This window comes from Equus caballus, chromosome 14 (genome assembly GCF_041296265.1).
Source record: "Equus caballus isolate H_3958 breed thoroughbred chromosome 14, TB-T2T, whole genome shotgun sequence".
NCBI lineage: Eukaryota > Metazoa > Chordata > Mammalia > Perissodactyla > Equidae > Equus > Equus caballus.
Window position 1 is genome coordinate 19,305,350 of NC_091697.1, and position 144,179 is coordinate 19,449,528.

Below are 144,179 nucleotides of genomic sequence, written 5' to 3' on the forward strand. Positions count from 1 at the left end.
AAAATATTGAAAGATTAAAAACTTTCAGCCAAGAATACTCTATCCAGCAAAGTTACCCTTCATATATGAAGGATAAAGCGTTTCCCAGAAAAACAAAAGCTGAGGGAGTTAATCACCACTAGACATGCCTTCCAAGAAATGTTGAAAGGAGCTCTCCCATCTGAAACAAAAGGCAAAGGTTTCGAGCAAGTTTCGAGCAAGGTGGTAAATATACAGAATCAGAAAATTGCAACTCCATATCACAATAGGTTAGTAAACACTTAATTATAAAGCTTAAAGGAAAAGAAGCATTGAAAATAACTATAACTACTTCCATTTGGTAACAAACTCACAATACAAAAAGAAATAACTTGTGACAACAAAAACATAGAAGAGGAAGAGGAAAAGGACAGAAACTGCAGAGGCAAACGAAGATAAGACGCTATCAGCAGAAAATGGACTATCTTATCTATGAGACCTTTTACACAGATGTCATGGTAACCACTAAACAAAAATTCAGAGCACAGTCATGAATCATAAAAAAAGAGGAAACTCGGAAAAACATCACAGAAAACCATTAAACTGAAATGGTGGACAAAAACTCAAGAAGAAAGAAGCAATGAAAATATAAAACAACCATAAAACAAAAGATAAAATGGCAGTATTAAGTCCTCATATATCAATAATCACCCTAAAAGTAAATGGATTGAATTCACCAAAGACACAGAGTGGCTGGATGGATTAAAAACAAGACCCAACAATATGCTGCCTCCAGGAAACACATCTCAGCTCTAAAGACAAACACAGGCTCAGAAAGAAAGGATGGAAGATGATACTCCAAGCAAATGGCAAACAAAAGAAAGCAGATGCAGCCATACTTATATCAGACAACATAAGACTTTAAGCCAAAAAAGTAACAGGATACCAAAATGGACATTATATAATCATAAAAGGGACAACCCACCAAGAAGACACAATATTTATTAATATATATGCACCTAACATATGAGCACTAAAGTATAAAAAGCAACTACTATCAGGCCTAAGGGGAGAAATTGACAGCCACACAATAATAGTAGGGGTTCCTACTTAGATCAGTGGATAGATCACCCGGACAGAAAGTCAACAAGGAAACAGTGGCCTAAATGAGATACTAGATCAGAGGGACTGAATAGAGAGATATGGAATAGTCCATCCAAAAGCAGCAGAATCCACATTCTTCTCAAGTGCATGTGGAACATTCTCAAAGATAGACTGTATGTTGGGAAGCAGAACAAGTCTTAGTAAGTTTAAAATGATTGAAAATATACCAAGCACCTTTTCTGACCACAATGGTCTGAAACCAGAAATCAAGCACAAGAAGAAAGCTGGAAAAGTTACAAATATGTGGAGATGAAACAACATGCTACTGAACAACTGGATCAATGAACACATCAAAGGAGAAATAAAAAATACCTAGAGGCAAATGAAAATAAAAACACAACATACCAAAGCTATGGGATGTAGCAAAAGTGGTTCTAAGAGGGAAGATTACTAATACAGGTGTATCTCAAGGAAAAAGAAAAATCTCAAATAAACAATCTAACATTACACGTGAAGGAACTAGAAAAAGAAGAACAAATCCCAAAGTCAGTAGAAGGAAGGAAATAATAAAAATCAGAGTGGAAACAAATGAAATAGAGACTAAAAAGACAATAGAGAATATTGACAAGACTGAGCTGGTTCTTTGAGAAGATAAACAAAATTGACAAACTTTTAGTGAGACTTACCAAAAAAAAAAAAAAAAACAGAGAGAGAGAGAAGGTTCAAAAATAAAATCAGAAATGAAAGAGGAGAAATTACAACAGATACCACAGAAATACAACGGATTTTTAGAGAAGACTATGACAAACTATATGCCAACAAATTGGATAACTTAGAAGAAATGGATAAATTCTTAGAATCATGCAACCTTCTGAAAGTGAATCAAGAAGAAATAGAGAATCTGAATAGACTGATCACTAATAAGGAGATTGATACAGTAATCAAAAACCTTCCAAAAACCAAAAGCCCAGGACCAAATGGCTTCTCTGGTGAATTCTATCAAACATTCAAAGAAGACTTAATACCCATCCTTCTCAAACTCTTCCAGAAACTTGAAGCAGAGGGGACACTTCCTAACTCATTTTATGAGGCGAACATTACCCTGATACCAAAACAGACATGGACAACACACAAAAAAGAAAATTACAGGCCAATATTACTGATGAACATAAATGCAAAATTCCTCAACAAAATATTAGCTAATCAAATATAACAATTCATTAAAAGGATCATACACCATGATCAAGTGGAATTTATACCAAGGATGCAAGAATGGTTCAACATCTGCAAATCAATCAATGTGATACACCACATTAACAAAATGAAGAATAAAAATCACATAATCATCTCAATAGATGCAGAGAAAGCATTCAGCATCCATTTACGGATAAAAACTGAATAAAATGGGTATAGAAGGAAAGTACCTCAACATAATAAAGTCCGTATACAACAAACCCACAGCCAACATCATACTCAATGGTGAAAAACTGAAAGCTATCCCTCTGAGAACAGGAACCAGACAGGTGCCCACTCGCACTGTCGTATCTAACATAGTATTGAAAGTCCTAGCCAGAACAATTAGGCAAGAAAATCAAATAAAAGCTATCCAATTAGAAAGGAAGAAATAAAACTGTCACTATTTGTGGATGACACGATTTAATATATAAGAAACACTACAGAATCCAACAAAAAACTGTTATAAATAATAAATGAATGCAGTAAACTTGCAGGATACAAAATCGACATTCAAAAATCTGTTGCATTTCTATACACTAACAATGAACTAGTAGAAAGAAATCAAGAATACAATCCCATTTACAATCACAACAAAAAGAATAAAATACCTAGGAATAAATTTAACCAAAGAGGTGAAAGACCTATACACTGAAATCTATAAGACATTGTTGAAAGAAATTGAAGAAGACACAAAGAAATGGAAAGATATTCTGTGCTCATGGAGTAGAAAAATTACCATAGTTAAAATGTCCATATTATCTAAAACAATCTACGTATTCAATGCAATCCCTATCAAAATCCCAATGACGTTTTTCATGGAAATAGAACAAAGAATTCTAAAATTCATATGGGATAACAAAAGACCCTTAATAGCCAAAGCAATCCTGCAAAAAAAAAAAGAACAAATCTGGAGGCACCACACTCCCTGATTTCAAAATATACTACAAAAAAATAGTAATGAAAACAGCATGGTACTGGTGGAAAAACAGACGCACAGATCAATGGAACAGAATTGAGATCCCAGAAATTAACCCACGCGTATATGATCAACTAATTAACGACCAAGGAGCCAAGAACATACAACAGAGAAGGAAAGTCTCGTCAATAAAAGATGCTGGGAAAACTGCACAGCCACACGCAAAAGAATGAAAGTAGACCATTATCTTACACCATTCACAAAAATTAACTCTAAATGGATCAAAGACTTGAAGGGACCTGAAACAGTAAAACTCCTAGAAGAAAATATAGGCAGTGCACTCTAACATCGGCCTCAGCAGCATCTTTTCAAATACCATGTCTCCTCAGGCAAGGGAAATAAAAGAAAAAATTAACAAATGGGACTACATCAAACTAAAAAGCTTCTTCATGGCAAAGGAAACGCTAAGTCAGACAAAGACAATTACCATATGACTTCAGTCACATGTGGGGAGATAAAGCACAAACAAACACACAGATAAGGAGAACAGGTTGGTGGTTACCAGAAGGGAAGGCTGTGGAGAGAGGGCTGAAAGGGTAAAGGGGCACATATGTTTGGTGATGGATGGCGACTAGACTTCCAGTGGTGAACACGAGGGAGTCTATACAGAAGTCAAAATATAATGATGTACACATGAAATTTATATAATGTTATAAACCCATGTGATCAATAAAAAAAGAAAAGCTAGATTGTGAGAGTGAGGTCAGCAAGGTGGCAGAATAGAGAACCCTCCTTCCCCCACAGAAACACAGAGTTAACAGCAATATATGGACCAATTGCCATTGTGAGAAATCCAGAAACCAGTTAAGAGTTTCCTGCACCCCAGGCCAGTGTGAAACCGGGTAGGAAAATTCGTGGTATTTGATGCTAGAGTCCCACCCCCCGGCACAGTGTGGCATAATTGGGAGGAAGCCTCCAATTCCTGAATTCTCCTAGGTCAGGGGAAGGAGTGGAATATGTGTCCAACGTTTTGAGTTTTGAGGGTGCAGCCATGGGGACTGGTTTCTATTTTTCCTGAATCTAAGCACCGACAGCAGCCCGGCGCCAGGTTGGGGCGATCTATGTGGTTTGTCTAGTTCCAGAATATGCAGTGCCACAGTCTGACACTAGGGGGAGCTCCGACATTGTGGCTTACTGCAGCACCAGCAAGACCACAGTGTCACAGACGCACAAGAGGCGAGCTCCTAAGTAGAAACTGGCAAACTTCAATTAGATGACACCTCCAAGCCCAGAGAGGACACCCCCCAGGAAGGGCTTCAGAGGGCTGCAGAATCTCCAGCTGGGCTGACTGCAGACAGCACTCCCAGTATGAGACCAGACCACACAGAACAGGAGAGCTGTCTGATTTTTCAAATGCTGAGTTCCAACAAAAAAATAAGACAGAGAAGTAAGGAAACATAGACTATCCAAAAGAACAAATTAAATCTCCAGAAACCAACCCAAAAGAAATGGAATGAATTACCAGGCAAAGAATTCAAAATAATGCTCAATGAATTAAAAGAGAGCACAGATGGACAAAAAAGTCAGGGAAATGATGAATGAACAAAATTAAAATATCAACAGAGAAATAAACACTGAAGAAGAACCAATCAGAAATTCTGGAACTGAAGGAACAAAACTTAATTGAAAAATTAACTAGAGGGACTGGACTCAACGGCAGAAGAAAGAATCAGCGAAGTTGAAGACAGAATTTTTGAAATTACTGAGTCAGAGGAAGAAAAAGCGTAAAACAACGAAGACAGCCTAAGAAACCGAAGGGAAGTGTGGGCCAACATCAAGCGGAACTCAGTGGCATTATGGAAGTCCCAGAAGGAGAGGAAAGATAAAGGAGCAGAGAGCCTATCTGAAGAAACAATGGCTGAAAACGTCTCAGATCTGAGAAGAGAAATGGACATACGAATTCAAGAAGCTCAAGTAACTTCAACTAAGATAAATCTAAAGAGACTTATGCCAAGACACGTTATATTCAAACTGTCAAACGTTACAAAGAGAGAAACTTGAAAGAGAGGAAGAGAAAAGTGCCTAGTTGTGTACAGAGGAACTCCTATTAGACTGTCAACAGGTTTCTCAGCAGAAAGCTTGCAGGCTAGAAGGGAGTGGGATGATAAATTCAAAGTGCTGAAAGAACCTGCTAACCAAGAATGCCATGCCATGCAAAACCGTCCAGATATGAAAGAGAAGTTAAGATTTCCCCAGGTAAACAAAGGCTGAGGGAGTCCATCACCACTAGACCAGCCTACGACAAGGGCTGAAGGGAGTCCTTCGGGTTGAGGCAAAAGGATGATAAACAGCAACGTAAAACAGCACAAAAATATAAAACACTCTGGTGAAGTAAACATACAGTAGTAATGTAACGTTGGTGCATAAATCACTTTTAAATCTGGTATAGAATTTAAAAAACAAAAGCATAAAAAATAATTATAAATCTTGGTTAATGGATACACAATATAAAAAGAGGTAATCGGTGTCAACAATAACAAAGTGGAGGAGGCAGTGACATAAAGGAGGAGAGCTTTTATTTGTGATTGAAGTTGTTACCAGTTTAGATAGATCGTTACAATTTTATGTAATTGAAAATGTAAACACAAAGGAAATATCAATAGAATAAACAAATGAAAAGGAAAATGAGAAGAGAATCAAAACATGTCACTACAAAGAATCAATGAAACCCAAAAGAAGGCAACCAGGGAGGAAAAGATGGTCAAAAAAACTACAAGACATACAGAAAAAAATGAGAAAATGGCAATAGTAAGTCCTTCCATATCAGTAACTACTTTAAATGTAAATAGGTTAAGTGCCCCAATTAAAATACATAGATTAGCTAAATGGGTAAAAAAACAAGATCCAACTACATGCTATCTACAGAGACTCACTTTAGATGTAAGGACGTACTTAGGGTAATAGTGAAAGGATGAAAAGAAATATTCCATGTGAATGGGATCCTAAAGAGAGTAGGAGTAACCATGCTTTATCAGACAAAATATACCTTAAGACAAACACTGCCACAAGAGATGAAGAGAGAGATTATATAATGAAAAAAGGGGCAACCTGCCAAGAAGATATAACCATAAGCACCTAACAGTACAGATCTCACATATGTAAAGCAAACATTGATAGAACTGAAGGGTGAAATTAACAGCAGCACAATAATGTAAGGAGACTTCCATACTCCACTTTCAGTTATGGATAGAACAACCAAAGATCAATAAGGAAACAAAGGACTTGAATAACACTATGGATCAATGGACCTGACAAACAGATACAGAACGCTCCACTCACAGCAGCAGAATACACAGTCTTCTCAAGCACACATGGAACATTCTCTAAGATAGACCACACTTTCAGCCACAAAACAAGTATTCATATATTTAAGAAGATTGAAATCACACAAAGTATCTTCTCCAGCCACAATGGAATGAAACTACAGATCAGCAGAAGCAGGAAAAGGGGAAATATCCACAACTATGTGGAAACTAAACAACTCACTCTTTACCATCCAGTGGGTCAAAGGAAACATCACAAAGGAGTTCAGAAAATACCTGGAGACATGAAAATGAAAACACTGTATACCAAACTCAGGATTCAGCAAAAGCAATGCTAAAAGGGAAGTTTATAGCAGCGAATGCTTATGTTAAAGAAAGAAGATAATCTCAAATCAACACAACTTTCTACCTAAGGAGCTAGAGAAAGAAGAATAAAGGAAATCCCAAATTAGCAGAAGGAAGGAAATAAGAACTATTAGAGCAGAGATAAACAAATTAGAGAATAGAAAAATAATGGAAAAAATCAAAGAAACCAAGAATTAGTGTTCTGAAAAGATCAACAAAATTTACAAACCGTTAGCTATACTACAAAAAAAGAAAGAAGCCTCAGTAACTAAAATTAGAAATGAAAGAAGGGACATTACAAAGAATGTCACAGATATAAAAAGGATTATAAGACACCATTATGAACAACTGTATGCCAACAAATTGGACAACCTAAACGAAATGGATAAATTCCTAGAAACATACACTCAACCAAGACTAATCATGAGGATATAAAAAATCTGAACAGACCTATCACAAGTAAGGAGATGGGAAGAGTAGTCAAAAACCTCCTCTTTTTGGAAAAACCTGTTTTTCCCTTCCTATGTAGGGACAAACCCAGTTCTTCCCTACAAATGTCTTTCTTTCACCTGTGGAGTTTCCTTTGCTACGTAAACAGAACACTTCACTTCTGACTCTTCTGGTCACCAAATGTCTGGAGGTTTTTCCCCACAACAAGCAATTGTCTGTGACACCAGCTGAGTGTCCTACAATTTAACTCAATACTGACACTATATACCCAGAGACAGCATCAGATCCCACAGGTTAAGGGCTCAGTCCCACAAGACTGTGCTCCACACACGTGCTTGAAACACCAGGCACAAGCCCAGGCTGTCATCTGTGCTTCTGACCACTGGTGGTTCCAATGACTCCCTTCCTTGAGTTGGATTAATTTGCTAGAGCAGCTCACAGAACTCAGGGAAACACTTAAATTCACGAGTTTATTAAAGGATATGATAGAAGATACAGGTGAACTGCCAGATGAAGAGATGCATAGGGTGAGGTCTGGAAGGGCCCTGAGCACAGGAGCTTCTGTCCCCATAGAGTTGGGGTGTGTCACCCTCCCAATGTGGATGTGTTCACCAGCCTGGAAGCTCTCTGAAACCCCTGCTATTGGTATTTTTATGGAGGCCTCATCACGTAGGCATGATCAATCATTAATTCTATTTCCAGCCTCTCTCCCCTCTCTGAAAGATAGGGGATGGGGCTGAAAATTCTAAGCTTCTAATAATGGCTTGGTTTTTCTGGTGACCAGCCCCCATCCAGGAGCCGTCCAGGAGCCCACCTAGAGTCACCTCGATAGAACAAAGGTGCTCCTGGTGCTCTTATCACTTAGGAATTTACAAGGGTCTTAGGAGGCCTGGGTCAGGGATGGGGTCAAAGACAAATGTTAGAAAAAGAGATGCTCCTAGTGTTCTTATCACTTAAGAAATTATAAGGGTTTTAGGAGCTCTGTCCCAGGAACCAGGGGCAGAGGCCACTATATATTTTCTGTTATCTCATATCTCCCAACAAAGAAAAGCCCAGGGCCAGATGGCTTCACTGGAGAATTCTAGCAACCATTTAAAGAAGAATTAACACCAATCCTCCTGAAACACTTCCAAAGAATTGAGGAGGAGGAAACACTTCCAGACTCACTCTATGAGGCCAGCATTACTCTGATAACAAAACCAGACAAAGACACAACAAGCGAAGAAAACCAATATCCCTTGTGAATATTGGTGCAAAATCCTCCACACAATCCTACCAAATAGAACTAAACAGCACATTCAAAGGATGATACACCATGACCAAGTGGGACTTCTATCTGTAGTGCAAAGATAGTTAAACATACAAAAATCAGTCAATATAATACACCACATGAACCAAAGGAAGGACAAAAAACACGATCATCTCAACGGGTGCAGAAAAAGCTCTTGAAAGAATTCAACACCGTTTCTTGATAGAAACACTTACTAAACTAGGAATGGGGGGCAACTATCTCAACATGGTAAAGGGCAGATATGAAAAGCCCACAGCTAACATCATACTCAATGGCAAAGACTGAAAACTTTCCCTCTAAAACCAAGAACGAGACAGGGATGCCCACCCTCACCAGTACTGTTCAACATAGTCCTAGAAACCCTAGTCAGAGCAAGCAGGCAAGAAAAGAACAAAAAGCATGAAATTGAAAAAGAAGTGGTGAAATTATCTCTGTTCATAAAAGACATGATCTTACACTTAGAAAACTCAAGGGAATCCATAAAAGAACTTTTACAACCAGTAAACGATTTTAGCAAAGTTTCAGGACACAAAATCAACACACAAAAATCAGTTGTATTTCTACATACTAACAAAGATTAATCCACAAAAGAAATTAAGAAAACAATACCATTTATTATAACACCTAAAAGGATAAAATACTTAGGAATAAACCTAACCAAGGAGGTTAAAGACTGGTACACCAAAAGCTACAAAACATTACTAAAAGAAATCATAAAAGATACAAATAAATGGAAAGAAATCTCATGATGATGGATTGGAAGACTTAATATTGTTAAAATGTCCATACTTCCCAAAGAAATCTTCAGATTCAATGCAATCCCTATTAATATCTCAGTAACATTTTGTTTTTGCAGAAATAGAAAAAATTACCCCAGAACTCATAGGAAATATCAAGGGACCCTGAAGAGCCAAAACAATCTTGAAAAAGAATAGAGTTGGAGGCTTCACATTTCCTGATTTCAAAACGTACTACAAAGCAACACTAATCAAGACACTGTAGTGTGGGCATAAAGAAGACGTATAGACCAATGGAACAGAATTGAGAGCCAGAAATAAACCTTCCCATATATGGTGATGATTTTTGACAAGGGTGCCAAGACTACACAGTGAGAAAAGGGGTAGTCTCAACAAATAATTTGGGGAAACCTGGATATCCACATGCAAAAAACGAAGTTGTACCTTACACCATATACAAAAACTAACTCAAAATGGATTAAAGACCTGAACATGACACCTATAACTAACTATAAAACTCCTAGAAGAAAACAAAGGGGAAATCTTCAGGGCATTGGAGTTGGCAATGATTTATTGAATATGACACCAAAAGCATAGATAACAAAGACAAAAATAGACAAGCAGAATTACATCACACTTATCCAGAACTTCTACAACTCAATAACAACATCAATTAAAAAACCCCTCAAATAACCCAATTGAAAAATGGGTAAAGGACTTGAATAGACAATTCTCCAATGGCCAACAAGCATATGCAAAATGCTCAACAATAATAACCATAAGAGAAATATAAACCAAATCCACAATGAGATATCACCTCACATCCATTAGAATGGTCAGTACCACAAGAACGGAATATAACAAGCTTTGGTGAGGATGCAGAGATATTGTACATTGTTGGTGGGAATGTAAAATGGAGCAACCACTATGGAAAACAGTAAGAGGTTTCTCAAAAAATTAAAAACAGAATTATCTTGGGGGAGTGGGACCAAGATGGTGGATGAGTGGTCTTCTTTGTCTCTCCCCCTTCGAATCTACAACTAATTGGACATTCACCGATTAACAAAGGATATCCAGATAGCATCTCAAGACGCCTAAGAGACTCATGCTGGTATACATCAGAAGGCGGACGGACTTCCCCCCGGGAGGAGGTGGAAATAGCTGAAAACTCTCCAACCCCCGACCCCTGACCCCCAGGCAGCCTAGTACCTGCAAGAGGCTCTCTTCCAGCGGACTCCCCCATAGCATCACCACACACCAAGGGCAGGAGTGTGCATTCACCAGCAGAGCGATGGTGGAAACAGGTGACAACAGCCCTACCTAAGCCCCCTGCGATTACACCTAAGCCCCCTGCGATTACACCTAAGCCCAGGGGGAATCTCCAGGGTCCCGCACCCACCGGCAGAGAAAGCCTCTGCTCGCCATTAGCAGGGTGGCCCCACCCACAACCAGAACAAACGGAAGCTCCCAGCGAGCGGGTTCCTGGCATGGCACCAGACTGCCAGCTGCTGCTGGGTCCATGGTCTCCGGCCATGCATGGGTCGGAGCAGGGGGCAGCTGGACTTCCCGTGGACATGCTTGGGGACAGGGTTGGAGCTCCAGCATCTGGCTCTGTGGCCCGGGGGGAGGCTCCGGGGTCCCGCACCGCCCTGGCAGGGAAAGCCTCTGCTCGCCATTAGCAGGGAGGTCCCGCCCAGAAACCAGAATAAAGGGCAGCTCCCAGCGAGTGGATTCCCTGGCATGGCACCAGCCAGCCAGCTGCTGCTGGGCCCACAGTCTCTGGCCATGCACGGGTCGGTGCAGGGGGCGCCCGGACTTCCCGTGGACGTGCTTGGGGACTGGGTGGAGCTCCAGCGCCCAGCTCTGCAGCCCAGGGGGAGGCTCCATGGTCCCGCACCCCCCCGGCGGGGAGGGCCTCTGCTCGCCATTGGCAGGGAGGCCCCGCCCAGCATTCAGAGCACCAGGAAGCTCCCTAGAGCAGAATCCCTCACAAGGCAGCAGCTTACCAGCCACCACCAGGCCCACGGATTCTAGCCATGTCCCAGATGAGGCAAGGGGCTCCCAGAGATTCCGTGAGAGTGGTGTGGGGCAGAGTGGAGCTCTGGTGAAACGGCTACGTGGCCCAGGGGGGAACTCCAGGTTCCTACAGCAGCCTCAGTGAAAGCCTCTGCACAGCACTAGTGGAGAGGTCCCAACTGGCAATCACAAGGCGGAAAGACCCTGGGGAAAAAGTAGCACAGCTAGGCGAGCTAACGACAGACTGCAGAAGATACCCATAGCTCTGCTGGGACCTATAGTGGACAAGTGTGATCTTGTGGGCTCTGTCAGTGACAAAGCTGCGATTATAGGTGATCCTGCTCCTGGCTGCTGGGAAAGCCCATAACACCGCTGCAGACCCCAAGGAGGGAGTGCGTCTAAGTGGGCTGCAACAGTAGTCACCAGCAGCCTGAGACCCCCTTGTGATTGCCGCCACCACCAACGAGGGACCCCACAGGACCACTGTGACTATGAGGAGGGGTCCAGGTCCAGTCAGTAACAGCTGACAGGGTTCCTGGTTGGTGCAGTATAAACAGCTGCTCCCCCCCGACACCAGTCACAAGTGGAAGCAGCGACTAAACTCTATCTCTATGCAGAGGCACAAATCTACGCCATCAAGCAGTATGAAAAAATATATTAAATCTCCAGAACAGAAGGAAAATGATAAGCACCCAGAAAACAATCCCAAAGACAATGAAATCTATAACCTAAATGACGATGATTTCAAAACTGCCATTATTAAAAAACTCAATGAGTTAAAAGAGAATTCAGATAGACAACTCAATGAGTTCAGGAGCTATGTCACAAAAGAGCTTGATACTATAAAGAAGAACCAATTAGAAATACTGGCGATGAAGAACTCAATAGAGGAGATTAAGAAAAATCTGGACTCTCTGAACAGTAGGGTTGATAATATGGAGGACAGAATTAGCAATTTGGAGGACAGGAATATAGAAATGCTGCAGACAGAGGAGGAGAGAGAACTAAGACTAAAAAGAAATGAAGAAACTCTCTGAGAATTATCCGACTCAATTAGGAGATGCAACATAAGGATTATAGATAGGGAGAAGAGAAGGAGAAGGGGGCAGAAGGTCTGTTCAAAGAAATAATGGCTGAGAACTTTCCAAACTTGGGAAGAGAGACGGAACTTCATGTGACAGAAGCCAATAGATCTCCAAACTTTATTAATGCAAGAAGACCAACCCCAAGGCATATAGTAGTGAAACTAGCAAAAGTCAATGACAAAGAGAAAATACTAAGGGCATCCAGGCAGAAGAAAATAACTTACAAAGGAAACCCCATAAGGCTATCAACAGATTTCTCAGGAGAGACCTTACAGGCTAGAAGAGATTGGAATGAAATATTCAAAACTCTGAAGGACAAAAACCTGCAGCCAAGAATACTCTACCCAGTGAAAATATCCTTCAAATACGATGGACAAATAAAAACGTTCCCAGATAAACAAAAGTTAAGGCAGTTCATTGCCACAAAACGTCCTCTTCAAGAAATGCTCAGGAAGAACCTCATTCCTGAAAAATCAAAAAAAGGAAAGGGGTTACAAAATCCAGAACAAAGGAGATAAGCAGAAGGACAATAACACAAAGTAACAGCTCTCCAACAGGACAAAATGCAAAAGAATGGGAAAACAAGTGATAAAGTGGCAACAGTAGGCCCCCACGTTTCAATAATCACTCTAAATGTGAAAGGATTGGACTCTCCAATCAAAAGGCACAGAGTGGCAGGATGGGTCAAAGAACAAGATCCAACAATATGCTGCCTCCAGGAAACACACCTCAGCCCCAAAGACAAACACAGACTCAAAGTAAAGGGATGAAAGACAATACTCCAAGCTAATAATGAACAAAAGAAAGCAGGTGTTGCCATACTTATATCAGACAAAGTAGACTTCAAAGCAAAACAGATACAGAAAGACAAAGAGGGGCAGTATATAATGATAAAAGGGATGCTCCACCATGATGACATAACACTTATAAATATATATGCACCTAACACAGGAGCACCAAAATTCGTAAAGAAACTATTAACAAAACTAAAAGGAGACATCAACAGCAATACAATAATAGTAGGGGACCTCAACACCCCATTAACACTAATGGACAGATCTTCCATACAGAAAATCAACAAGGAAATTATAGAATTAAATGAAAAATAAGATCAGATGGACCTAATAGATATATATAGGACACTTCATCCAAAAACAGCAGGTTACACATTCTTCTCAAGCGCGCATGGAACATTCTCAAGGATAGACCATATCTTGGGAAACAAAGCAAGCATCAATAAGTTCAAGAGGGTTGAAATAATATCAAACATCTTTTCTGATCACAATGCTATGAAACTAGAAATCAACTATAAGAATAAAGCTGGGAAAGGGCCAAAAACGTGGAGACTAAACAACATGCTACTGAACAAACAATGGATTATTGAAGAAATTAAAGAAGAAATCAGATATTATCTGGAGACAAAGGAAAATGAAAACACACCGTACCAAATTATTTGGGACACAGCAAAGGCAGTCCTAAGAGGGAAATTCATTGCAATACAGGCTCACCTCAATAAGCAAGAAAAATCTTACATAAACAACCTCAAATGACACCAACGGAATTAGAAAAAGAAGAACAAACAAAGCCCAAAGTCAATAGAAGGAGGGAAATAATAAAAATTAGAGCAGAAATAAATGATATTGAAACAAAAAAGACAGCAGAAAGGATCAGTGAAACAAAGAGTTGGTTCTTTGAAAAAATTAACAAAATCGACAAACCCTTAGCCAGACTCACTAAAAAAAAAAGAGAGAAGTCTCAAATAAATAAAATTAGAAATGAGAGAGGAGAAATCACAACGGATACCGAAGAAATACAAAGGATCATAAGAGAATACTATGAAAAACTATATGCCAACAAATTGAACAACCTAGAAGAAATGGATAAATTCCTAGAGTCTTACAACCTCCCCAAACTGAGTCAGGAAGAAATAGAGAATCTGAATAGACCAATCTCAAGTAAAGAAATAGAAACAGTAATCAAAAACCTCCCCAAAAATAAGAGTCCAGGACCAGACGGCTTCTCTGGAGAATTCTACCAAACATTCAAAGAAGATTTAATGCCTATCCTTCTCAAACTATTCCAGAAAATTGAGGAAGATGGGACACTCCCTAATACATTCTATGAAGCCAACATCACCCTGATCCGCAAACCTGACAAGGACAACACAAAGAAGGAAAACTACAGGCCAATATCACTGATGAACATAGATGAAAAAATCCTCAACAGAATTTTGGCAAACCGAATACAGCAATACATCAAAAAGATTATACACCATGATCAAGTGGGATTTATACCAGGGGCACAGGGATGGTTCAACGTCCGCAAGTCAATCAATGTAATTCACTACATTAACAAAATGAGAAACAAAAACAACATGATCCTCTCAATAGATGCAGAGAAAGCATTTGACAAGATCCAACATCCATTTATGATAAAAACCCTCAATAAAATAGGTATAGAAGGAAAGTACCTCAACATAATTAAGGCCGTATATGACAAACCCATAGCCAACATTATATTCAACAGACAAAAACTGAAACCCATCCCTTTCAGAACAGGAACAAGACAAGGGTGCCCACTTTCACCATTCTTATTCAACATAGTACTGGAGGTTTTGGCCAGAGCAATTCGGCAGGAAAAAGAAATAAAAGGAATCCAAATAGGCAATGAACAAGTAAACCTCTCGCTGTTTGCAGACGACATGCTCTTATATATAGAAAACCCCAAAGAAGCCATAGAAAAACTATTAGAAACAATCAACAAGTACAGCAAAGTTGCAGGGTATAAAATCAACATACATAAATCAGTAGCATTTCTATATGCTAACAATGAACTAACAGGAAAAGATCTCAAGAACTCAATCCCATTCACGATCGCAACAAAAAGAATAAAATACCTTGGGATAAATTTAACCAAGGAAGTGAAAGATCTATACAACAAAAACTACAAGACTTTCTTGAAAGAAATCGACGACGACATAAAGAGATGGAAAGACATTCCATGCACATGGATTGGAAGAATAAACATAGTTAAAATGTCCATTCTACCTAAAGCAATCTACAGATTCAATACCATCCCAATCAGAATTCCAATGTCATTCTTTACAGAAATTGAACAAAGAACCCAAAAATTCATATGGGGCAACAAAAGACCCCGAATTGCTAAAGCAATCCTGAGAAAGAAGAACAAAGCTGGAGGCATCACAATCCATGACTTCAAAACATACTGCAAAGCTACAGTAATCAAAACAGCATGGGACTCGTACAAAAACACATGCACAGGTCAATGGAACAGAATTGAAAGCCCAGAAATAAAACCACACATCTATGGACAGCTAATCTTCGACAAAGGAGCTGACGGCCTACAATGGAGGAAAGAAAGTCTCTTCAACAAATGGTGCTGGGAAACCTCTACAGCCACATGTAAAAGAATGAAAATCAACCATTCTTTTTCACCATTTACTAAAATAAACTCAAAATGGATCAAAGACCTAAAGATTAGGCCTGAAACAATAAGTCTTCTAGAAGAGAATATCGGCAGTACACTCTTTGACATCAGCTTCAAAAGAATCTTTTCGGACACCATAACCCCTCACATGAGGGAAACAATAGAAAGAATAAACAAATGGGACTTCATCAGACTAAAGAGCTTCTTCAAGGCAGGGAAAACAGGATTGAAACGAAAAAACAGCCCACTAATTGGGAAAAAATATTCACAAGTTATTTATCTGACAAAGGGTTAATCTCCATAATATACAAAGAACTCACACAACTCAAGAATAAAAAATCAAATAACCCAATTACAAAATGGGCAGGGGACATGAACAGACATTTCTCCAAAGAAGATATACGGATGGCCAATAGACACATGAAAAGATGCTCATCATCACTAATCATCAGGGAAATGCAAATCAAAACTACACTAAGATATCACCTTACACCTGTTAGAATGGCAAAAATACCCAAAACCAAGAGTGACAAATGTTGGAGAGGCTGTGCAGAAAAAGGAACCCTCATACACTGTTGGTGGGAATGCAAACTGGTGCAGCCACTATGGAAAACAGTATGGAGATTTCTCAAAAAGTTAAGAATAGAAATACCTTATGACCCAGCCATCCCACTACTGGGTATCTATCCTCAGAACCTGAAATCAGCAATTCCAAAAGTCCCATGCACCCCTATGTTCATTGCAGCCTTATTCACAATAGCCAAGTCATGGAACCAACCTAAGTGCCCAGCAACTGATGATTGGATAAAGGAGATATGGTATATATATACAATGGCATACTACTCAGCCATAAAAAAGGACAAAGTCGTCCCATTCACAACAACATGGATAGACCTTGAGGGTATTATGTTGAGTGAAATAAGCCAGACAGAGAAAGACGAACTCTGTATGACTCCACTCATAGGTTGTAGTTAACATATGGACAAAGAGAACTGATCGGTGTTTACCAGGGGAAAGGGGCGGGTGGGGGGAGGGCACTCGGGGAGAAGTGGTGTACCTACAACATGACTAATAATGATGTACAACTGTAATTTCACAAGGTTGTTAACTATCATAACCTTAATAAAAAAATAGAAGTATCTTATGATCTGGCAATCCCACTTCTGGGTATAAATTCAAAAGAATTCTAAGCAAGATCTTGAAGAGATATTTGCACACCTATATTCATTGTCACATTATTCACAGTAGTCAAAATGCGGAAGCAGCTCAAATGTCCATCAAGAGATGAATGGATAAAGAATGTGGTATATACACACAATGGAATATTATGCAGCCTTAAAAACAAGGAAATCCTGTCACTTTCTATGACGTGGATGAACTTCAAGGACACCATGCTAAGTGAAAGAAGCCAGTCATAAAAAGACAAATACTGTGTGATTCCACTCATGTAGTGTCTAAAGTAGTCAAACTCATAGAGGCAAAAATAGAAAGGTGGCTGCCAAGGGTGGGGCGGGGGAGGAGGAATCAGTGTCTCAAAGGTAAAGAGTTTTAGTTTTGCAAGATGAAAACGTTCTAGAGACCCGAACTATAAGTCAAACAGCAGCGTAAATGGACTCAACAGTGCTGAACTGTACGCTTCAGTGGTTAAGATGGTGAATTTAATGTTATGTGTTTTCCACTGTATGTGTATCTCTGCACACAGACTGAGCGATCACAGCAGCTTTACTCACGGTATTAGTTCGCTAGGCTTCTGTAACAAGGTACCTCAAACTGGGGGGCTTAAGACAACAGAGATTTACTGTCTCTCAGTTTTGGAGGCCAGAAGTCCAAGATCAAGGTGTCGGCAGGGATGGTTCCTTTTTATTATTATTATTTATTTATTTTCAGATGTACATCATAATATATTTAAAATTCTGTGATTATATCATGCTCACCACCCGAAACCTAATTACAGTCCATCTCTTCACATGTGAGCCCAATAACCCCTTTTGCCCTCCCCTCTCATCCCCTATGGTAACCACCAGTCCAATCTCCAGCGCTATGTGTGTGTTTGTCATTGTTTCCATCTTCCACCGATGAGTGAGATCAAATGGTATTTGACTTTCTCCCTCTGACTCACTTCAATCAGCACAACACCCTCAAGGTCCATCCATGTTGTCACAAATGGCCGGATTTCATCACTTCTTATGGCTGAGTAGTAGTCCATCGTGTATAAATACCACATCTTCTTTATGCATTCATCCCTTGATGGGCACCTAGGTTGCTTCCAAGTCTTGGCTACTGTGTATAATGCTGCAATGAACATAGGGGCGCGAGTATTTTTATGCCTTTGTGTTTTCAAGTTCTTTGGATAAATACCCAGCAGTGGAATAGCTGGATCATATGGTAGATCTATTCTTAATTTTCAGAGAATACTCCATACTGCTTTCCATAGTGGCTGCACCAGTTTGCACTCCCACCAGCAGTGAACAAGGGTTCCCTTCTCTCCACATCCTCTCCAACATTTGTTGTTTCCTGTCTTGTTAATTATAGCCATTCTGACCGGAGTGAGGTGATACCTCATTGTAGTTTTGATTTGCATTTCCCTGATAGCTAATGATGTTGAGCATCTTTTCATATGCCTGTTGGCCATCCGTATATCTTGTTTGGAGAAATCTCTGTTCAGATCTTTTGCCCATTTTTTAATTGGATTGTTGGTTTTTTTGTTGTTGAGCTGTATTAGTTCTTTGTATATTTTGGATATTAACCCCTTATCTGATATATGGTTTGCAAATATCTTCTCCCAATTGTTAGGTTGTCTTTTCGTTTTGTTGATGGTTTCCTTTGCTGTGCAGAAGCTTTTTAGTTTGATGTAGTCCCATTTGTTCATTTTTTCTTTTGTTTCCCTTGCCCGGTCAGACATGGGACTTGAAAATATGCTGCTCAGATCAATGTCATAGAGCGCACTGCCTATGTTTTCTTCTAGAAGTCTCATGGTTTTGGGTCGTACATTCAAGTCTTTAATCCATTTTGAGTTGATTTTTGTGCATGGTGTAAGGGAATGGTCTACTTTCATTCTTTTGCATGTGGCTGTCCAGTTTTCCAAACACCATTTATTGAAGAGACTCTCCTTTCTCCATCGTATGCTCTTGGCTCCCTTGTTGAATATTAGCTGTCCATAAACGTGTGGGTTTACTTCTGGGCTCTCAATTTTGTGCCATTGATCTATGTGTCTGTTTTTGTGCCAGCACCATGCTGTTTTGGTTACTATGGCTTTGTAGTATAATTTGAAATTGGGGAGTGTGATACCTCCAGCTTTGTTCTTTTTTCTCAGGAATCCTTTGGCTATTCGGGGTCTTTTGTTGTTCCATATAAACTTTAGGATCCTTTGTTCTATTTCTGTAAAAAATATCATTGGAACTTGGATAGGGATTGCGTTGAATCTATAGATTGCTTTAGGAAGTATGGACATTTTAACAATGTTAATTCTTCCGATCCAAGAGCATGGAATATCTTTCCATTTCTTTGTGTCTTCTTCTATTTCTTTCAACAATGTCTTATAGTTTTCAGTGTACAGGTCTTTCATCTCTTTTGTTAAGTATATTCCTAGGTATTTTATTCTTTTTTTGCAATTGTAAATGGGATTGTATTCTTAATTTCTCTTTCTGCTACTTTGTTGTTAGTGTACAGAAATGCAACCGATTTTTGTGCATTGATTTTGTAGCCCGCAACTTGACTGTAATCCTTTATTATTTCTAAAAGTTTTTTAGTGGAATCTTTAGGGTTTTCTAGATATAAAATCATGTCATCTGCAAAGAGTGATAGTTTCACTTCTTCTTTTCCAGTGTGGATCCCTTTTATTTCTTTTTCTTGCCTGATTGCTCTGGCTAGGACTTCCAATACTATGTTAAATAAGAGTGGTGACAGTGGGCATCCTTGTCTGGTTCCTGTTCTTAGAGGGATAGCTTTCAGTTTTTCTCCATTGAGAATGATATTTGCTGTGGGTTTGTCATATATGGCCTTTATTCGGCTGAGGTATTTTCCTTCTATACCCATTTTATTTAGAGTTTTTATCATAAATGGATGCTGTACCTTGTCCAATGCTTTCTCTGCATCTATTGAGATGATCATGTGATTTTTATTCTTCATTTTGTTAATGTGGTGTATCACGTTGATAGATTTGCAGATGTTGAACCATCCCTGCATCCCCGGAATGAAACCCACTTGATCATGATGTATGATCTTTGTGATGTATTGTTGTATTCGATTTGCTAGTATTTTGTTGAGGATTTTAGCATCAATATTCATCAGTGATATTGGCCTATAATTTTCTTTTTTTGTGTTGTCCTTGTCTGGTTTTGGTATCAGGATAATGTTGGCTTCGTAGAAGGAGTTAGGAAGCCTCCAATCCTCTTCAATTTTTTGGAAGAGTTTGAGAAGGATAGGTATTAGGTCTTCTTTGAATGTTTGCTGGAATTCACCAGGGAATCCATCTGGTCCTGGACTTTTATTTTTTGGGAGGTTTTTAATTGCTGTTTCGATCTCCTTGCTGGTGATCAGTCTATTCAAATTTTGTACTTCTTCTTGGTCCAGTTTTGGAAGGTTGTATGCTTCTAAGAATTTATCCATTTCCTTTAGATTATCCAATTTGTTGGCGTATAGCTTTTCATAGTATTCTCTTATTTTCTTTTGTATTTCTGAGGTGTCCGTTGTAATCTCCTCTTTCATTTCTGATTTTATTTATTTGAGCCTTCTGTCTTTTTTTCTTGGTGAGTCTAGCTAATGGTTTGTCAATTTTGTTTATCTTTTCAAAGAACCAGCTCTTGGTTTCATTATTTTTTTCTATTTTTTTTAGTCTCTATTTCACTTCTTTCTGCTCTGATTTTTATTATTTCCTTCCTTCTGCTGATTTTGGGCTTTGTTTGTTGTTCTTTTTCCAGTACCTTTAGGTGCACTTTTAGATTGTCTATTTGGGATTTTTCTTCTTTGTTGAGGTCGCCCTGAATTACTATAAACTTCCCTCGTAGAACTGCTTTTGCTGTATCCCACAGATTTTGGCATGCCGTGTTTTCATTTTCATTTGTCTCCAGGAATTTTTTTATTTCTTCTTTGATTTCTTCATTGACCCAATCATTGTTCAGTAGCATTTTGTTCAATTTCCACATTTTTGTGGCTTTTCTGGTTTTCTTTCTGTAGTTGATTTCCAGTTTCATATCTTTGTGGTCAGAAAAGATGCATGGTATTATTTCGATCTTCTTAAATTTATTGAGACTTGTTTTGTGGCCTAATATGTGATCAATCTTGGAGAATGTTCCATGGGCATTTGAAAAGAATGTGTATTCTGTGGTTTTTGGATGGAATGTTCTGTATATATCTACTAAGTCCACCTGGTCTAATGTGTCCTTTAAGGCGAGTGTTTCTTTATTGATCTTCTGTTTGGATAATCTATCCACTGGTGTAAGTGGAGTGTTAAAGTCCCCTACTATTATTGTGTTACTGTCTATTTCTCCTCTTATGTCTGTTAATAATTGCTTTATATATTTAGGTACTCCTATGTTGGTTGCATAGATATTTCCAAGTGTTATATTTTCTTGTTGGATTGTTCCCTTTATCATTATGTAGTGCCAGTCTTTGTCTCTTATTACAGTTTTTGATTAAAATCTATTTTGTCTGATATAAGTATTGCTACCCCCGCTTTCCTTTCCTTGCCATTTGCATGGAATATCTTTTTCCATCCTTTCACTTTCAGTTTGTGAGTGTCTTTAGGTCTGAAGTGTGTCTCTTGTATGCAGCATATACATGGGTCTCGTTTTTTCATCCAATTGGCCACCCTATGCCTTTTGATTGGAGCATTTAGTCCATTGAGATTTAAAGTAGCTATTGATAAATATGTATTTATTGCCATTTTGTCACTTTTTCTTTTTTGGGTGTGTTTTGGTAGTTCTTCTCAGTTCCTTTCTTTTTCTCTTGCTCTCTCCCCTTGTGGTTTGATGGCTATCTTTAGTAATATGTTTGATTTCTTTTGTCTTACTTTTTTTCCTGCTTGTTATAGGTTTCTGGTTTGTGGTTACCATGAGGATCCCATTTAATATACTATGCATATAACAGTCTATTGATCTCTTTCTAAAAGCTCTACTTTTTCAGTCCCCTCCTCCCACGTTATATGTTTTTCACATCATATATAGTCTTTTGCTTAGTGTGTGTATATCCATTACCCTCGTATCATTGAAATAGGTCATTTTAGTACATTTGTCTTTTAACCTTCATATTACCTTCACAGGTAGTTGATCTGCTGCCCTTACTATATTTTTACCTTACAAGTGATTTTATTGCCTGTTTTTTCTTATTGTTGTTTTGGGTTTTTTTGATAATTTTTTTCTTTTATCTCTATTTGTGGTCATTGCTTTCCCACTTAAATAAGTCCCTTCAGCATTTCTTGTAGAACTGGTTTCTTGGTGATAAACTCCTTTAATTTTTGCTTGTCTTGGAAGCTCTTTATCTTTCCTTCCATTCTGAATGACAGCCTTGATGGATAGAGTATTCTTGGTTGTAGGCTTTTTCCTTTTAGCACTTCAAATATGTCGTGCCATTCTCTTCTCGCCTGTAGGGTCTCGGCTGAGAAGTCCGCTGACAGCCTGATGGGCTTCCCTTTATATGTCACTTGTGGCCTTTCTGTTGCTGCTTTTAGGATTCTCTCTTTGTCTTTAATTTTAGACATTTTGATTATAATGTGTGTTGGTGTGGGCCTCTTTGGCTTTCTCTTGTTTGGAGCTCTCTGTGCTTCCTGAACTTGGATGTCTGTTTCCTTCCTCAGGTGAGGAAAATTTTCCTCTATTATTTCGACAAATAAATTTACTGCCCCTTTGTCTCTCTCTTCTCCTTCTGGGACCCCTATAATCTGAATGTTAGCATGCTTGATATTGTCCCAGACTTCCCTTACACTGTTCTCATTCTGTCTAATTCTTTTTTCTCTTTTCTGTCCTGCTTGGGTGATTTTCTCTAATCTTTTGTCTAGCTCGCTAATCCGTTCTTCTGCTTCCTCTACTCTGCTATTGAGTCCCTCTAATGAATTTCTCATTTCAAGTATTGTATTCTTCATTTCTGATTGGTTCTTTTTTATATCTTCCAATTCTTTGCTGATGTGCTCACTGTGTTCATCCATTCTTCTCTGCATATCTGTGAGCATCCTCATTATAGTTTGTTTGAATTCTTTGTCAAGGAGGTCGCTAGATTCTGTTTCACTTAGTTCTTTTTCTGGTGTTTTGTAGTGTTCCCTTGCTTGGAAATTATTCCTTTGCCTCCTCATTATGCCTCTTTCTCTGTGCTATTTTCTTTGTACTAGGTGGGTCGGCTATGTCTCCTGATCTTGGAGAAGTGGCCTTATGTATGAGATGCCTTATGAGGCCGAACAGTGTGCTTCCCTCTCATCACCAGACCATAACAACCAGGAGTGACCCCTTTGTGGGCTACTTGTGTTCTTCTGCTGTGGCAGGGTTGCTCCCACTGCAGGTACCCAGGGAGTCTGATCTTTCCTTCCCTGGCCAGCTGTTTCTAAATCCTGTTTGGAGGGGCCTCAGCACTGTTGGCTACAAAGTCTATTAGCACACTCATTGCAATTGTCCTCTTAATCGGGTTGGTACCCAGTGTAGCTGGTTGCTAGGCTCAGGGGCTTACAGTTGTGATAGGCCTGAGGCCAACAAGGCTGATGTCAGTTCTTTTAGGAGTGCAGCTGAGTAGGGCTAGCCCTTGGCATGGAGGCACTCAGTTGTTTCAGGCTTTGGAAGGTGGGGCTGATCCTTTTTACGGCTATTTGTGAAACACAAGTCTTCTGCCGCTGATAAGCCTCACCCCCCACAGGACCACATACACTGTCAGCACAGTCCTGGTCCGTGCACACTTCTCAACCCCCTGGAGCGTACCCCACCGCCACACTGCAGAGGTCCCCACCTCTGCCCCAGTGCCCCCCACAGTTCACCTGGTCCTCACACAAGCCCTGCCCCACAGAGGCAGACACCCTTGCCTGCCTGTAGAGGATCAAGGCACTCAGTCAATGCAGGCTGAAAAGTAGCCTGAGGGCTTTCTGTTAGGTGGGGCCAGTCCCTAGGGCGGGTTGCCTGCCCTGGCTGAACTGGATTAAATCTGTGCTCTAGTGGGTGTGGCAGACCCCTGGGCTAACAGCCCAAGGGTCACACCTCAATGGCCCCCACCCATGTCCATATCAGCACACCTGGACAAGCTCAGAACAATGGCCCCCACCAATGTCTCAGTGTCAGGAGAGGATCCTCCTCTCACCAAGATGCCCCCAGAGCCCACCAGGTGAGTCTTGTTTCACCACAGGTCAGCCTGCTCTCTGGTGATTTTAGGTTGCTACAATGAGTGAGTTTGTGCATGGGCCCTTTAAGACCCGGATCTTTTTGGCTTTCGGCCGATAGCTTTTCTGGGGTGTCCTCGCTGCAGTTAATAGCCAGCAAAGCCAGACAGTAAGACCCCCCTCTCAGTTGGGCTGAGTCCGAAGGATGGTTATAGCAGTATTGCCCCCGCTCCGGACCTGACTCCTCCAGGGAGGGCTGCGTACCTTAGGGTGGCTCCCGCCTGGCCAGCTGAGAAGCTCCGCTGCTCCCAAAGGTGGCTTTTTTCCTCTCCGGCCAGAGTTGCTGCCTCTTCTCCTTTCGTCAGGACTGTCCCTTGTTGTGGGGGTTCTTTTTATCCAGTTTTCAGTTTTCAATCTGGGGTGATTCTTCCTAAAATTATTGTAACCTGGTTGTGTTCATGGGAGGAGGCGAGTTCAACGTCTGCTCACAGCGCCATCTTGATGAGAACCTCTGAAGAATAATTTTATAACCTTAGATTGAAGATCCTACTGGACACAGTAGGACACAAAGTTCAAAAGCCAATAATTGTCAAAAAAAATAATGTCTATGATTTTTTAAAAAAAATAGTCCAAACAAAAGTCATCAATATGCCACGTTCAATGTCTTTTGGTCAGCACCATTTCTAATCTTGGTGAATTCCAACTTATCAATTCTTTCTTACATGAATTGTGCTTTCGATGTCTAATTTAAGAAGTGTTTTCCTAATCCAGGGTCTCAAAGATTTTTCATCTACGTTTTCTTCTAGAGTTTTATACTTTTACACTTCACATTTAGGTCTATGATCCATTTTGAGTTAATTTTCATATATGGAATGAGATATGGATCAAAGTTCATATTTTTGCTTATGGATATCCAATTATTCCAGTGCTATTTATTTAAAAGGCTATTCTTTTCTCCACTGTGCTTTGTATTATTGTCAAAAATAAGTTGCCTTTCTATGTGTGGGTCTATTTCCAAATTTTCTATTCTGTTCTATGTATTTTATCTTTATGCTCATGCCATACTGTTTTGTTTATGTAGCTTTATAATGAGTCTTGAAATTACATAGTGATATCCTCCAGCTTTGATCTTTTTTTCAAGTTTTTTGGTTATTCTGAGTTTTTTGCATTTCTATGAATTTTACAATCTGTGTCAAATTATACAAGAAAACCCTGCTAGAATTTTTATTGGGGTTGTGTTAAATCATCAGTTGGGGGGAACCGATATCTTAACAAGAGTTATGCTGAAGAGATGGTGCTGCTGAGAGAATATTACTAGAAACCAAGAATAAATGAGGCATGCCATCATGGTTGGGATTTTTTCCAACAAGAAGCTCATAGTTTAGAAAAATTTAAAGCAAAGATTCAGAATTAGCTTTGGTACCTAAATCTCCCTCCCTCTTTATCCATAACTGGGGGCTCCTGTCTGGTCTCAGAGGATTATGGAGGATTATGAGGCACTCTGGAGCCAATGTGCCTCCCAGTAACCGCAGGCTGGAGGCCGTATGGAGAAGGTCTTCACGGCCCCGATGGCCTTCCTCTTGGTGCTCTGGCAGGTGGGCAGGAAGGACACTCAGACGCTGCAGCACACCGGCATGAACGTGAGGAACCTGGCTTCACTGAAGGTGCCAGGGAGGCTCCTGGGGGCAGAAGCAGTAGAGGAGCTGACCAAGGCCAGGACGCCCAGGTAGCCCAGGACCCAACAGAAGGTGGTGGCCGAGCCCTCATTACACTCTGTGATGCTGAGTCCAGGCTCAGAGTGCGGGTCTGTGTCTGGAAAGAGGGGAGAGCTCACCAACCATGCCCCAGAGGACATCACTTGGGCCAGAGAGCAGGTGAGAATGACGGAGTTAGAAGCTCTGGGCCCCACACAGAGCCTGACTCTACCCCCTGGTCCTGTGGCCTTGAAGGCCAGAACCACAGTGATGGTCTCTGACAAAGTATTGGAAAGAGCTACTGTGAACACATCCCAAAGGTTGTTTGTGGGAGAAGCCAGGTCACTGTGGTAGGACGACCAGCGAAGAGCAAGGAGTGGAGGAAGCAGAGGGTCAGGGAGACGAGAATACAGCCGAGAGACGGCTTGTGGGCTTGGACGATGGGAGTGTCCCGATGCCTCACAAAGACCCCCGGAACCAGCGCTGTGGGGAGAGAGAAGGGAAGAGCTGCACAGGCCAAGGCCGTTCCCAGGGTCCTTCTACGGCCAGGAGGGCGGTGGCCTTGGGGAGGCAGCGATCTCTCTCCCTGTTTGGGTACCGGTCCTCTGGGCACTTCTCACACCAGCCCAGGCCTGAAAGGGAAGGAGGGGCACAGCAGGGATGAATAGCATCGTGTTCCAATTCCAGCTAAGGAAGCCCAGCTCTAACACCTCATATTTGGCTAGGTTTCCTTAACGTCTACTTTCTTTCACACATGTATCCTCATTTGTCTTATTTTTAATTACACTTTCGAGATATTTGTATATTCACAAGTAGTTGTAAGAAATAATATGGAGAGATCCTGTGTACCCTCTTACCAGTTTCCTCCAATGGTAACATCTTGCAAAACTATAGCACGAGATCATTATCAGATATTGACAGTTATAATCCGGACACAGAATGTTTCCATCACCACAAGGAATCCTTGTATTGCCCTTTTACATTCATGCCCACTTCCTCCTGCCCCCGCTGCTTCTTAACTTCTGACTACCGCTAACCTGTTCTGCATTTCTGTTTGTCACTGCAACAATGTTACAGAAATAGCACCGTACAGTACCTCACCTTTTGCCTTTGACATTTTTCACTCACCGTAATTCCCTAAAGATTCATCTAGGTTGTTGCACGTGTCAATAATTCATTGCTTTTTATTACTGAGCATCATTCCATGATACGGATATACCACAGTTTGTTTATTCACTCTTTGAAGGGCATGTGGAATTGGTTCAGGTTTGAGGTTATTAAAACTAAAACTACTGTAAGTATGATTTGCTGGGAACATAAGTCTTCACATCTTGGGATAAACGCCCAGGAGTGTAATTGCTGGGCCATATGGTCATTAGATGGTTAGTGTTTTACGAAGCTTCCAAACTGTTTTCCAGAGTGACTGTGCCATTCCACATTACTATGGTCAGTGTATGAATGATCAAGTTTCTCCACGTCCTCAGCAGTATTTACTGTTGTCATTATTTTTGTTTTAGTCATTCTTATAGGTGTGTAGTGATATCTCCTTGTGATCATAAATTGCATTTCCCTAATGACTACTGATTTTGAACATGAGAATTTTCATGTTCCTTTTTGCTGTCTGTATACTATCTTTGGTGAAATGTTTGTCCATGTTTTGCCCATTTTCTAATTGGATTGTTTGGGTTTTTTTACTGTTGACTTTTGTAAGTTCTTCATATATTCACAATAGTAGTGTTTTGTCTGATACATGGAATGCAGATATTTTCTCCCAGTCTGTATTGTGTATTTTCATCCTCTTCATATATGCTTTTGTAGAGCAAAAAGGTTTTTGTAATGAAGCCCAATTTATCAATGTTTGCTTCCATGTATTGTGCTTTGGGTGTTAAGTTCAAGTACTCTTTACCTAGCTCTATATTCTAAAGATTTTCTTTTTTGTGCAAAAGTTTCATAATTTTGCATTTACCTCTAAGTCTGTGGTCCATCTTCATTTAATTTTTGGGTAAAGTGTGAGATTTAGGCTCAGGTTCATTTTGGTTTGGGGCCTATAGATGGCTAATTGCTCCAGTGCCATTTGTGGAAAAGCCTATCCTTCTCTCATTGAACTACTTTGCACCTTTGCCCCCGTGGGGCATATTTGTTTGGGTGTATTTATGGGTCCTCTATTCAGTTCCGTTGGTCTATATGTCTCTCTCTCTCTGCCAATACCAAACTATTCTGGTTACTGTAGATATATCATGGGCTAAACCATGAACACAGTACACCTCTCCATTTTTTGTGTCTTATTTTATTTCTTTCATCAGAATATTGCAGTTTTGAGCATATGGATCCTACACATTGTTTTAAATTTACCTAATTCATTTTCTTTGGAGTGGTTTTAAGTGGTATTATATTTTTAATTTTGGTTTTCTTCTGATTATTCTTACTATATAGAGATTTGATTGATTTTTGTGGGGTTATCTTGACCCTGAAAACTTGCTGAACTCATTAGTTCTAGGAGGTTTTTGTCAATTCCTTGGGATTGTCTATGTAGACAATCATGTCATCTGAAAATAGGGACAGATTTTTTTTTTCCTTTTTAATCCGTATGCTTTTTATTTTCTGATACTATGTTGAATAAGAGTGGTGAGAGTAGTCATCTTGCCTTGTTCCTGATCTTAGAGAGAAAGCATTCAATCTTTCACCACGTTTAGGCTTTTTAAGATGGTGTCATTTCATTGAATTGGGGTTTTTCTAAAGGACTTTCAGAGGAAGTTCCTTGACCTGTACATCTTGTGAGATGAGGAACGGGACATCTCATCTCACACATGTCGTATTTCCCAAGCTACGTTGACACCAGCCTCTCTTTGCTCGCTGCCTCACACACTCTCTGGTCTATTCTACTGATTTTCCCGAGTTCTGTGAGTCAGGCTCTCCTCAGCAAGAGCTGGACCCACCAGCTGCAGACAATTCTCAGACTACTCTGTTTTTGTTGCAGTGGAAGAAAAGAGAACAGTTTCTTTCCAGACTCTTACCTGTCTTGTTGGAAATCTCCCTCACTGGGCACAGGGCATAGTCAAAGCAGCGGATGGGCTCCATGTCCCAAATAGTTCCCTAAATCCAGAGATACAGCTTGGAGAACACTCAGAGCTGGGAGCCTGAGCAGTAACGGGAGAGGAGAGTTCACGAGGGACTTAAATAACACAGGTGTGAAATTTACTCCTGATACATGTTCAGAAGAAGGGGAAATTAGCAACCAACTAATGTCAGTCAGTGTTGATGGTAATTGTGGAACTTAATGCAAAGTGCCTGTGTGTGTTCAAATTGTACAGATGTGAGGGAAGAGCCCACAAGACTGAATATTGTGTCAGGAAGTGATTTCAAATTACATCTAAATAAATCGTGATTCAATGGCCAATAAGTCTACTGTAAAATTTTTAGTGAATTATAAAAGGACTTTAATAATTCATTGACGCACACAATCTTTGTGACTGTTCAATTTGGTGTGACATTTTATTATAATAGGTTCCAAATATTCCAAAACTTTGAAACTTATACTTGGACAAATTTTCTTTGCTTTTCAAATTAATAGTTTCTTTTAAAGAGAGCAAACACTGTTTCGTTCATACAAGTGGTGTACAGACTGAGCTAAAGAGACAGAAAATTATCATTAGATTTATTCCACTTCCTCTTCTTTTGAGAATTTATATTTATGTGAATTCTAACCCATTGGCCATAAATCCATGCTCACTCTATCACCTCTTCAGGGACGGTGAACTCTTGCCATTGGTGCTCCAGGGATAAACTCTCCCACTTTCACCATAACTTCAAGATTATTGAGGAAAGTCACATAGTTCAAAATATCATATTTTACCTCAGGGTTTTTTTTTCCTCATCTATAAACACATAGTCATCCACATTGTTCTTGCAACTTATGTTCTTCAGAAAGGCATGGAGCCAATTGGAAAGAGAAGTCTTGATATGGCTTTCTCAAACGTGGGGCTCAGAGTGGTATGATCCTAGGAGGCTTAGCTTTGTGGGTCCTTGTGAGCTGAGGTTTGGAGCAGTTTTAGAAACTCATAAGTCTCTGTACCAGGAAGGGTCCTTAGGTGACTCCAATGTTGGAATCTCATAGGCCTCAGTCATTGATTCTACGATCAGGACAACCTCAGAACTAGAGAATGTTATCCTGAGACAAATTCAAATTTTAAGCTAGTTTAACTGTGGAGTTCTAAGACTGTAAAGAAGGACACAGTCCTAGAGCTCTTCTAGGCCAAGAGCATAATTTGAGGAAATGGAGAGTCAGAGATATTTAGTGACTTACCCGGTAGCAAACATTTTTAGTAGCATGTCTAAGACAAAACCAGTTCATCTCCTCCATGCCCTCACCCCTCCCACGGACAGAATTCTCTGCTCTACCCTCAGGGCTTAGAACACTAGAGGGCAAAGAAAGGTCATCACTGAATATTTGTGGAACAACTGATTTATGGTGTTTCCTAATCCAGTGTTCTTTCCTCTTCACTTCTTTTGGCTGAGGTAACAGAAAATCACATTAGCTAGCTTAAACAAAAAGGGGACCCTATGATAAATCTGATGGGGTGTCTCATAGATCCAAAGGCAGGGATCACAATGCTACCAAGACTCTCTCTGCTAATCTCTTATCTCTGACTTTTTCTGAATGTTCTTTAAATTTCCTTATTTAAATTTGTCTCTTTCTGTTTCCCAGACTACCTGTTGGATTATGGATGCACACAGCTCTCGTATTTACACCTTCTCCATTACAGAGATCAACTTGACTTTTGGGAATTTCAATCCTAATTTGAAATTCTTATGAGAAGGACTTCTACTGGTGCAGATTGCTGAGTTGTCCTCCCCTACACCAAGTGGAGTCAAACTGTACCAACACAGTCAACGTAACCATTGGGGAAACGCAATTATAGGTGTCCAATAAACTACAATGTACCCCAACCCTAAAAAAATGAAGCTCTAGTGTGTGTGGTGTGCATGTCACTGGGTAGACTCAGGTCACATCTCCAGGGGACCGGGACATGAAGCAGGTACTCACAAGTATGAAACAAATTAGGCATCAAAACCATTGTAAACTAGCCCAGTGACCAACAAGAAGCATACAGTTGCCTGGGATGCATTAGAAATGTTCAACTAGATGTTTTATATGGGATCAGATTTACCTCAGAGCTAAGGCAAATCTGTCATTTCATCCATAAAGGAAGACTTTGGAAGGCTTGTCCTGATGTATGAGATATCATGTGCTTTCTCTCCAACAAAGGTGTCTATTTTTTGGTATCTACAGCTTCGTATGGATATTACTAAGGCCTCACTGGACTGCATTCTAAGTAATAAGTGTGAGATAAAAAACACACAACCTCTACAAAATACAGCCATCTCCTACTTTTATGATTGCTTCAAAATGACTAGCTGAAACTGAATTTATGCTGAAATTACATCTTGCTGCTCATATAGATATCTTGTGCTCTGGGAGCAGGGGAAGCTCTATTAGTCATCAAGGAAAGCAACATCTTTCCTGAGGTGTTGACACTGGGCAGAAGTGAGAAAGTCACAGCTAAGACCAAGTAGGTTACTTTTAGAAGAGAAATCTAGCATTTTCAAAATAAACCACAACGAACCCAGGTGGTCCCAGCTCTCAGCTATGTCTGATGCTTAGGACCCCATTTCCAAGGAAATCTTATGTTCAAATGATGAGTCACTCGTTTGCCTTCAACTCTTATTGGTTCCATTTCTGGTCTGATTAGGAACATGTCATGCAGAGCCCAGCCCACAGCATACACAGCACTGTAGACAATGTAACTCCGTGTAGACATGGTCACTGCAAAGTACTGCAGGGGAAGCAAGTCCAAAGAAGCACTTGGGGAGCATTCGTCCTGCTCTACTGGTGCAGCCACCTCTGAGACTCAAAATCTGAGTACCAAAAACTCTTAAGAAAAATGTTCTATGGATATTTAGAAGGATTGACCCTATTGAGGAATGTCCCAAATCTGGAAATATCACCTACCTGATGAGAGAATATCAGAGACCCATGAAAGGTATAACCATGATGAAATATGGGCCTCAGAGTCACATCCCAGCGAGGGGAGATGACCCACACCTTTGTAGGTATCAAAGTAACAGGCTGTGAATATCTCATGATCATCAGGGAATCTGTATCTCCACGAATGATGGTCACTGTAGCTGATGATTCTATGAACTTACTCATGGGATTATCAAAGGCCTCCTCATGTCATCTCTCATGGACAGGGATCTTCTCTGAAAAACCTACACAGATTCCATTGTTGACAAATCTGCTCTCAGACCTGAGAGAAACTTTTCACTTCTCACATCATCTGAGGCAGCAAGTCCTACCCAGGTCCATCCAAAATGCAGCATCAGTTGTACCATTTCCTGGGGCAAGGAAGAGTCCTTGGGAGCCGTCTGACAAAGGGATGGATACTGAACTTTGTCACTCAGAATGAGATCAAAGGGGCCATAGGTAACCTGAATAGAAAGAAACCCACTCCATTTTGGATTTAAAAAGAATTTGATTGTAATGGAATAAAAGCATCCCACATTGATCTTTCTCCTAAATGAATAATAAGTATTGTGGAATTCAAAATCAATTAGCCAACAGAGGAGGAAATTCAGGTCACCTCAAGCCCTGGTCCTTACCCTTCCTTATGGAACTCAAGTGCTGACAGACAGAATGCCCTGATGTTACCAGTGTTTGCTACAGTTCATGTGAAGATGGGCCAGGTTGACTTAATGCATTTTGGTTTCCTCCCTGTGTTTTCACTTTAACCTCTAACTTTCCCCAAACTCTTCCTCAAAGAGAGAGACTTATGATTATTTAATGGGGAATGTATCAATTCAGTTTGTTCCTTTCACATGTTGGAGGCTCTGAACTGCCATCACCCGTGGGAACTTGCAGAGCTCAAATAGTGCCTCCATCTGAAGAGAGGGGTGATGTGTTCCCTCCAGTAATAACTGCTGACTTGGCCTGGCTTTGGCAGCTGTAATTGGGGATGGTCAGATCACCTCCAGATACCACCTCAGGGAGCTCTCCAAGGTCCTAATATCACTGGGCTAGGCATTGTAGATATGGAATCCCAGAGAAGTGTTGGGCAAAAGATCAGGGTCCCTGTTGATCTCCACAGCAAATTCTAGAACCAGAACCTGCTGGTAGTGTTTATGAAGCCACCTGCAGGGAAAGGAGAGAATCACCAATCCACTCTGGACTTTGAAGGACGTGTTGCCTTTTTTTAAGAGCAGTTTTACATTCACAGCAAAATTGAATAGAGAGTACAGAGAGTTCTCATATAATCCCTGCCCCCACACATGCATAGCCTCCCCCACTATCGACATCCCTAACCAGGGTGGCACATTTGTTATAATGAATGAACCCACATTGATATATCATTATCACCCAAAGTCCATAGTTTACATTTGGGGTCACTCTTGGTGTTGTACATTCTCTGGATCTTAACAAATTTATAATGACATATCTCCATCATTACAATATCATACAGAATAGTTTCACTGTCTTAAAAATCCCCCATGCTCTCCCTATTCATCTCCCCCTACCCCCTAACCACTGATCTTTTTACTGTCTCCATAGTTTTGCCTTTTCAAGAGAGTCATGTAGTTGCAATCAGAGAGTATGTAGGCTTTCCAGACTGGCTTCTTTCACTTAGTAATATTCACTTAAGTTTCCTCCATCTATGTTCATGGCTTGATAGCTCCTTTTTTTTAGTGTTGAATAATATTCCATTGTCTGGACAGACCACAGTTTATTTGTCCATTCACCTACTGAAGGACATCTAGGTTGCTTCCAAGTTTTGGCCATTATGAATAAAGCTGCCCATCTGCATGTTTTTTATGGACATAAGTTTTCAACTCTTTTGAGCATGATTGCTGGATCATATAGTAAGAGCATGTTTACTTTTGTAAGATACTGCCAAACTGTCTTCTAAAGTGGCTGTACCATTTTGCATTCCCATCAGCAATGAATGAGAGTTCCTATTACTCCACATCCTTGAGAGCATTTTCTAACTAGAAAAATACTTCTAATTGGCAATGTCCTCAGACTAGGAGGCTCCAAGCCCTGCTACCCCACAGACACACCAAGTCAACAAAAATATACCAAAAAAGCATTCTGAGAACTCTAGAAACCAGTTAAGAAGCTGCAGCTACCAAGTGATACCTAAACAAGAAAATGCATTACTCAAATTGGTAGAAAATTTTGTAGCATTTTCCTCACCCTTTACCAACTCCCACTCCAGTATATTGTGGTGTGCTTGAGAGGAAGCCACCCAATTCATGATTTGTCCCTCAGGATGGAAGAAAAAGACTAGAACTTGATTGCAATGTTCTGTCCAGGCACTGCCTGAGGGACTGGCTTCTCCTTTCCTGACCTGGAGCACTGATGGGAATCACAGAATAGTTTGGATACCACATTAGAGGCTGCTGAAAGTGGCAGTGGGCACCATAGCATGTTAGAACTGCAGGAGGTCTGCAGTTCCCTGGGTTCCTGGGGGCAAGAGATTACAGTGGAGGAATACAAGAGAAACCAACGCTTCTAGGAAGAAGCATGGATGAGACTCTTAGAGAAATTAAGACATTTAAAAGCAGCCATAAGTACGGGTAACTGGAATAACACAGGCACTGGCCCAGGGAAGACAAGCCCCAGAGAAGGTTTTGGAGCACCCTGGGTCTTTAAGATGGGCTGATCAGTGAAGATCTTCCCCTGCACAAAGTAAGTCCATAAAGACTGGAACAGGGGGCTGTTTCTTCAAATGCCTGAATCTCAACAAAAGATCACAAAGCACACAAAGAGACAGAGACACATGGCCCATTCAAAAGAACAAATAAATCTCCAGAAATCAACTGTAAAGAAATGCAGGCTTCTGACTTACCTGACAAAGAATTTAAGACAACTATCTTAAATACACTGGATGAGAACACTTACAGACTTGGGCAAACAACTAAATGGAATCAGGAAAACAAGGCATGAACAAAATGAGAATACCAACAAAGAGGCAGAAACCAAAAAAAAAAAATGAAACAGAAATTCTGCAGCTAAAAAATACAATAACTGACATAAATGTAAAATTCACTAGAGGAGTTCAACAGAACACTTGATCAGACAGAAGAAAGAAACTGTGAACTTGAAAACAGTTAATTTGAAATTTTCAAGTCAGAAGACCAAAAAGAATGAAGAAAAGTGAACAGAGCCTCAGGGACTTGTGGGACAGCACCAAGCAGGTCAGTATACACATATGGGTGTCCCAGAGGAGAAGAGAGAAAGGAGCAGAGAGCTTATTTGAAGAAATAATGGCCAGAAACTTTCAAAATTTGAGGGAATAAATGGATACTCACATACAAGAAATTCAACAAACTCCCTGTAAGAGGAACCAAAGAGACCCACACCAGGATATACTACAATCAAACTGTCAAAAATCAAAGAAAAAGAGACTCTTGAAAGCAGCAGAGAAAATTGACTGGTCATGTACAAGGGATGCTCTATAAGATAACTGGCAGACTCATCAACAGAAACCTTGCAGGCCAGGGGCCAGCTCCGTGGCTGAGTGGTTAAGTTCGCACACTCCGCTGCGGTGGCCCAGGGTTCGGATCCTGGGCGCAGACATGGCACCACTCGTCAGGCCACATTGAGGTGGTGTCCCACATCCCACAGCTAGAAGGACCGGCAACTAGGATATACAACTGTGTACAGGGGTGGTTTGGAGAGATAAAGCAGAAAAAAAAAAAAAAAAAGATTGGCAACAGTTGTTAGCCAAGGTGCCAATCCTTAAAAAAAAAAAAGAGGAAGATTGGCAACAGTTGTTAGCCCAGGTGCCAATCTTTAAGAAAAAAAAAAAAAGAAGAAAGCTTGCAGGCCAGAAGGCAGAGTGATGATATATTTATAGTGCTGTGTGGGGAAAAAACTGTCAACCAAGAATACCATATCTGGCAAAACTGATCTTCAAAAATGAGAAGAAATTATAATTTTCCCAGATAAAGAAAAAGTGAGAGAGTTTATTATCACTAGACCTGCCCTACAAGAAAAGTTAAAAAGAGTCCTTCAAGTAGAAACAAAAGGATACTAGACAGTAATTTGAAGCAACAAGGAAATACAAATTTCTCCAGTAAAGGTAAATATATGGATAAATATAAAACCTATATTATTGTAATTTTGGTTTATAACTCCATTTTTAATTATTTTATAGGATTTAAAAGACAAAAACACTAAGCATAACTATAACTATTTTATGGGTACACAATATATGAAGGTGTAATTTATCACATCAATAACATAAAATAAGGGTGGAGCAATGAAGAAGTAGTTTTGTATTTGATTGAAGCTAAATTGTTATCAGTTTAAAATAGACTGTTAAAATTTTAAGACGTTTTATATAATCCCCATAGTAACTATAAGGAAAATATCTACAGAGTATACGCAAAAGAAAATGTGAAGGGAATCAAAGTATGTCACTGTAAAATATCAACCAAACACAAAGAAAGGCAGTAAGGGAGAAAAAAAGATATAAAACATACAGAAAACAATTAAAATGGCAATAGTAAATGCTCCTCTATAAGTAATTACTTTAAATGTAAATGGATTAAACTCTTCAGTCAAAAGACACAGATTAGTTGAATAGATTGACAAACAGAATCCAACTATATGCTATCTACAAGAGACTATCTTTAGATATAAGGACATACATAGGCTGAAAGTGAAACAATGCAAAAAGATAATCCATGCAAATAGTAACCAAAAGAGATTGGAGCTGGATAAACTAACATCAGACTAAATGGATTTTAAAGGCTATTACAAGAGACAAAGGACATTACATAATGATAAAAGTCAATCCCTCAAAAGACATAATAATTATAAATATATATGCACCAAACATAAGACCTCCAAATATATGACACAAACATTGATAGAACTGAAGAGAGAAATAGACATCTATAATAATACAAGGAGACTTCAATACTGCACTTTTTTTTTTGCCTTGAGCTAACGTTTGTGCCAATCTTTCTCTATTTTTCAGTTTGTGGGCTGCCAGCACAGCATGGCCGCTAACAGAGTGATGCAGGTCTGTGCCCAGGAACCAACACTGGGCTACTGAAGCGGAGCACACTGAACTTAACCACTAGGCCACCAGGGCTGGCCCAGTACCTCACTTTTAATAATGGATAGAACAACCAGACCGAAGATGAGTAAAGAATAGAAAACCTTAACAACACTATAAACAATTGAAGCTAACAGACATGTACAGAACACTCGACCTAACCACAGTAGAATACACATTCTTCTCAAGTGCACGTGGAGCATTTGACAGGACAGGCCACTTGTTAGGTCACCAAACAAGACTTAATAAACTTTAAAAGATTGAAATCATACAAAGTGTCATTTCTAATCACACTGGAATGAAACTAGAAATCAATAATAGAGGGAAAACTGGAAAATCCACAAATATGTGGAAATTAAACAACACACTCCTAAACAACCAATGGGTCAAAGAAGAAATCACAAGGAAAATTAGAAAATACTTTGAGAAAAATAAAAATGGAAACATGACATACCAAAATTTACAGAATGCAGTGAAAGTAGTGCTGAGGGCAATTTATAGCTGTAAACACTTACATTTAAAAGAAGAAAGGTTTCAAATCAACAACCTAACTTTGTCCCTAAGGAGCTAGAAGAAGAAAGAACAAACTAAATCTACAGCTAGTAGAAGAAAAAACAATAAAGATGAAAGCAGAAATAAACAAAATAGGGAAGAGAAAAACAACAGAGAAAATCAATGAAACCAAGAGTTGTTTCTTTGAAAAGATCAACAAAATTGACAAGTTTTTACCTAGATTGACAAAGAAAAAAGAGAGAACACTCAAATGACTAAAATAAAAAATGAAAGGGGGACATTACAACAGATTTTACAGAAATAAAAAGGATTATAAAAGAATACCATACATGAGAATAAACCAAGTAACCTAGATGAAATGGATCATTTCTAGAAACACACAACATATTAAAACTAAACTAGGAAGAAATAGATAATCTGAACAGAGCTATAACTAGTAAGGTGATTGAATCAGTAATCAAAAACCTCCCAAAAGGGGAGTGACATCAGCAACATGGCCAAGTATACATTCCTTGTTCATATTCTCCCCTTAACAACAATAATTTGGTGTCCATCCACCGACAACAGTGCCTTTGTGGAAGCTTTGGGATCCAGGTAGGAGACTGTGAAACTCCATGCACTTCAAAGCTGAGGAGAGCCATTTTGAGAAGGCAGGCTCATAACCAGACATCTGACTCACCAACAGTGGTCCCCACTACAGAAAAGGATACAGCTCCATCCCCCTGAGAACTTGGCTACAGCCCCACTTGGCTTTGAATCTGTCACCAGTACCATTGATCAAAGGACCCAGAAGTCATGACCCATCCCTATGTCAGGTAATAGACATATGGACCTCGGTTCTCGCTGTAGACCCTAAAGGGGCCAGTAAACTGACTACTGCTTCTTTCGGCTATGGTTGGGAAGCCTCTGGAGGTAAGCCCACCAAACCTGGTCATACTGTAGATTCTTAAAGGGCCTGGTAACTAGGCTCCAGCCTATCCCAGCTGCAGTCTGCAAATAGTCCTGCTGGCACAGGGACCAGTGGGAGATACTCCCAGGTCCTGTGTCCCCACTATAGATTCAGAAGAAGGTCCATACTTCTGAGGACTGAGCTACAGCCCTGTTTGGCTTGGTATTGCCACAAGCACTGTATGCAAAGGGACTGGGGAGTAGTCACACCACCCCAGGTAAGAAGTATACAGAACTTGGCCCTGGCTACGGACCCTGAAGTGGCCTGTGACCTGGCTCCAGCACCTCTCAGCCGTGATCCAGGAGTCCCTGGGGGTAAGCCCACCAAACTCAATTGGACAGGAGATTCAAACATGTGGAAATTAAACACACATTCCTTAACAATAAATTGGTCAAAGAAGAAATCAAAAGAAAAATTAAAAAAATCTTGAAACATTTGAAAACAAAAACACAACATACTAAAACTTATAGGATGCAACAAAAGAAGTTCTAGGAGGGACATTTATAACAACAAACACCTATATTAAGAAAAAAGAAAGATCTCAAATAAATAACCTAGCTATACACCTCAAGAAACTAGAAACATAAGAACAATCTAAGCCCAAAGTTAGCAGGAGAAAGGAAATAATAAAGATTAGAGAAGAAATAAAAAGAGACTACAAATGAAACAGGAAAATTAATGAAACTAAGCATTGGTAATTTGAAAATATAAACAAAATTGACAAACCTTTAGCTAGACTAAACAAAAAAAAAAGAGAAAAGACTCAAATAAACAAAATTATAAATGACCGAGGAAACCTTACAACTGAGACCACAGAAATACAAAGGATCAAAAGAGGTTACTATCAACAATTATATGCCAACAAAATTGGATACCCTAGAAGAAATTAATAAGTTCCTAGAAACATACAACCTACCAAGACTGAATCATGAAGACACAGAAAATCTGAAGAGACCAATTGTGAGAAAGGAGGGTGAATCAGTAACCGAAACCTCCCAACAAAGCCCAGGGCCAGACGAGTTATATCAAACATCCAAAGAAGAATTGGTGCCAGTCCTTCTAAAACACTTCCAAAAATCTGAAGAAGAGAGAACACTCCAAAACATATTTATGAGACCAACATTACCTGATTCCAAAGCCAGATAAGGACACTACAAGAAAAGAAAACTACAGGCCAATATCCCTGATGAATATAGATGCAAAAATTTTCAGTAAAATACTAGCAAACTGAATTCAACAGTGCACTCAAGAGATCATACACCATGATCGAGTGGGATTCATCCCTGGGATGCAAGGATGGCTCAACACATGCAAATCAATCAATGAGACACACCACATTAACAGAATGAAACACAGAAATTATAGGACCAGCTCGACTGACACAACAAGCATTTGATGAAATTTAATATCCTTTCATGATAAAAGTTCTCAACAAACTGGGTAAAGAAGGAACATATCACAACATAATAAAGGCCATATATGACAAGCCCACAGCTGACATTGTACTCAACAGCAAAAGGTTGAAGACTTTTCCTCTAAAATAAAAAACAAGACAAGGGTGCCCACTCTTACCACTCCTATTCAACACAGTACTAACTAGAACAATTAGGCAAGAAAAAGGAATAAAAGGCAATCAAAACAGAAAGGAAGAAATAAAAGTGTCTTTGTTTGAAGATGTCATGATTTTATGCACAGAAAACCCTAAAGACTACATCAAAAAACTGTTAGAATTAGTAAACAAATACAGTAAAGTTGCAGGATACAAAATAAACATGAGAAAATCTATTGCATTGTTATACAGTAACAATGAAATACCTGAAAAATAAAACAATCCCACTTATAGCAGCATGAAAAACAATTAAATATCTAGGAATAAACTTCACTAAGGAGTGGAAAAATCTGTACACTGAAAACTATATAACACTGATGAAAGAACTGGAAGAAGACACAGAAAGATACCCCACGTTCATGAATTGGAAGAACTAATATCGTTAAAATATCCATACCACCCAGAACGATCTACAGGTGCAACGCAACCCATATCCAAATTCCACAGGCATTTTTCGGAGAAATAGGAAAAATCTTAAAATTCATATGGAACCACAAAAGACCCTGAATACTAAGTCAGTTTTGAGCAGGAACACAGCTGGAGGCATCACACTACCTGATTTCAAATTATACTACAAAGTCATCAAACAATATGGTACTAGCATAAAAATAGACATATGGACTCATGGAATAGAAGTGAGAGCCCAGAAATAAACCCATACTTACACGGTCAACTAGTTTTTGACAAAGGCATCAAGAATACTCAATGGGAAAATGATAGTCTCTTCAATAAATGGTGTTGGGAAACCTGGATATCACATGTAAAAGAATGAAGTTGTACGCTTTTCTTAAGAGGATACACAAAAATAAACTCCAAATGGATTAGAGACTTAAGACCTGAAAGCATTAAACTCCTAAAGAAAACACGGGGGAAAAGCTCTTCGACATTGGTCTTGGAAGTGATTTTTTTGTATTTGACACCAAAAGCACAGAAAATAAAAGCAGAAATAAACATATGGAGCTCCAGCAAACTAAAATGTTTCTGTACAGCACAAGAAACCATTAAAAAATGAAAAAGCAACCTATGGAATTGGACAAAATATTTGCAAAGCATTTCTTTGATACTGGATTAATATCCTAAATATATAAGGAACTCATACAACTCAATAGCAAAAAACCCAAATAACTCAATTTAAAAATCAGCAAAGAACCTGAATAGACATTTTTCCAAAGTAGACGTACAAAAGTCTAATAGGTATATGAAAAAGTGCTCAACATCATTAATCATCAAGGAAATGCAAATCAAAACCACAATGCAATATCACCTCACACCTGTTAGGGTGGCTATTATCAAAAAGTCAAAAGATAAGTGTTGGCAAGGATGTGGAGAAAAGGGAACCCTTACACACTTGGTGGGAATGTAAATTCGTACAGCCACTACAGAAAATAGTATAGAGGTTCTTCAAAAAATTACAAATAGAACTAACTGTTAAGCTGTTAAGCTTGCACCTTCCACTTCGGCAGCCCGGGGCTCACCAGTTCGGATCCCAGGTGTGGACCTACACGCCGCTTATCAAGCCATGCTGTGGCAGGCATCCTGTATATAAAGTAGACGAAGATGGGCGCACAGATGTTAGCTCAGGGCCAATCTTCCTCAGCAAAAAGAGGAGGATTGGTAGCAGATGTTAGCTCAGGGCTAATCTTCCTCAAAAAAAAAAATAGAACTACCATATGATCCAGCAATCCTGTATATCCAAAGGAAATAAAATTACTATCTTAAATAGATATCTGTACTTCCATGCTGAATATTACTTAGTCTCCAAAATGAAGGAAATCCTGCCATTTGCAACAAGATGGATAAACCCAGAGGACGTTGTGCTAAGGGAAATAAGCCAGGCACAGAAACAGAAATTCCGCATGATCTCACTTGTATTTGGAATCTAATAAGGTCAAACACATAGTAACAGAATGCAAAATGGTGGCTTCCAGGGGTTGGGGACTGTGGAAAATGGGGAGATGTTGATCAACATTCAGCTATAAGATGAATAAATTCTAAAGACCTTACCGTACGGCATGGTGACTGTAGTCAATAATCACGTGTGGATACTTGAAATTTGTTAAGAGAGAAGATCTCGAGTGTTCTGACCACACACACACAAAGACAACTATGTGAGGTGACGGGTATGTTATTTAGCTTGATTGTTACAACCATTTCACAATGTATACTGTATGAAAAATCACATTGTACACCTTAAATATATACAATTTTTATTTGTCAGTCATACCTCAATAAAGTTGGAAAAAATAAAGTAAATAAATAAATCTAAGTATAAACAAAAAATACGCGTACTAGTGGAAAACGTGGGAAACCTTACTCAAAATCCAGAAACTCCTTTAGAATATTGATAAATCCATCCATGTAAAACTTAAAACATCACAACAAACTTTTGCATTCATACAGAACCATAAGTAGAGTGTAAGCACAAATGAGAAACTGGGATAAATATTTTCACTCTATAATACAAAGGGCTGATGTCCACAATATATAAAGAGCTCCTGAAAACTGAGAGGAAAAACTTAACGACATATTAGGAAAAAGTGGGTAAAATAAATATTTCATAGAAAAAGTACAAATGGCCCATGAATATATGAAAAAATGCTTAAACTTACTCATGATTAGAGAAATGAAAATTCAAACTACAGTAGGAAAGTATTTTTCACTCATCACACTGGAAAAAGAAAGATCTGACATTAAATGCTATTGGCCAGGCTGTAGAGAAACAAGTACACTTACACATCGCTAGGGAGGATGCAAAATTATAAAGGCCCTATGAGGAGAATTTCACTCTCTCACAAAATTACTTTCAATTTATAATTTCACCCAGTTCTTCTATTTCTGAGGTTTTATCCCAAAGATACCCTGGCAAAAATAAGAGATGGCATATGCACAAGGTTATTCCTGATAGCATTATTTGTAAAAGCAAAATATTTGAAACAAACTCAACCTTGTTAAATGAATGACTTTACAACCACACAATGGAATATGTAGCATGCACCTGAAGAAGGAATTAAGAAAGCCTCAGAAAATTCATATGGATTGATTTCCAGGATATATTTTTAATTGAAATAAGAAAGATGCAAAACAGTGTATATAATATCACTTTTTGCAGGAAAAGTGGCAAGTAGGATAAGAATATATATGCATATTTGCTTATTTTTGGAAAAAGAAACTGCCAGAATAATAAGCTAATAAAAATGGCTACCGTAAACTGAGAGAGAGAGAGATCAGAGTGGAGGGAACAAGAATGGAAGCGTGATGCCTCTGAATAAATCTTATGTAGTTTTGACTTTAGAATTAGTTCTATGTTATAAACAGTCAAAATATTAAATTATATGAAAAATGAAAACAATCAAATTCTTAAAGTTTGGGGGAAAAAACTGAAGCAAATGAACCTAATTTTTATCAAGTTGGTATCATGACTACACACACAAAAAAGGCCTATTCAAGTCAGTTTAGAATACAGACAGCACATCTTTACACTTTGAGACAGTACCTCGCTAGTCTAACATCTTCTAAGAAGAAAGGACTTCAAAAAAATATGTATATATTTTGGGGGCCTGGCCCAGTGGCCAGCAGTTAAGTTTGCACGTTCCGCTTCAGCAGCCCAGGGTTCACCGGTTTGGATCCCAGGTGTGGACCTATGCACTGCTTGTCAAGCCATGCGGTGGCAGGTGTCCCACATATAAAACAGAGGAAGATGGGCACAAATGTTAGCTCAGGGCCAGTCTTCCTCAGCAAAAAGAGGAGGACTGGCGGCAGATGTTAGCTCCGGGCTAATCTTCCTCAAAAAAAAAAAAATATATATATATATATATTTCTGTGTGTGTGCTGTCTGTGTGTTTGAGGAAGATTGGCCCTGAGCAAACATCTGTTGTCAATCTTCCCCTATTTTAGGTGGGATTCCTGCCACAGTATGGCTTGACCAACGGTGCTTGGTCCATGCCCAGTATCCAAACCTGTGAACCCTGGGCCACCAAAGCAGAGTGTGTGACCCTATCTGCTACACCACTGTGCCAGCCCCAGAAATATTTTAAACATTATTCATTAGTCTTATTGTTTGAAGTGGTATTGGTATTTTCATTTTTAAAACACTTTTATGTCATTATAAAATAAAGCAAGTAGGTACATATTTTAATACTGTTTGGAACCGATTGTAATACTTCAGGTAAATATCTTGATGTTGTTAGGAATAATTTTTCATTGTAAGAAAAATGTTAGATTATAAAATTAAAAAGTGAATAAAATCTGATAATGTCAAAATTGACTTTAAAATCTCAAATATGAACTTGTGATTTCTTTTTTCTTATTTAAAAAAAGACATAGCCTACCTCTACTCTGAAAAGGCACAGAGCAGTAACAATCCAATAGTAACGAGACCCCCCCCAGCACCTAGGATGTGTCCTCTATATATCACTCTTCACAAAAAGGTGCCAAGAGTCTTTGGAGAAAAACTGCATCCAAGTGCGGAGCAGCAAAGGCCAGAGCCTAGTGCCGAGGGGTGAAGGGTGGGGTGTGGGATTAGCAACTGACAGTGTGCCGGATGTTGACAATCGCTCAATTATGTGACAGGCAAATGAATTATGATATATAGGTGTCGACCTCACAAGTAAAATAGCCAGTTACCTTACCAGCATAATGAGTTTATTTGGGAATATCAGAGGAAATACAACTGGGACACGCAAACTGTGGCAAACCACAGGCAAGTCTGGAGAAGAAAGGAGAGAGGCCACTTTTATGGAGGAAAACGGAACTGGGGAGAGGCGGGGTTGCTTTGAACAAAAGTCCATCGCAGGAGACCAAGAGTTCAGGGCGGTGACGGCTGTCTTGGCTGAATGCAGCGGGTTCTCACTGGCTGGGTTGCAGCAGTTTCTCATTGGCTGGCTTGCGGGAGTTTCTCATTGGCTGGCTTGTGGCAGTTTCTCATTGGCTGGCTTGTGGCAGTTTCTCATTGGCTGGGTTGCAGCAGTTTCTCATTGGCTGGGTTGCGGCAGTTTCTCATTGGCTGGGTTGCAGCAGTTTCTCATTGGCTGGGTTGTGGCAGTTTCTCATTGGCTGGGTTGCGGCAGTTTCTCATTGGCTGGGTTGCAGCAGTTTCTCATTGGCTGGGTTGCGGCAGTTTCTCATTGGCTGGGTTGTTGCTGGGCAAGGAGAAAACCTTCCTTCTTCTGCTAGGGTCTGTAAAGGGAGCTTCTTTCCATCGGGAAATGCAAGGCAGGCTTCTTCCTGTTGGGGTCGGCAAGGCATAGCGAGCAGTAGTGTGAAGCCTCCCTTCAGGGCTTCCTGACACCATTTTAAATGAGGTTTATTTTATTTTCACATGGGCATATGGAGGACACTATAAAGTTCTTATTTTGCTCTGTTTGAAAATTTTTGTACTAAAATTAAAAGAAACTTCTCTCATTTGGTAAGGAGTATCTGAGAAAAACTACTATAAACATTATACTGAATAGTGAAATTGTGACTCCTTTTGAGATTGGAAACGAGACTTGGATGTTTGTTATGACCATTTCTGTTGAGAAGCATCCTGGAGGTCCTAGCCACCACAGTCAGGCATGTAGAGAGTTATACATATTTCTTCCCTTAAATCTGCTCATGCGGTTAATAATATTTACCATCATTACATTAGTACAATAAACTTACCTTGTTCATTGTGCATTAATTTTTTGCAAATCTTTTTATATGGATACAAATAAGTTCAAGTAAATGGAAACTACACATTTAGGTGATGAAAGTAAAAATCAAAATAAGCAAGTGGTTATCATAAAATCCGGACAGTGGTTAATTTTTGATAGATGAAGGAAGTTATGACTAAAAAGCAGCAGGAAGCAGGGGTCCTTGGGTGGGCTGACCATGCTCTATTACTGAGCCTACACTGTGGTTGTTGGATATTCACCTTGTACTAATTCCTTTTGCTGTAACTTATGTTCAATACATTTTCTTATGTTTATTGTAGTTCACAATTAAAAAGCTGTTAAAAATAAATGCGGTTGCTTTTTATATTAAGGTTATATGCAGCTTCAGTTATTATTTCTAATAATTTGTGTATTTTGAAAAGGTTTTACACAGACAAGTATGTCCTTTACAAATAATGAGTTTTACTTCCTCCTTTCCAATCTTTATGTTTTTATTTTCTTTGCTCAGGACTTATAGCCGTAGCCAGGACTTGAATTATAATGGTGATAATGGAAAACTTTGTTCTTTTACACATTTCATAGTGAAAGCTTTCACCTTTATGCCATTGAGAAAATTTTGAGGGCATTTTAGATGCTCTTTGGTTAAAAATATTCCCTTCTCTTCCTAGATTCTCAGAGTTTTTATCATAAATGGGCATTTAATTATCAACTTGCCAACTTTAAAAATAAAATAGCAAGTTATCTTACCAGCAAAATGAGTTCATTCAGGAATAGCCAGAGGAATTGCAATTTGGGAATGCAAGCTATAGTGGACCACAGGCAAATCCAGAGAACAAAAGAGGGGAGTTTGCTTTTATAGAGAAAGGAGGGGAGTTGGGAGGGGCTGTTCTAAACCAAAGTTAGTTGGGGAAAGTAGGAGTGCAGAGTGGCAACAGCTTTTCGTGAGTTGAGCTGCTTCTGTACTGGGTTGTACATGGGCTACGGTGTTGCTAGACAAGGGAAATCTTCCCCACGGATAGTAGACTTCTTCCTGCGTGGGAGCGCAAGGCACGCTTCTTCCCTTGGAGCATGCAAACAGCGGCAAGTGCATTCAAACGGTAAGTGATAATGTGAGAGCTTCTCCTGCAGGCCGTCCCCCTCCTGACTCTAATTTTAGTTGTTTTTTTAAAAATTATTTTTCACAAACTCTCATTCTCCAAACCTGGAAACTATCATATATATTTTTTGTCCTTAAATCTGTTCATGCAGTTAATAATATTTGCTATCATTACACTGGTACAATAAGCTTACTTTGGTCATGTGCAATAATTTTGTGCATGATCATATTCAATTGTATGCATTTTGTTTTCGAAATTTGCATCTATGTTTTTTAGTGAAATAGGCCTAATAATAAATTCTTGCTGTCCTTGTTGGCTTCGGTAGCAAGGCTATACTGGCTTCGTACAATGTGTTGGGAGCATTCCCTCTTTCCTTTCTCAAGGAGAGTTTTATAACATTGAAATGATCTCCTCCTTGAATTTTTGTAGAACTCAGGTTTAAAGCTCCTTTTGTGGGAAGATTTTAACTGCTACTTCAATTCCTTTATTAGGTCAGTCTCTCTCCTTTTTGAGTCATTCTAGTAAATTATATTTTTGTGGGGAGAGTTCCATTTTACCAAGCAAGGAACAAACTTTTGGCTTTGTTGATTCTCTTTATTGAGACTCTGTTTTCTTCTTTTATCTTTATTATATACTTACTTGTTTTATTTTGAATTATTTTGTTTTATTCTTTTAAATTCTTAGTTTGGACACAACGTTAATATTCAGCAACTCTTCAGTTATTTAAATATCTTCATTTATTTCTGTGTTTTTTATTTCCATTGATATCTTGTACCTGTGTTATTTTTAAGTGTAATTTCATTTTATAGATATATATCTGCTTATTTATTTTAACCTAATTTTGCTATTAATATTTTGAGGAACTGCCAGAATGTTTTCCAGAGCAATTGTACCACTTCATAGTCCCACCAGAAATGTAGGAGAGTTCTAATTTCTCCACATCCTCACCAACACTTATTGTTATGTCTTTTTAATTATACCCATCTTAGTGGGTGTGAAGTGGCATCTCACTGTGGTTTTCTATAAACCTTTCAACTGGAGCCACCCTTGTGGTTTCTGTCTCTGAGCAGCAGGCCTTGGCACTCCATCCTCTCTCGCTTCAAATCTTTTGGTGGCTTCCTTCTTTGTCTCAGGTGGCTCTGAATTAAAGCCAACTTTCCCTGTGACACAAAGACGTATCCCATTGAGCTGCACCTTACAGTAGGGTTTACATTTACTGCTTCCCTCAGGGAGTAAGCAAAGTGTTTCATAAGTCTTCTCAGGTGACAACATTTTCTTTATTACCCTGAAAATGTTTGAGTCCCAATTTTATCTTTAGATTCTTTTTTTTACAATATTCATAGCCTGCCCTTTTCAAAGCTCATTTTTGTCAGAGGGGCTAGGTACTTTGCAAACTTCCTACAACTAATATAATGCACTTTTGGGGTCATTTACATCAGCAAATCATTGTGTAAGCACTGCTCCACTAAGTCCCACAGCATTCCCACAGAGAAGTGGACATGCTGCTCCCATTTTTCTGGTTAGATACACTGAGACCCAGGGAAGATAATTTGCATGCCCAAGTTCCCCAGAGTAAATCAAAATAATTTTTATAATTTAAGAATAAATTAACTATTAATTTTATTAATTTCTATCTTAAGTGTGGTATGATCACAAAGCAAGGTCTGTAGAAGACTTATCCTTTGAAGTTTGTTGAGATTTGCTTTTTTGGCTAACTTTTTATAAATGTTCCAAATGGTCTTATAAAGATTGTTTATTCTCCAATTGTTGATTGCAGAATTCTGTGTATGTTCATTTGATCATATTTATTAATTGTGTTACTTAAATGTTCTGTATCTTTATATTTGTCTGTTTGACCAATCAGTGATTGAAAGCAATGGTACAAAAATTGCAGTATCATAGATGATTTGTCACTTTTACTCTAAAGTTCTATCAACTTTTGCTTTGTAAAGTCCATCAGCAGTAGGATGGTTCAAACAATTGGGGTTTTACATATCATAAAATAAAATGCAGGCACAAAAATTAATGCACAACAATCTCAAAATTTTAATATTGAACAAAAGAAGCCAAGTTTATAAAATGTATTTGGTGTGCTTTAATATATATAATGTTTGAATAAATATAAAATATTAATTTTATTAAATGCATACATTATAGAATTTTTATATCTTTCTCATGGATTGTACATTTTTATTATATTGTAATACTCTTAATAACTAGTTTTTTTAAGTCTTAAAGTTTACTTTGTCTGATATCAGTATGGTATATCAGCTTTTTTAGTTAGTATTTGCCTGATCTTTATATACATTTTATTTTTGAAATTTCTATGCCCTTATGTTTTAGATGAGTCTTTTTTTAAATGAGTATCACTGGATTTATTATTATTATTGTCACTATTGCTATCCTTATCATTGCTATTATTATTTGATCTGACAATTTGACAATATCTGTCTTCTACTTTTTATGTTTAGTGAATTAACAATTATTATTATGCATATATTTGGACTTGTTTCTATCATCTTTTTATTTCTATTTGCAACATTTTTTGCATATTTCTTTTTTTCTTTTCTTGCCTTTAGAGTACTTGAGTTAATTATTTCTCTCTTATTCCAATTATTTTTCCTCTGCTGATTCATAATTTATATACTCTACTAGTGTTTACAAACTAGTGCGGGTAATTAACAAAGCAAATTAAACAAAAACTCAACTATAGGACTTTAGCTCTAATCTTCATCCTCTTATCTACATACCACTGTGGTTCAACATTTCAAATATTTATTTTTTAACTTCATTAGGTAGACACTACTATGTCACTTTCTATAAGACATTCTTTCCTTTGGATATACCTACATGTATATGAACTTATTTATTTACCATACCTTTATTTATACCAGGCCATTTTTCTGGGATTATTTCTTTTCTGCTTGCAGTGTAATTCCTGGAGTATTTTGGTATTTTATTATGCTATACATCTGGCATTTTATTATGTCCTATAAGTACAACTGTGAAAACTACACATTCTTTGGGAGGTCACCAATTCCCTCCGCATTGCTGAAACCTATAGGTGCTTTCCTACCGATATCCTGCTTTACTTCTACTGGACACCTGAGTGGGGACCGTTTACTCTTCCTTAAAACTCATTCCAATCATAGAAATCCATAACTACTTGAAAATTAAACAATACATTTATAAATAATCCAAGGATTAAAAAGGAAATAACAAGGGAAGTTAGAAAGTATTTGGATCTGAATAAAAATAAAAAGACAACACAGGAAAATTTATGAAATGCACTCAAGTGGTACTGATGAGGATTTTAGGCTGGTTAATTTTAAAATTGCAGATGAGAAGCAGGCTCCGAGGAGTGGAATTTGCTTGTCCTTTGATCAGAGACAGTTGCATTTGTGAAGGAAATCTCCATGCCTCCCTCTCTGCGTCAGGAGGAAGGGGGGATGGCCTTATCTCTGGAAACTCTCAATGCAGAAGGCAAGAACTTAAGTTGTTTACTGTCTGGCAACCTCATGTACCTGACCCCCCCAAATCCTCCTTTGTCTTTGGCTGAGGATAATATTTAAGCAGCGACTTCTGCCATTTACTCAATCCGGTTTGATTCTTATCTAAAAGTTGTGGGACCGCCCAATGGCCAGACCCTACCGGCAACTGGTACCATTTTAACTTTTTTTGTCTTGTAAAGAGATAACTCACATACCTATGCCTTAAATTTAGCCTTACTCTCCACCCATGTTTGCAGCAGAAGCGGCAGCAGAAACATGCCGGCAGCAGCTTTGCCTGCCCATGGGTCCTGTCCCCACGCAGCAGCTCTGACTGCCCATGGGTCCTGTCCCCATGCTATTCCATACTATTCTCTAAATAAAAGAGCACTACTGCCAGACCTTGAGAGTCCAAGAAATCTTTCTTTCAACTCCTTGGCTCACCGACCCCACATCATTTCTTTGAGGGTAATTTATAGCCTTAAACAGCTACATTAGAAAATAAAAGAAACATGTCAAAATAAATAATTTAATCTTCTACCTTAAAAATCCATGAAGAGAAAACCGAACTGAAGTCAAAGAGAGAGAAAATAATAAACATTAGGGTAGAAATGAATAAAATAGAAAACAGAAAAACAATGGAAAAAATCAATAAAACCAAAAGTTGGTTCTTGAATGGGTCAACAAACTGACAAACTCTTAGGCCAACCAATAAAAAACATGCAGACAGGGAAAATTAGGAATGAAAGAGAGGACTTTACCACTGACCCCTCAGAAATTAAGACAGTTATGAGGGAATATTATAAAAAACTCTATACCAACAAATTTGACACTGTAGATAAAATGAAGAAATTCCTAGAAAGTCACAAATTACCAATGCTGACTCCAGAAGATACAGAAAATGTGAATAAACCTATAACAAGAAGTTGAATTAATAATTACATATTGTTCCCACAAAAAAGAAAGCCCTAGGCCCAAATGGCTTCACTGGTGAATTTTATCAAGCATTTAAATATGAAATAATGCAAATACTGCAAAAATTCTTCCAAAATATAGAGGAAGAATAAACACTTCCCCATTCATTTATTAGGCTGGTATCACCCTGATGCCAAAGCCACAAAAAAGCATGACAAGAAAAAAAACTACAGACCACTACTGTCCATGAGTATAGATGCAAAAATCCTCAATAAAATGTTAGCAAACAGAATCCGACAACATATAAAAATACTATACACTATGACCAAGTGGGACTTATCTTAGGAATCTAAGGTTAATATCCAAAAATCAATCTATGTAATATACCATATTAATACAATGAAGGATAAAAAACAAATGATCATCTCAATAGATGCAGAAAAAGCATTTGACAAAATCCAACATTATCAAGAAAAACTATCCTCAGGGAAAGAAATAAAATGGAAAATGTAATTTTTAAAAAATCCAAGACTTATTCAAGGCAAGAACTTTTCGCAAACTTGGGATGGAAGGGGACATCCTCAGCCTGATCAAGAGCTGCTGTGAAAGCCTACAGCAAGCATCAGCCTTAACAGTGAAGGCTGCATGGCTTCGCTTAAGATCAGGAACCAGCAAGGCTTCCACTCGGCCTCTTTTTATCAACATCGTATTGGAAGTTTTAACCAGAGCAACCAGTCAAGAAAAAAGAAATTAAAAGCATTCAGATTGAAAAGGAGGAAGTGACACTATCTCCATTTGCAGATGAAATGATTTTCTACAGAAAATATAAAATCCTAAACATTCACTAAAAAACCATTAAAACTAATAAGTACAGCAAGGTTGCATGATACAAGATTAATGTACAAAAATCAACTGTATTTCTACATACGAGTAAAGGACAACTTCAAAATGCAATTCAGTCACAAGGTAAAAAATGTTCTGTAACTTTGAATGGCGACCAATGTTAACTAGTCTTACTGACGTGATCACTTTACAAAGTATACAAATATCAAATCATTATGTTGGACATCTAAAACGAATATAATGTTATGTCAATTATACCCCAGTAAAAAATAATTTTAAAAAATGAAAGTGAAATTAAGATACAACTCCATACACAATAGCATTAAAGAAAAAAATACTTGAGTAAATTTAACAAAAGTGCAAGACCTGTACACTGAAAATAACAAGACTCTGATGAGAAAAATAAGAGAAGATCTAAATAAATGAAGGAACAGTCCACGTTCAAAGATTGGAACACTTAATCCTTAACAATCCTTGTCAATGTTGTTAAGAGGGCAGTTTTCTCCAAATTGATCTGTAGATTCAATGCAATCTCCATCAAAATTGCAACAGGCTATTTCTTTGCAGAAATTGACACACAGATCCTAAAATATGTATGGAAATGCAAAACACCTAGAATAGCCAACACAATTGTGAAAAAGAAGTTGTAGGACATTCGCTTCCCAATTTTAAACTTACTACAAAGCTAGAGGTATCAAGTACAATGTGGTACTGACATAAGGATAGACCTTTAGATAAATGGAATACAAATGAGAGCCCAGAAATAAATCCTTATATTTATATTCAATTGAATTTTGACAAGGGTGGGAAGGCAGTTCCCTGGGGAAGGGGCGGGAAGGCGGTTCCCTGGGAAAAGGGTGGTCTGTTCCACAAATGGTGCTGGGACAACTGGGTATCCACATGCAAAACATCAACTTAGACACTCACCTCACACAAAAATTAACTCAAAATGGATCATATACTTATATCTAAAAGCTAAAACAATAGCACTTTTAGAAAAAAACACAGGAGAAAGTTTTCAAGATGTTAGTTTAGGCAAAGATTTCATAGATACAACGCCAGAAGTATGGTCCATAAAAGAAAAAAAATGGTAAATTGGACTTCATCAAAATTCAAGCCTTTTGCACTTCAAAAGACACCAGTAAGAAAGGGAAAAGATGGGCCAGCTCCGTGGCCGAGTGGTTAAGTTCACGCACTCCGCTGTGGCGGCCCAGGGTTCGGATCCCGGGTGCGCCATGGCACCGCTCGTCAGGCCACGTTGAGGTGGCGTCCCACAACTAGAAGGACCTGCAACTAAGATATACAACTGTGTACAGGGGAGGTTTGGGGAGATAAAGCAGAAGGAAAAAAAAAAAAAAGATTGGCAACAGTTGTTAGCACAGATGCCAATCCTTAAAAAAAAAAGAAAGAAAAGGAAAAGAGAAGCAACAGATTAGAAGAAAACACTTGAAAAAACATTTATCCAGTAAAGGACTTGCATCTCTTACAACTCAATATTAATAAGACAAACAGTCCCTTCAAAAACTAGACAAAAGATCTGAATGGAATTCACCAAAGATCTAAGAATGATTAACCAGCACATGAAAAGATACTCAACACCGTTTGTCAATAAATAAATGCAAATTAAAACCACAATGAGATAACATTTCACCCCCTAGAACAGCTGTAATAAATAAGATGGACAATAACAAAAGGAGAAAGGAGCATCGTCGCACACTGCAGAGGGGGAGGTAAAATGGCACAGCAACTGTGGAAAATAGTTTGGCAGTTTCTCAAAAAGTTACAACATAGAATCACCATGCAGCCCAGGATCGACCTTGGGCCTCTACTAAAGAGAACAGAACGATGCACACAGGGCATTTCACAGCAGCCCCAAACTGGAAACAATCTAAACGTCCATCGACTGGTGACTGAATAAACAGAATGTGGAATGTCAATACATGGACTACTACTCAGGGAGACAGGAACAAACCGCTGACACCCGCTACCACGTGGAGAAACCGCACAAACATTGGGCTAAGCTGACAAATAGACATGGCAAGCAATAGGATATATTGGAGTATATGAGGAAGCCATTTGGTATAAACCTAATTCGGCCTGACTTTTTTTTTCCAAAAGGGCCTGACATGGCCATTGAGCAGGCATTGTATATCCACTTTAAAACATTTCCTATGGCAAAAACAAATGGCCTTAAGATAAAGGTGCAACTTCCCCCTATATTGGCATTTCCTTAGGGATAAGCATCTTTCCTTAGGCTAGGAACTGATTGCTGTGCTCACCTGTGACCACCCAGCTCAAGACAGCAGACCAACCACCCGGCTGTGTTTACCGAAACAGCAGACTTACCTGCTGTTTCATCAATTGCTGTCCCGACAGATCAGCCTTGCAACTATTGTAAAAGGGACATTTCAATCCTATGTGGAACATCCTCTCTGGGGGTATATAACCACTCTGTACACCCCACTTCTTTGGTGCCCTTTCTTCCTTCAGGAAGAAAGGCCCTGGGCCATGGTCCTCAGATTTTAGCTCAGAATAAACTCTCCCAAATTTTCATTTATAGATTGGTTATGGATTATTTTCGTCGACAAAGTGAAATGAACTAGTCATAAAAGGCCATATATTGTTTGATTCCATTTATATGCAATCCCCAGAAAAGGCAAATTAAGAGACAGAAAGTAGCCTGGTGGTTGCTCGACAGTTGGAGTAAAAATGTGGATTAACTATGAACAGGCATGAGGGATCTTACTGGCATACGAACATGTTCCAGAACTGACTGATGCTGATGGTTATGCTCACTGAAGTCGCCAAGAACAAGCCCGGAGCCCACGCGCCTGTGGGGAAACGCGGCCCAGCGCCGCCGCCCACGCTCACCCGAGACCCACTCGGCCTGGGCCAACCGTGACCTGCGACCCCGCCTCGCACGACCGCCTGGGGGACGGGCTGCAGCTCCCTCGCGTTTGAGGCCGAGCGCAAGGCAGGCCGCCGGCGAAGCCCCCGTGCCACCCCCGCCCGTCGCGCTGCCCGCCTCCCCTCGCCCTGCGCTCCTCCCGGCGCGGCAGGGGGCACCCCCGTCGCCCAGGCCTGGCCAGTGCCTGCAGCAGGAGCGCAGAAAGAGATTTCAGCTCTTCTGAGACTAGGAACCTCTCTCTGACACCAGCCTTAGTGTGTTTCCTCAAAGAACCTGGACCTACTACTCAACAAGCGGAAATCAGTCTGCCTTGCTCAGGGTCGTGGAGGCCAACGTGGGTAGCAACAAAGATGTCACCGGATGCAGCAGATCGCTCTTCAGCAAACGACGTCTCAGACTGCTAATGTGAAAAAGGATGTGATTACTTTGGAGAAGAGTGACTTTTCAGCCTTCAGAGAAGAAAATGAGAACATAAAACTTGAACTACATCAGTTACAGAATGGAGTAATCAAAGTCTGAACAGATACCAAATTAAACTTCAACCTGAAAAAGAGCAGAGTAGAATAACTGTGTTCATTGAACAAAAGGAAGCTGCTGGAGATGAGGACAGAAATAGTGGCATTGCATGGCGGCCAGGATCAGCCCCTCACCCAGACACTGAGGTTGCTGGCTCAAAAGCATGATTCAGGCGCACAAGTGTGATAATATTAAATATTCAGCAGGACCCGTATTTACCTGCCTAACAGTAGCTCTGGCATTTTATCACCTGTGGGCACATAATGAAGTGTCTATTTTTTTTTATTTTTACTTTTTTGAGGAAGATTAACCCTGAGCTAACATCTGCCAATCCTCCTCTTTTTGCTGAGGAAGACTGGCCCTGAGCTAACATCCGTGCCCATCTTCCTCTACTTTATATGTGGGACGCCTACCTCGGCATGGCTTGCCAAGCGGTGCTGTGTCTGCACCCGGGATCTGAACCGGCGAACCCCAGGCCGTGGAAGCAGAACGTGCAAACTTAACCACTGTGCTTCCGGGCTGGTCCTAGAAGTGTCTATTTAAAGAGGAAAAAAAGTTACTAAAAACTACTGAATTATTAAAAAGTCAAAAGCAAAACCAAAAACTCATTCCATCCTTGGCTGATGCACCACAACTCCCTTGTGATTTTCTTACAACTCCTCTGCTCACTGCAGAGTCCCCTATACAGGGCCACATGCTCCAGTTCTATAAAGGGAAGGTTTTATAGAGCTATATCCTAAGCCCTCTGTTCTTTGCATTTTGCAAAGAGTTTAAACATATGTATAATCTCTCTGTGGTCTTTAAAAACCCCACGGGCCAGCCTCAGTGGCTTAGTGGTTAAGTTTGGCACACTCCACTTCAGCAGCCTGGGTTCAGTTCTCGGGTGTGGATCTCCACCACTCATCTGTCAGTAGCCATGCTGTGACAGCGGCTCACATACAAAAAGGAATAAAAAAGAGGAAGATTGGTAGCAGATTTTTTTTGCCTCAGGGAAAAAAAAAATCCATGACTTTAAATATGGGTTTTATACTGAAAAATTCAAAATTTTATTGCCAGCCTAATTGTCTTGAATAAGATCTAAAATTATATTTGCAACTAGCCATTGCACATAGGCATTGTGCTATATTGCTTATAGGGCAGATTTGCAAATAAGATGCTAATTTTAGACATGCAAATAGAGAAGTCCTAGAGGAGAGGCAGAGATATCTTCCTAGACTGTTTCTCTTGCATTTCTACCTCATCCACTATCTCCATGATAACCACTCAAATTCAGAGCCCTGTCTCTACCCTCACAAAAACTCATCCAAACTGCTCAGGACACGATGGACAAGCAGCTTCACCCTGCCCTCTCTCTGGTTGGGTGGTGGTTAGCATCTCAGCTGTGATTTTCTGAAAGCACAGCCAGACTTGAGTGGTCCTGCAGCCTTTGAACAGAAGGCACCAACAGTCCCTAGTCAGCATCTCCATGTGAATAACTGAAAATCAATACTCTTATCTTTACTTTTTTTTTTTTTAAAGAGATGGTGTTTGTTTTAGTTTTTGTTTCTTGGGTGTTTTTTCAGGGAAAGATTTGCCCTGAGCTAACATCTGTTGCCAGTCTTCCTCTTTTTTTCCCCTCCCGAAAGCCCCACTACATGGTTGTGTATTCTGGTTGTAGGTCCTTCTAGTTCTTCTATGTGAGCCACTGCCACTGCATGGCCACTGACAGGTGGTGTGGCTCCACAGCCAGGAAATGAACCCGGGCCGCCAAAGCAGTGAGCACTAAACTTTAACCACTAGGCCTTAAGGGCTGGCTCTATTTTTACATTTTTAATAAGCCTGGTGAAAATACAACATTCCAGCCATCTCCCTGTCATGTTCTTAGCCGCAGGATGATTTTTTGTAACTACAAGACTCCACGCAATAGAAAAACAGACAAGACTGGCTAAAAGAAACTCCGAGTGCTCAAGACTCAGAGCTCAATGCCCTCGGTGGACCTGTGCCTGCCCCAGAGAATTCAGGACCAAGGAGAGCGACCGGGGGGGACCTCCTCTTAGAGGTTGGCTCTAATCCCAGGGCCAGCGTCCATGACCCTCCACTGAGCACATCACTCAGACTCTGGAGAGAGAAGATCCAGGCCTGCGGGTTGTGCTTATGCGCTGAGGGCAACCCAGGCTCCCCCCAGCAGTGCCCTGAGCCTGACTGGAAGGCCACAGCCAGGGAAAGGCCTGAAGGGAGAAGTTAGGGGGCCCCCCGGCCCATGGCTTTGCTGACCGTCACTGAGATCACTCAGCTTCTGCCGCTGAACTCATGGGCAGCACTGATTTTCAGCGCCCTGCAGTGCTGAGCTCCTTGACTCCCAGCTGCCTCCCAGCATCCCTCCCTGGGTCTCCCTGGGACGGAAGAGCTGCTGGCCTAAGGCCCCAGAAGGGACCAGGAGGGCCTGGGCTCTTTGTGCCTTCAGCTTTGCATTTCAGAGTCATGCACAGGAAGTTTAAGGACTGACTCACAGTATACAGGGTACAGAGCAACCTAATGTCCTCCTGGCTGCTCCTCCTGCAAGCCCTGGGAGGAAACAAGTCCATTAAAAAAATACCAGAGAGACACACTCACTTATACAGAGTACACGCCTGGCTGGGGTGTTGTCTAAACAATTTCCAGTGAGTGAAGCTGCTCACTTCAACTGATCCGGGGGCCGGGGGTGGGCAATACCCGGGTCACCAGGCCCCAATCCCTGGAGAATCCAGAGCTGAGCTGCTGGAAGCAGGGGGCTTCTCCGCCCACACTCAGTGAGAGGAACCCACAGGCACAGGGAGAGGAGAAACAGAGCACGAGGGCAGCTCCTTCCCTCCCCAGACCCTGGGTTCCGCAGCCAGGGAAGCAGGAGGGACTGCAAGAAGCTCCAGCTGCTTCCAAGGGAGGAGCCTTCTCAGGAGATGGTCCTACTGGCTGGTGGACACTGCCCGAATTTTGGGCGCAGCTGAGGAAACACAAGTGACATGTGTCAGGTCCTGTCAGGGGACTAGGGCAGTGTCAGGGACAGAGGTTCTTATAAGGCTTTGTAGAGAACACGTCCAAGGCCCTTGCTCTGGGGAATGGGCGGGGCCTGCTCTGTTTCCCACCCACCCTTAGTGTTTCTGTCTGGCCTGGGCAGTCACTCTTGGCTCTGGGGATCAGTCCTGCCAGGGGCACTGCACCTGTGTCCCCAGCTCTAAGCAAAAGACATACGCTCAACAGTTGCCTGGGAATCTCCTTTCTCTAGCCTTTCTGCCCTCACTGGTGACCGTGGGGCCACAGGCAGGATGCTCTGTGCTCCCTGGGTCCCCCACCCCACCCAAAGCTGGGGCAGCCTCTCTGACCCTTGTTTGTTTCAGCAGGTTCTCTGCAGTGACTCCAGAGGTTACACTGCACAAACACCTATGTGCAGGTAACGTGGTCAAAGAGATTTTAGGGTGGCCCGCTCTCCCCAGATGGGAACCCCAGGACATGGTGGGCCAGACTTCACACATGGGCCAAAGTCTTGCCCTTGGAGGCTAGACCTATATAGGGGGCCTCCCTCCCCCAAGACCAGCACCACATGGAAACACAAATCCAGGCAGCTCCGCCCTGATGTGGCCATCCTGACACAGCCCTTCCTGAAGACTTTTCTCCCCAGCTGAGTTAGGGAAAGAGAACACAAGTTGTTTTTCCCAGTCTTAATGTGTCTGCCTCAGGCTAGTGTCCTTCTTTCTCCCAAAAACTGTACAGTTCTCTTAGGTGACCGTTCAGGGCCAGAATGAGCCCTTCTGAGCCATCATGGAGAAGTCTATCAGCTATCTCTGTCTAACCACAGCCCTGCAACTGTGGAAGTTCAAGATGACACTCCAGAATCAATGAGCCTGTTCTTAAAGGAAATTGAGAGGTACAAAAAATATTCAACGTTTTCTCATTCCACCAACGGCCTTCGAAAACAGAAAGTATGCCTCCCTACAGTCCTTTTGAGGGTTTAATACTTATTAGACAAGAGTTCAGTGGAAGGTATGAGGAGAAACTTCATGAAACACTTTCCCTGGTATCAAACACCGGAGCTCGGTTTAGGCTCGGGGACAGCCCGAGGCCCACATGCAGCCACACCAGGATCCCGGGCCTTCCTCCAGGATGTGGGCTCTTTCTCTGGGAATTTGGGGCCAGTTTTCCTGATGCGTCACAGTGGCCACATCCTAGGGGACCTTGTGAGGATATCTCCTTCCCACTTATCGTTCACTACTTGCTTTTTCCAGTTGTTTTCATAATTTAAGGGAATAAAACATCTAGTTTTTATAAATTTAAGTAGATTAAATTGTAACAATATTTTAAATGATAAAGTAGAATATACTTAAACGGTAGAATTAGTATCGAAATTAATTATGACGCACATCAATCAACAGTTAAGAATAATCTGCAAAGTCAACATCATACTTCCTGGTGGAAGACTGAGTGTTTTCGGCTAATAACATGAATAGACAAGATACGAACATTGCCTCTCACTGCTTCTGTTTCACTCTGTACTCGAGGTTCTGGCCAGATAAATTAAGAGAGCAGGAAAGAGAGGGAGAGAAGGGGAGAGAGGGACAGAAAAGAAAAACAAAGAGAAGAAAAAAGAGAAAAGAGAGGAGAAGAAAAAAAAGGCATACGGGTTAGAAAGGAAGAAGGAAAACAATATCTCTGTTTGCAGATGGCACGATCTTGTTTACAGAAAATCCTAAGGAATCCACTAAAACATCCTTAGAACTAATAGATGGGTTCAGCGAGGTTGCAGGATACAAGATTGTATATAAAAATCAGTTGTATTTCTATGACAGTAAGCAATTCAAAAGTGAAATTAAGAAAACATTCCATTTACAGCAGTCTCAAAAAAATAAAATACTTAGGAATAAATCTAAAAAAAGAAATGCAAAATGTGTGAACTAGAAAACGTTGAGATTAAAGAAACAAAAACAATCTAAAGAAGAACAAAGTTGGAGGACTCATACTTCCTGATTTCAAACTTACTACAAAGCTACAGTAATCAAGACAGTGTGGCACTGGCATGAGGAAAGGTCAGTGAAGCAGCATCGAGCATCTCCAAACAGACCCTTGCAGTCAGGGCCAGTTAACCTGGGGCCAAGATAATTCAGTGGGGAGAGAACAGCCTTTCCCACTAATGGTTCTCAGACAACCTGATCTCCACACACACAAGAGTGAAGCTGGACCCTACTTCATGCCACTGGCGAAGGCTAACTCAAAATAGATCACTGACCTAAATGTAAAAGCTAAAGCTATGAAATTCTTACAAGAAAACATAGGGGTAAATCTTTGTGGCCTTGGTTTAGTGAATGGTTTCTTAGACATGACACCAAGCAAAAAAAGAAATGGAAAAACAAAGAATGGATAAACAAAATCTGGTATATCCATATAATGAAATATTATTTGGTAATAAAAAGAAGTGAAGTGCTGATACACTCCGCAACACGCACGAACATCGAAAACATTATGCTGAGTGAGAGACGCCAGTCAAGAAAGACCACATATTGTATGATTCCATTTATATGAAATGTCCAGAATAGGCACATTTATAGAAACAAAAAATAGATTAGCGACTATGTAGGGCTGGCAGGGGGGGAAATGGAATGAGAGTTTTTGCTAATTGGTACAGGTTTTCTTTCTAGGGTGGTGAAAATATTTTTAAATTAGATTGTGGTGATAGTTGCACAGCTCTGTGAATATATGAGATGCCACTGAATTTTACACTTTGAGTGAATTTTATGGTATATGAATTATATCTCAATACACCTTTTTTAAAAAAATATAATAGCTTTCAGGAATCTCACCAAATTCAAAAGGATAGCTGTGGTCTTCTATTCATATTGGTATATTAAGAGAATGGGCTATGAAGATAAACAAATCATCCATAAATCCTCTCATTCTTCTAAATTTTAAGTATTTTAATGTGATTGGCACAGGGGTAAAGTCAGGAATTCATGGAATAGTGCTCCAGCCTCTGCTCAAAGACCTAAACCTTATTTCCAGTCACTGGTTTAATTACAGAAAAGTCTAATGAGTAACGGATCACTCGTTTCTTCTTGCAATTAAGTTTTGTAACTTTTTTAAGTTGTCAGTGGTCTATAGGAGGGAGAGGACAATCCGAATACAGAGAATGACGTCTAGGACGTGAAAGGTGAACTGGCTGGGACAGCATCTAGAAGAAATGTAATGTCTGCATGACCAGGTTCTAATCCCAGACCTATCACTTAGCACCTGTGACGCCATGAGCGCGTTATTATCCTCCCCATGCCTCAGTTTCCTCATTGGTAAAGTACGGTGATGGTATCACCTGCCTACAAGCTATGAGGAGTAAGTGCGTTAACTGATAAGAAGCACCTGGCACAGACAAACGCGCTCAACAAAGCTTTGCTATTATTATTAAGCGCAGGATCTTGCTTGATTCACTTTTGTATTACTCTCTGCACTCTTTACATTCTTGTCAATCACTTGATAAAGATTCATTGAAGACTAATTTCTTTAAAGGCACACAGCCAGGGTGTGGTTATTCTTAGCTTTGATGGTGAGGTGGTTGAGGATCAGAAACATAAGGTTCCTTTACACAGCTCCCAACTCACCAAGCTGTGCTCAGAACTGACATTTGGGATTTCAGCCCGATGTTCTTTCACTGCCCCACGCTCAGCAGCAGGGAACCTGAGAGGTGCTCAGGAGCAGAGAATTGCTCAGGTGGGATCTACAGAGTGGGTCACTCCCATCCTTGGTGCCTCCATGACAGAAGGAAGGGAAAAGCGGGGACAGGAGCCCAATGGGGAAACTGCAGGACACACAAAGGTGAAGCGATGTGGCAGGAGCACGGGGCTTCAGGTGCAGGGATCGACTGCTACTGGCTGCAGGTAGTGTCTGAAATTATATCAAAAAGAAAAAAATACAGTAATATCCCAAAAGTTAACGGCCATAAATTTAAAAGTTGTCAATGAAGCACATTTTAAATGGGTAATTCTCTGTAATTATGATTACAGTGAATGTTTGATGCTTCATTCTCTTTTTTTTCTTTCCAGCTTTATTGAGCTATAATTGACAAATTAAAAAGCTGTATATATCTAGGGTGTACAACATGATTACTTAATATGTTTACATTGTGAGATGGTTACTACAATCAAGTTACTTAACACATCCATCACTCACATAGCTACCATTTTTTGTGTATGTAGTGAGAAGCCTTAAGGTCCACTTTCTTAGCAACTTTCAAGTGTACGACGCAGTATCATCAACTATGGTCACCCTGCTGTACACTGGATCCCCAGAACGCACCCATCTCATTCCAGGTGTGCATACCTGTACAGGAATTCAAATTCCACTATGGCTAATTAGCCATTCACTTGAAACTTCCAATTTTTAGTGAACTATATTAAAGCTTCATGGGGCCTTTGGGAGGTGATTAAGTCTTGAGGGTGGAGTTCTCGTGAATGGGGTTAGTGCCCTTATAAAAGAGGACCCAGAGAGGTCTCTCACCCCTTCTGTAGGGTGAGGACACAGGGAAGCGACAGCCGCCTATGAGGAAGCAGGCCTCCACCAGATACCAAACCTTCTGCTGCCATGATCTTGGACTTTCCAGTCTCTAGAACTGTGAGAAATAAGTGTTTGTCAGCAAAAAAAACTTCAATTAACACCCACAAAGACTGATTTTGTTGTTTGACTTGCTTTCTCTTCCTTATAATAGATTCCTAGAAGGGTAATTATTCCATGAAAGAATATGAATATTTATGACCATTGGTACATATAACCAAGTGATTTTTCAAAAGGGTTGTGTTAATTAACACTGCCACGCATGATGCAGGCAGGAACACAAGTTTCACAGCACCATTGCAAGTGCTGGACATTGTTGTTAAAATATATTTTGCTATATAAAAAATAGTGAAACAGTACCTCATGGATTTCCTTTAAACTCTTCTGATTATTAGTGAACTTCAACATTTTCCTGCATGTTTTTTCCTTCATTATGGATGCTTTTCATTGTGTAGGGCAATCTCGCGTATTACAAGACGTTTAGCATTTCTGGCTCCTGGGCGAGAGATAATATCACCCTCCACCCTGGTCAGTGTGACAACCAAAACTCCCTGACATATTTTCACATGTGCTGCATGCAGCTTTGTGGGATAAAAACCATTGCTTGCTGATCTAGTTTAAGGCCTGGCCCAAGTGTAGGGCTAAGCAGCTACACCGAGCCTTCTTTTCCTTGAGCTCTAGTCAGGTTCCAGTGTGGCCTTTAAGGGAAGAGGAAGCCTCTTGCCAAGAAAGAAAGAATACATAAGGCACCTCCGTGAAAAGGTGTTGTCTTTGTAACCTTGACAACTTTCTCCTCGGACACTCGTGCCAGACTCTGTCCTTGGTCTTCATCCGTGTTATAACTTCTCCTCCTTGAACGAAGCTTTGAGCTCTCCCAGAAGATGACTGTGCTTAGCCAGCACCTGTTTCTCACTCCAGAGCAAAATCTTCCATCAGAAAGAGAAGAGTGATTCTAGGAGAGGAGGCAGGGAAGGAGCAGGGTGGAGATTGGAATTCAGGTGATAACCACACTTCTCCCTGCCTTTAAGTAAAGAATTGCTTACACCACCTTGATCCCCAATGTGAATGTAAGTCTGCCATTTCCAAACCGAACACATTAGAGCCTTAATGACAGTCTTTCCAGGTTATACACACCATTTTGATAGTAAGCAGTAAAATTTCTTTGTCAGCTTATGCTAACACAATTCTCTTCTGCTATTTTTTCATGGATCCAAAATTCTTTCGTAGGGTATCTATCGACTCACGGCCATCATTTCTCATCAGAGTTGTCATGTTGCCTGTCCTAACAGAGCAAAGGCACTGCAGGAAATTACGGATTTTGTTTCAGTAACTAAAGGCCGAGTTCTTGGATTACAAAAGAATCCATGGCAATTAGTTCTTTTGAATTCCCAAATAGAGAAAAGAATTAGAAAAAACTTATCAGAAATCTATATACCAGAATTCCAGTTTCAACTTCCCCTGTAAAGTCGCTCAGCTCTAACACGGAAGTTGTCACTCCCATCCTCACAACAAAAAAGCTGAGTACACTGAAATTCAAAGACTTTTCTTAGATTCATCAGAGAACTGAGGTCACAGGACAAACCGCCACCCCAAAATCTGGACAAACAGGCAAATACTGGGAATCACAGGCAAGATCAGTCTACATGAAGCAGAAGCCACGGGAACCAGTTCCAGTGGGAACACGCAACTGGAGGCTGATGAAGTGCTGGAGGCTCAGTGTGGACGAGATGGAGAGTTAAAAACTCCAGGAGCCTGTCCTTGGAGGCGGGCTCAGACATCCATGGGTTTTACCTCCAGGAGCCCCACCAGGTTCTCACAGTGAAGCTGAGAGAAAAATGCCCTCCTGTTTTGGCAGGGGGAGGGGAAAAGAACCATTCTGAAACATGGCCAGGGCTTTCTCCAGGACAAAGCCCTCCGCTCTAAGGGAAATTTCTTCACCAGAAGCTTATCCGACCTCAGAGAAGGGCAACTAGACAACTGCAAACTCCTCTAGCCTTCGGGCCTCATGTAAGAGGGAGGAAAAAAGGATAAGAAAAGCTTCTAAAGGTCACCGCTCAGGGACCCAGACCTAGTAAAAGGCTGAGATTTAATTATAAAATTACAGGATGCTTCCCGCCCTCAACACCTCCCCACCACATCAACAGACTCCAGTAGGATAACATCGGATTCCAAGTGAGAGAGCTGCAAGACAGACTCTGTTTAAGATCGAGTTATTAGGGAAACCCCAAGACAACAAGGAGAAAAAACAATAAGAAAACTGAAGCCGCTGGCACTTACAGCTACAACAAACATTGAACATAGCCCAGCAAAAAACTCACCCTAAGGCCAAATTACCTTAGTTCCTATCACGTGATACATGACGTCTGGCTTTCAACAAAAAGTTCTAAGGCAGGCGCTGGCCGATGGCACAGCAGTTAAGTTAGCACACTCCACTTCGATGGCCCAGGGTTCACAGGTTCAGATCCCGGGTGCAGACGTACGCACTGCTCCTCAAGCCACACTGTGGCAGGCGTCCCACATATAAAGTAGAGGAAGATGGGCACAGATGTTAGCTCACGGCCAATCTTCCTCAGCAAAAAGAGAAAGATTGGCAGCAGATGATAGCTCAGGGCTAATCTTCCTCAAAAATAAAAGTTATAAGGCATAGTAAAGGCAATAAAAACACAGTGTGAAGAGACAAAAAGAGCATCAGAACCAGAATGAGATATGACACATATTTTGGAGTTATCAGTTGGGGAATTTAAAATAACTATGATTAATATGTTAAGGACTGTAATGGAAAAAGTAGACAATATGCAAGAATAGAGGAATAATGTAAGCAAAGAGACAGAAACTTGAAGAAAGAATCAAAAGGAAATGATAGAAATCAAAAACCTTGTAACAGAGATGGACAGAGCAGAGGAAATAATAAGTGATCTCGAAGATAAGTCAACAGAAATGTCTCAAACTGACATGCAAATAGAAAAATAGAATTTAACAAACAGAACAGATATCCAAGAACTGTTGGACAGTTACAAAAGGTGTAACATTCGCAGTATGAGAATACCAAGGGAGGAGAAAGTGAGAAAGGAGCAGGAGAAAGACTTGAAATAATAATGGCTGTGAGTTTTCCAAAATAATGACAGATATGAAACTGTAGGTCTAGGAAGTTCAGACAACACTGTGCAGGATAAATAAAAACAACACAAACTACAAAGAAACCCTACACCTAGGAATATCATATTCAAACAGGAAAAACCAAAGTCAGAGTAAATTTTGAAAAAAGTAAGGCAGGGCGACACCTTTATATAGAGAAACAAGGATAAGAACCATTTCAGACTTCTTATCAGAAAGAGAGAGCGGAGCGCAATACGTGAAATGTCGAGCGGAAAGCGCGCCGGCCCAGAATCTGCACCCAGTGAGGTCATCCTGCAAAAGTGACGGAGAAACAAAGACTTTTTCAGGCAAACAAAACTGAGGGAATTTGTCACCAGCAGATCTGCCTTATAAGAAATATTAAAAGAATTTCCTCAGAGAAAAGGAAAATGATATAGGTCAGAAATTTGGGTGTACAAAATGAAAGGAAGAGCATCAGACAAGGAACAAACGAAGGTAAAACAAAACGTTTTATTTTTCTTGTTCTTAATTTATCTGGTGGACAACTGTTTGTTCAAAGTAATGAGAATAATAATGCATTATGGGATTATAGTATTTGGCTAAGTGAGATGAATAACAGAAATGTTACAAGAAATAGGAGGGAGGAATTGGGACTATTCATGCACGGCACCTGCACTGCCTCTGAAGTGGAATAGTATTAGTTCAAAGTCGACCTAGATTAGTTGAAAATGTTTATTGCAAACTGCAGGGCAACCACTAAAACAATTTTTTAAAGAAGTATAATTGATATGCTAAGAAAGGAGAAAAAACGGAATCATATAAAATACTCAGTTAAAAACAGAGAAAGCAGAAAAGGAAAAGAAAAGAAAAAGAAAGAAAGAACAAATGTAATGAATAGAAAACACTTTATCTCAACAGATGCAGAGAAAGCGTTTGACAAGATTCAGCATCCATTTATGATAAAAACTCTCAATAAAATGGGTATAGAAGGAAAATACTTCAACATAATAAAGCCCATAAAACCCACAAGTGGTGGTGACAAACCCACAGCTAACATCATACTCAGTGGGGAAAAACTGAAAGCCACCCCTCTGAGAACAGGAACAAGACAAGGGTGCCCACTCTCCCCACTCTTACTCAACACAGTACTGGAAGTCTTAGCCACAGCAATTAGGCAAGAAAAAGAAATAAAAGGAATCCAAACTGGAAAAGAGGAAGTAAAACTGTCACTATTTGCAGATAACATGATTTTATATATAGAAAACCGTAAGGAATCCACCAAAAACCTATCTGAAATAATAAGCAAAAACTGTAAAGTGGCAGGGTATGAAATCAACATACAAAAATCATTTGCATTTCTATACACTAACAATGAACTAGCAGAAAGAGAAATCAAGAATATAATCTGATTTACAATTGCAACATAAAGGAAAACATACCTAGGAATACGTTTAACCAAGGAGATGAAAGATGTGTACACTGAAAACTATAAAACATTGTTGAAAGAAATCAAAGAAGGTGGAAAAATATTCCATGCTCATAGATTGGCAGAATTATCATAGTTAAAATATCCATATTACCTAAAGCAATCTACAGATTCAATGCAATTCCTATCAAAATCCCAATGACATTTTTCATGGGAATAGAAAAAAGAAACCTAAAATTTATATAGAACCACAAAAGACTCCAAATAGCCAAAGCTATTTCATAAGAAAGAAGAACAAGGCTGGAAGCATCACACTTTCTGATTTCAAACTATACTACAAAGTTATAATAATTAGAACGGTACAGTACTGGCATAAAAATAGATACATGGGCCAATGGAACAGAATAGAGAGCCCAGAAATAAACTCCTACATTTCTGGTCAACTGATATTTGACAAGGAAACCAAGAATACTCAATGGAGACAGGACAGTCTCTTGAACAAGTGGTGCTGGAAAACTGGATACCACATGCAGAAAAATAAATTTGGACTCCTATCTCATACCACTCACAAAAATTAACTCAAAATGAACTAAGGATTTAAACTTAAGACCTGATAACCATAAAACTCCTAGAAGAAAACCCACTAAAGAAGTTCCTTGACTTTGGTCCTGGCAGTGTCGACTGAGATAGAGTCTAGGTGACATCAGTGAAGGAGTTTACTCAGAGATCAGCGTGAGGAGCTCGAGCCCCAGCAAACAGTCCAACAGAGTGCTCTGACGGAACTGCTCTGAGGTGCGAGTTTAAGCGCAGCTCCTATCTCTTTCACATGACACGGTATGTGCAGGGAAGGGGGAAAACAGCAACTAGATTTCATGTATGTCAAAAAAGGGATAGAACTAGTTTTTCTCTAGATTATACACTGAAGGTAACATAAACAAGAATTTCTTGCTTACACATCAGACAAGTTCAGAGATGCTGATGTCACCCATGTGTGGAGGGAGGCAAGGACCAGGGTTGTTGTTTATTCCCTCAATCTCCAAGAAATGCAGCTGGGGATGGAGGAGCTATGTACCCTTTATCTTTTCCTGTTGCTGATGTCTCCAGCTGGCGTCTTCAGCCATGAGGTGTGGGGCTGCAAGGTCACTCTGACACAGGCTGACAGTGGCCTGCACGGCTGCTTCTCAGAACAGCGTGGATTTTGTTGTACTGACTTAAAGCCTATGCAGTTTGCTTGCTGGATTCGCCTGTTAGACCAGGGAGATGGGGCCCAGAAATCCATCCACGGCAGCAATTTCCTGGATATGACACTAAAAGCACAAGCAACAAAAGAAAAAAATAAGTGGGACTACATCAAACTAAAAGATTAGCAGACATCTGGTCCTATCCAAAACATCCATGTAGACATTTATTCCACACCAAAAGGTCCTTGAATTTGGTTCTATCAAAAACATCCGAGCCAGCCCTGATGATCTAGTGGTTAAAGCTCAGTGCTGTCACCACTTCGATGGTCCAGGTTCGCTTCCTGGCTGTGGAACCTCACCACCTGTCTGTCAGGTGCCATGCTGTGGCAGCAGCTCACATGAAAGAACTAGAAGGACTTACGACTGGGATATACAACCATGTACCGGGGCTACAGAGAAAAAAAAAGAAGACGACTGGCAACACGTTAGCTCAGGGCAAATCCTTCTCTGACAAAGACAACCATGAGCATATCTGCTCCATGCCAAATGGTCCTTGATATTTGTTCCTGTCAAAAATGTCCACATGTAGAAAATGTCCCTGGGTTCAAATAGCCCATAACGTTTATTTATACTTTTGGTTTATAGGATTAATATATTAAAAATACTATCATGTTTTATTGGTCCAAAAATTGTGTTGTGGCTGTATTGCCAATAATAACCCTTCTTGCCTTGGGAGCCTCGCTAGTAATGGCCCACGGGGTTAGGTAGATGGGTCAGGATTCAAATCTTGCAGAAGAGTGGGATTTATATTCAAATGAGTACCAAGGAAGAGTCTTTACAGTTAGAGAAAGGTGCAGAGGACAAGTCGAGGCTGGGCTCTCACAGTGCTTGGGTGTCGTATGTCACTGGGCATTTGGTTGGATGTGGCTGGGTCATTCAATAAGGGTGGAGTTTGAAAGGAGGACCTTAGTGAAGCCGCAATGTAAAACAGGCAGCAAACTCGTGCATGTAAACACTTCACAGAGCATCTTGCTTGTCCAGGAACAGTGAGAACAGATATGGTCTCCCACCACATACCGGATGAGTGTCACAGCCACTATGAGGAGGATGCTGAGCATCTAATTAACCCCTCTTCAGCTATCCCATTGCCCAGGGTTAATGGGCGATGTTTGCCTTGAATCATGTCCTACGGAGGTATGATCATGGTAGACTGCAAGAGACATCTACCACAATTTGGACAGGTTTCAGTCCCACACTTAGCTGCCAATCAACGTGGACTATCACACCCTTGGCTGGGGCCTACCTGCTGGCTGAGCCTGGCCAAACTGGGTGTCAAATCCATAAGACATTGGTAAGGTTTCCCCTACCAGTAAACCAGTGACACTGGTCAGATGGCTACAAAAGAAAAAAAAAAAAAACCTTCTTCTGTTGCTTAGCAGTATGATATTGTTATTTGAAAATTCTCAGTGGAATATGGCAAAAATAATATGCTCACAAAAAGAAAAGCCAATGCTACATTATAATGGTTTTTGTTTTGACAGGAGTTTTTACTGGAGCTGTGAAGAAAGGAGCACCTGCAATGCCGGATGCATAACGTTACAATCATTCAAGATGGGACAGGAAAACATCAGCACGATGCTGGTGTTGAGGGGAGGTAAAGAAAACCCTGAACAGGTTAAAACAACGTGCAGAAGAAGAACCAAATGCAACACCATCACAGGTACTTTAAAAAACTCTCCATGATATTCATGATTGAGGGTTCCTCTTAATGCTTCCAGAAGAAACTCATTAAAGCGGCAAGTAAACAGAATTCAAAACAGACATCAACCTCCAAACCCAACCTCATTGCATAGAATTGAATTCCAAAGGAGTATAAAGTGACCAGACTTGGAGACCCACTTCCTATGCATGATTCCAGTGCTCGAGATGACAAAAGAATTCTTATTTACACAACTTATGACAATATTCGATATTTAAGTACCAGTTCAACATTATCCAGTGTGGCACCTTCAAGATGGCACCAACACAGTTCACGCAGTTATTTACTGTGCACGGTGTAGTATTGGGTTATACTAAGCCATTGATTTAACACTGACAACACAAGAAGACATTGATATATATATATGAGAAAGTCCTTACATTTGCATGGGAAAGAAACTTGACATTAACCCTTCATTGTGCATGGTGGATTTCGAGACTGCAAATATGACCGTGATTTGACTATTCCTACCAAATGCACAAGTACAAGGATGCTTGTTTCACTTTTTACAATCACTGTGGCAAAAAATATCTTCTTTGGGTTTAACACCTAAGTATACGACCACAGAGAGAAACACCAGCAAGTATGCATCCATGTTCTTTGGACTCCCATTTGCGTCTTTGGAAGATGTAAATGAAACTTTTGAGTACATTGTGGAGAATGCAGGAGAAAATTTAGACAACCTAATGCATTATGCTGAGAGAGTGCATGTCTGTGGAAGGCGTGGCAGAGGCAGAAGAAGACCAGAAGCTCCAAAATTCCCCTCAGAAACTTGGAATGTTCGCACATCAGTACTGAACAGTGATCACTGGACGAACAATGCAGTGGAAGGCTGGCACAGCAAATTTCAAAAGCTGATGCTAGTGCATCATCCTTCAATTTGGAGATTTAGTGAAGTGTTAAAAGACGAAGAGCAAAGCAATGGCCAAGTTATCACCCTGGTTCTTGGCGGTCAGATTCAAATATAGCCACCAACTTGACAATGATACCAACAAAATCAAATTCATATAAACAAAATTGTTAACAGATATAACAAATATAAAGCCAATAATCAGGTTGATATATACTTGAGAGCAATTGCCATCAACTTAAGAGTAACCCTACGGAACTTTATGACAAGGAAGAAGAAGAATAAATGTGAAACCCAAAATTCATCGTGAATTACAAAAACAATAATGTGAATACAATTTTAATGAAGTTAAATGTTTGTATTATTTAACAAATCAGGGACCAAATGTCTCCATGGACGTATTGAACAGGACCAAATGTCCTGCAAGGAACTGAAAAGCTGCTGCACAGCAAAAGAAACTATCCACAAAATGAAAAGGGAACCTGTGGAATGAAAGAAAATACTTATAAATCATGTATCTGATAAGGGGTTAATATCCAGAATATATAAATAACGCATACAACTCAATAGCAAAAAAAAACAAACAACACAATTTAAAAATGGGCGGAAGAACTCAATAGACATTTTTCCAAAGAAGACATACAAATTGCCAACAGGTACATGAAAAGATGCTCAATGTCAACAGTCATCAGGGAGATGCAAATCAAAACCACAATGAGCTATCCCCTCACACCTGTTAGAATGACTATCATCAAGAAGACAAGAGATAACAAGTGTTGGTGAGGATGTGGAGAAAAGGGAAAGCGTGCACACTGTTGGTGGGAATGTAAATTGGTGCAGCCAATATGCAAAACAGTATGGAGGTTCCTCAAAAACTTAAAAATAGAACTACCATATGATCCAGCTATTCCACTTTTGAGTATGTGAAGAAGATGAAATTAAGATCTCAAGAGATGATCTCCACTGCCATGTTCATTGCAGCATTATTCACAAAAAGTAGGCTATGGAAACAACCTAAGTGCCCATCAACAAATAAATGTGTAAGCAAGTGGCATATATATGTCCACAAAGGAGTGTTATTCAATCATGAGAAAGAAGGAAATTCTGCCATTTGAGACAATATGGACAGATCCTGAGGGTATTATGCTAAATGAAAAAAATCAGACAGAGAAAGACAAATACTGTGTGATGTCACTCATGTGTAGAATCTAAAAAAGCCGAACTCATAGGAACAGAGGCTAGAATGGTGGTTACTAGGGGCTGTGGGAGAGGGAAATGGGGAGACGTTGGTCAAAGTGTACACATTTCCAGTTATAAAACGAATACCTTCTGTGGATCTAGTGCACAGCATGGTGATTAGAGCTAACAATACTATATTATATACTTAAAAGTTGCTGTGAGAGTAGATCTTAAATGTTTTAACCACAAATAGAAACGGTCATTATGTGAGGTAATGCAGGTGTTAGCCAACGCTATGCTGGTAACCATTTCACAACATACAAGTGGATCAAATCAACATCTTAAACTTACACAGCACCGGATTTCAATCACACCTCAATAAAGCTTCGGGAAAAAATGTCTCACTGATCTAGCAGTGATCTTTAAGCTGAATCAGCTGAGCAGCAGCTCAGGTTTGAATTCCTTTGGGGAGAAGTCATCAGGTCCAGAGCCCACCAAATATCACTCGACAGTAACCAAAAGGCCATGCGTCACCGCTGCCCCTGGAGCAGCCATTCCTCCTGAGGGTGTTGCAACCACTGCACCCCTAGAGAGGGAGGAAGACAGCGTCTTGTAAAATTACCACACTCTATGGAAAACTTAGGAAAGTACAGCAATTAGAATGAAGGAAAAAACGGCATTGAAGATATAGAATTCAATCCATGGAATTAGCTCTTTTGTACTTGATTTTGGTCAAAGTCAAAAAATCACCTATGAAACGACTTTTGTCTGCTTTTTAAAATGTTGAAAGCATTCAAGAGGTTAAGATATGTTTGTAATTTAATTGAACTTTGTAGGGTTTGGGCCTTGCTTGCTCAGCAGAAACCCCCAGGCCCACTGCAACCGTGTGTCCTTCTGGCTCCCTTCCGGGCAGGCAATCCAGCTACCGGGATTTGTAACGATCTGGGCCTGGCCAGCCGGGACCCTCCCCTATCCCACGAGAAGAACATCGTGTCCTATGGGGACACAGAGCCCCTCCATGGGAGCTACTGATCCTGGGAACGCTGGTCGAACCAAGGACAGCCCTTTGGCAAGCATGCAGCCTTTGTTCCTCTGCCTGCTTAAGCAAGCTTCTCTTAGGGGGCGGGCGGGTGCACACTTCCGTCCAGCCGGCCACTGGACAGTCTCCCATAAGTAGGACCCAATAAACCTATATGTCTCCTTTGCAGTCTCCGGGTCATTTCTTCAGTCTCTCAGCAAGATACCGCGTCATCTTAGCCCAGCTGAGCTTGCGGCGGAACAAACTTTTAAAAGTATTTTGTCAAGTAAGCTTGCAAGTCATTTATAAATAGGAAATTTTTATTTTAAATCTATTTTGATTTGTTATTAAGGGAGTATGTGAATATTCAAAAGAATGATTGATACTTAAGAAGATTCATAAATTCACAAAATGAATAAAGTTATGGGTGTTCAACCCCATGCATAAAAGCCCTTGAACATTAAAGAATCTAACAGCAGAAATTAAAAATAAGATAACGGGGGCAAAGAAAGAAAGATTTGGTAAAGAAAAAAATTTTATAAGAAAGTGTAACAAAAAGACAAAAAACGGGAAATATGCGTGAAAAGCTGAGAAACAGAGGATAGACCAAGAGATGAACACCCAAATAAGAGAAATTCCAGAAATAGGCAACAAAGAAAAGTAAAAGAGAGACAATTTCATGCAAATGTTTCAGAATTTAAGAATAAACAATGGCTTGAATGACAGGGCCCACGAAGCGGCAGCGCTGAGCGAATAGACGGTTTCACACAGCCTCAGAGCAAAAGCCCAGAAAGGAAGAGAAGATCCTGAAACCCACGAGGACGTGAAAGTCACCGGCTATGAAGGAGTAGCGTCTCCAGGGAAACGAACAAAACTGGATCTGACTAGTTATCTGATTGGTTTGAAAATATAGAAAATCATCTCAGTCATTTTATGTTCTTTTAGGGCAATTAGGGGGAAAATTAGAAAGCAAGCTAAAAAGAAAACAAAAGGCAGATATACGCTCCAGAAAAATTAAATGTTACAGAAAACGAAGTGTAATAATGCTACACTATTTCTCACTGCAGTAAATGATATCTACAGAAACACAGAATTACTAACATTACTGACAACCGAAATTGTCATGCAATTATGTCGGGGGGGGGGGGGGGAGGATGGGGGTGGGTAGAAAGGAGCTAAATCTTCATCTGCAACTGCAGAAAGGCTGTGTTGTGTTCCTGCAGGGGAGAGAAGCAGGCGGTCATTGCTTTTTGTTGCAAGCCTGATGGCGGCCTTATAAGACTTATTTGAAAACTACTTTTAAAAGCTACTTTAAAATAAAGCTATTTCTTTGATCTCAATAAAAATAAATTTAAAAATAGTTGCTAAATGAACGAACAGATGAATGTCATTCAAGCAGAGGCAGCGTGGAACCCAGAGCCGGGACGCTGAGGAACTCAGAGGGCCTCCTGAAGGAGGCAGAGGAGGAACCCGCCGGCGCCCCCGCTGCCTGACCCGCTCTGGCACCGCCTTCCTCCCCGAGCAGGAGCACGTGAGGAGACAATCCAGGCTTATCACGAGGAGGAGGAGGAAGCGGAGGAGGAGGAAAAGAAGAAATAAATAGTGAAACTAGCATTGGTCAAAGAAAACGTAAACAATTTTTTTTTAAACTCTGGCTTTTTGTTTACTCACAAACCTGAGAATTTCAATGAAACCGACAATATGGAGGAAAATATATTCAGAAGAAAGAGAAATCAAAACAAATTAAAATGGAACAAATATCTCAGAGGCTTTGAATCTAGATGGTTTTACATTTTAAAGATGATTTCCGTTGTATATTAGATGTTTTTTAGAAAAGAACAAAAGATGTCTATCTATCCAGCACATTATGCAAAAGAATCTAACCTATGATGCCTAAACCTGATAAAGAGGAGGAAAAAATAACCCTGATAAAATCGGAAAACCAAATAGAAGCTAAGGCACATTAAGCGAATGACCTAATGTAATCACGTTGCATTTATCCCCGGAATCCACAGTGGGTCCGCCGTGATGGCTCCTATGCCACAAAGGGTGTTACATGGCGAAATGAGAAAAAGATCATTTTAATACAAGTCGCAGGCGAAGCCTCACGCATTTCCCTACGTTCCGTATAAACGAGCATGTACATACACTAGTAGGACAAGAATGACATCTTCTTTAATGTCAAACAGCATCTAAGTCAGAGCAGCAGTTCCCAAACCCTCGACGTTCGCGCGCTGGAGGCCCCCCCACAGCAGCCGCGCAGAACCAGCCGCCCCGCGAACGCCTCCCGCCGCCTGGTCGGGGAAGCACCGGCCCAGGCAGTCAAACCTGAAACCCCACAGGAGAGGCAACGCGTCGAACTTTCCCAACAGTATTGGAACAAAGAACAAATACAGTAAAAATTCAGAAAACAGTTCAGCAAGGTGACTGCGGTATAAACAACAAGCAAAAGCTTTTCTACACACGGGCAATAAAACAATCGGGAGATAAAACTGTGGTGGAGGGAGGGGGAGGGGATCCTAGTCACGAAGCAACGAAAGTAGATGCCTAGGAGTAATCCTAATAAGCTACGCGAGAAACTTAAAGCTACAGGCGTTTCCTGAAAATTAGCACGAACCAGACAAGTAGACAAGAGGCAGGTGTTTCACGACAGCGAGGCTCAGAGGCTTGGTGGCTTCGCCTCTGAAACGGGACGTGCATCCTCAAGGTCAGGAGAGGACCGAGAGCCGTGAGAGGCGCGCTCGGTGTCGCACGCTCTCGGAAAGTCGGGTTTGGAGCGCCCTCGGGCGGGAGTCTCTCTCCTGGTTCTCCGACTCGCGCAGTCCTGTTCCCCGCGGGACCCAGGCCGACCGCCTAGCCGCCGACCCCGCTGGACCGCAGCCCGCCAAGCTCCTCACGCGTCCCGGGCTGCACCCCGGTTGCCGGGCAACCACGTGCCGGCGGAAACGCTGCAGAGCTTCCCGGGGGTCGCGCTGGCTCCGCGCTCCGCGCGCACGGCGCGCACCTGGTCTCCGGCAGTGGGGCGCGGGGTGCTGGCCGGAATCCCTGCTGCTGTAGGGGCGGAGAGGGTATGAAACCCGTCTGTTCGCAATCGGCTGAGCTGAGGAGTGCGCTGGGAGGGAGGATGCCCAGGCCCAGTCCTCAGGTGGCAGGCTGGGGACCCCAAAACCTCCCCGGTGACGGGTTCGCTGTTTCCAGGGTCTACTCCGGCCTGAGTTCATTTGTGGGTGCGGCGTGGTCACCGAGTGTGCAGAAGACACACTCAAAGTATGCTGAGAAAAAGTAAAATTCGTCCGTCAGCGGATCAGTCTCCCTCACTTTCCTGGAGCCGGTTTTATCATAGCGCCGACTGCTTACAACGCTTACGTCAGCTTGTGGACATCTACACAAAAGCCCGCTGGGATTTTGATTGGAATTGCATTGAATCTATAGATTAAATTAGGAAAAATTGACCTTGTAAGAACATCGAGTCTTCTGGTCCACGAAAACCGTGTACCTGTTTACTTTAGTGTTACTGGATTGTGTCCATCAGAGTCCGGCAGTTTGCAGCGCATAGATCTTGCACATATTTTGTCAAATTTATACCTAGGTACTCAATTTTATTGTTACTATTGTAAATGATATTTTCTATTATGTGAAATTCAAATCTGTACATAGCAGGGTCTGCAAACCATGGGCCAAATCTGATCCCCCACCTGTTTTCGTGCAGATAAAAATGGTATTTTAGGGCCCACGGGTGGCGCAGCGCTTAAGTGCGCACATTCCGCTTTGGTGGCCTCGGTTTCGTCTGGTTCGCATCCGGTGCGGACATGGCACCGCTTGGCAAGCCATGCTGTGGTGGGCGTCCCACATATAAAGTAGAGGAAGATGGGCACGGATATTAGCTCAGGGCCAGTCTTCCTCAGCAAAAAGAGGGAGTTGGCAGCAGTTAGCTCAGGGCTAATCTTCCTCAAAAAAAGAAAAAAGGTATTTTACATTATTAAATGGTTAAAAAAATCAAAATAATATTTTGTGATATAGGAAGATTATGTGAAATTCAAATTTCAGTGTCCGTAAATAAGGTATTATTGGAACATGGCCATGCTGCCCTGTCATTTACATATTGTCTCTGGATGGCTTCCCACTGCAGCAGTAGAGTTTGAGGATAGCAGAGACCATGTGGCCTGCAGAACTGAAATATTTACTAATTAGCCTTTCCAGTGTGCCCATTCCAGGTATAAAGGAATACAGTTGACTTAGGCATATTGACTTTGCATCCTGCAACCTTCCTTAACTCATTAGTTCTAGGATTGTGTTTTATTTTCTTTTGTTTGTAGATTTGGGGGGATTTTTGGCATAGCAAAGAATGTTTTCTGAGAATGGAGATAGTTTTATTTCTTCCTTTCCAACCGTAAGTGTTTTATTTCTTTTTCTTGCTTTATTGAACTACTTCTAAAATCTTTTAAAATAAATTTTAAAATAAAATATCATACTTTTAGCCTGATATTGAATAGGAGTGGTTGGAGGGGCCGTCCTCAACTGTTCTCTGTCCTGGGGCGATGCATTCAGTCGGTCCTGGTTGAGTAGGATGTTGTAGGGTTTTGTAGATGCCTTTTACTGGGTTAAGGAAGTTTCCTTAAGCCCTATTTTGCTGACAGTTTCTGTGATTAAAAAATGATGAAGTTTGTCAAATGCTTTTTCTGCATCTATTGAGATGATTATAGGGTTACTTTTATTTATTTGGTTTTTTTTTTCCTTTTTCTCCCCAAAGCCCCTCGGTACATAGTTGTATATTCTTCGTTGTGGGTCCTTCTAGTTGTGGCATGTGGGACGCTGCCTCAGCGTGGTTTGATGAGCAGTGCCATGTCCACGCCCAGGATTCGAACCAACGAAACACTGGGCCGCCTGCAGCGGAGCGCGCGAACTTAACCACTCGGCCACGGGGCCAGCCCCCTATTTATTTGTTAATGAACAAACTGTGTTGACTGATTTTTCTAATGTTGAATCAGCCTTGCTTTCTTGTGTTGACCTTCACTTTGTTGTGATGTAGTATGTTCTTTATGTATTGTTGGATTCAATTTCTAATATTTTATTGATTTTAATATCTGTGTCCATGAGGGCCATTGGTCTGTAGTGTTTCTTTCTGGTAACATCTTTTGTCTGGTTATACGATTAAGGTAGTTCTGGCTCCATAAAATGATTTGGGAGGTGATCCTTCTTTTTCTATTTTCTGGAAGACACTGTTTTGAATTGGTATTATTTTTTTCTTAAATATTTGTAGAATTCAGCAGTGAAACCCTCTGGGCCCAGAGTGTGTTGTCTTGCTTCGTTTTTGAAGGTTTTAAACTATTAAATCCAACTTTTTAAATTACCTATCTTTCTTCTTGAGTTTTGGTAGTTTGTGTCTTTCAATAAGTTGGTCCATTTCATCTAAGTTGTCAAAAAACGTGGAGTTTTCATAATATTCCCTTGTTATCCTCTTAATGTCTGTGGGATCAGTAGTAATGTCTTCTGTTTCATTCCTGATGTTGGTAATCTGTGTCTTCTCTCATATTTTCTTGGTCACATTGGTTAGAGCTCTGTCTATCAATTTTATTGATCTTTTCAAAGAATCAGCTTTTGATTTTATTGATTGTTCTCTATTGCTTTTCTGTTTTCAATTTCATTAATTACTGTTCTAATCTTTGTTATTTCCTTCTTTCTGCTTGCTTTAGGTTTAATTTGCTCCTCTAGTTTCTTGAGGTGGAAATCAGATTACTTATTTTAGATCTTTTTTCTATTCTAATAAAATCATTTAAGGTTGTAAATTTCCCTCTATACATTGCTTTAGCTGCACTGTACGGATTTAGATATATTGTATTTTTATTTCCATTCTGTTCAAACTATTCCTTTTAATTTCTCAACTTCCTCTTCGACTCATATGTTACTTATAAGTTTATTGTTTAATTTCCAAGTGTTTGTACATTTTCCTCTCATTCTTCTGCTATTGATTTTTAGTTTAGTTCCATTATGGTTTGAGAATATATATATATATATATTTTTTTTTTCCTGAGGAAGATTTCACTCTGGGCTAACATCCATTGCCAGTCTTCCTCTTTTTTTCCTTTTGTGTCAGCCACTGCCACAGCATGGCTGCTAACAGATGAGTGGTGTCGGTCTGTGCCCAGTGAATCAAACCAGGCCACCAAAGTGGAACGCACCAAACTTTACCTCTAGGCCACTGGGGCAGGCCTGAGAACATACATTTTTATGAATCCAACTTTTTTCAATTTTTTAAGGTTTGTATTATTTCCCAGAACATGCTGTATATTTATGAGTGTTCCTTGTGCACTTGAAAAGAACACATATTCTGCTGTTGTTGCGTTGGAGTGTTCTCTAAGTGTCAATTAGGTCAAGTTGGTCGACATTCTGTTCAAGTCATCTATATTTTTACAGAATTTCTGGCTACGTGTTCTTTCAGTTAGTGAGAGGAATGTCGAAGTCCTGACTATAATTGTGGATTTATCAATTTCTCTTTTCAGATCTATTCATTTTTGCTGCATATATTTTGAAGTGTGTGTATGAAGGTTCATAGACATTTAAGATTATTATGTCTTCTTGGAAAATTGGCCTCTTTTTCATTTGCAATGTACCACTTTATCCCTGATAACACTGTTGTTCTGAAGTCTAATTTGTTTGAAATAAATATGGCGACCTTGACTTTCTTTTGGTTACTGTTTTTCATGGTCTCTCTCCAATATTTTTATTTTAATTTGAGGTTTTTCAACCTCAGCACTGACATTTTGGGACAAATAATTCTTTGTCCTGTCCATTGTAGGATGTTTATCAGTGTCCCTGGCCGCTATACACTAGATGTCAGTAGCACCTCCTAGTTTTGAAAACCAAAAATGTCTCTAACATTGCCGAATGGATCCTGGTGAGCAAAATCACCCCTCCCCCTTTATAGCTTGTGTTGTAACCTACCTGTGTCTTTGTATTTAAAGTAGGTTTCCTGTAGACCATGAAGTTGGGTCTTGATTTTTCTTTCTTTTTCTTTTTTATCCAATCTGACAATCTTTGTCTTTTAACTGGTATGTTTAGGCTATTCACATTAAACTGCTTATTGATATGGTTGGATTAAAAGCTATCTTCTTGCTAGATGTTTTTTCTTTGTTCAGTTTGTTTTCTCTTCTTGTTTTTCCTCTTCTCCTGCCTTTGTGGATTTAATTTTATGATTTCTCTCCACCTCCTCATTGACTTATTATTTATGCCTCTTTTTTCATACTTCTCTTGTAGTGTAAAAACCTTATAAGTGTATGGGGCCGGCCTGGTGGTGCAGTGGTTAAATGAGCATGTTCCGCCTTGGTAGCCCCGGGGTTCGCCATTTTGGATCCCAGGTGTGGACATGGCACCTGCTTGACAAGCCATACTGTGGTAGGCGTCCTACATATAAAGTAGAGGAAGAAGGGGACTGATGTTAGCTCAGGGCCAGCCTTCCTCAGCAAAAAGAGGAGGATTGGCAGCAGACGTTAGCTCAGGGCTAATCTTCCTCAAAAAAACCTTATAAGTACCTTATAAGTGTATATTCTCAATTCCTCCCTTCCATCCTTTTGCCATTGTGTCATATATGTCACTTTAAAACATGCTATAAATACGCAATACACTCTTATAGTTTTTGCTTTAAGCAGTTAGCATTTAGAATAATAAAAATAAGGAATAAAAAAATTTTACTTTGGCTTCATTTATTCCATTTCCAATGCTTTTATTTGTGTGTGTGTGTGTAGATCCAATTTGCTGCCCTATATTGTATTCTTTCTGCCTGGATCAGTTACTTTAAATTTTCTTGTAGGGTAGGTCTGCTGGCACTGAATTCCCTCAGTTCCTGTGTGTCTGAAAAACTATTTCTCCTTCACTTTTGAAGGGAATTTTCACTAAGTAAAATTTCTGTGTTGAGAGCTTCGTCAGCACTGTAAAGATGGCGCTGTCATCTTCTTTGCTTGTACAGGTGCTGATGAGAAGTCTCCCGTATTTCTTATCCTCATTCATTTGTAGCTAATGTGTATTTTTTCCCTCTGGCTGCCTTCAAGATTTTCTCTTTGTCTTTGTTTTTTTTCAGTTTGAATATGATGAGTAAATGTGATTTGGTCGGGGGCGGGGGGGGAGTTAGATCCTTCTTGGAATTTTTTTAAATCATAACTTATCAACAAAGGTATCAAAAGTCCAGAAATGAGGGGAGTAAAATCAATGAATCATCAAAGTAGTAATTAGTAAAAGTTTATTGTGCACACACCAAAAGTCAGTTTGCAAACTGGGAGCACTCAAACCAAAACACGGAATGAGGCTCAGGGGTCTGTTGTTATAAAGCAGCTTATATAGTGAGAAAGCGATGACTGTTTATTCTTCACTGTGATTGGTTATGTTATTAGAATTTTCTTAAATGATAAGGAATTGGTCAGTGGTTACCTCATATCAACTGTGGGAAACAGTTCAAGTTTTGCTTATAATTTCCAGAAGCATGAGCAAGAAATGAGCCAGGTCAAGTTAGTCTTGCAAAATAAGCTAAATTAAGCTTTGCTTGTATGACTAAACTGGTTTTGTCTGTTCAGGGAATTTTCAAGGTTGGTCTTCATTTGTTATTTACTTTAACAAAAGTATGGTGAGGCCAAACACAAATCAGACAGGGGGGATGGCTAATTATAAAGTTTATTATACTCATGGTTTCCTGGGGGAAAGGCAGCACTCCATGGGGGCCAGTTGGGGGGAGCACTGGGGTTGGTCACGAGGCAGAGGGAGAGGGAGGCGCTGTGGACAAGTGCGTTTCTTGTGGTTTCCTCCAGAAGGAAGCAAGGAGGGTGGACGGAGGCTCTGAGATTAGTTAGCTATTTTAAAAGTGGTGCCCTGCGACCTCATGCTGGGCTAGGAATGTGGGGATGTTGGATGCTTTTCTCAAGTCCCTAGTTGTTTACCTAAAGTAACTGACATCCATCTTGAAGATGTTACAGCATCAAGTTACAGAAACAATAAAACATCATTAATACAGAGCTCACTGAGCTTCTTGGTCTGTGGTTTAGTGTCTGTCACTAATCTGGAAAAATTTCAGCCATTATTTCTTCAAATATTTTTTCTGCCCCATTTTCTCTTTCTTCCCTTCCTGGGATTCCAGTTGTGCATACGTTAAACTATTTGATGTTGGTCCACAGCCCACTTCTTAGGGCTTGTTCAGATGTGTTCCACGAGCACCCTGTGAGGTTCTTGGAAAAACTGTCTGCCAAAGGGCGTGTACTTTTCCATTTTTTGTGGCTTTCAGGGGATTCATACCATCCTGTCAGCTCATACTTACTCTTCACCAATTTTTCAACTATCCTAACTAAACTTTTCCTACTTGTGTCCTATTTGAGGCAGTGGCTCTCAGATTTTAGGCTAGTTGGTTGCTCTGTGACCTCAGCTATCCAATGGGTTCAAATAAAGTCAAAAGTTCCATGTTAGAGTGGCTCTTTTTTATAGCAAGGATGGGAGCTACACGTCTTCCAGCTCTTTACAGTCCAGGTGGGAGCCAGAATTCTGCCACTGCTTTTTTTTTGAAGTATTGTTTACCAACTGCTATGGGTTGAATTGTGTCCTGCAAAAATTCCTAAACTGAAAGCCTAACCCCAGTACCTCCCATGTGATTTTATTTGGAGATGGAGTATTTACAAAGGCAATCAAGTTAAAATGAGGTCGTTAAGGTGGGCCCTAATCCATACGACTGGTGCCCTTATACAAAGGGGGTGCCCTATACTTGTGCCTATATACTGGTGCCCTATATATGTACAGATACAAAGGAGACAGACACAGTGGGAGAATGCCATACGAAGATAAAGGCAGAAACTGGGGTGATGCTTCTGTAAGCCAAGATTGGCAGCAAGTCACCAGAAGCTAGGGAAGATGCACGGAACAGATTTTTTTTCTCACAGCCCTAAGAGAGAACCAACCCTGCCAACACCTCAGCCTTGGACTTCTAGCCTCTGTAACTGAGATAATAAATTTTGGGATGTTCTTAAATACCCTTTTTTTTTTTTAGAGAAGTTTTAGGTTCACAGCAAAACTGAGTGGGAGGTAGAGATTTTACATTTACCCCAGTCCCCACACATGCACAGCCACCCCCATTATCAACATCCCCCACCAGAATGGCACATTTGTTACAAGTGATGAACGTAGATGGACACGTCACAATCACCCAAAGTCCACAGTTTACTCAGGGTTCATTCTTGGTGTTCTACATGCTACGGGTTTGAACAACATGTATCTACCATTATAGCATCGTACAGAGTAGTTTCACTGCCCTAAAAATCCTCTGTGCTCAGCCTACTCATCCTTCTCTTCCACAGCAACCATGGCAATCTTTTTACTGTCTCCAGAGTTGTGCCTTTCCCAGAATGTCATACAGTTGGAATCATACAAAATGTAGTCTTTTCACATTGGCTTCTTTCATTTAGTGATATGCATTGAAGTTTCCTCCATGTTTTGTCATGGCTTGATAGTTCATTTCTTTTTAGTGCTGAATAATATTCCAATGTCCGGATGTACCACAGTTTATCCATCACCTGCCGAAGGACATCTTAATTGTTTCCAAGTTCTGGCCATTATTGATAAGGCTGCTGTAAACATGTGTTTGCAGGTTTTTGTGTGAATATAAGTTTTCAGCTTCTTTGGGTAAATACCAAGGAGTACAATCCTATGAAAAAAGTATTTAGTTTTGTAAGAAATCACCTGTCTTCCAAACTGGCCGTACCATTTTTCACTCACGGCAGCAATGAATGAGAGTTCCTGTTACTCCACATCCTCACCAGCGCTCTGGATTTTGACCATTCTAACAACGAGTAGTGAGTGAGTAGTGCATCTCATTGTTGCTTTAATTTGTGTTTCCCTGATGACACATGATGTAGAGAAATTTCTATTTTTAAGGCACTCAGTTTGTGGTCCTTTGTGGTACAACAGCCCTAGCAAACCAATACACCAACTAAAATCCCTGAGCTGTAGTCGACAGTCTTCTCAGGATCTGTTGAGATATGGAGTTTTTCTTAATTTGAATGAATTTTTTCCTCACATTGGAGCAAAAATATCGCATGATCTTCAGGAGATCTGGGAGACAGGAGGCGTGCTTAAAATGTACACTTAGTAGATGAAAGCAGCGCAGATATCCAGCTTTATGACCTGGGGGTTTCCTCTTAGACTTACAGAATCAACAGTGGGCTTCTAAGGATTTCTGTAAAGAAGTAGTCTGACATGGTCACGTCTTTAAATGCATTGCGTTTGCCCTCAGTGGGTGCTTCACGGTTTTCTAGGAATGCAGAGACCTTAAGCAAGGGAGTTTACATCCCTGAACGTCAGTTTCCTCACCTGACAAATGGGGATAGAAATCCAAAGTCCACTGGAAGATCGAATAAGATAATATCACAAATGCTCTTTGAAGCTTAGAGCCCACGAATCTTAAGGTTTAAAACCCCTGACGTTTACAGAATATCTTCAATCACACTCTCCAAAATCAGCACAACTACTGTGTGAAGTGAACGTGATTAAGACCCACAAACTCTTTAATACTCTCTTTCCTTGTTTTCAAATAGGAAATGATGACTAGGAAAGAAGGGAACAGATCCAGTAACTTCCAGGAGGTGGATGGGCAAAAGAATGTCTAAAACCCACAAGTTTAAAAAGTAAGCAATAAAAATTTAGATCAACTCTTTAACTGCCTCCCCACCCCATGCAGAAAAGACTTAACTCAGCAAGTCTGGACTGTCCAGACGCCGCCCATTCCAAAGAGGGGTTTGGCCCTTGCTCTGCTCCCGGGAGGCGACCTCCAAGCCCTGGAGGTTCTCTCCTGTCCTGCTTGGTAAGAGTGTCTTTGTTTCCCTGGGGGCCCTGGGTCACACCGGGTGGTATGTGCTGACAATGTGAATAATGATGGGACTCGACCTAGGAGGTATCACCTTGACCTCTGGAGAGGCTGGACACTGAAGGTCAGTCACAGGGATGGCAAGCCATGCCTACATGAGCAACCTCCAATTAAAAACCCTGGAAACTAACGCTCACTGAGCCTCCCTGGTTGGCAAGCATGTTGTCTCACATCATTGAGCCCTGCCCACACAACACCACTAAGAAAAGACAACTGGAAGCTTGCACCTAGTGTCTCCTGGACGGTGCCCAACGTGCCTTTTTCCATTGCTGATTTTAATCTGTATTCCTTTGCCATCATAACTTGTGATATGAATACAATGGCTTTTCTGAGTTCTCTGAGTCCTCCTAGTGCTCTCCCAACCACACCCTCCTCCCTGCAGTCAGTGCTCAACTACACAAGCGGCACTTAGGACTCGTGCACTCTTCTTCAGGAACAGGAAAGACAAAAATGAGAGACCCGCATACGTGGATGGATGGCTGACAGGCCCAACTACGACTCACACAAAACATATTCCTCCACAACTCCACCAAGAGAATGGAAAATTAGCTTCCAGAAGGATTTAAAAGCTGTTTTCTTAAACCAGATGCCTGTGATCCCTATTACGCACTGTTTCTCTTGGGGCTCCCCGTTAGCTCTGTCCTACAGGGGGGGTGGTGTTAGCCCTGGAGGGGGCTCCAACAGCCCCCACAAAAAAACCATCTGGAGCCCCATGTGGGGGCCCTCAGCTCACTGTGCAGAATGAGCCTCTTCAGCACCTGGGGCCTGAGGTCAGTAACACTGGTCTACCAAGGCTGGGGCAGAGGGGGGACACCTGTCCTGCCCACTCCGGGGGGGCTGGGGACCTAGGACTGAGGGAGACGGGAGTGGGCCCCAGGGCGACACCAGGAGTTGGTGGCTGCGGGAAATCCTGGCACCCAGCTTCTCACTGCCTCCTTGGAGCTTCACCACACCGCCTCAAGGCCCAGGAAGCAGCCCCACACATTCTGGGGAGAAGGGTGAGGTAAGGCCACGACCTGCAGACTGGTCCTCATCATGCCTCACTGGGGACCAGGCAGCAAGGAACAGCCATGTGGCGTCCAGGGCCACCCTCGTGAGAGGCGGCCTGGCGGTAGCGATGAGCACGGAGAACACCAAGCAGCGGCGGACAACGCGCCCTAGAGGAGCGCACTGGATAAGCTTCAAAGGAAGAGACAGGATTTGAAAAGATTAAACCAAAACAAAGAAAGAAGCAGCAACAAAAACAGCGAGGGGAACTCCGGGTTCGCTCTGAGCCCTCAGGAAGAAAATCTATCCTTCACAGATCCCTAGGCTCAAAGCCCCAGCTCCTAGTCCCGCCTGCCTTCCTCGTCCCACCTCCTGGCCTTCCCCGCCGCAGGGGGAGGGGGCTCACGCCCCAGCGCCGGTACCTCGACGCCTCTCCCCTCCAGAGTAACTACTGGGCCTCAATTTATCTACGACATAATATACATATTTAATATACATATTAAAGTTTAAACACACCGCCCACTGCACTGTGACAAACTCGGTCTACAAAACGAAACCTCTGCGCTCCGCTGACCCGGGGCTCGGACCCTGCCCTGTCAATCTGAAGGCCAAGCACCAGTTTTCATTCACAGCCCAAGCGGGTTGGAAGGCTCAGGCTTAACGGTGGTAAAAGCAGTTCCCGCCGCCTGTAATCCGCGGAGGCCACGCAGCCAGGACGAGGCCATTCCGGGCACCGCGCGCGGAGGGCTGCGCCTTCCAGCCCCGCCTCCGCCCCCGTCTGCGCCCCGGAACTCGCGGGCGCCGGGGCAGCGGGTCTGGGCGCCCTCGGCTCCGAGCCCGCATCCTGGGTTCCGACTCGCCCCCGCCGCGGCCCCGAGCCCAGCTCTCCGCCAAGACGCTGCTGTCCCCGCCGCTGCTTTCTCTCTTCTGAGTCAGAGAAGGAGCGGGCCGGAGCCACCGAGACTGTTATGTGACCAGAATTAAGTTTAGAGTCGCCCCGTGCCAACTTCCGCCCAGCAGCCACCTCTTAAGCATCCTCTCGAGGTAAAAGAAAGATCTGCCCCGGGCCCTGCCCCAGCGCGAAGGGGTCCCCGCGACAAGTAGCCGCGGACGCTCGGCCGGCGCACCGGGCGGGGAAGCGGGGCGGCGGTGTGGACCCGCCGGGCGGCGCGCCGGGCGAGGGCGGCGGGGTCTTCCGCATCCGGACCGGATCGCAGGAACCCGCTTACCCACTAGTGCTTGAGCCGGTGGGCGCGGTGTCCCCTGCAGCAAGGAGAGTCCGCAGCGACGACCCCAGGCACCCGCGGTCGGGCGGTGTTAGGGAAGGGCGCGTCCGACGGACATCGGTGTTTTTGAACACTGAATTCCTGAGGCAAGGGGGGGTTTCTGAAGAAGCTGTTTTGTTTTATTTGGGGATGGTTTGGTTAATGAGGTGGGGGAGGGTGACAAATACGGATCGCCCAGGCCCCTCCCCGGGCCCGCCCCGCCCTCGGTCCCCAGCGCAGGACGCCCCGCTGTGCCGGGGGCCCCGGATGGCGGGAAGGGGTGTCTGGGAGCCCTGCACAGCCTCGGAGCGCGAAGGAGCCGGGAAGTGCCTGCGCGGCCCGCGGCTCCTTGATTTAAAGGCTTTGCGCAGGCGGGACTCGGGGCGCCCGGAGCCCCACCCTGGACCGCGGCGGAGGCCCAGCTGCTAGAAGGGTTCTCTCGCGCGTCTGCTGTTGACACCCCCGCCCCCAGGCTGGGATACCGAAACCGGGATGGGGCACCCAGCTTAGCCAGAAGATGGCCAGAAAAGCAGGCAGATCCCCAGAGTGGCCGCCGCGGGAGGCGAGCGCTCGAACGAAGCCCCGCCAGGCCAGGCGGCCCGCGTGTCCCCAGGGCTTCTGCGTCCCGAGGGCTTCTGCGGGTGCCTGTCGGGAGCAGGCGCTCCCGCGACCCTCGCATTTCCCCCTCTCCTCCCCTGCCCCCCCGCCCCCGGGGCAGCGTCTGCAGGTGCCGCAGCAGAGCGGGGACGTGGTCTCCGAAGAGGAAGGCGTGTCCCCTCTCGGAGCCTTCCTTTCTTCCTCTGTCTGCCGTTCGCACCGACGACAGAGGCTGGGTTCACACGGGTCCCCTGTCCCGGTCTGTCCAGCGTCGGCAGGAATTTCTTGGATTCCAGGTGAGTCTGCAGCATCTGACCGCCATCTGGGCTCTAGGCAGGGGCCCGACAAATGTTCGCACGGAGTTCTGGGAGAATGAGAAGTCTGGCTGCGATACGTGAGGAGCCCAACGAAAAGCAGACACACTTAACCAGCGGACGGGCGGTGGGAGAGGAGGGCTTGGGGACTGGGCAGGTGGCTTGATCAGGGCTCAGTTCCATCCTCTGGAGATGGGCAAGAGGACCGGACTTCTTTGACCTTGCTGTTCCTGTCCCTGTGACCCAAGAGCCTATCTGGTGGAGTGGGAGCTGTCAACACCCATGCTGCCCCCCCACCTCCCTCACCTGGCCAGGCTTAGGCCCCAGGCCTGAGTTCCTGAGGAGTCTAGTGTCTTCCTTACTTTGAGGCACATGGGCCCGCCTCACCCTAGAAGATGCTGGAACCTCCCAGAGGTGTTCTGGTTGCTAGCTGAGGTGCCCTGCACCAGCTCCCCAGGCCCCGTTTGCTGGTCCAGAGAGGCCAGGGCTCAGGAGGGCCCAGGAGTCCTGCAAACAACTTGAGTACCCTGAGCCCCAGAGCCTTGGCCATGCGGCTTCCTAGGCCTCTCCCGACTCTGCAGCCCCCAAAGACACACACACCTGCGGTGGGGCTGACCCCTGCCCCATCCCACCTTGGGCTTATTATTTGGGTGCCAGGAAAGTAGTAAAGGACCCCCTGGACATTTAGACACCGAGTGTGGAGGGGGTGAATATGAGTGAGGCAGGTCCGAAGGAGAGGAGAAGGGAGCTCAGTGCAGCAGGAGCTTGGAAAACGCCAGCCTTAATTGCCCAAACTCAAAAGAGGCGGAGTCTCTGAGCCCTTCTTGTTCCTGGGACTTTGGGTCCAGCTTTTGCTTCTACCGTGGAAAAGAGACAGTAGACATTTCAATTCCGGAGAAATTTAGGAAAACCTGGAAAATAGCGGGAAGATTTGTTGGGATAGGCCCCTGCAGGGAAACCCACCCAGTGTAGTGTTAGAGCCTGGCACCAGGGCCCTGCTCCGACCCGGCAGCTGCCACTGTCTCCACCCGTGAGAAGTTTTCGGGGTCCAGGGTACTTGCCCCCGGGAGCTCCAGCCCTTGTCCCACATAGGTGTCATACTTAGGTCCCGGTACCATGATTCCCTGCCGGAATGGCACTGATCCCGCTTCCAGGGTCTGCAAGACTTATTCCCCGGTTCCATCCTCCCCAGAGCAAGCTGAGCCTTGGTCCCCAGAGAGCCAAGGGGGGCGCTGTTTGCGCAGGTGGGCGGTGTAGACGGCGCCTGGACGTGCATTCTGCTTACATACCCGAACTGGAGAGGTCTCTCGTGGTACAGGCCTTCACGTGTCCTCTTGCCAATCTTGGGAGCCGGGAGCCCCAGTTCGAGAGGAAAACCCAAGACGGCGGGGAAGGACTCTTCTCAAGACCCCGAGGTCATGCGTGATGCGCAGACCAGGTTGCGGAGGCGGCGAGCTCCAGGCCTGGCGAGCTCAGCCGGGACGGACCAAGTCCCTTTGCATCCTGCAGGGCGGCCGGGTGCAGTTTGCATTGGACAGACAGCCCGCGGGTCAGCGAAGAGCCAGACTCCGGGACCGAGAAGAATCTGAAGCGAAGAGAAACATGCGGCCGTCGAGCTCCGGGGGAGGTGAGGCTGGTAGAGCCGGAAAGGGCCCCGACCGCCCTCAGTCCAGGAGTCCGGGAGCGTCCCCTGCGGGTTCCAGCCAGTCCCTCGATGGAATGCTGCTGGCATTCGGGGTTTCTCACGGGAGCGGAATGCTTTTAAAGCCTCCGCGTTCTTAGGCCTGGTGGTTAAGTCGCGTCCCGTCCCGCGGTGCTCGCCGCGGCCGGGCTCGCGCAGAAGCGCGCCGGCGGCCCCCTCCCGGCGTCCAGCCGCGGCCGCCCCCAGGTCGCTCGGTCCCCGGGAGCTGTGCGCCCGGCCGGGCCCCCCGGAGCTCCTGCCCTTCCGCGCCCTGCACGCCCGTTTCGGGCTCCAAGTCCCAGGCAAAGACGAACGCGTGCCTTGCTGACGCGAGCCTTGCTGACCCTCGCGTGGCTGCGTTTGCCCTTTGGTTGGCGGGGATGAGGAGGGTATGTTGCTGCTTGCAGGAAGTTCTTTTTCATTTTTTTAATCCCAACTGGGGCAAAGATTCCAACCCGCTGCCAGTTTTAACTTCGAGTATCTCTTCTCCCCAGAAGGCAGGACACAGGAGCCCGAAGAGTCGAGCTGCGCCCTGCCCTGCCTCCTGGCTTTCTCAGAAGGCCGGGCCGCCGTGAGGCCTTGCTAACCCCGAAGGCTTCATCCCCGCGTCAGTCCCGGGCTCCGGAGGCGCCACGGCCCCCGCGGGCGGGCGGCGAGGAGGAGCCGGTACCGCGGGAGCAGCCCAGCTTTCCTGCGCTCCCGCCCCTGCCCTCCCCGGGAGCCCTCTGAGGCTCTGGCGCGGGAGAGGAGGCTGGGACGGGCTAGGGCAGGCGCGAGCCAAGGGCCAGAGAACTTGACCGCCCATCTGCAGCCCTTCCCAGCCCGGCGCCGGGCCGGGTGTGAGGAGGGCGGGGAGACCCGGGGTGGGGGCCGGCCTGCGTGAGCCTGAAAAGCTGATGAAAGAACCAGCCCCCGAATAGAGAACCGAGGACACGTTTAAACCCATGGGAATTTAATTGACGATATGTGCTAAAGGCAGCAGCTTGGTTCGATGTGAGAACGGTGGTTCGTTTAGTGGTGCTGGTCGAGTACTTGAGCATCGTCTACGAGACAGTCCTCTGGTGCTCAGCATGTGCAGAAATAGGCTCGTGAGTTATTGCAGACAGAAAAAACATCCAAACCACGGAAGAAATACAAGGGGGGAGTTTTTCTAGGCTTTTTTAAAACATAGTTTTTAAACGGGACAGCATTCCTAAGCTACACATTTTGGCAAACTAATCAGGCAGTGTCTCTTACAGTTGTCACTGCACATAACCCTGAAGGCAGCACCCCCCGCTGGGGACGTGTGCAGCGGGAGGAAAAGCACCTGCCCGGGAGAAGCTGCGGGGCAAACGCTCTTCAACCGGGAACCGCGGCTGGTCGAGGGCCCACCTTTCTGGCTTATTGGATTTTGGTTCTTTGGGGGCTCTGAGGCTTTCTTTGCCGTTGAGCTATTCCGCAATTCTGTGAGTTGTAGATAACTGATAGCAAAGCGAAGTAATTCTTGTCTGTAGACATGTAAATGAGTCCTGCCCCACCCCCCAAGGTTCAATTGACTTCTCTCCCCCACTGAAAGAAGCCAATTTTGCCTCTATTTACACATTCATTTCACTGTTCCTCATCTACACGTGTGTCTGTTCTTTAGATCGTCCTTTGAACTGGTTTTGACATCTTTTTTATGGCCTCATTAATAATGAGTTAAATCATTAGTACGTGTTTATTTTACACTCTATGAAAGAATTGTGGTTTTATCCTTTTTGGTTTTTTTTGAGAATTATCCTATAACAAAACAACTATAGTGGCATTTATGGTGGTAAAACAAAGTAAAATACGAAACCAGCTTTGACTCTTGAATAATGGGAAACGGTTGTGTGGCTCATGGAACTGCCACTTAACAGCAATGAAACAGTAAAATCTATATAATCCACTTGAAAGGTGTTCATAGGTTCTAATTCTACAAAAGACATTAAGGAGTATATATATACTCCTTATATATAATATATATAGTAGGATGCCATTTTATTTTAAAAAAGGAAAAAACATTAGTGTGTATATTTGTATACTTTTCTCTGAGCATAAATAATTGTGGACAGAGATACACTATTGCTGTCGTTTATCTCATGATACCAAGTTGGAGAGGGCTCAATGGACAAGATCATTACCTTAAACACTTATTATGAAATATCTGAGACATTCGAAAAAGTGTTAGGACTAACTACTATAACAAATACAAATGTACCCCAGAAGAATTGAGTACCCCTGTGGGCCCCTCCTGGGTCACTGTGTGCTTTCTCTCTCCGAAACGGCTGCTTATCAGTCCTGTGCAGTTGGACTTGAACATATATATTCAAACATATAATATGCAAAAGTATGTATATTTAAATTTTTTATCATCTAGAAGTTATTTTGCATATTTTAAAACTTTATATAAATAGTATGATATATTGAAGATGTTTTTCAGAAAAATTTTGCTCAACATGAGGTTTTTGTGTTTAATCCAGGTTAATATATATATATATGTACATATATGTATATAATATATATTTTAATATATATCATATATATTTATATGCATATATAATATATATTTGTATATTATATGTGTAAGTTGTATATGTATAAAATCTTTTTCTTTTGAGTTGACTTGTTATAAAGAGCATGTATTACTTTTGTAATTTAAAAACTCTTAAGATTTGTTTCATAAAAAGAGAACTTTCTTGAGAGACATGAGACAGTCTGGAAAAAATGACAGGACACATCTTGTGTTTGGTTGAGAGAATTTAACATTTTAAAGAGCAATAATCTTTAAATTTTTGATAATTAAAACACTGTGGTACTAGTATCAGAATAGAGAAGCTTATTGACAGAAAAGAATTAGGAGTCTACAATTGTCCTGTGTATATATGAGGACTTAGTGTATGAAAAAATATGATTTTACAAAAGAATGGGGCAAAGTGAGACTATTAAATGAATTATATTGTAGGAACTAGCTAGGTGATTGAGGGGCAATTCTATGACTATTTTACTGCTCATCCCAAAATAAATTTCAGCTGATTCAAGGCATGACATTTTGATCCAACTAATGAAGAAAACATGGGTGAAAGCAGTAACAACAAAGGGAGATTTCTCACCTGGGGTTCCTCATCCAAACTACAGAAAATGGTTTGAGTGACTGCTTTCCCAAGTCTGCCAATTCTGTGTAACTGGTACCATTCTAGAGGCGTAAAATAGAAGTGAATTCCTTACATACAATCGGTACCTACAGCGTTAGGGCTTAATTCTCTCAGGAAACTCTTGTTGACATAGGCTCAAAAACAAATAACAAATGTTGAAAATAGTTGCAACGTGTAGAACAGGTAGTGACGTCCCTAATACACAGAGAAGTCTCAGGCGCTAATCAAGGGTGACTGTAGCGGTACAGAAAGGCACACACAGCGCAGAGGGGCAGTGCACAAAAGGAAAAAGGTAAATTGCCAATAAACATGAAACTATTTTAAATCTCACTAGCAATTGATTAAATGAAAATTTAAAAATAAGCAACAAGGAGGCATTACTCAGTTAACAAATTGTGAAAAATAGTAAAGGTCAACAAGGATGTGCCGAAACTGACACTTAGGTACTTTGGGGGCATGTGAACTGGTGTCGTCTTTCTGGAAGGCAGTCCGGCCCAAGGAGATAATTAGATGGGAGTGCAAATGTGTAATATAGAGGTTTCAATTACAGACTTTCTAATACTACATATTAAAAAACTGCAAACAACGTGAGCATCCATCACTAGAGGCTTGTTTACTCAGAATTCTGCTATGGACCTGCCACTCAGTGAGGTAGGCCTATATACAAATAAGTAAATGAGTAAAATAAGTACATCATAAGCAATATGATACAAAAATGGTGCCACCAACTAGGCCACACATGTTTCTGTTAGTAAGGCTTCGACCAAGGCGCCTCACAGCAGGTTCTTTTCTGGAAATTCCCTCTCATGAGCCTCAAGACTTGTGGTTTGCTCTTGGAAAGTCTGCCCTAAATCGAAGTGTTTCTTTTTTATCAGAAACCACGTATGTTAAAACATACAGTCAACTGAATAACAGCCAGGTTGAAGGTAATGTTGGAGACTCTTACAGGTCAAGCTAATCAGATCTTACTTATTCATTTTTTATAAGACTTTGGAGAGCCATTCTTTGCTGATCAGATTTGCAGGGTCCACTGGGACTGGGAAAGGCTGGAGCTAAGGGAACTAATGAGGAGGATTAGTTAGAAAATATGGGGCCAGAAAAGCGTCTGCTGGGATGGAAAGGAGAGGAAGAATCACAGGATGAGCAGAAGCTAATGACTGACCTGGGTAGCAGCGGGGAGACAGGACGGATGTACACGGAGACTTTACATCAGAAGCCTTATTGAAATCAGCCTGAAACCGCTGGGATGGAGATCTCCAGCCATGATCTCAATGAATGAAGCCCTGCACGCCCCGCCTCCCTCAACCGTTTTCCATGCACCAGCCACCACAGTTGCTTCCGTTAGTACCACCCTTCCACCGGCCTCCTCCGTGGATGTGTTTCAACATGTATGTTCCATTAGCTCACCTTCCCAAATTCTCTCCGTTAATCACCTGAGTGAGCCTTCATCATGGACTCCCATTCTTAAATTCCCAATGTCTGAGCTGGCCCCCACCATATTTCTACTTCACCCTTAGAAAGGGAGCCACCCAGTTTTCTCTGTGTTTCACGAGGGCCACAGGCTGAGGAATTACCTTATCAGCATTTGTTTGACCTTAGTTCCAGGACTTTGGTGGCTCAAGGCTGAGGGAGAGCATGGGTGGGGGTGGAGGGCAGGGCAGATGACCAGCGGGGTTTGGGTGCAAGGTGGGGTACCAGTCTTCAGACTGGTGGGGTCGAGCAAAGGAACCAGCTGTGGAGGGCTGAGGAGGAAGGGCATGGTTGTAGGGGTGAGGGAAGCAGGTCACCGGTGGAGGTGGTGTTGGGTAGGAGTAGGGACAAGCAGGGGAGTCTGGCAAGAAACCAGAGAAGGTGGCAGGAGACAGATGGGCCAGTGGCTGGAGCAGTGACCGCTCTTGCTTCCGCTGCTTAGCTCTGCGGTTCTGGAACCAGACCTGAGGAGCAGGGAGAATAGGCACATCAGAGCCCCTGTCTCACGTAGGTGCATCGTCACATGCGACCTCCTCCCCCAGTGACAGAAGCAACAGGTACAGGGCATAGGCCTCTCCCACATGGCCACAGGAAGAAAAGCAGTTCCAGAGGCCTGGCTGAGCCCAACCTACTGACAAAGGGAGACCCATGCTATTACCCCAATCTGCATCTAAATGTGCCCAACTTCTCCAACTTTCGGTAAGAATTGTCAACTTCCAACAGAAAGAGATAAATATGACACATGGCGTTTTCCCTCCTCAGAGAAGGGGAAATTTCCCCTAGGGTCGTTAGAGGTTAAGACTGCACGAGTTTGATTGTTACACACACGGCTGGATTTAGAGTAGGGTCTATACTTAAGATTAATGAACTCTAGGGTTGGGATTGAGGGAGCATCAGGCTGGTTTGGTTTCCAGGCCATGATTAGGGACAAGGTTACATACATCTGTGAACAGTTGGAATTGAGTTTCTGTTGGAAGTCGCATCACTATTAAGGCTGGGGTAGGTGTGGAGTTCCAGTTAGCTGAGGTTAGAGCTAGGGTTAACCTCCCGGGACATTCCTGATGCAGAGGAGGCCGCTGCAGATGCAGTCACGTTGACTGGTGGACGGGCTATGTTCTGGTGAGCATCTAGGTTAAGGTCACAATGCCCTGGAGAACCTATGCCCCAGTGGTTCCCAAGCACTGAATCCGCATTTCTTCCCAGAGGAAGGGGCGATCTTGGGGCATCACCTGGATTCTGGCCTCGCTGAGGCCTGTGTCCCGCGCAAGGCCCTCTCGGGCCCAAATGTCGGGGTACTGGTTCCTTCCAAAGGCTGACTCCAGCTGTCCCAGCTGTGCTGGGCTGAAGGTGGTGCGGTGGCGGCGCCGGGAGTGCGGGTGACCCCTCTGTCCTCCTTGCGGGGAAAGCCTTGGTCTCCCCCCTCCTATACCAGAGAGGTTCCTGCAGGGCCGAGTGCTCATGTCTGAGGAGTGGGGTGGGGGGGGGGAGAGGTTGCTGCCAAGTGGACCCACCCATCCCTCCCTAGACCACGTATGCTGGTCCCCCCAGATTCTACTCATGCCCCCCGTGCTGCTCACATACTCTGCCTGCCCAGAAATCCTTCAGCTTTCAAAACTGGCTGGACCAGCTCAGCCTCAGCCCTGCCTCACCTGAGTCCCCCAACCCAGGCTGTGCCCTCCACATAGGGTACACCCCTCAGACTCAGTTTACCTCCTGGGCCCTCGGCTCCATCTGCCTCGCATCTCCACTGTAGGCCCCCTTCTATTACACTTCCGCAGATAACGTACCCCTCCTTGTTCCTTTCACCTCCCCGAGCATACATACTACCCTCCAGGGTCTCACCCTGTGGATATCCTGTTTCCTCTGCCCCCTAACAAACTGTCCAGGTCTCTAAGACCCCCGTGACTTGTTCCCTGGTCTCACGGCTCACATTCAACTTACACCTCCTTTACGTGGCTGCCCTGTTCCTAAACCCTTCACTGGGGAGGATGAGACAGTCCCCTCTTCCGCTCAGACACACCCTCCCCTCACATACATTTCGTCTTCTCCCCTATCTGAGCCCTGGCCTGGCCACCGGGCTGCAGGAACCTGAGCTCGTGGGAAAGGCTTGCCTCTCTTCCCCACAGGCTCGCTAAGCCCCACACTAATTAGTCTGAGAGCCAGGCGGGGAAGAGAACAGGGAGGGAAAGGAAACACCTGGAAGGCACACACTGAGAGAAGGGGATGTCTGGAGCTGAGGCACCCATCCCCATGGGGACCCAGGGGTGTGGCCCCCACCAGTGCTCACTGTCCACCTTGGAGACACATGCGTTGAGCGAGCAGTGGGTCCCCTGCTGTCCTCAGATCCTAAGCCCTAGCCCCTCCAGCTCCCTCCCTCAGAGAAGGCAGGGCAGTGGGCGAGCTGCTGGCCAGGAGCAAGGAGACAGATGTCAGCTCTGCCTCTGCCTCAGCAGGTGTGCCCCCCACAGCCCGCCAGCGCCAGTACTGCAGTTCCTGTGTGTAAAGCAAAGGCGTCGTAAGCACCCTGACTTTCTAAGGCTCCCACGGTTTAACATGCTAGGATCCCGGTTCTCACTTCTCTTCACCTTCCTCGCGGAACCGTTGCCCCACAGGAGCCTGGGCACAGAGACTCCTCAGGCCCACCCCAGAGGGTCACTCACCCACCGTGGAGGTCACAGTCCCAGCGGCTGGGTAGCTCTCGGGCCAGAGGCTGCTGCAAACTCGCCCCCTCTTTTGCCTACCCTGCCCACTCCTACCTTCCGTTTCCATGGCTAACAACAAAGACCAAGGACAGTCCAGCCTCCCGTGTGCCCGAGACTCTGATTCTGTTTCTGTTCCCCTCTCTGCCTGTTGCCTCGCGCCCTCTCCCTCTGCTCACACGGCTCCGAGAGTCTCTCTCTGCATAGATGGAGATAGAGAACTCTGTCTTACACTCTCATTCCTTCTTCCTAACTCTCATTCCTTCAACTGAGTGTCCTCTCATTCTCTCTGTCTTGCCCTCCCGCTCTTTCTGTGTTTGTCTCTACTTTTCTCCTCCTGCCCCTTCTCCCCAGGATGCGTTCTCCCCCTTTGCCCTCAGCTGCCTCCTTGCCCAGCCTGCAATCTCGCACCACCTCTTTCTCCCTGAGCCTGGGCGGAGTGGCCTCCTCCTCGCCCTCGTGGGCCCATCCAATCACTGCCCGCTCCCCGGAGCCCCTTCCTCAGGGGAGGCTCACAAGCCGGATGAGGGAAGGTGCTCTGTTGGAGGGTCCAGGGACTGGGGCCAAGAGCTCGTGTTCCCAGAGGGCCAAATTCTTTTGTCCTGTTAAATCCCCTCCTGGGAGCAGGCAGGGGAAGGAGGAGAAACTGCATTCCTCCCAAGACCCCTCCTCAGAACCCCACCATTGGGGGAGGGAGAGAGGGGGTGCAAATGGGGTCCAGGAGTAGAGCCTGCTTGGCATCTCAGTGTGTGGGTGATACCCAAGGACCTGTTTCCAGGAAACTAAAAAACTCAAAGGCACAGGTGCATTCTGGCTCCTCCTGATACCCCAATTCTCAGAATACACTCGACATCCCCTCAGGACAAGCTGAACCGTAGGATGAGTCTCCAGGACACTGTTGTTCTCAAGTACCCTCTGCTTTCCTCCCCCAAGCATCACGTCATCCTTCATCCAGAACCTCTAGCACTCCATGACCTTCCAAGGTCACCCAGATCTTCAGAAAACCCTGATCTTCAAGCGCATCTACATTCGAGGTGCACCCTGACCCCCCCGACCTCGAGACTCTGCAGGAGACTGAGTTTCCCATGACATCCTGACATTCCAATTCTTCAAGGAAACTCTGACACACTGAATCCCTGAGCAGTCAGGTCACCCTGGTGCCCACAGTCCTCTGCTTCTTGAGGTTACTTAGATCCAGGAAGTACATTCTGACATCCCTAGGACATCCTGACCCTTTAAAGGCAACCTGATACCCCAGGACTCTAGGATCCTCTAGTACCTACTGAAACCCAGAACACTCCACCTCTACTAGGAGATGCCCCTAGCCCCAGCCATGAAGTTCTGACCTCTCAGGACATACAGACGCAACGAGGACACCCTAAGCCCTGTGGAACACTGTACCCACAGGGCTTTCTGGTCTCCTAGGTCACACTAACCCTTCACACACTTCCTTTAAAAGCAACCTGATAATTTAAGACAGAAAAACATCATAATCCCCTAGGATCTTGATGCTAATAATATGGTCTATGGATCAGCAGCATCAGTGGCGCATGAAAGCTTGTTGGAATTGTAGAATCTTGGGCCCCAGCGCAGTCCTACTGCATCAGAATCTGCACTGTAACGAGATCCCCGGGAGAACAGAATGTACATTAGCCTTTGTCAGCTTGGGCTGCCATAACAACATACGGAAGGCTGGGCAGCTTAACAATAGACATTTATTTCTCACAGTTCTGGAAGCTGGGAAGTCCAAGATCAAGGTTCCAGCCGATTCAACTCCTGGCAAGAGCTCTTCTCCCAGGCTGCAGACAGTGCCTTCTGAGTCTTCATGTGGTGGAGAGAGAACTAGCTCTGATCTCTCTTCCTCTTCTTATAAAGATGCCAATCCCCTCATACTGTCCCCCCATGATCTCCTCTAACCCTAATCACCTCCCAAGGGCCCCGCTAACAACCACCATCACACTGGGGTTAGGGCTTCGACACATGACTAAGGGAGAGACGCAAACATCCAGTCCCTAACAATGTTAAAGTCAAGAGGCACTGGCCCAAGACACCCACCCCCCCTCCCCCAGAATACACTGTGACCTCCTAGAGCCACCTGAGCCTCGTGACAGGCTGACCTCCCCAGACCCAGAAACAAGTGGTCAGCTTGGTCCACAAACAAACCCTGAATTCCAACACGCTCTGCTGCCTCGAGATACCCTAACCCCACAAGGGGACTCTGGACAGCCGTCCAGGACAGCCTGATTTGCCCCTAGGCATTCTGATACTACAAGGAAACTCTGACCCACCACTCCTGTTCCCTGAGGGCACTGAGACACTACAAAGTTTGACTTGACATCCCAAGTCAAAGAAGAATACTGTGATCCTTCAGGAGGCTGGGAGGGTTAGAGGCGTTTCGTCTTCCATGGCATCCTAATTCCCACCCCCACCCCTGACCTAGCAAGGAAGCCTAACAGCCAGGGTCCTCCCACTCTGTAAGAAACAGAATGGTGTGGTGGGGAAGAGCATAGGTTCCGGAGCCAGACTGCCATGGGTTCGAATCCCAGCTATACCACTTACTAGCTGTGTGATCCTGGGCTCATTACTTAATATCTCTGTGCCTCAGTCTTATCATCAGGGATTGATTCTCTTTATTTGAGGTAATGTTCCATAGAGTCACTATAAACACTGAGTTAGTGAAGACTGAACCATTGCTGCTAGGGGAAATGGGTTTCTGGCCACAACGTTTTTGTCAATGAATTAATACATAACTTTGTTGTGTGTTTCTGTTTAAAGACACCTTATTTAACATACACTGTTGATTCATTGACACTGAACTCACAGCCAACAGCACTATAACTGTGCTTGAACGAAGCGTATCTAACGCGCACATTTTCTCCGTTAAGGCACATCGTGGCCTTCCTGCATTTAAGAACACCACACAGCACTTCAGCACTACGCCTGGAGATCATTTGAAACAGCAAAATTACCCCCAAAGGCACAAAAGTGTGAAAAATGGCGGCACTAAATAGACGGCAAGAGGACACATGTCTACAGTAGGAACAGTTGCCCTGTTTGACCTCAGCTGGGAACCCGGCAAATCAAATTTTTCTCCCCTCTGTGCACGCATGTGGCTGCAGCTAACCACAGAGGTGCCAAAGAGCACTGCAAAGAACATAGATTTTGGAGTCACAAATAAATTTGGGCGAGTAGGTGAATTCGCAAATACGGAATTCACAAATAATAAGGATCAGCTGTACCTACCTGATGCGTGGTAAAGACTGAGAGTTAAGAAAAGAGAAGCATTTAGGACTGCACCTTGAACACAGTAAGCACAAGAGAAAAGGTTACTTTGTTATCATCATTATTATTATTGAAGTCCCCAGGAAACCCCAGCCCTCAGGGTCATTCTGATCCTGAATCCCTAGCGCACAAGGGACGCGTTCACTTTCTAGGACTCGTGGGCCCTCCAAGAAGTTTTGACTTCGCCACCTTACAGTCAGCATGGTCACCTGAACTCACAATGACTCCATGACCCTCTAGGATACCCAGACTCACGGGACATGGTGAGATTTGGGAAACTTTGGTCCTGTAAGGAAATCCCTGACCCGGCAGGATCCAGACACTCAAGGGCAGCCTGTCCTCCGGTCTGTTTGGGGCCCCTGGTTGGTTCCAATCTTACAAAGGGCTCACTGATACTGAAAAACCACTGAACCCCCAAACCCCATCCCAGGAGATGCCCTGATCATGCAGGCCTGAGTCATAAGACGTCTGGACCAAGTAAAGACATATCGTGATCTCCCAAGGCACCGTGACCCTCCTGTGGATGCTGGCGCATCAGGACATCTGACGTGGGGAAACTCTGACCTTCCGGTGCACTCTGACTCACTCAGCCCCGGATTTCTCAACAGGCAGCCTAATCACTGCCACACTCCCCCTACCCCCAACACACAGACAGCCCAGAATGGCTTTGACTCACCAGGACTCCCTGAATCCATAAAGTGATTATTCTAACCCTCAAGAAATCCTGGTCTCTCAAGGAAACCATCCCTTACAAGACACTCTTACTCCATGACATCCCCTGAACCGACAAAGCACCCTCACTTCCTGGATACTCTCACCCCTGCCGAGCGTCCTCTGCTCCTCCAGGACCCTCTGCCTCTGGAGAGCACTTGGACTGTACAAGGACACCTTGACACTCTACTCCATAACAGGTCCATTCAAGCCTATCCAAACCTTCAAGGACCCCAGATCTCCAGAAAACTTTGATCTCCCTAGAATTCCTGATTTTCACACATTCAGAGACCAACAGGTTATGCTGACCTACCTGAAAACCCTGGCAGCTCTGGACTCCCAGAACTCCCCGAAGTTTCTGGATCACCCAGTCAGCCCAACGCCCCAAGACACCCTGACTCTAGGAAAACAGTCTGGTTTTCCAGGACACTCTGACCTCGAAGTTAGCGATGTTATAAGGACACTTCAAGAATGTTCTGACATGATAAAAATGTCATGAGGCCCACAACACCCTGCCCCCTGTGACATTCTGTCTCTTCAATACCCCTGCCTCCCCAGGCCTCTCCAAGTCTGCCAGACTCTGCAACTCTCACCTTTCAGACTCATCTGACCCTATGTGGCCTCTTTGGATCCTCGAAACACCTCCTGCTGCACTAGGGCACTCTGAGCATTTAGGATGTCCTAATGTGAGCAGGATGCCTGCTTGCCATCCTGAGACAAGGTGAACTCATGCCTGACCATACAAGGACCCCTGAGACCCCGGAGAATCAAGTGCCTATAAGGACACATTGTCTTACCTTCTTTTTGGATCACATTGTCTGCCTTTTTTTTTTTTTTTTTTTTTTGCTGGGGAAGATTCCCCTTGAGCTAACATCTGTTGCCAATCTTCTTCTATTTCGCATGTGAGCTGCCATCACAGCACGGTCACTGATAAACAAGTGGTGTAGGCTCATGCCCGAAAACTGGGCCCAGGCCACCAAAGCAGAGTGCGCCGATCTTAACCACTAGGCCCCAGGGCTGGCTCGCACTGTCTGCCTTTTTACCTCTTCTCTCTGTCTCATTTTTGTCTCTTTCCAGTGCATTCACTGAGTTATCTAGAGGTTTTTCTCTAAGTGACTAATTCTGTTTTTAGCCTTGTTGTTCCTTACTCTTTTGAATGGATTAATAATTCCATAATTGTATCGTTTTTGTTCTCCATTTGTTTCCGTATCTTTGCATTCTCCATTTCATCACATTCTGTCGCCTTAGATTTCTTTTCTTAGTGATTCCTTATTCTTTATGCAATCCTCAAAAGCACAGTGTCCTTCTGAGGCTACGTTACTCTTTTTTTCCTGCAGGACTGGTGCCCTCATTTCTTCCTTGTTGTTCTGTGTGTCTGATGGAGGAGGAAGAGTTGTATTATCTTTGCACAGTTGCAATTCTTTTTTGTTTTTAAACTAACTCTCATTTTCAGAAGGTCTCTTGAATCTAGACTATCTATTCATCCTAAGATAGCATGAGGGAATTCTCCTTGCCTCCATTCTCAAGCTATCTGAGACCTGTTGGCCTTCTCTCAAAGTTCCAGTTTGCAAATCGTGTATTGCTTGTTCTTTTCTTTTAATATAGCTTAAGAGCGGTAGGGCGGGGCTATACACTTTCACAACTGATGGGTCCGTTAGGATTGGGTTCTGCTATATAGAACAGCAAAAGATGTGGCTTACACAAGTAGAAGTTTATTTCTATCCCACACAAAATAAGTTCCAAAGTAGGCATTCCAAGGCTGGTACAGTGGGTTTAAGGCGTCACTAGACCCCTAGGCTCAGATATCGCTGCTCTATCCTCATCCTATGGTCCAGAATGGCAGCTCGTGGAGCAGTTGTCATTTCCACACTGCAGGCCAGAGAAAGAAGGAAAAGCAGAAGAGCGAAAATGAGGCTCCTCCACTCTGAGTCAGCTCCCTTTAGGGAGCTTTCCCAGAATTCCCACACTTTCACATCAGTCTTATTGGCTAGAACTTAGTAATAAGGCCACACTAAGCTGCAAGGGAGGCTGGAAAATGTAATCTTTATTCTGAGCAGCAATGTGGGTAGCTAGCAATCGTTATTCACTCAGGAAGGAGGGAGAATGGAAGTGATGCTGGTGTAGACGAGTAGCAGCCTGCTCCGGAGAGCAGCTGACACCTGCTCTCCTTCAGGGACCTTGTCAAACTCTTCCTAAGGGTCACATCTCAGGTAGGGGGTCCCCTATCCCCACAGTAATTTATATTCTTCGTTAATATTAATCCCCTAGTTCACCATGAAGACTGCATTTTGCTTCTGAAAGGAATGTTTTAGTCTCCATGGTTCTCCTTCTCTCACTTACCTACTCTGACAGGTGCTTCCATTTCCACCTCCGTCAATGGAAGGAAACCCATGGACTTCGGCAATGATGTTTCTGCTTTATAATGGGGAGTGTGAATGTGCACATTTTTCATTATGTCTCCATGTTGTTCACATTTTTTAAGGAGGAAAGTTATTGCTATTGAAAATTTTTAAAATTAATTTTATGAATTATCTGCCCCTATGAAGACCCTATGCAAGTTCTTGTTTAGCTCATTTACTCAGAAAGGATAATGCAAAGATACCTAGTGTATTGCATAAGAAAATACATAAGGTATTTGAGTAGAATTAGGTCCCAGCAAAGGGATGTTGACCTTAGCAAAAGGAAGACAAGAACAGGCTTATATTAAGATAATTTGTTAGATCAACAGTTAACCACATGATTATCCAGCATTTGATAAAACTCAACACTTATTCATAATTTTAATATGATGTCACTATTAGCAAAATTCTTTATCTTGATAAAGGCTATTCATTAAAACTGACAAGATATCCTGACAAAAATTATCTGTCAAAAACCTGTCATTCTTAAATGACAAAACATAATTAGTATTCTCTTAAAATCAGGAAAAATAGGGCCTGTTTGCTCTTATTCCCACTGCTCCACATTGTCCTGGACGTCCCAGCCAATCCAATCAGACATGAAACAGAAATAAGAGGTATAGGATTTGAAAGAGAAAATCATTCTTATTATGTATATATCTTATCTTTGTCAGTATAAAACACTCAAGAGCATTTACAGAAAAATTTTGGGAACTAACAAGAGAGATCGGCAAACTTCTAGAAACAAGATTAACAAACAAAATTAATTACATTGATATTTACCAGTGGTAGCTAGTTAAATGTTATGACACAAAAAATTATTCACAATAGTATATAGCTATCATATTGTTAAAGATGTGTAAGCACTTAAGAGGATAAAAGGTTGTGAAATGATACTGAAGAACATAAAAGAAGATAAGTGAGAAGATAGTTCATTGATAGAAGACTCAATTTTGAAAGGTGTCAATTCTCTCCCAGATTAATCTATACATTTGATATCATTTCAGTCAAACTCAAAAAGAGTTTTCATGGATCTCGAGTGACTGATTTAAAAATGTATGTGGAAGAGTAAAGATCCCAAAAGCCAACACTATTTTTAAAAAACAAGCACATAATGAAACAAACAAAAAAGAAGAAGGAAGAATTTGTCCTCCCAGATATCAAGATGGTGTAAATTTACAGTCCAGATTAAGAGAGTGTGCTATTGTGCAGAAGTAGAAAAGAGGATTCACAGAGCAGAACAGAGAGACCAGAAACAGGATCAATGAAAGATGGGACCTTAAGATATTACAGAGCAGACTTTATTAATCCACAGGGAAATGATTCCACAAATGATGTTGGATTATTTAGCTTTCCACATTGAAAAAAAAGGTTACCTAGAAATGCATACCCCATTCACAACTTACACAAAAATAATCATTGAATGGATTAAAGACTCCAATGTGAAAACTGACACTGCAACGTAAAGCTATTATTTATTGCCTCAATGGCTCCCTGAATGCCAGCCCCCACCCTGCTTGTTTTGAACTTTCACCTAGTTACCTCCGGTTTCTGAGTACTCATCCCCAATATGTGCATTCAAGTGGCGAGCTTTGTGATGACATCCCCATTTTACTCCTTTCCATGGTGATCCAGTTATATGCACGTTACCCACTGAGAGTGCTTCCCCCTGCCAGGAGCTGCTCCAGCAGGACCCTCAGCAGACGCACTGCCCACGGGGCTGCTCTTCTCCCACCCTGCCCGCTGTGACCAAATTTCTGGGCATACCGTGCCTCCCTTGCTGGGACCTGCCTGTACAATAAACCCTTTAATTTCAGATGCCTCTTCGAGTGTAATTTCTGCAGCTGCGTTTGAGTGATCTTTAAAGACCCTATAAGGGAGACTTACTCCTGCATTTACAATAACATTATTTACTAGAAAAAATCATAGGAAACTATCTTTATGAACGCAGTTTAAAGAAGAACGTCTTAAGCTATTAAAAGCAAAATTATAAGGAATATTTCAGTAAATTTGACCATGCCACATAAAGAATTCTCTTGACAAAAGACAATAAAACAGCAGAAACAAAGTTAAAAGGAAAGCCATAAACTGGGAAAAGATATTTGTACCATGTGTAAAAACAACAGGAGATTACTACCAAAATATACAAAGAGCTCAAACAAATTAATAAGAAAGAGATAAACAATCCATTAACAAATGAGGAAAGGACAAAAGGGCAATTCAGAGAAGATAAAAATAGAATGTCTAATAAACACATGAAAACATGCTCAATTTCCCAGAAAAAAAAAGAAAATTAAAACAATGAGTTACTGTTCACATCCACCAGAGCGGCAAAGATGAAACTGTATGACGGCACCAACTCTCGGCAAAGAGCTCAAGAAAGAAGTCTCATTGTTTATTAATCGCTGAGAGTAAAGTTTTACAACAAGTATGTAGTAAAACTGGAAAAAAAGTACATACCGTTATGACTTAGTAATTCCTCTTCTATTAGATTGAACCCAGGAAAATGCCATTTTTTTGTAGGTCAAAAAATCAGTTAAAAATCAACAGCTTTATATGATTCAACCTTAGCTATAGACCCTAGAAGAATTCTACCATCCATGGGAAAGATGTTTTCATTGTATGATGACTTTTAAGAGGAAAAAAAAGTGGAAGCAATCCAAATTCTATCAACAGAGAAATAGATTATTGCATTTTGGCATACCCATGCAATACTGAGTTATCCATATGTATCACGGATAGCTCTAGAGTGTGCAGGTCACTTGCTGGGCCCTCCTTGTGTGGATAGATGAGCCACGGTTGAGCACTGACCCCACCTTGTACTCTTAGGGCTTCTGTCCCACGCTGCAGGAGCCCAGGCTTCATGCACACACTCACTCCCCCTGAGTCTGAGAGTTCCATTTTAAGGACAGCCAAAGGTGCAATCTTTTTAAAATAATAAGGCTTCTGTGTTGGGCTTCAGATATGAAATAAGTAGCCTCTGCTTCTTCAAATTCCTGTGGCTTACTCTGGCCTCAGGCAGATCATCAGTGTTTAAGAAAAAATATTCAATGATACTTGCTAAAAATGCTAAGGCAGACTTTATTCAGGCCCATGGGTACAGGGACCACTGCAATGGGCAGTGCACTCAACTGTAAATACAGCATGGGGAAGTGGGAATTTATAGCCAAGGAGCAGAGTGGAGGGCAGTGGATGGAAAATTACTAAGAGGAAACATCAGAGTTAATGGGAGATTCTGGCTAAACTGACCTAATAGGATTCTTGCCGAAGACAGGCCAGGGTGATCAGAGATCACCTGGGGGATGGTGGAGGAGGAGGAACTGGATCAGATATGGGAAATGATCAGATATTTAGGGTGGGGGGTTCTGGTGAAACCAACTTAGCAGGGTTCTTGCTAAAATTGGCTTTTATAAGGAAGTGCACAGATGGGCCTAGGAGAAGGTTCAGGAGCCTGACCAAAGTTTGAATCTTTGTCAGTTCCCCCTCTTGTTTAAGGAAAGAAGATACATTCTTCTTACCTTTGAACAATATAAATCCGCTTCTCCTTTTGTCTCCTTTTGTTCACTGGGGAGCAGCTGAACCTTCTGTTGGGACTTGGTTGTAAAGGATATTTGCTGGATGGTGCTAGCAGTCAGGCATTTAATGAAGAGGATTTCTATTAAAATTGAAAGATTAATAATTAGAAACCCAGTTTCTGAGTCCAGAAGGCAGCCAGTCGAGATTTCTAGATGTTGAGCTCAACATACCTTTAAATGGTGGAGTGAGGGTGGCAGTGGCCATGTGATAAGTTTCCCTGGTTTGCAGTTTGAACGTCTCTGGCAATGGCATTAGGTGTTCCAGTGAAATTTCTGAGAGACCCACGCAGCAGCAGGCATGAAGGTTGCCCATATGTGATCTGTTATGGTGATTTCCTTGAAGTTTATATCAAATCATTAAGTTTATCAGCCTGCAGGATTTTTGGGAAAGGGTAGTTTTAGTTCTCAATGATTCTAAGCCAAAAGGGAGAGAAATTGGAAATGTTAATTTAGGCAGTTGTAGCCAGATACTGGAGGGAACTAGAAGAATTCGGGCTGGATGCCCAGTTTACAGGTAGGTAACAAAAGCTTAAAGGCAGTAAACAAGACTAGAAGTTAATACCCACACAGGTTTGCTATAGTTTACCATTGAAACATAATCTTTCTCTTTACAGTCACTCCCATTTCTATCAAAGATAATCAAAGTAAGACTAATTTGTTTGCAAAATTAAACCAGGCCTGATTACTTACGTAAGTACAGCAAGAATAGTGACTGATCACATAGGCCTTTTGAGTTTGCTTTGCTGGAGCTTTTCATGATGAACCTCAGATAGGACTTTTCAAAACCTTTTGAGGCTAGGAAGCCAAGCCAAGGACTCGCCATCAGACTCTCCCTGCAATACCTACATATTTGAGTGAATTCTCTTCTTGAGGTCCTCCAAATATGTTGAGGTTCCTGGGCCTGTCAGAAAGTGACCTTCATTACGCACCTGGTAAGGCTGATGGGAACCCTGTAAGCAAGGTACCAGGCCAGATTTTTCCAAGGGGCGTTATTGGTTCCATAAAGTCAACCTTAATTCCTTAAAGCTGTCTGGTCATATCTGATTCTATGCACGTCATTCTCAAATACAAGATTCCAGTCAAAGCCTTTGTGACATAACCATCATCTCTAATTATATCCTGTTACAAGGAGAACAAATTCTTATTGATCTTATGTAAATGACTATATTGCCATGAGAATAAGAATACTCAATACGTTCCAAATTCTGGAAGAATCAGGTGGGGAGAAAAGAGAAATGTTTCACTTCTGTTTACACAGATATAACTTACCAAATTGCCATAAGTTATAGGTAGCTCAAGAGAAGAAGTTTTCCTTAAACCTGGAAAACAAAACACTAAAGAACCAGCAATGTTTCAAACAAAGAATATAAAAAAATTATAATTTTCCTCATTAGTTCATTCAGTCCCAAGTAATTAATTCTTGTTCTGCTTGACCTTGAGTTAGCAATTTTAGGAATCCACTGGCTTCTTCATTAGTTTTGGGAATTCTTACTCATTCCAGTGGCATGGTCCCAAAGTCATGTCAGTGATGCCATCATGGAGCATTCCTACCTAGTTAATTGTAAATGCTTTCAGAGAAGAATCAGAGTAAAACAGTAACTGTCTGTGAATGACAAAAGACTTTTTAAAAAATGATTGAGGTTAAAGATCTGAGGAGAGTTCATTTGATAAGGAAACAGTTATTTCTGTGGTATACAATGTATTAACATAGTCAGGAGGCTGACTAAAGTTTGATCAAGCAAAACATCTTTGTCAACACTCTTATCTTTATCATATTCTTTCTTTTGCATACTTTAGGTGTCATTTGCTTGTTTTTTTGGTTTGTCAAGGTAAAGTTTAGGTTACTGATTTGAAACTTCTTTTTTCTTTCTTTTTTCAGTTTCATTGAGGCATAATTTAGAAATAAAATTGTAAGATAATTAAAGTGTACATTGTGATGATTTGACATATGTATAGTTTCTCCTTTTATAATACAAGTGATCAGTGTTTTGAAGTCCATAATATACATCTTTGACTTATCACATTCTACCTTGAATTAATATAATACTATTTCACATATAATACAAGGACTTTGCAATAGTGCACTTCCATTTCTCCTCCCCTGACCTTTTTGCTCTAGTTGTCATATGTTTTACTTTTACAGATGTTATAAGCCCTACACCACTGCATTGTTTTAACAGATAATTATCTTTCAAAGAGATTTAAATAATAAGAAAATATCTTATATATTTAACCATGTAGTAGTTATTTCCTTTACTATTCATTCCTTTGTGTAGGTCAATATTTTCACCAATTATGTTGAATTTTATCAAAAGATTTTTCTTAGCCTATTTAGAGGGTGAAATACATTGACTGATTTTTTTAATGCTGTAGCAGCCTTCTATTCCTGGGGTGGCCCTCACTTGGCTGTAATGTATTTTATTATCCTTTTTATATGTTACTGGGCTTGATTTGCTAATATTATTTTGAGGATGTGTGCATCTATGATCATGAAAGATATTGATCTGTAGTTGTCTTTTCTTGTAATTTATTTTGATTTGGTATTCTAATAATTCTGGCTTCATAAAATGAGTTGAGAAAGTTTTCTCCTCTTATATTCTGCAAGAAAGTGTAACCATCTGGCCTGGAGTTTTTTTGGGGTTGGGGGAGGGAGTCTTTAAACTTCAAATTCAATTTCCCTGTAAGTATTGCTTTAACTGTATCCTACAAATTTTACTATTTTTAAAATTTATTTTAAAATATTTAAAAAATATCTCTTATGACTTTCTTTTTAACTCATGTGTTATTTAGAAGTGTCTTAAGTTGGATAATATATACGACCAAATGGGCTTTATCTCAGGAATGCAAGGTCGGATTAAAATTAGAAAATAAATCAATATGATTCACTGTATTAAGAAACTAAAAAAGGAAAACCATCCCAACAGACATAGAAAAAGTAATAGACAAAATTCAGCATAGATTCATGATAAAGTTAGTGCTGTTGAGTTGATTCTGACACCCAGCAAGCCTGTGTACAGAAGAGTGGAACCCTGCCTGGTCTTTCTATGCCATCCTCTCCCTTTCCAGGGCTCTATCAGACAATGCTCCCCTGCCTTTCACAGGGTTTTCATGGCCAATTTTTCGGAAGTGGGTGGCCAGGTCCTTCTTCCTAGTCTGTCTAGTCCGGAAGCTCCACTAAAACCTGTCCATCTTAGGTGACTCTGCTGGTATTTGAAATAGAGATGGCATAGCTTTCAGCATCACAGCAACACACAGTTGCTACAGTGTGACAACCGACAGATGGGTGGTATGGTGACTGGGAAAGGAACCTGGGCCATGGTGATGAGAGCACCGAATCTTCACCACTAGACCACCAGGGCTGGCTATTCCTGATAAAACCTTTCAGCAAACAGAAACAGAAGGGAATTTTCTCACTCTGATTAAAGTCATATATGAAAACCTACAGCTAGCATCATACTTAATGCTGAAAGAGTGAGTGCTTTCCCTTTAATATTAAGAGCAAGACAGGAAGGGCTCTCACCACTTCTGTTCATTATGGTGCCAGAGATTCTAGCCAGTGCAATGAAGCAATAAAAAGAAATAAAAGATATGATATTGTGATATAATAAGAAACATATTTGGTCTTTGTCCCTGGTTCCTGGCATGAGAGCTTCTAAAATACGTGGAATTTACTGAGTGATAGGGGTGAAAGGAGCATATTTTCTTAAACGTAATAAGCCCTTTTCAACCATACCTGAGTTTATGCTGATGAGGTGACTCTTGGCGGGCCCCTAGACAGCTTCAGGATGGGGCTGGCTGCCAGAGGAACCAGCTATGTGATTAGACAGTTGGAACTTTCAGCCCTACTCCCTGACCTCTGGGGAGAGGAGAGTGGCTGGATATTGAGTTCACCACTAATGGCCAAGGATTTAGTCAGTCATGCCTACATAATGAAAGCTCCATAAAAACTCCTAAACTATGGGGTTTGGAGAGCTTCCGGGTTGATGTACACATTCATGTTCTGGGAGGATAGCACAACCCAAGAGAAGCTCCTGCACTCACGACCCTCCCTGACCTTGTCCTATATGCCTCTCCACCTGGCTGTCCACTTATATCCTTTATAATATCCTTTATAACAAACCAATAATAGTAAGTAAGTGCTTCCTTGAGTTCTGTGAACCATTACAGCAAATTATCTAGTCTGAGGAGGGGGTCATGAGAACCCCAATCTGCAGCCAAGTCAAACAGACTGTGGGTAACCTGGGGACCCACTACTTGTGACTGACGTCTGAAGTGGGGACAGTCTTGTGGGACTGAGCCCTTAACCTCTGGCGTCTGTGCTAGCTCTGGATAGTTAGTGTCAGAATTGACTTGAATTGTAGGACACCCCGTTGGTGTTCTGAGAGTTGGAGAACTGGTTGTCAGTGTGGGGAAAAAACCTCATACGCTTGGTATCAGAAATGTCGTTAGCAGGAAGTACCTTCATTAAAAGGCAAGTGGATTGGAAAGGAAGAAGTAAAATTGCCTTTGTATGTGGACAACATAATCATGCATACAGAATTCCTCATGGAACCATAAACAACCTGCTAAGGCTACTCAGCAAGTTTAGCAGAGTTTCAAGATTCAAGATCAATATTTTAAAAAATAATCATATAGCAACAAATAATGAAAAATTCAAATTAAAATGGTATTATTTACAGTAGCATAAAAATATGAAATAGTGTTGAAGTTGACAAGAAATGTGAGCAATCTGTACAACAAAAACTAAAAATAACATTCATGAGAGATGTTAAAGAAAATCTTTAAAAATGAAGAAATATTCCATTTTTCTTCCTGGGTCAGGAAGACTAAATATTGTGAAGCTGTCAATTCTTAAACTGATAAAATTCCATGCAGTCACAATCAAAATTTCAGCAGGCTTTTTCACAGAAATTGGCAAAGTGATTCTAAAATTTATATAACAATGCGAAGAACCTAGCATAGCAGAAACAACTTTGAAAAAGAAAATTGAAGTTGAAGGGCTTACACTACCCAAATTCAAGAATTATTCTAAAGAAACGGTAATCAATAGATAGTAGTACCATCAATATAGACAAGTATTTCAATGGAAAAGAATAGAAACCATAAATAGGCCAAGATATATAAAGTCAACAGGTTGTGTGTGTGTGTGTGTGTGTGTGGAAGATTCACCCTGAGCTAACATTCATTGCTAACCATCCTATTTTTTTTGTTTGAGCAGGATTAGCCCTGAGCCTCCACAGCATAGCTGATGAGTGGAGCATGTCTGCCCCCGGGATCTGAACCTGCGAACCCCAGGCTGCTGAAGCAGAGAGTGTGGAAGTTTACCCACACAGCCACGGGGCCGGCCCCAAAAAGTCACCCAGTCTTTGACAAAGGTACAAAGGCAGTTCAAGGGAGAAAAGATGGTCTCTTTAACAAGTGGTGCTGGAACAACTGGATATCCACGTGATTCATGAGAGAGAAAGAAGTGGATTCCCTCACACCATATACAAAAATTAACTCAAAATGGACTATAGATCTAAATGTAAAATCTAAAACTGTAAAACTTCTAAAACATAGGAGAAAACCTTTGGGACCTTGGATTAGGCAAACATGTCTTAGATATGACACTGAAATCACCATCCATGAAAGGACAAATTAATAAATCGGACTTAATCAAAATTAAAAACTTCTTCTCTTCAAAAGGCACTGCTAAGTGAATTAAAAGAAGTTACATACTACAAGAAAATATTTGCAAATCATAGATCTAGTAAGAACATTTATCTGTTACTTCATACATCTGATAAAGGACAAGTATACAGAATATACAAATTCAACAAGTGAAAAACAAATAATATCATTTTTAAAGTGCAAAAAAATTGGACAAACAATTCACCAGGAGATATGTGCATACGATCACCTTGGAAAAGAGGCTGTCAGTTTCTGCCGTATGATCTAGCCATTTCTCTTCTAGAGATTTACCCAAGAGAAATGAAAGTGCAGGTCTGTACAAGTCTGGTACTTGAACGTTCATGGCAGCTTTTTTTCTAACAGCCAACACAAATGTCATCAACAGTGACTGGAGGGACAGCTGTGGTATAGCCATGAAATGGAATATTACCCGACAATAAAAAGGAAGGAACACATAAATCTCAAAATAATTTTAAGTTCAAGAAGCCAGATAAAAGTACATTATATAATTTCATTTATATAAAGCCCAAGAATAGGGCTTTATAAGCAAAGTCCAGCCCTCCACCTGCTCTTTTCTTTTTAAACAGAAGTTTTTGGAACATAGCATGAGCAGTTATTTCACATTGTCCATGGCTGCTTTCATGGAAAATGGCAGAGCTGAGTAGTTGCAGCAGAGACGTGCGGCATGTAAAGTGTTTACTATCTGGCTTTTTATGGCAACTGTTGGCTGACTCTTGCTTTAGTGTACATGTTTACATACATAGAAAACATGACGAAATCTACAGAAACGTTCCTAGAATTAAGAATTTAATTTTAGAGTACAAGTTCAATATATAAAAATCAATTGTTTCTATATGTAAGCAATGGAAAACTAGAAAATAAAATTTAAAATATTCAATTTAGAATAAGACTAAAAAGTAAAATAATTGGAAATAAATTAATTCACCCCAAACTGATCTATAGATCCAATGCAATCCCAAGTGAAATGCTAAGACATTTTTAAAGAAATCGACAAGCCAATTTAAAAGTTTGTATGGAGATGTCAGCAACATGGAGGAGTGAGCAGTTTTCTTTGTCTCTCCTCCTTCAAAGTACAACTAATTGGACATTCATCAGTCAGCAAAGGGTATCCACACAGCATCTTAGGACGCCTGAGAGATCCGTGCTGCTGTACATTGGAAGGTGGATGGACTCCCCCTGGGAAGAGATGGAGATAGGTGAAAACTCTCCGACCCCCAGACAGCCTAGTACCTGCAAGCGAATTTCTATCAGTGGACATGCTCATAGCATCGCCACGGCACCAAGGGTGGGTGTGGGTGTGCATCGGTGGAGCGACAGTGGAAAGAGGTGACTACAGCCCTACCTAAGTCCCCTGCGATTGCCCCTAAGCCCAGTGGGAAAATCCACGGTCCCACAGCAGCCACAGGGAAAGCCTCTACTTGGCATTAGTGGAGAGGCTCTGCCCAGTACTCAGAATGCTGGGAGGCCCCGGGGCAGGAGGATCCCGGGTGGTGCAGCAGTCTGCCAGCCACCTCTGACTCACAAACTCCTGCTGTGGCCCAGAGGGGACAAGGGAGATTCAGTGAGACCCTGTGAGTGGGCAGTGGCAGGTTGGAGTCCCAGCAAGCCTGCTCGGAGGTCCAATGGGAAAATCCACGGTCCCACAGCAGCCACAGTGAAAGCCTCTGTGCAGTGGTAGTGGAGAGGCCCTTCCCAGCAATCACAAGGCTGGAAAGCCCTGAGGTAGAAGTAGCACAGCTGGGTGAGCTAACCACAGACTGCAGTAGATACCCATAGCTCTGCTACAGCCCACAGTGGACAAGTGAGGTCTTACAGGCCCTGATGGTGACAGAGCTGCGAATCTAGGTGAATGCTGTGAAAGCCCATAGCACCATTGCAGACCCTAAGGAGGGAGCACGCCTAGGTGGTCTGCAACAGTAGGCACCAGCAACCTGAGGCCCCCTTGCGATTGTCCCCACAGCTGATGAGAGACTCCACAGGGCCACTGTGATCACGAGGAGGGGCCCAGGTCTGGTCAGTAATAGCTGATAGGTATCCTGGTTGGTGCAGATTAAACAGCTGCTCCCCCGACTCCAGTAGAAGCAAGTGGAAGCAGTAACTAAATGCTATCTCCATGCGGAGGTACAAATCCACGCCATCAAGCAGTATGAAAAAATATATTAAATCTCCAGAACAGAAGGAAAATGACAAGTACCCAGAAAACAATCCCAAAGACACTGAAATCTATAACCTAAATGACAATGAATTCAAAACAGCCATCATTAAAAAACTCAATGAGTTAAAAGAGAATACAGATAGACAACTCAACGAGTTCAGAAGCTATGTCACAAAACAGCTTGATACTATAAAGAAGAACCAATCAGAAATATTGGCAATGAAGAACACAATGGAGGAGATTAAGAAATATCTGGACTCTCTGAATAGTAGGGTTGATAATATGGAAGACAGAATTAGCAATTTGGAGGATAGGAATATAAAAATGCTGCAGATAGAGGAGGAGAGAGAACTAAGACTAAAAAGAAATGAAGAAGCTCTCAGAGAAATATCTGACTCAATCAGGAAATGCAACATAAGGATTATAGGTATCCCAGAGGGAGAAGAGAAGAAAGGGGCAGAAGGCCTGTTCAAAGAAATAATGGCTGAGAACTTTCCAAACTCGGGAAGAGAGATCGAACTCCATGTGACAGAAGCTAATAGATCTCTAAACTTTATCAATGTAAGAAGACCAACCCCAAGGCATATGGTAGTGAGGCTTGCAAAAGTCAATGACAAAGAGAAAATACTAAGGGCAGCAAGGCAGAAGAAAATAACCTACAAAGGAAGCCCCATAGGCTGTCAGCAGATTTCTCAGCAGATAATTTACAGGCTAGAAGAGAGAGGAATGATATATTCAAAACTCTGAAGGACAAAAACCTTCAGCCAAGAATACTTTATCGAGTGAAAATATCCTTCAAATATGATGGAGAAATAAAAACTTTCCCAGATAAACAAAAGTTAAGGGAGTTCATTGCCACAAGACCTCCCCTAAAGAAATGCTCAGGAAGACCCTCATACCTGAAAAATCAAAAAAAGGAAAGGGGGTACAAAACCAAGAGCTAAAGAGATAAGTAGAAAGACAAAATCAGAAAGTTGCAGCTCTCCATCAGAACAGGTTAGCAAAGGCTAAGTATAACATTAAAGATAAAAGGAAAGGAAACACCAAGAATAAATATAATCTTGTCATTTTAACCACAAACTCACACACAAGAAGGAAGAAAAAAATCTTACAATAACAACCTAGAAGAGGAAGAGGAAAGGGACGGAATGGCTTAATCTAAGGAAATAAGAGGCTATCAGAAAATGGACTATCTCATCTATGAGATGTTTTATACAAACCACATGGTAACCACTAAACAAATAACAGGAATAAAGACACAAATTACAAATAAGAAGAAAGCCAATACAGAAATTTACCTACCTGAATTAGTAGACCAAATATCATGGGATGAGAAAAAAAGGAAATACAAGAGAATCGGAAAACAAGCAATAAAATGTCAGCATTAGGCCCCCATATTTCAATAATCACTCTAAATGTAAATGGACTGAACTCTGCAATCAAAAGACACAGAGTGGCAGGATGGATTAAAGAACAAGACCCAACAATATGCTGCCTCCAGGAAACACACCTCAGCCCCAAAGACAAACACAGACTCAGGGTGAAGGGATGGAAGATGATACTCCAAGCTAATAATGAACATAAGAAAGCAGGTGTCACCATACTTATATCAGACAAAGTAGACTTCAAAGCAAAACAGATAAAGAGAGACAAAGAGGGGTAGTATATAATGATAAAAGGGACACTCCACCAAGAAGACATAACACTTATAAATATATATGCACCCAACACAGGAGCATCAAAATATGTAAAGCAACTATTAACAAAACTAAAAGGAGACATCAACAACAGTACACTAATAGTAGGGGATCTCAACACCCCATTAACACCAATGGATAGATCATCCAGACAGAAAGTCAACAAGGAAATTATAGAATTAAATCAAAAATTAGACCAGATGGACTTAATAGATATATAAAGAACATTCCATCCAAAAACAGCAAGTTACACATTCTTCTCAAGTGCGCATGGAACATTCTCAAGGATAGAGCATATCTTGGTAAACAAAGCAAGCCTCAACAAATTCAAGAGGGTTGAAATAATAGCAAGCATCTTTCCTGATCATAATGCTATGAAACTAGAAATCAACTACAAGAATAAAGCTGGGAAAGGGGCAAAAATGTGGAGACTAAACAAAATGCTACTGAACAAAAAATGGATTATTGAAGAAATTAAAGAAGAAATCAAATACTATCTGGAGACAAATGAAAATGAAAACATGCCATACCAACTCATTTGGGATGCAGCAAAAGCGGTCCTAAGAGGGAAATTCATTGCAATACAGGCTCACCTCAATAGACAAGAAAAATCTCAGATAAGCAATCTCAAACAACACCTAACAGAATTAGAAAAAGAAGAACAAACAAAGCCCAAAGTCAATAGAAGGAGGGAAATAATAAAAATTAGAGCAGAAATAAATGAAAGTGAAACACAAAAGACAGTAGAAAGGATCAATGAAACAAAGAGTTGGTTCTTTGAAAAAATAAACAAAACTGACAAGCCCTTAGCCAGACTCACTAAGAAAAAAATAGAGCAGACTCAAATAAATAAAATTATAAACAAGAGAGGAGAAATCACAACAGATACCACAGAAATACAAAAGATCATAAGAGAATATTATGAAAAACTATATGCCAACAAATTGGACAACCTAGAAGAAATGGATAAATGCTTAGACTCTTACAACCTCCCAAAACCAAATCAAGAAGAAATAGAGAATCTGAATAGACCAATCACAAGTAAAGAAATCGAAACAGTAATCAAAAACCTCCCCAAAAATAAAAGTCCAGGGCCAGACGGCTTCTGTGGAGAATTCTACCAAACATTCAAAGAAGATTTCATACCTATCCTTCTCAAACCATTCCATAAAATTGAGGAAGACAGAGTACTCTCTAACACGTTCTATGAAGCCAACATCACCCTGATCCCAAAACCTCACAAGGACAACACAAAGAAGGAAAACTACAGGCCAATATCACTGATGAATATAGATGCAAAAATCCTCAACAAAATTTTGGCAAACCAAATACAGCAATACATTAAGAAGATCATACACCATGATCAAGTGGCATTTATACCAGGGACACAGGGATGGTTCAACATCCACAAGTCAATCAACATGATACACTACATTAACAAAATGAGAAACAAAAACCACATGATCCTCTCAATAGATGCAGAGAAAGCATTCAACAAGATCCAACATCCATTTATAACAAAAACCCTCAATAAAATGGGTATAGAAGGAAAGTACCACAACATAAAAAAGGCCATATATGACAAACCCACAAGCAACATCATACTCAGTGGGCAAAAACTGGAAGCCATCCCTCTGAGAACAGGAACAAGACAAGGGTGTGCACTCTCACCACTCTTATTCAACATAGTACTGGAGGTGTTGGCTGGAGCAATTCGGCAGGAAAAAGAAATAAAAGGAATCCAACCAGCAATGAAGAAGTGAAACTCTCGCTGTTTGCAGACGACATGATCTTATATATAGAAAACCCCAAAGAATACATTGGAAAACTATTAGAAATAATCGACAGCTACAGCAAAGTTGCAGGGTATAAAAGCAACATACGTAAATCAGTAGCATTTCTATACTCTAACAACGAATTAACAGAAAAAGAACTGAAGAACTCAATCCCATTCACAATAGAAACAAAAAGAATAAAACACCTTGGGGTAAATTTAAACAAGGAAGTAAAAGACCTATACAATGAAAATTACAAGGCTTTTCTGAAAGAAATGGATGATGACATAAAGAGATGGAAAGACATTCCATGCACATGGATTGGAAGAATAAACATAGTTAAAATGTCCATTCAACCTAAAGCAATCTACAGAGTCAACGCTATCCCAATCAGAATTCCAATGACATTCTTCACAGAAATAGAACAAAGAATCCTAAAATTATATATGGGGCAACAAAAGACCCTGAATTGCTAAAGCAATCCTGGGAAAAAAGAACAAAGCTGCAGGCATCACAAAGCACACTACAAAAGCTACAGTAATCAAAACAGCATGGTACTGGTACAAAAACAGGTGCACAGATCAATGGAAGAGAACTGAAAGCCCAGAAAGAAAACCACACATCTATGGACAGCTAATCTTCGACAAAGGAGCTGAGAGCATACAATGGAGAAAAGAAAGTCTCTTCAACAAATGGTGCTGGGAAAACTGGAAAGCCACATGTAAGAGAATGAAAATCTACTATTCTTTTTCACCATTCACCAAAATAAACTCAAAGTGGATCAAAGACCTAAAGATTGGACCTGAAACAATAAGTCTTCTAGAAGAGAATATAGGCAGTACACTCTTTGACATCAGTATCAAAAGGATCTTTTTGGACACCATAACTCCTCGGATGAGGGAAACAAATACTATTCTTTTTCACCATTCACCAAAATAAACTCAAAGTGGATCAAAGACCTAAAGATTGGACCTGAAACAATAAGTCTTCTAGAAGAGAATATAGGCAGTACACTCTTTGACATCAGTATCAAAAGGATCTTTTTGGACACCATAACTCCTCGGATGAGGGAAACAATAGAAAGAATAAACAAATGGGACTTCATCAGACTAAAGAGCTTCTTCAAGGCAAGGGAAAACAGGATTGAAACAAAAAAACAACCCATTAGTTGGGAAAAAATATTTACACATTATATATCTGACAAAGGGTTAATCTCCATAATATATAAAGAACTCACATAGCTCAACAACAAAAAATCAAACAACCCGATCAAAAAATGGGCAGGGGACATGAACAGACATTTCTCCAAAGAAGATATATGGATGGCCAATAGACACATAAAAAGATGCTCATCATCACTAATCATCAGGGAAATGCAAATCAAAACTACACCAAGATATCACCTTACACCTGTTACAATGGCAAAAATAACCAAAACAAAAAGTGACAAATGTTGGAGAGGTTGTGGAGAAAAAGGAACCCTCATATGCTGTTTGTGGGAATGCAAACTAGTGCAGCCACTATGGAAAACAGTATGGAGATTTCTCAAAAAATTAAAAATAGAAATACCATATGATCCAGCCATCCCACTACTGGGTATCTATCCAAAGAGTTTGAAGTCAGCAATTCCAAAAGTCCCATGCACCCCTCTGTTCATTGCAGCATTATTTACAATAGCCAAGACGTGGAAGCAACCTAAGTGCCCATCAACAGATGATTGGACAAAGAAGATGTGGTATATATATACAATGGAATACTATTCAGCCACGAAAAAGGATAAAATCATCCCATTCACAACAACATGGATGGACCTTGAGGGTATTATGTCAAGTGAAATAAGCCAGACAGAGAAAGGCGAACTCTGGGTGACTCCACTCATAGTTCCATTTAGGTGGAAGTTAAACATGTAGACAAAGAGAATTGATTGGTGGTTACCAGGGGAAAGGAGGGGTGGGGGGAGGGCACAAAGGGTGAAGTGGTGCACCTACAACACAACTAACAATAAAGTACAACTGAAATTTCACAAGGTTGTAAACTATCATAATCTTAATAAAAAGTTTAAAAAAAAAAAGTTTGTATAGAAAGGCAAGGGATCTAAAATAGCCAAAATAATCTTGAAAAATAAGAACAAGATCAGATCACTTACACTACTTGATTTCAACATTTAACATAAAGATTCAGTGATCAAAACAGCGTGGTATTGGTGTAGGATTGACATAGAGATGAATGGAAGACCACGATGATTCCAGAAGCAGGCCTACACTTAGATGATGAGTTGATTTTCAACAAAAGTGCCAACATAATTCAACATGAAATCGAAAGTCTTTTCAACAGATGATGCTGGAATAAGTGATTATCAGTACAGATAGAAATAAACTCTAATTCTTATCCCACATCATACTCAAACATTCACTGAAAATGAATCATAGACAAACACAAAGACAAATTCTATTAAGTTACTAGAGGAAATCATGATACGTAATCTTTGTTACACTGACTGACGTGAGGGTTTCATAAATAAGACCTGAAAAGCACAGCTTTAAAGGAAAATAACTGATAAGATAAACTTCATGAAAATTAATTTTTTTTGTTCTTAAAGCATAGTTAATAAAATTAAAAGGCAAGCCAAAAACTGGGAGAAAATATCTGCAAAATTTATATCAGACAAAAGAATGAGATCCAGAATGTAAAAAGAATTCTTGTAACTCAAAAATAAGAAGAAAAACCCCTCGATGAAAATGGGCAAACAACCTAATAAAAGTCCTCAAAAGTAGATATACAAATGAGCAATAAGTACAAGATACTCAACATCAGCAGTTATCAGGAAAATGCAAAGGAAAACCACCGTGAGTCATTATTGCACATCTAGTAGAATGGCTAATACTGACAATAGACTGACCATAGCGAGTGTTGGTGAGGACATGAAACAACTGGAACTCTCATATTGCTGATGCAAACGCAAAATGATACAGCCATTTGAGCAAAACAGTATTTGAGCATTTGAGTATTTGAGCATTTGAGCAAAATTATCTTATAAAGTTAAAAATATGCTTACTGGGGCTGGCCCCGCAGTGTAGTGGTTAAATCTGTGCATTCTGCTTTGAGAGCCTGAGGTTTGCTGGTTCTGATCCTGGGCACGGACCTACACACCACTTATCAAGCCATGCTGAGGTGACATCCCACATAGAAGAACTAGAAGGACTTACAACTAGGATATAGCTATGTACTGGTGCTTTGGGGAGAAAAAAATAAAAGAGGAAGATTGACAAGAGATGTTAGCTCAGGACCAATCTTCCTCACCCAAAAAAAGGGAAAATACATTTACCATAAAACCCAATAATCACATTCCCAGAAAAATGAAAATATATGCCAACACACAGACTTAGACAGAAACGTGCACGGTGGTGTTATATACGCATTATATAAATATGTAGAGATATGCATACATAATATATATCATAGCTCCACATTGGAAACAATCCAATTTCCATCAACTGTTGAATGGATATAAGAACTGTGGATCTTTTGGGGCCGGCCCCATGGCCGAGTGGTTCAGTTCCCACACTCTGCTTTGGCAACCCAGGGTTTTGCTGGTTCGGATCCTGGGCGTGGACATGGCACTGCTCATCAAGCCATGCTGAGGTGGCATCCCACATGCCACAACTAGAAGGACCCACAACTAAACATATACAACTATGTACCAGGGGCCTTTGGGGAGAAAAAGGAAAAGTAGTCTTTGAAAAAAAAGAATTGTGGATCTCATTACTATGGAATATTACTCAGGAATAAAAAGGAACACAATGTTAATAAATGCAACAAATTTGTGATACATTGACAACATGGATGAACTCAAAAACGTTATGCTAAGTGAAAGAAGTCAAACACAAAAGGCCAAATGCTGTATGATTCCATTTATATTAAATTCCAGAAAACACAGAGTAGAAGAAAGCAGATCAGTCACGCCCTGGTCGCGGGCGGGCGTTAGCTGCAAAGGGGAACAAGAGAGCTTCTGAGGATGATAGAGCTCTTCTGGAAAGCTGGATGGTAGTGGTGCTTACATGACTGCACGCGATTATCAAAATTTATCACAATGTACTGAAATGAGTAGTGTTTGTTCTCTATTAATTGTAACTCAGACCTAGAAAGGTTAATTTTGGAATATGGGAAAAATAAAAGCCTAAAAATTAAGCAAATGAAAAAAATAGGCAATTATTAATTTCAGGAACATCCAAAAGTTGTACAAGAAAAAAAGTAAGATTAGTACACTAATAGTGTATAACAGAGTCAGAATGCCGAAGATACATATTGACATGCTAAAAAATTGTGATGTACCTATCTTAGGGGGGTTTGAGGAAGAGGAAATTGGATGGTGACTCGGTATTACTCATCACCCGTCAAAATGGGAAAGTAGATAAGACTGCAGATCAATGATCAAACAGTGGCATTATCAGCATATTATTTAGAAATGCACAGAAGTACTCACACTGGGAAAGAGCACCCAGGGTGGAGGGCTGAGGGAGGAGATGGGGTTTTTCACGTGAAGATTTGTTTAACTTTTAAAGCTGTGCTAATATATTTATTTGACTAAAATAAATTTAAAACAAAAATGCTTGATTGAATGCTTGGCTTATTTATTTTCATATTCCTTCATTATTAACAAAAACATTTAAGGTTATTTTTCCCATAGGTTTTTATATTAATTTTTCTTTAATTTATAAATCATGTGGTTTTAATTTTCTTCTTCATATGGGCATTATGAAGAACATTGTTTTAAATTTTACCAACTGGACATTTCTTTGTACATTTTTTACTTGGTGATGGAGGCTATCAGAGAATGTAGCCTGTGAAATCAATGTTTGGGGACTTTATTAAAGTTTTTATTGTAGCCAAGAAAAGGCCAATATTTGTAATTGTTCTCTGGACTTAGAAGAATGTGTATTTTCTATTTACGGGGTGGAAATATGTAGTATATATTTTTAAATCTAATTTCTTCATTGTTTAAACAAAACCTGTGCCATATTTTTCATTAACTATTTTATCAAATTCTGGGAAGTGTATATTAAAGTCTATCATTAAGATTAATTTAATCAACCTTTAAAAAATTTTTAGGAGCCTTTGCCTTATATAAACTATTCTTACATTGCTTTGAGCTTGATGTTTCATAACTGTTATTAAGTTCCATGAGCTTTCCCTTTATTATCATAAGATATTCCTTATTCGTGATTTGTGCTTGTGGTTGACTTCATTATAGCTCTATCTGTAATTAATAGTGCCACCTTTCTTCTCTAACTTCTGCTTTTACCTAATACATCTTTGCCCAATTTCATATTTGTGCTTTTTCTTTTTTTCAAATGTAGGTTTTTAAAACTCACCTTTTAAATATTTTACTTTCTATATGACACACAAATAAGACACTTAGAAATACACACCCAACTTCCAATAGCCCCCGCAGACAGCATCTACTTAGACGACCACATACGCATACACCCCACACCCAGTGTTCCCTACCCCCGTCCATAGGCCAGCATCTCTGGGTGGTACCTCTGGTTTCTTATCTCAGGGACACAGTAACTATTACAGAGATTTAAATAAAGAACTGAGGTTCTGTTCTTAGTCATTACTTTCTTAGCATAAATTAAGAAATCAAACCTTGTATTTGAAAGAAGAAAGAGTGCAGGGTCCTGAGGGCCTAAGGATTATACACAAGGGAGTCAGAGCAGAGCAGAGTGTGCAGAATGGAGCTGCTGTGAATCTCTGGGGGCCAATTTCACTGGCGTCACTATTTCTCTTCATGTTTTTTTTTTTCCTTTTTCTCCCCAAAGCCCCCCAGTACATAGTTGTATATTCTTCGTTGTGGGTCCTTCTAGTTGCGGCATGTGGGACGCTGCCTCAGCGTGGTTTGATGAGCAGTGCCATGTCCGCACCCAGGATTTGAACCAACAAAACGCTGGGCCACCTGCAGCGGAGCGCATGAACTTAACCACTCGGCCACGGGGCCAGCCCCTCTCTTCATGTTAATTCCGGGCACAAAGCAGAGGACCGGGGATATTCTGTCTGTGACATGAGCATGAGATGCACTTGAGGCAGTGCGACACAAACCTGAGCATTAAACTAAGTTCCCCTCAAGTCGAGATATCCATGTCCAGAGAGGGTAGGAACAAAGAACAGTTAGCGTGTGTGCCTCTAACGAGGAGCTGGGGGGAATCTGCCCCGGGGGCCCAAACTTGGCAACCACTGAAGCCCTGATCCCCACGGAAGTCCCAGCCTCCAGGGATGGAAGATCTGTACACTCCCTCCCCGTCATCCAAGCCAGACCCGGAAGAGCCACAGGGTATAACTCTAAATGTTCCCCTCCAGCGAGAAAAAGTTCCTCAATCCCCAGCCCTGGCTGTGACTTTCCCATCACTCAGGGTCAGGCAGGCAGCCAGTGGAGATGGGTGTCCATGAAGCATCTGATGGCAGCAGAGAGCAGCCAGGTAAGAAGAGCCGGGAGAGCGGGAGAGGGCATGGTTACCTCCACCAACACACAGGTCCACACGGACACAGACACAGAGATTTACAGCTGGAGAAAGAGACACACTAAATCCCTCTGCATGTGACCCAGCTCAAGGGGGAGCGTCTCTTGGACTGACGTGTACGAGCCTTTCTCCTTTCAGGATGTGCGGACCGTTGCAGGATACGGGCAAGCACGGTTCCCAGATGGAAACAGGAAAGCATCAGCGGGAGAGGACGGAGATAAGTAAGGTTAGCAGTGCGGGGAACAGTGAGCACAGGCTCCTAAAAAGGCTGGCCAGAGGCTCAGAGTGGAGAGCCCCCTCCCTCCCCACAAAGGACACCGTCTGACGTTCAAGACCCTCCTATTCTGCGCTCATCTCCACCTTTTTGCCCCGTGTTGCTTCCCTTTGTCGGTGCACTGTGGCCTGTGACCACGTGACAGAGGTGTTTCAGAGGGAGGCCACCTGGATGCCCCCTGGAGCCCACAGAGGGTAGTGGGCTGGGGCTGGGCTCCAGGCACGAAGCAGCCCCAGAGTAAGGGCAGGAGCAAATGCTCGGTGCTGCGGAAATGTCAGATGTCTCAGAGACAGTGACACACTGACAAGACACACGAGACTAACGCATGAAAGCAGACTCTCATACGCAAGGCACACAAAATAGAGGTCATTCCAAGGGCACAGGTGGGAGGGCTCTCTCCCTATAAGGAAGCTGCCCGGGAAGCTGAATTGAAACGCAGGGGTGGGTGGTGCATATCTAGGAAGTCACAGCAAGAGGAATTAAGTGCAGGACCTACCACGCTGGTTTCCAGGGGAGTCTCGAGTTTTGGAATTTAAACCATGAAATGATCATGTTTTTTCCTGCAACCGACTCTCCCAAAGCTCACAGTTCTCTCCATAAAGACTCTCTGACGATGAGTGTGGGGCTCTTCTGAGACAGAACAGGCACGGGACTCCGCCCCCGCCCCTTGACCACCAGGCCGGCACCTCCCGGTCCCGCCACTCCTGCAGCCCAGACAAACAGTCTTCCAACAGCACAGCTCCCCCCAGTAGCAGCCGACTCCCGCATGCGCACGGGGGACCCCTCTCCGGCCTTCCTGAGGCGGCGCAGTGAGCGCGCAACCCCGCCCCGCTGGACCTGCTGGGCAGGGGCAGGGACCGCCACCCGGTGGGGGCCTGCGAGGGGGACACCACCAGGGGGAAGGAGGCGCAACGCCTCCGGAGGGGAATGGAGACGCCGGGCAGCTCCCCTCCCCCGTCAAAGGCGCAGGACGACCCCTTTGGAGAGCAGCCAGAGAGACGCGTGTCCTGTGCACTGTCCCTGTGCTCAGCGTGAGCCCCAGAAAGCCTGAGGCTGTGGTGGGGCCGCTCCTCGGTTTCTGTTACCGAGAGCCGAGGAGCCTGGGGTCGCATCACTTGGAGCTTGTTGTCCTCCCTATTTGGCTTTAGGAGCAGCTCAAAGACCATAGGAGAAGTCCCAGTTGACATCCCGTTATCCCTCTTTCATCTTTACCCTCTGTTTCCATTATGGGGAACTTCCATCTCTGAGACCGTTATATCTACATCTGGTCCAGCCACTCTCACCTGTCTTGAAGGCATATCCACCCCACCCCCACCCCGTTACAGTCCCCGGTAACCGTGCTCCTTCTGGGGCGTCTTCTAGCTTCTCTCTAGGACTGGGTTACTACCTGTTCTGGGAAATAATCCAGGTAAAAAGGGGCTTCAAGTCTCAGCACTTATCCCCTGGTTTTACTAATTTAACTTTCGCGGAGTAGGCGCCTCGCTGTCTCCACGTTGTGAATACCTACAACCAGTCTCCGGAAGTACTTCCCACACTACCCTCTGGCCCAGCCACTGGAGCCAGGTCACAAAGCTGTTCCTTTCCCTTTCTGCCTCTTCCTCTTCCGTTTTCCTCAGGCCTTTTCCTCCCAGGGAAGGCATCCCTCTCCTTTACTATTCAAGTACCATAAATTCTTCAGGGGCGTTGCATTCACAAGACTTACTGGACTCCCCTGATTGTAATGCTTTCTCAGTCTGGGATAATCTGCTGCATATACCACATGAATTTGCTCTCTATCAGTCAGTAAATCCCTTTTGTTCAACAGCAAAAATAATCCAGATGTTATCCCTGACGACCTTTCTTCTTCTGGTCAGCAGAAAGACAGAAGAAAGGCTTCACAGGCAGCCTGAACAGCACGCTCAGGTCGGCGATGTGACAGCTGTGACCTATGGCAAGGCCAGCTTAATAGCGGGTGAAACGTTGAGGACAAACCACCAAGCAGACCTTACAAAATCCATAATTTTCCAAATTCTGGGAAAATATAAAAGCCACAGACAAAATTTGCAGATTTATAATATGGCATTTACTACACAGCCTGCCGCATGGTTGAGTTGTTAATGAGCGGTAGCTAACCAAAATATAGCGTTAAAAAAGCATTTCACTTGGTTTGCAATGCTAACTTTAATTGGCTCATGAATTTGGAAGCATCACTTGACTACCCCTAGCCTCAGTTTTGAAGGAGAGTGGAGTTTGCCAGCCCAAAATACGTCTCTTTGGCCTAAAGATTATTTTGAGCTGGTTATTTTTTTAAAAAGCAGCCGTCGGGGAGAAGCTCTGAAAACCAAGCAGAAGTTCCCCTTTTGAAAGAGCAATTTGCGTTTATAAGGGAAATCTCCATATGTAAGGGTATCTCCCTCTCTGTGCCAGGAAGAGGAAGACGACGAAATCTCTAGAAACTCTCCGCAATGGAGAAGGCAGACACTTAACTCTGCATAACAACCTTACCGCTGTTTACTGTGCTTTTCCTGGTCACCTCCCATAACTGCCCCAACATCTTTCTCTCTCTTTAGCTGGAGATGGTATTTAAGTCAGTGGCAAAGGCCATTTTGGGGAGTTACTCAGTTTGCATGAGTACCTTCCATGTACACAGGAAGTATACATGGTATTAAACTTCTGTTTGTTTTTCTCCTATTAATGTCTTTTTTATTCCAGGGGGCAGGGGTGGGGGTCTCAGCCAAGAACCTAGAAGGGTAGAGGGAGTAGTAATTTTCCTCTCCTTCAGTTCCTGCATCTGTAAAGTGAAATATAATATCTCAATTATGAGACTAAGTTAAATACTATATACAACACTATATATGGTAATCATTAAACAGCACTGGAAAAAATAAAACTGCAGCCACTGGTAATTAAACACTATTGAATTTAACCAGGCTTTTTCTGTAAAATGACTCAATAAGATTATTCAGTTTTAGTTAATTCTCAACCAAATAAGTAAACTGTTTCAAAATACAAAACTTGCTCAGCTGTTGTCACATGATTACCCTGTGCTGACGTTTCCTCCCTCGCAGGCATGGGCAGAGACAACCGGACTGGAGTCACAGGCTTCCTTCTCCTGGGACTCTCTGGGCAGTCAGAGCAGGAAGAGCTTCTCCTGGGGCTCTTCTTGTGGATGTACCTGGTCACCATCATGGGGAACTTTCTCATCATCTTGGCCATCAGCTGTGACAGTCATCTCCATACACCAATGTACTTCTTCTTGGCCAACCTCTCCTGTGTTGACATCTGCTTTTCATCAGTCACAATCCCCAAGATGCTGGTGAATCACATCTCGGGAAGCAAGTCTATCTCATACGTGGAATGCATGACCCAGATCTACTTCTTCATCACTTTCATCAACATGGATGGGTTCCTCCTGAGCGTGATGGCCTATGACCGTTACACTGCCATCTGTCGCCCACTCCACTACACCGTGATCATGAGGCCCAAACTCTGTGTCCTTCTGGTGGCTGCATCTTGGGTCATTACAAACCTGCATGCTCTCCTACACACTCTCCTCATGGTCCGACTCACGTTTTGTTCCCACAATGCTGTGCACCACTTCTTCTGTGACCCCTACCCCATTCTAAAGCTCTCTTGTTCTGATACTTTTATCAACGACCTGATGGTGTTCACTGTGGGTGGATTGATGTTTCTGACACCATTCACGTGTATCATCGTTTCATATGCTTACATCTTCTCTAATGTACTGAAGCTGCCCTCTGCCCGTGGAATAAGGAAAGCCCTGTCCACATGCGGAGCCCACCTCACTGTGGTCTCCCTCTTCTATGGGGCCATCCTGGGGGTCTACATGCGCCCTTCATCCTCCTACTCAGTCCAGGACACGGTGGCCACTGTCATCTTCACCGTGGTGACTCCCCTGGTGAATCCCTTCATCTACAGCCTGAGAAATCGTGACATGAAGGGAGCCCTAAGGAAACTAACTGTCAGATTCCAGAATTAGAAAAATGTAGAGCTGAGAGGACTCTTGGAAATCACATGTTTTCACTTTACAAACAGAGAAGCTGAGGCCCAGATAGGTGCAAAACTCACCCATGACTGTGCCTCTAAAGAGCTGTGACCATGATCACGCTTTTAGAAATGAGGCTGGTAGGCACTCATAAGTCATGAAACCATTAATTTATATCTATAAAAAGGGCTGACTTTAAAGCACTCCTTTTACAGACATCAGAAATTTAAGACATGACACATTTGGATGTATTTTTGGGGACGGATTCAGTAACCCCATAAGACAGTGGCCGTCACAATGGTCTGGGAACTTCAGAGCACTTTAGATCTGGCTCTCCTCGGAGTCAACTGCCCTCTACGGCCTCATATTAGGAGATGCTGAAGTATCCACATTTACTGAGGGCCAGAAATGGTAAGTTGCCCAAGGCTGCTCATCGCTGGTTACAGAATGGCCCTGTCCACTCTCAGGCTCTTCGATTGTCACTCAGTGCGGTAATTCTCCTCTGTGCTGGGCTCAATCTCTTCCCCGCCTTGCACTGCTCAGATCCCTGCTCCCACATGCTCCTCCCCCACCACCCTTCGAACTGTTTGGTGCCTGGTTGCCAGCATGGGCATCAGGGATGAGCACCAGGGACGAATACCAGGGAGCTCTGGAGACTGGCTGGACTTCCTCAGGGAACTCTTGGGACCCCTCCAAGTTTAGATGGGCCAGGAGAACCGAGGTTCCCTTAAAGCTGAAGTGTCCAGAGTTGCCATAGCATCTTCGGGACATGGAAACATGAATTAATTCTAGGATGTGGGTTGGAACCCAGGACTTCTGCTTCCAAGTCCAGTTTCCTCCACTCAGTGGGGTCAAGCATCCAGGGGTCCAAGCCTCTTCTCCTGCCCTACACCTGAGGGGTAAGGGCCCCCAGCCCAGTCCCGCCTCCTCTTTCCTGGAGTCCAGAGAGCGCTCGCCCAAGTCTTCGGTGGCCAGTCTCCAACATCCCTTCCCTCTCTGGCCTTGTCGCTTGTCGCCTCTCCTTTCTCAGCTGTCTCCACTCTTGTGGCCGATCTGTCCTCATGGTCCTCACAGCAGTGCCTTTCTGACGTGGTCCCAGCACTGACCAGCTCCTCTCTTGACCAGCAGCAGCCTGTGGGGGATCTGATGGCCTCCTGCCTCTCCCTACACGTGTCTATCCTGCGCACAGGATGGGTTTAGTCCTCCTAAAGCACTGGCTGTATTCTGTCAGGCAGTGCTCACAGAAGGTACCGAAGAGGCTGGGAGAAATCCAAGTATTACCTTCAAATACAACGCCTAACATGATTTGGACCCGAGCTGTACTTACAGTTTTATTTGTCATTAACTCACATATCGATTTTGTTCTAACTTGCCTCTCCTAATTCTCTTCCTCTTTCTTCACTCATTCTCTGCTGAAGGACTCCCTGGGTTTTAAGACTCTAATAATTGTGCTCTCCCCTAACTCCTTTACTATCGTGGCCCACAGGCGTATGTCAAACACACAACATATTGCTTCACAGACACAGCACAGGAACTCCCAATGCGTGTCGGTGCCAGTGGGAGCCCAACTGGATGTGATAAACTTTATATATTCTTCTGAACTGTGAGTTTTATTTCAGAAGTAGTTTAGTGCAAATGTTTGAGATATAATTACACGGACCAACGTTGGTGTTTAAGTCGTATGACTCATTTTGGTCTCATCATGGTCTTCCTTGTGTTACCATATCTGCATACCTGTGTCATCCCATGGTTACATCACACACGCATTTGGAGCCAGCACCATCAGTTACACATGCGCGTACTCCCTGCAATGCTCACAGAGTTTGCATTCACCCCAGATCGTCATGAACTGAAAAATCATGGATGATGTGGTCAACAAGTCTAATGGGAAACCAGAAAGTGAACCTTCCTAGACACAAAAAGTCAGAGCAGTAAAATTTTAAATCTAGGCAACTAGAGTACTGACAAGGTTCCTCCAGAACATGGAAAGTTTCCACTGACTTCTGGGCACAGAGGCAGCAGAGTTGAACGGGAAGAGCCACGGTTTGGGGTGTAGTTTTATTGCTCACTTCCTCTCTCCCTCAACTCTCAGTCAAAGGTTGGGTGTGAGAAGGGAGATGAAGAGAGAGGGAAGTCAGTGAACGCACTAGAGAGCACAGAGTCAAAGGGAAAATCGCTCTATCCACATGGTCCCTGCCAGCTCACCTCAGGGGAGAAGTCATCATTCAGGGGAAATGAAAGGGGAAAGAAATCTCCGAAAGGTCAGCAGCATGGTGTGAGCAGGAGGAGAGGCTTCTGTCTTGTCAGACTGGCCCTGGTGTGAGAGGTTATGTGCTGGGTCATTCTCCCAGAGGCTCAGCTCTTTAATCCTCCTCCTTCCGGGACCACCCTCCATTGCATCTTCACTGGCTCCCTGCATTACGTTTCATGAGCCAACGAGGGAGGGAGCGCGTAAGGGAGCCCGGGAGAGGAGTTTCCTCAGAGGCCAGGGGGAATCTGCCCTTGTCGTTGCATTCTTGCACGTGAGGCACTCACAGGACATGAGCTGGTCACTAATTAAAGCTCAGCATGGCTCGGGGCCTTGGTGCCCTCTCCCCCTTGAAACAGAGCAGTGCCAGGCCGCAGAGTCCGCCCTGGGAGCAGCCAGGAGCTCAGGATTGCATCTGGGCTTCCACCCTCCAGGGCCTAAGTTAGCAAGGGTGAGAAGGCTCATGGGAAACCAGATGGCTGCGGGTCTGCCCCCTGCCCCGTGGTTTTTTCCCCTGCAATGGGAGGTGGTGAGGAGGGAGATACGACTCAGGTCTTGGGAGCCCCACCTAAACTGTAAAGTGCCTGTAGACGTGAGGGTGATGGTGAGGCCCCACACTGAGCTGTCTTGAGCTGTCAGAGGCAGGAGATACAGCGGAAGGATGCCAGCCTCCACCTGAGACAGGGCTGGGTTCACCTCCCGGCTCAGTCCCTCACAGTCACGTGACCCGACCTTTGAAGCCTTGGTTTCCCTTCCAGAATGGAGGCCTGCCTCCCGCTGTGCAGGAGGTGGTACTGAGCGCACTCCCCTGGCCCCTCCTGGCCGTGCTGGGGAGTCCCCACCGGTGCACTGCTGCCCCCATCTGCTCCTACAGGGAACACTCAGCACTCTGGCCTGGCTGGTCTTTGAGCGGACGATAGTGAAGGACACAGAGGCCAGCAGGCTCTCAGACTCCACAGCGCGCTGTGCTGAGAGGTGCTCTCCCTTGGAGGGAAGCGGGAAGAGGTTGTCTCCTGGCTCTGTGCGGGCCGGGGCCTTCGTTATCACGGTCATCATTGCTGTCAGCCAGGAGCCAGAGGATTCCGGGGTGGGCCGACGTTCCCGTGACTGACGACGGAAAAGGATTTTGGCTTCCAGCATCATATGGGAACCTTGCTGCTTCTGCAGCCACCAGGGCGTGCTGGGTGGGAGCTTGTCCAGGAGGCTGGGACGTCCAGCTGCAGAAGAGAAAACTCGTCCCGGATAATGGGGGCTATAGGGGTCGGGGGAGGGCTGCTGTGGCCCCAGAGGGCAGCCCTCCCACTGGGGTAAGTTAAAAGGGGGACAGGGTTCAGCTGAGAGGACATTCTAGCGGTGACAGCGCTTCACAGATGCGTGAGGCTGTGTCCCCAGCAGACGGCCTCCTTATGACATGGAATCCTTACGTGTCTTGACTAGTTCAGTGCTCTCAGCAGTCGCGCGGCCTTATACACACTGTTTTCTCCACTTTTCAGACGTAGAAACAGAGGTTTAAGCCACTTGTCTCCTGTTGGTAAGTGGTGGACTGGAATTTGAGCTCAGATTTGTATAAATCTTCACTATCCACTATGGTAGCCACTAACCCCATCCTGGCTATTTAGATTTCAACTAGGTAAAGTGAAAAGGCCAGCTCAGATGCACCAGCCGCACTTCCAGCGCTTGTTGGCTCTGTGGTTGGTGGTTGCCGCCTATCGGACAGAGCAGAGGCGGGCATCTCCATCATTGCAGAGCGTTCTGTGGGCCAGTGCTGGTGCAGACCCCGGGTCTGGGCTTGTGTCCCGTGCTATGCTGCATTGCTCACGCTCTATAGGAGAAAGACTTAATTTTTTAAAAAATTTCCAGCCTGCAGAAAAGTTGCAAGTACAGTACAAAAAGTGGTTTCCCTGAACCTTTTGAGAACAGGCTGTCAACCTGCTACCCCGTCACCCCAATTATTTTCATGTGCATTTACTACCACTAAGGACATCTTCCCGCATGTCCCCGAGATAGTCATCAAGATCAGGAAGTTAACGCTGATGCCCACAGGCATCAGACCTCATTCAGGTTTTGCCAATTTATCCCAATTTATCCTTTGTAGCAAAACCCCAGCCTGGAGTTGCCCACTGCGTGTTGTCCTGTGTCTTTCAGTCACCCTCAGGCTGGGACAGTTTCCTGGTCTTTCTTTGACTTTCAGGACCTTGACACCTGTGAGGATTATAGTCCAGCTGTTTCGGAGAACGTCCCTCATTTCAGGTTTATCTGATGTTCCCACCCGTTGGGACTCAGAGCTTTGCATCTTCGGCAGGAACGTCACAGAGCTGCGGCTCTTACTGTTCTGACGGCATCCTATCTGATTTCATCCGTCCATCGCCGATGACGTTCACGACTCACTTGGGTGCAGTGGTGTTTGCCAGGTGCCCCACTGTGAGGTCGCTTTCTTACCCTCTTTGTAGTGGATAAGTATTTGGTGGGGAGTTACAAAGCTGGTCTTTTATTTACACCTTTAAAAGTCCATCTCGGGGCTCTAGGAAACATCCAGGCTTAGCTCTCGGCTGTCTCCACAGTAGACATCCTCAGGCCCTGACGCTGTGCAAGCCAGCATGCCCTCCAGGGTCAGAGCTCTTATGGGGCTGGGCCCGTCAGCCCCTGCCTTGTGGACAAGCTCTGGAATCCAGTGTCTCACAAAGCCAGGACTACGGGTGTCACAGTCAAAGAGACCTGGATCCGGCCTGGCCTCAGTCAGGGCAGGTAACCCATCTGAGCATCAACTTCCTCTTCTTTCAGACGGAGGAGCTCACTGCGCCCCCTCGGAGGATGGCCGTGTGGGCTCCCACACTGACCGGAATGCAGAGGCCCTCTCTGGGCCCGGTTCACACGAGATATTCAGGGAATGCTGGTTCCCTGCCAATTTCTGCACCACTCAGCCCGTTTCCTGCCCTGGCAGCCCCCTAAGCTTCCAAGCACTTGGTATGTGAGCCGAATGTGAACCGAAACCCAAGGCGTTGGGCGTGTTGGAGCCCGAGCATCCTGGACTTTCATTAAATTCGGCTGTGACACCTAGTAAAACTGGGCGAGGAAATCAATCAGCGTGTAGTGCAGCACCCAGCAGGTCTCAGGGAGAACGAATGCATGCGCAGTGGATCGCTCCTACCTGCGTGGACCAGCGGGCTTGGTTGTAAATCCCAAGCTGCCATGAGAGACTGTGCTGAGAGGGCCTCGAGCCAGCCTGCTTCCAACCCACACTCCGGGGGCGCCCAGCCCGACTTCTCTCCCCGCCTGGGCTGCTCCCTGCAGTCTAACCCCAGGGAGGATTAGATGGGACGCTATTCCTGAGGCTTGAGACGGGTCATTGGGAAGCATTTCCCAGAGGCAGGAGCTAGCCGGAGGGGTGGGCCAGAATGGAGCAGGTGGCCCTGGGGAGCTGGTGGGCATTGCTGACACCCCCCTGGCTGGGTCTGTGGTCTCCAGCCTGCTTCTTAGTTTCCATGGGCCTCACCTTCCTCACCTGTGAAAGTGAAGCATTGCAAATGAGCAGGTGGTCCTCAAATTCCCATGCCTGTATCTTATACTCACTTCTGGATTTTGATAAAATGCAGATTCCTAGGTTTCACGCAGACAAAGGCCTGCGCCAGGGGCCAAGAATCTGCATTTTTCACAAGACGTTGGTGATTCTGATGTAGAAAGTTTCAAGGACACCTTTCTAAGCAGCACTGACTAGGGCAACACAACTTATTCCAGCATCTGGCACCTGGTAGGAGGGGCTGGTAGACAGTGAACCTGTTAGGTTCTTTGGTTCCACATGTTGGGTCTGACAATACGTTCCTTTTCCAGAATCCTCACATTCTTGGAGCCCACATACATACCTCCTTCCCACATCTCAGGGATGGAGAAGGCGGCCAAGCAGGGGGACACCATCTTGGTGTCCAGGATGAAGACCGGGAGCTACAAGCTCCAGGCGCATAGCCAGGAGGCCGTCTACAAGGTGGGCCCCGGGGTGCAGGAGGTGCTGGCCTTCTGGGGATGGAACCAGGTTGACTGTCCCGTTCACACCCACGCATAGTTAGTACTGGAAATGAGACGTCCTATCTTGGAAGTTTCGCTGTCCATGGCGTGGAAACTTCAGGGTGCGATTCCAGATTTTTGTTAGTTTGGTTTGTTATTTTGTTGTTGTTGTTGTTGCTTTTGTTTTGTTTTGTTTTGTTTTTTGAGGAAGATTAGCCCTGAGCTAACATCTCCCACCAAGCCTCCTCTTTTTGCTGAGGAAGACTGGCCCAGAGCTAACATCCGTGCCCATCTTCCTCTACTTTATATGTGGGACGCCTACCACAGCATGGCTTGCCAAGTGGTGCCATGCCCATACCCAGGATCGGAACCAGCCAACCCCAGGCTGCCAACACGGAATGTGTGAACTTAACCGCTGTGCCACCAGGCCAGCCCCTGCTTTGTTATTTTGAGCCATGGCTTAAGAGAGATGGTTGGGCCCCAGAGTGCACTGTCTCTGAGTCACAAACCATTTGCTCCATTCTCAGTTCAAGGCAGGTCCGAGAGCAGTGGGGTTTTCATTGACCAGCTAATTTTCAACAGGCTCGCCCTGTCCTGGTATAGGGACACCCCTCTAGGGGCTGTGTGCAGAAACCTGGGGCTCCCCAGCGTCCTCCATGCCGCCCCTCCCTGTGCCCCAAATGGAGCCCTGAGGCGGTGGTCCCACGTGTGGAGGCCAGGGCCCCCCGCCCCACCCAGCCCCACGGCACCCTGGCCTCACCTGCCCCTGCTTCTCCATCCAGGTCCCATTAGTCAGGGTGCGACAGAGGAGAGCAGGGTGCGGAGTGAGTTTAGCCCAGGTCCTGGTTCCCTCCCGGTTCTCGGGGCTGACTGAGCCCCTGCCCGTGCCTCCTTCAGAGCTGCAGACCTGAGACCTTCCTTTAATTTGCCTCATTCTTGGGGCACGGGCAGGAAGTTGTGAAACTTCACTGCCATTTAATTTCTAAAGTGACAGCTGAGAGCAATCCTCCTCTGATTCTCTCTCTTTATGGTGCACCAGTGGTCTGGCAGTCCTGGAGGGTTTTGGAAACGTGGGACATGCCGAGTCTGTCACCTGCCAGCCCTCAGTTAGTCCTGCTTTGTGACTTAGAGAGGGTGCACACCGGTGCCCCAAGCATCTCTCTTAAGCCATGGCTCAAACTAACAAACCAAACCAACCCCAGCGCCCCACACCCCAGTTTATACTCAGAGACAATACTCGCTCTTCCCACCCTGGGGTGGGGATTGGGGGGGCTATGCAGGGCTGGGTGGGCCCAGGCCCACCGGCAGCTTGGTTGGTCAGTAGGCTCCCTGCCTGCTCTGCTGGAAGCACCTGCCCGCCCAGAGGTGGTGCTCTGTGTGGCTTTTTTCTTTTTTAATGTGTCAAAGATCTTATTTAACCTACTGTTAAGTGAGGAAACCTGTCACAACTGGTTCAAAGGAGAATGCAAAGAGTTTATGGATAGATGTGGAACTGGCCAATACCCACAGGACGGCAACTGACTGGGCCTCCACCAGAGGGAACTTTGGACGGGGACCGTCTGCTTTGCCATCAGCTTTCTTCAGCTGGTGGAGTTTCCGAATCGCTCAAAGTCAGCGGAAGTGCGCGTCCCTCTGGAGTCTCGTGACCCTAGGGTGCCCTGGACGTGACTTTCCTGAAGGAGGTCCAGCGGGGCGAGACATGGGTGGGGAGGGGGCGCAGAGCAGGGCTGAGCCCTCGCCCGAGACGCACGCCTCTCCCTTGTCTGGGCTGCTCTGCGCTTCCTGACCTCCCCAGATTTTAGGGTTTTTGTGGGGAGAGACCCCGAGCCCCTGCCGGCCCCCTGGCTCCTCACTTTTCTTCCATTTTAATTACTATTGTTGTAAGTGGAGCTGTAACACACACAACGCAAAGTGATGTGCTTGGTGTGTTTTCGCGATGACCTCTGAGCACGTGCCTCCTGCACACACAGGTCCCCCCGGGGTTTTGGGGATCTCAAGATGTTGCCTTGTTTTTCACCCCGAACTTCCCTGTCCTCACATGGACGCCCTGAAAAGTGCTAAAGATTCTCTTTCATTGCCCACACCCCCTCCTTTCCCCAACCCCACCTCACCTTTTCTACCCTCTTCCTATGTCAAGAGTGTTCGCCCTGCGGAGGTCGGGCTCCTGGTTTTGGAGAACATCCTTCTGAATCCAGCTTACGACATCTCCCTGATGGTGGGGACCTCCATTCGCGACAAGCCGCAGAAGCTCAGGAAGGAAAGATGACAGGTGGGCACTGACTCAGCTTGGCCATCAAGGAAAAGGCTCCCCTTTTCCTTGTGGTAAATACACATAATAACATAAAATTTATCTCCTTAACTATTTTTAAGTGTGCAGTTCTGGTGATATTGGGTACCTTTCCATTGTTTTGCAACCATCATCACCTTCCATCCCCATAGCGATTTTCAACTTGCGAAACTGAAACTGTACTCATTAAACACTAACTCCCCATGACCTCCTCCCCCAGCCCCTGGCTGCCCCCATTCTGCCCCTGTCTCAATGAATCTGACTACTCTAGGGACCTCATATAAGTAGAATCATCTGGTATTTGTCCTTTGTGTCTGGCTTGTTTCACTAGCATAATATCCACGAGGTTCATCCATGTTGTGGATGAGTCAGAATTTCCCTCCTTTTGAAGGCTGAGTAATATTCCACGGTGTATGGACCATATCTTGTCTGTCCCTTCACCTGTTGATGGACACTTGGACTGCTTCCACGTCTTGGCTGCTGTGAATAATGCTGCCATGAACATGGGTGAGCAAATATGTCTTTGGGACTGTGCTTTCTATCCTTGTGGGTGTTGATACCTTTGTTTTAAGGACGTCAGAAGCCTGAGCTTCGCGTGGGGCTGGGTTTTGCCCCTGCTCTGCACTGACCACTGGGAGCCCTTAGCAAGCCAGCGCCCCGCTGTGGGCTCAGTTTCTCCATCGGATCCCCGAGGTCTTTCTACCTGTGCTGTGAGGGTAGAATGAATCAATAGACGTGGATTTGTTCTGGGAATTCTGAAGTGCCGTGCACATGTGATGCATTTCATATGGCATGTGGTCATGCGGCGTCAGTCCTGCTGAAATTAGTGTCATCATGATCGTTTGTTTAAAGTTTACACGTTTCACGGTCAGAGTGCAGGGTGTCGAGGGTCCCAGGTACCAGAGTGTAGCACTCAAGGCCCATCCATCTGAGGGCTTGGACATCTGTGCGGGCAGGCGCCTCCCCCAGCAAGGAGGGCCGCCCTGCCCGTGCCCCAGGGGGCTGTTCACGAAGCCAGGAAGCGTGTAGATGCTGTGTCATCCAGGCAACTTGGGTTTTGTTCCCAGACGGGGTCCTGAAAGCCACCGCCTCCACTGAGAGCCGTGCGTCCGGTCAGTCGTCACCGTGTGGCGGAGCACTGTGTCCCTCAGAAGGCCACAGAGGCGACACAGCCCCCGCCTCTGGGCCCCATTCTCGTCGACATGGGGTGTGCTGCTTGGGGGGCCGCAGGCTGGGGGGCCCTGAGTGTCCCCGGGTGCTGAGCAGCCAGCATCTGGCTCTTGTGCACGTGTCAGCACAGAGGCGGTGAGGATGTGCAGAGCCGGCGTGCATGCAGCCGGCCGGGGTCCTGGCCAGAGACCGGTGTCTACTCCAGACTCAAGGGGAGCGGGTTCTAAAGGCACAGGGACGGTCCTGGGCATAGCTTTCTGAGGCTCTGAAAGGAAAGCGGCTCAGAGCCGGAGCCCTCAGGACGCTGACCCCAGGTCCTAAGGAGGAGCGCAGCGGGAGCCGTGTTTCTCAGAAATAAAAACTTAGACCTGAACGCTGACGAGAAGTGGCATTGCGACCCAAAAGAAGACAGTACGGGAAGCCCTGTTGTTACCGACAACATCTGACCATGACAGAGCATTTTCTAAGCGTGATTGTTTTCGTATTATAAGCCAATGACTCTGTGAGGTGGATTCATTAACACCCCGTTTTACAGATGAGGAAACCGAGGCACAGAATGCCTGAGGGTCACAGAGCCGTTGGGCTCCTTGGCCTGAATCTCTCCTGTGGGATCAAGGGTTCCTGTTCCCCAAGGAAAATGAGAGCAGCTGTGAGAGTGACAGACAGGGCTTTACTGTCCTCCCGGGCAGGGGGGTGGGCCCTTTGCTTGGGGTGGATGAGGGCTGAGAGCTGTGTCCCAGTTGGGGGGGCAGGGCCACTGTGACTCTGGGTGGGCGGGGGGGAGAGCAAGCAGTGATTCAATGAAGAGTCTTAGGAGCTCACCCTAACTTAGTTCTGCTGTTGTGGCCCAGAGGGACAACACACCCCAAGGTACCCAGGAAACTTGTGGGTTTGGTCACTGGCCTGCCATAGAAGTCAAAGAATTGGAGCACATGAAAGATGCCCCCAGACAGGAAATAGGCAAGTCGCCTCCCTTTCTCCGTGAGATGGAAAATTCTTCCAAAAATAAGCACACCTGTGTGATTGATGGTCACGCTTGCCCCGGCGCTGGAGTGGCTGCCGGATGGATGCCCTGGGAGAACTGAGAGGGACAAGCTAGCAAAGGTCCTCCACTTACAAGACACAAATGCAAACTCACTGTCCCATGTTTTCAGATGGATTGGTTTTTTTTAATTGAGATATAATTCATATCACAGTCATTCTTACCAGGTTTGCTAGACAGGAAAGTCAGAGGAAGGATGTCCCTTCAGGGACGTGAGTGTCAGCAAATCCCAGCCTTGCCCAGCTTCCTGCAAAGGCTCAGGGAATGAGGGGGAAAGGACAGTTCCGGGGGCTTCTTGACATGCAGATCATTAGAACCCAAAAGTAATTCTATCCATTTTCTTTTCTTTCGGTTTTTCTTCCCTAAAAATGTAAATTTTCTTCATTCCTTCCACGTGTTTCTTTCCTTTGCGTCTGCCTGCCTTCCTTGGTGTGCCGCTCACTTTCTTGCCAGCCCACTTATGGTGCCCCGGCTCTGTGCCGGCTCTCTGCTGGGGGGCGGATACAGAGGTCAGTGGGGCTGCCCAGGCCCCTGCCCGCCTGGGGCACATGGCCCAGAGCAAGAGGCAAGCAGGCGATCCAGTGACGACCCTGTGACATCTCTGCAAGAGGGCAGGCTGGGGGCAGAGCAGCTCTCAGAGCCTGCAGCAGTCTGTGTTGTCCGTAGGCCAGTGTTTCACTGGGGCCGTGGGTCTCTCTCCTCAGCCCTGTTGGTGTTTGGATTGCTTGCAGCCACGACGGGCACAGTAACCAAATTATTAGACAGCAAGAAATGTGGGAAGGATGTGCTGGCTGAGGGAATCGGCGTCTGAGAAGAACTTGGGTGATTGGAACGGTGTACGGTACTGAGATGAGACGCTCTGAGGTTTGGAGAACCAGCTGCATGGACAGATGTCGGGCTGGGGTCATGCGTCCCAGCCTCAGGCATTAAAGGGATGTGGAACCCAGCACAACCTTGAGCTGCAGCTGCCCAGGGCTGTGCACACCGGGCTGCATGAGCAGGGGCTGGAGTCAGAGGCAGGGCAGTGAGCTCCCCGTCCTCCTGGGCTCAGATCCACCTCCCCAGGAGCTCCATGGTCACCCTGGAGCCCACGTAGGGTGAGGGGTTGGGGGGACTCTGACAATCAGAAGCACCTCAGGAGGGTCAGCCAGGGTCGGGGGAGGATCAGAGACCGTGTCTCCTAGAAGAACGTGGGCCTCCTGGCCTACAGAGGGGCAGCCTCGGGGACGGCCATTTGCCCTCCGCAGGTGGCAGCAGGGCTGATCCGGGGCCCCGGGTGCCGCCTTCCTCTGCCTGTGGGCAGACAGGGACCTGAGTGTCTACAAAGCCGCAGTTCTGCGTTCCAGGCAGTGTTGAAGGGGCCAGTCACACCAGCTCCGTATTTTCATCCTCTCAGGGTTGTAAGTTTGCCTGCATCTGCGTTGTGCAAGATCCTTCGAGAGTCGGTAGTTTCGTTTCCCAAAAGGGCTGATTCCTTTGGAGAACTGTAAACAGGGGAAGAAGCCAGTGCTCCATAAAGCAGCGTGGGTAAGACTGCTTTACAGAGCGTGGGCCTTTTCTTATTTACTGAGACCTGCATCTTCGACGCGCTGCTGCCGTGTTCTGAGCGCTGGGCGCGTCATCTGCAGGAACCACAGCGCAGCCCCACTGGGCGCCCTCCAGGGAGAGACAAGGAAGTGGGTTGTGCGTGCCCAAAGGGATTCTCCGAGCCGCGTCCATCAGAATCACCTGAGGGCCTGTTCACACACAGGGCGCGGGCCCACCCCGCGTGTGGATTCAGCAGGTCTGGGGTCAGACCAACTGTTTGCAGTGCCCAGGCGACGCTTATGGTCCAGGGACCACCCTTTGAGAAGTCTCTGCTCCTCGGCAAATTCTTGGGGACATATTGGGACACACAAAGGATACCCAGGAGAGGAAGTAGGCAAGCTGCCTCCCATTCAGATTTCTCAGAATTCCTGGGATTCTGAAGGATGCTCCAGCCAAAACTCCTCCAGGTGCTCGTCCTCGCAGGCCCTGAGCCGGGACCAGTGGTGGCAGGGAAGTCATCTGCGGTTGTCCGCATCCGCGTCCCTCTCCCGTGTGGAGGGCTGGACGACCCACCCCCAAGGCTTGGTGAGCGTGTCAGCTGATAGGAGCTCTGAGGGTCCGGAGGGGCAGGTAGTGGTGGTCATGCTCTCTGTGGTTTGAATCCCAGCTCTGCCAGCTCTGCTCACCTGCGAGGGACCACCAGCAGGCTTCTCGTCTCGATGTCCATGGTTCCCCATCTCCAAGATGTGGGCATCAGTACTGCCTGTTTCAGGGTTGTTGTGGGATAAAATGGGGGAATGTGCCCATAAAGCAGCAGCACGGTCCTGCCACGTCTTGATTTCTCAATCAACAGTAGTTATTTATATTAAAAGTTCTGGGGCTGGCCCGGTGGCGTCCTGGTTAAGTTTGCATGTTCTGCTTTGGTGGCCTGGGGTTTGCAGGTTTGGATCCCCAACGTGAACCTACACATGGCTCATCAACCCAGGCTGTGGCAGCATCCCACATACAACATAGAGGAAGATGGGCACAGAGGTTAGCTCAGTGACAATCTTCCTCAAGCAAGAAGAGGAGGATTGGCAACAGATGTTAGCTCAGGGCCAATCTACCTCACCAAAAGTAAAAAAAAAAAAAAGGAAAGTACTCGTGGTCTACCTACAGGTTGTGGAAGACTGACATAGAGGTGGTGGGTTTTATAGAACCTATTATTTCCAGGGAAGTTGCTTTTCATCCTGGCCCAGGGTGAGTGAGTTCTCTCCTAGAGCATGACACAGCAGGGAAACACTGATGGATGGTCAGGATAGCAAGAGAGAAAACTCTGGAAATTATTGACCCAGCTTCTGAAACCCAGTGGGAGGCCATTGGCCAGTGGCCTTTTGGAAACCCCCAGAGGATGCACAGGTCCAGTGAGACCGCCCTAGACCACTCGACGCAGAAGCAAGGAGCTCACTTCAGTGATGAACAGAAAGGGGTCTGATGTTAGGATTCTGCAAGCAGTTGGCAATTTGAGTCAGCGGCTGTGGTTAATTTAAAAAAACCAGCTTATGGCAGTCATGAAAAAACCGATTTGCCTCTGGAGAGTCATGGAGAGTGTCAGCTTTGTCCATAGGCATGGGGAGCAGCTGTGGGTCCTCCAGGCGGGCAGCTGTGGGTCCTCCAGGGAAGCACTTGTTGTGCCAGTACTGAGGGTGCCTCGTCCCATCCTCTTCCTCAGCTGCGTGTCCCTGTGTCCCACGTGGTCAGGCTCTTCCACCTGCTTGCTTTGTAGCATTCACAGTCTCCCTTGGTGCCAGGTGGGTGCTCGAGACTGGTTGCCCGCACGAAATTACCGTGGAAGTGCTTGACAATTCTGGCCACAAGCCTACCTGTCACACATGAGTGCTCGCCTCGGGTCCTGGGGGGCTGCTGGGGTGGGGTGTGCCTGCCGGAGCAGCTGCCTCATGAGCAGCCCCAAGGCAACAGGGCCCCGAGGCAGGCCGAGTTCGCGTGCTTCCCAGTAGTGCTGCTGGGTCCACGGGAGTCACTGTCGTGGGATCCCTGGGGGCATCTCGAGCCCCTGTAAGCCGTACTCTGTGCACTGTGGCCCCACTTCCTTTGGGGCAGGGTGGGCAAGGAGGCCTCAGGCAGCAGGTTCGAGGGGGCCACTATGCTGAGGTGGTGTCTGCCGGCTGCCCCCCCTGCTCCCTTCTCCTTAGCCTGGGGGTTCAGAGCTCTGGGACTCTGTCTTTTTGCGCTCTGCAGAGGGTCAGGGA

At 43.3% G+C, this 144,179-nt stretch overlaps 3 protein-coding genes and 1 pseudogene across 10 annotated transcripts; 3 read left to right on the forward strand and 1 right to left on the reverse strand.

Moving 5' to 3' along the window:
- The first annotated feature begins 54,844 nt into the window (after nt 1–54,844).
- LOC100068018 (mitochondrial calcium uniporter regulator 1 pseudogene) lies at nt 54,845–73,554 on the forward strand (annotated as a pseudogene).
- A 13,659-nt stretch (nt 73,555–87,213) lies between these two features.
- Nucleotides 87,214–91,959, forward strand: LOC138917434 (uncharacterized). 4 transcript variants are annotated; one of them, XR_011425415.1, is made up of 4 exons: nt 87,214–87,461; nt 88,401–88,575; nt 90,103–90,220; nt 90,769–91,959. XR_011425415.1 is itself a non-coding variant. In XM_070233753.1 (3 exons), the coding sequence occupies exons 1-3, from the start codon at nt 88,200–88,202 to the stop codon at nt 90,858–90,860; spliced, it is 777 nt and encodes a 258-aa protein (XP_070089854.1). In that variant the 5' UTR covers nt 87,812–88,199; the 3' UTR covers nt 90,861–91,959. The 4 variants fall into 4 exon arrangements, 2 of the variants coding, with proteins under 2 accessions (XP_070089854.1, XP_070089855.1); XR_011425416.1 differs by having other exon boundaries at nt 87,285–87,461; nt 90,772–91,959; XM_070233753.1 differs by lacking the exon at nt 87,214–87,461 and having other exon boundaries at nt 87,812–88,575; nt 89,912–90,220.
- Nucleotides 91,960–93,211: 1,252 nt separating this feature from the next.
- On the reverse strand, nt 93,212–108,631 carry PROP1 (PROP paired-like homeobox 1). Of its 5 annotated transcripts, none has more exons than XM_070233756.1 (4): nt 108,253–108,604; nt 107,734–107,933; nt 107,506–107,642; nt 93,212–95,360 (listed from the first exon to the last, which is right to left on the reverse strand). In XM_070233756.1, the coding sequence occupies exons 2-4, from the start codon at nt 107,873–107,875 to the stop codon at nt 95,022–95,024; spliced, it is 618 nt and encodes a 205-aa protein (XP_070089857.1). In that variant the 5' UTR covers nt 107,876–107,933; nt 108,253–108,604; the 3' UTR covers nt 93,212–95,021. The 5 variants fall into 5 exon arrangements, 3 of the variants coding, with proteins under 3 accessions (XP_070089857.1, XP_070089858.1, XP_023472826.2); XM_070233757.1 differs by having other exon boundaries at nt 108,492–108,596; XR_011425417.1 differs by lacking the exon at nt 93,212–95,360 and adding an exon at nt 102,786–103,457.
- Nucleotides 108,632–128,721: 20,090 nt separating this feature from the next.
- On the forward strand, nt 128,722–129,651 carry OR1AD1 (olfactory receptor family 1 subfamily AD member 1). Its single transcript, NM_001391342.1, is given in 1 exon segment — nt 128,722–129,651. A coding segment is annotated over 1 exon segment (930 nt).
- The last annotated feature ends 14,528 nt before the right edge of the window (nt 129,652–144,179 follow it).

Excerpts from the sequence above, each read along its gene's own strand:
- LOC138917434 (XM_070233753.1), top strand. The coding sequence starts at position 88,200 with ATGGCCAGAAAAGCAGGCAGATCCCCAGAGTGGCCGCCGCGGGAGGCG. Across the intron at positions 88,576-89,911 it reads AGGAATTTCTTGGATTCCAG|GCCTTCACGTGTCCTCTTGC; the intron begins GTGAGTCTGCAG and ends CTCGTGGTACAG. Across the intron at positions 90,221-90,768 it reads GCCGTCGAGCTCCGGGGGAG|AAGGCAGGACACAGGAGCCC; the intron begins GTGAGGCTGGTA and ends TCTTCTCCCCAG.
- PROP1 (XM_023617058.2), bottom strand. The coding sequence starts at position 97,665 with ATGGAAACGGAAGGTAGGAGTGGGCAGGGTAGGCAAAAGAGGGGGCGA. Across the intron at positions 96,359-97,556 it reads GACTGTGACCTCCACGGTGG|ACATGAGCACTCGGCCCTGC; the intron begins GTGAGTGACCCT and ends CCCACTCCTCAG. Across the intron at positions 95,361-96,125 it reads TCAGCGAGGCCAGAATCCAG|GTCTGGTTCCAGAACCGCAG; the intron begins GTGATGCCCCAA and ends CCTGCTCCTCAG.